This window comes from Delphinapterus leucas, chromosome 9, assembly GCF_059928025.1.
Source record: "Delphinapterus leucas isolate spDelLeu-1000000601 "Yukka" chromosome 9, BTC_Dleu_Yukka2, whole genome shotgun sequence".
In the NCBI taxonomy this organism is placed as follows: domain Eukaryota; kingdom Metazoa; phylum Chordata; class Mammalia; order Artiodactyla; family Monodontidae; genus Delphinapterus; species Delphinapterus leucas.
Window position 1 is genome coordinate 45690707 of NC_143137.1, and position 120237 is coordinate 45810943.

At 41.1% G+C, this 120237-nt stretch overlaps 2 protein-coding genes across 6 annotated transcripts; one reads left to right on the forward strand and one right to left on the reverse strand.

Moving 5' to 3' along the window:
- Nucleotides 1–4089: 4089 nt before the first annotated feature.
- On the reverse strand, nt 4090–44715 carry GARS1 (glycyl-tRNA synthetase 1). Of its 3 annotated transcripts, none has more exons than XM_089917559.1 (17): nt 44453–44713; nt 37823–37924; nt 36845–36947; nt 35693–35834; nt 34389–34477; nt 33382–33458; nt 29875–30020; nt 27629–27778; nt 24817–24979; nt 23540–23704; nt 17593–17705; nt 16657–16797; nt 11705–11790; nt 9976–10085; nt 7391–7484; nt 6197–6387; nt 4090–4621 (listed from the first exon to the last, which is right to left on the reverse strand). In XM_089917559.1, the coding sequence occupies exons 1-17, from the start codon at nt 44672–44674 to the stop codon at nt 4496–4498; spliced, it is 2220 nt and encodes a 739-aa protein (XP_089773685.1). In that variant the 5' UTR covers nt 44675–44713; the 3' UTR covers nt 4090–4495. The 3 variants fall into 3 exon arrangements, with proteins under 3 accessions (XP_089773685.1, XP_089773684.1, XP_089773686.1); XM_089917558.1 differs by having other exon boundaries at nt 4091–4621; nt 16657–16801; nt 17597–17705; XM_089917560.1 differs by lacking the exons at nt 4090–4621; nt 9976–10085 and having other exon boundaries at nt 6198–6387; nt 16657–16801; nt 17597–17705; nt 44453–44715.
- An 88-nt stretch (nt 44716–44803) lies between these two features.
- Nucleotides 44804–117903, forward strand: GGCT (gamma-glutamylcyclotransferase). Of its 3 annotated transcripts, XM_089917575.1 has the most exons (7): nt 44804–45895; nt 90315–90510; nt 108508–108609; nt 109579–111133; nt 115143–115288; nt 116228–116363; nt 117490–117903. In XM_089917575.1, exons 4-7 carry the CDS (start codon nt 110930–110932, stop codon nt 117631–117633), a joined length of 630 nt encoding a protein of 209 aa, XP_089773701.1. In that variant the 5' UTR covers nt 44804–45895; nt 90315–90510; nt 108508–108609; nt 109579–110929; the 3' UTR covers nt 117634–117903. The 3 variants fall into 3 exon arrangements, with proteins under 3 accessions (XP_089773701.1, XP_089773702.1, XP_089773703.1); XM_089917576.1 differs by lacking the exon at nt 108508–108609; XM_089917577.1 differs by lacking the exons at nt 44804–45895; nt 90315–90510 and having other exon boundaries at nt 108137–108609.
- Nucleotides 117904–120237: the final 2334 nt, after the last annotated feature.

Here is a 120237-nt window from a genome sequence, read left to right on the forward strand (position 1 = left end):
AACAGTGGACAAGAGATAAAAGTAGGAAATAAGCAAGGGCGAGAGAGAGATGAGAAGAGGAAAATTTTAGCTTGATAGGACATTAAGCAAAATTGGTGGTTGAGGACAGAAATGGGTTCGTGGAGACAGAGAATATCAGTGCTATAGTCTACCAGTGAGCCTGTGGACAGTCTTCTTGCCGCTTCCCTCATCTTCCTCTCTAGTGCGGGCAACAGAGAGAGGAAGATGAGGGAAGGCACAGCTTCTCGTGAAATGAGTCATGGCTGAGAAAACTAGACTTCCTAACGTGGCTGAGAATCTGCTTCTACAAACTCCAAAGTGTGGGACATAAGGAATGGTCTTGAGTTGCAGGGCGAGGTTGTATACAAGTAAGAATTTCCGGATGGCAACAAACTGTCTAAGCTTTGTAAAAAGTGACTGAGTAAGGCTTAGGTGCAGTTAGGATAGTGACAAGGACGGGAAGTAAGTTGTAGGCTCCTCCAGGAGCCCCATCCCTTACAGACCTACGAACCTGTCCAGTTAGCCACAAAGCCAACTCCACGACTCTATGGTACCGAGTGATAAAACTCAAGGTCAGCTATCTGGATTTGCAAAAGCTCAAGCTTTCCCAGCATTTGAGAAGGTAAGTTTCCACGGCTGTCAGAGAACACACGGATTTCCTCATTCTCTGAGGCTGAATACGCCGGAGCACTTCTCTTCTTAGAGGAAAGATTTCTTCAGACCCTTCAAGGCACCCTTCCTCTAGTCATCTTCACCCCCAGCCACAAAGGTAGAAACTAGCAGAGCACAGATGACAGCATAGTGCGATATGATCGTGTACTTTGAACTTGGTTCAAAACTGGTTCTGCCCCCTACTAGCTGAGTGAACCTGTAAAGCTTCTGCTTCCTTTTTCTTTTATGTACAAGGACAATAATGATACTTAAATTATTGTAAGGGTAGAAAGAGAGAGCACAAGGGACCTCTCTTAGAACAGCCTGGCACGTGGTAGGCACCCAGCAAACGTGCCCTTCTCCCTGCAAACACTGTGCTCCAACCACTGAAGTCCTGGGGAATGGGACAGGCCAGTCTATGGGGCCGAGGAGGGGAACTCACCCCCCAACACTGGGCAAGGGAAGCAGGATGTGAGCTGTAGAGGGTTCGTGAGCGCACATTCACATTTCATGTTCACAGCGGAGCAATGAAAACAATGCCTGCTAAATCCATCTTTTCTGGGAACTTTGGTGTTGACAACTTTTGACCCCTGTTGTCTTTAGAAACTTTGTTCAGAAGACCCTTCCCCACCCCGGAGTGAGGGGGGCCGGGTTCAGGCTCTTTATGGCTTGAGGTGAAGCCTCCGTTATAGCAGAGGTTTTCCTAAGGTGCTTTCAAAAGACTGATGCTCGGGCAACAGAACTCAATAAATTGGTTTGAGGGAAGCACAGATGTGAGCAATTTTTAAAGCTCCAGTGTCTCCAGTGTGCAGCCAGGGTTGAGAACTAACCCACTGCTGCAACAGGTTTAAAAAGATGTGTCCTGAAACATGCAAGGAAGGTACACCATCCCAGCTGCGAGAACAGAAGTCACCAGCACCAGAGGAGCTCCTGGCAGGAGGGCAGGGCCACAGGCTACTGCTCTCAGGCATTTCCTGGTGAAGCTCCCAAATTATATCCCAATCTCCGGAAGAGATATTAATCCCTTCCACATGGTCTTAACACAATTATTGGTTAGACACAGCCCAGTAACCAAGAATTATTGAAGAGACAAGAGGCGAATTTTGAGGCACAGCAAAATTATTCATCCATTCATTTGCTGAACCTTCAGCTAGATTTCTTTGTGCCGTAGGCCAAACGCCAAACAAACAAAACCTGCCTACCTACTATGCCTTACACACAGTCAGACTGTCAGCGAAGACGCTGGTGCAAGGCTCTTTCACATGAGTGACGCTATCAAAATCTCTCCATCCTAGGTGCCCCCCCGCAAGAGACACAGATTAATAGTTTTCTCTGGTGACAGGAGGTTAATTTAGGTGCAGCTGTAACCAGAGATAATTTGCATTTATTTCCAGGTGATCTGGTTCTCTTGTGAATAGACTCCGCTGGCTACGACAGTCACTACCATTACCCTAAGTTTATACTGGTTAAGGGACCAATAATAAATAAAGGTCTAGAGTGAATGTATTTCAAGTGATGTATTGAACAAAATAATTTTGCAAATTGTTGTCACAAAGACCTTGGGACGTCAGACATCTCTAGTACCATCTCACCCAATTAGTAAGATCATTTCTGTATTTACACGACTTGCCAATGATCTCCTTTTCTGGAACGCTCATCTATATTCAGTATTTTACTGCTATGAGCTATTAAGCACTACTAAGGTTCTGGACTCCTGCAGAACTCAGGTACAGAACGCCTCTCCAGACTCAACTCCTGAGTTCCAACTGAAGTTTTAAAGGAACGCCTGTGTTCCTATGTACATTCCATGGAAACCAGTTAGAATCTGACCCTTCCCCGTCCCTGTTTTTCAGGACAGTGAAGAACAGACGTGGCTTCCCTGAGAGGCAGTGCTACTTACCCAGCTCTTCAGCTACAGCCCAGTTTGCTACATACAAATACATAAATAATAAGGGCCTTACAGTATATCAAGCCAGAAAGACCCTGGCTTTATATACACATCGGGCTTGAACAGAGGAGAGGTGTGTGTGCACACAACTCTTGTGTGTAAAGAGCCTCTTTGTTTAGAAAACAACTCTTTCGCTGCTTGTGCTCAGAATCAAGCACACGCGACACAGAACCAGAGGGCTCTGCCACTGGCCCATCTTCCCCACTCAGGTAATCAGCCACGTCAGAGACACTGGGTGTTCTCTCAGGAGAAATCACGCACTGCACATAGAGGAAAGAACAGAGAAGGCAGGGCTGGTAGAATTAATATCCAGCATCTAACTCATGGCAAATGTATTTTCCAAAGAAAAGCGAAGAGCGCTTGGGTTCCAATCCCTTTATGATCCAAAGTAGGTAAATCCCACTATGTGTTTAATATATCTTTTCCCATCAAGGAGCTCATAACAATGTCTGAGGTGGTGGTGACTGTCTGACTATGGAGGTGCCCACTGTAGAAGGAAGTTAAATAAATGGGAAGAAGTAAAGACAACTGCCCCCCACCTACTCCAGACCCAATGTGACAATGCTGGAATATACGCCAAGTGAAGAGCTAGATTATTAGGAATCTGAGGTGAAAAGAATCCCTAGAAAATAAAAACTCAGTTTATTTAAAAGCTAGTTCCTTCTAATTTAATAATGAATACTTTGAAAAGCACTGGGTAGAAGAGAAATAAGTTTAGTGAAAGGCTTTCTTCCCCATATTTGTTCAAAACTTCAAGACTCATCCAAAGTCTATTTATTGACTACCTACTATGTGCCATACTGTGGTAGGCGTCATCAGAGATGAGATAAAGATAAGAGAATCCCTGGGGCACACTCTTCAACTGCTCTTCACACCCAAGACAAAGGAAAACATTCTGGAAAGGGCCCCTCCCCTCCCCCCCTCTACTGTCTGAGAGGAAGATGGGAAGCCAGACAGTCTTAGGTCTGTAAATAAAGAGCCGCTCAAATTGGCACATCCTTGAGTTTTTTCCTAACAAATAAACATCTGTGTTCTGCGTGTCCTGTACAAAAACATCATAGAAGTAGAGTCCCTCAAAAGCTGAGCCAAAAACTACTAGGCTAGAATCAAGACGCTGTGATGGTTGAGAAGGGCCAAGTCAGACAAGGCAGATGGGGTTCCTCTGGCATCAGGAGTTCAGTGATTTCCAGGGCTACCTGGGAAGCCAAGTACAAGCACGTCTTAAAATTCAAATAGAGGCTTTCTGTCAAGGCACCCCCTCCCGGAGACTCTGTCAGCAGGACAATGGGGTCAGCAGCCCTGACCCCACCCCAGCAAGCCTCCTCCGCACCTCAGCTCCTCCCAGAAGCCGCCCACCTACTCAGAGACTGCCGCCTCTTTGGCACAGTGCATCACCACCTTCTCGGAGAAAGAGAAAGGATAGAAAAGGCAAATCCACAGACAGAAGACAGATGAGTGGTTGCTTGCAGCTGGGCTGGGATGCGCATGAGAGCTCCTTTTGGAGCGACGGAGATGTTCTAAAATTGGAAGGCAGTTTCACAGCTCTGTAAATACACTAAACGCCATCAAACTGTAAGCTTCAAACAGGTGAACTTTACGGCTCTCTGAATAAAGTTAATTTTAAAATGTATTAACTGTGTTTAACATTAAGCCATGAGTGTCTACCCAAAGGCAGGAGAAATAGCTTTGCTGAGAACGCGGAAAGATGACCAAGCGGATTACAGGTTTGTTCAGAATTCCTTCAGCTTTAATTGTGGGAGTAAGATCAGGCAGCCACTGAGGATAAAATGCAGTCCCCGGGAGGAGATGCAATGCTGTTTTTTTTTTTTGTAAAGTGGACATGATGAGAGTTATTCTTTTATTAGCGCAAATGGTCAAAAGTTGCCAAAACTGTCCTCATTCTTCGATTGTCTCTTTTTTCCCAGTTTCCTGACCTTCAAAGAGAGGATATCTGGCCTCCACATCAGCCCACGTGATGCTGCCATTGGCCAGATCGCGAACTACGCTGGGCAGTTCAGAGACCTGGGGTAAAAGGAAAGAGAAGTCCCAGAATCAACCACCTTGATTAGATTGTCCAAAAGAGGATTTACCCTGAACTCAGGAAACTATATAGAGAGCCAAGTCAGTGTCTACACAATGACAGGATCCCTCTACACACTGGTCCCCACACCATGTTTCTTGTGACTCCCACTGAATCCTCTTTACCTAGTTACACTCACCTCCTTCCCAGGCCTGGGTTCAGGCTCTTCTTCCTGCCCAGAACGGCTGCCTGCTCCCTGGATAACTCAATTCTCCCGCACGGCCTTTCCTAATTATTCCAAATCTCTGTGCCACTTGAAGTTACTTCATGTGTGTAAAATTTAACTCTTAAAACTGGGGTCAATCAAGTAACATGAACGAAGGGAGCTGGGAAACTGGAGAGCCCCCATGAAGGGGGCCAGCTGTTCCTCAGCCAGAACGGAACATTGGCTGCCACACAGCAGGGGTTCTCAGACTTGAGTAACCATCAGAATCACCCGGAGGGCTTGTTAAACCAGTTCTGCCCGACCCCTCTCTCTCCCCCCCAACCCAGTTTCTGATTTAGTAGGTCTGGGGCGGAGACTCCTCTTTCCTAACAAGTTCCCAGGTGATGCACATGCTGCTGGTCCAGGGGCCACACTTTGAGAACCCCTGCCCAATGGGAACATCGGTTCAGAGTAGCTAGATCTGGTTCTGTAAAAAGATGAGCCAGAAATCTGTGACCTCTGTAGTAGACTAAAAATTCCCTCGGAAAAAAGCAGTCTTTGACTTGTGTTTTTCCCTATTGCTAACCCTCTGGAACAAGCAGAGCACATGATAGGCACTCTAAATAAAACCCTGCTCAAGACAGTCAGGCGGCTGTCAATTAAAGTGGCCACTCTTTCCTTTCCCTCCTGTACTTTTCCCATCTCCACTGTTCCCTTCCCATCAAGTAAAATTACTGAAACATTATTCACTGTTTTGAATTGATTAACATGAAAAAGTTTATACGTACTCATGTGTACATTTATATAGAAATATAAAGATAAAACTGTCTAAGCTCCCCAAAGCCTACCAATAAAACTATGGCAACAACCACCGGGGATCATATTTCCCTTGTCCAAATACATAACTATAAAAGCAAACTGTGAGAGAATGAGCCCAGAGTGATCTAAATGGCTATAAAATATTAGAGAGGGCTTCCCTGGTGGCGCAGTGGTTGAGAGTCCGCCTGCCGATGCAGGGGACGCGGGTTCATGCCCCGGTCCGGGGGGATCCCACATGCTGTGGAGCGGCTGGGCCCGTGAGCCATGGCCACTGGGCCTGTGCCTCCGGAGCCTGTGCTCCGCAACGGGAGAGGCCACAACAGTGAGAGGCCCACGTACCGCAAAAAAAAAAAAAAAAAAAAAAAAATTAGAGAAGTGTTAATGAATATTTTCATAATTAAGCCGAGGAGATTTGGAATCTGTGCTGATAGTAACTTATAATTAAAATTAAAAAGAAAAAAACGGGAAGCATAAACAAAACAAAATCCATCTCAAATCAGAAGGAACCAGTACACATTTCTAAGATTAAAAATGCCAAAGAGAAGGCAGCCACCTCTGCTCTTATCTGCCGCATGGAGTCTCGGTCCCGCAGGGTTGCCGTGTGAGGGGCCTTGTTCACTGTATCAAAGTCAATGGTGATGCCGAAAGCCACGCCGATCTCATCAGTCCTGGCGTAGCGTCTTCCGATGGACCCCGAGGAATCGTCTACTTTGTGAGAGATGCCGTGCCGGGTCAAGGCTTCCGCTATCCAAAATAAATTAAGTAAATTAAAAATTTTAAAATGAGAAAGTCCCAATGTCATCTCAATGTCGTACAAGCTCAGGACGCTTATAAAAGGGACTAACACTAAAGAGCAGTAAGTTGCAGTTGCAAGAGAAAGAAAAATTCCAAAAGTATAATCCCTTGCTGGCGCCCAACCCCTCACTCATACCTACGTCTCATTCAGCTGCAGGGGAGCGAGCATCAGACAAGGAGCCAAGGCCAGGAGGCTTGCACGGCCCTGAGCAGCTCAGTGAACGCTTCCTGTTTCCCAACTCTGAAATATGTGGGCCACACCAGATGGCCACTAGGATCCCTTTCAGTGCTGTGGGTCCAGTGGCTGTAGATCCACTGGGGACGTTACCCTCCACTAGGGTGAAGCAAGCAGCAGGGTCAACAGGAGAAGCAAGGATGTTTGAAATCTGACTCTTGGGTCCTAAGCTGACTCATTCAAATGCAGGAGAAAACATCCCGAGGAAGCATACTCTCTCTCTTGGAAATAAGAGCAGATGCTAAAATCCCTTAGATTTATTCTTCATTCAATATGTATTTTTATTGAAGAAAAGAGACATTTCTGGGGCTTCCCAGGTGGCGCAGTGGTTCAGAATCCGCCTGCCAATGCAGGGGACACGGGTTTGAGCCCCAGTCCAGGAAGATCCCACCTGCCGCGGAGCAACTAAGCCCATGTGCCACAACTACTTAGCCTGCGCTCTACAGCCCGTGAGCCACAACTACTGAGCCCGTGTGCCTAGAGCCTGTGCTCCACAACAAGAGAAGCCACCGCAGTGAGAAGCCTGCGCACCACAATGAAGAGTAGCCCCCGCTCGCCACAACTAGAGAAAGCCAGCGCAGCAATGAAGACCCAACACAGCCATAAATAAATAAATAAATAAATAAATTTATATATATAAAACAAAGAGAGACATTTCCTAAAATTCAGTCTACTTGACAGTATTCCCATGGAGATTACCCAACTGGATTTGCTTACATAATTCCTTGACAAACGGCATGAACTCCTGGTTTTGGCTCAGTGGAAGGACGGAACATTTGAATGGAGCTACTACAGCAGGGAAACTGAAGAACTAGATGGTTTGAAAAGAAAGAAATCCAAATATGTTAGTGTATAAAGATCTAAACATTAATGTCCAATCTTCACTGTTAAAATACTAGAAAACATGATATGAAAAAGCAGTGTGACAAAACAGAGAGAGCAGGATATCCAGAACTAGAATCAGAAAGATCTTGTTCTCAGTTCTGAATTTGGACCAACTCAGTGAACTCTCCCTCTCTGGAGCTTAGTTTCTCCATCTAAAAAGTAGATCTCTACCATCTGCTCTGCTTACTTGGCAGGTCTATTGTAAGAAAGTTAAATGATGTAAAGGCATTCTGAAAGCTACCATCTAAGATGGTAATTATTTGGTACCACTTAAAAGCCTTACTTCTTTCCGTGGAGATCCCTAAAGAACCTCCTCCCAAATCATCAGAGAAGTAGTGTCAAAAGACAAAATTCCATTCTGTCCTTTAAGAGATTCAGCATAAGTGAAGGCTCTCTGAGCCTCAGTGACTAAGTAAAACAGAAAAGCTTAATTAGCTCACAAATGTGTGTCCCAGAGACATAGTAGAAAACAAACAAGAAAGATGCTCTGTATACCCATAGAAAAGTACAGCCCTCCTAAACTGCTCCTGAAACAGGTTTCAGATTTATTCAGAAATAAAACAAAGATACTCTGTTGAAGGCAAACTAGTCCACCATTTGGGGTTGGAAATGAGAGCTGAAGACCGTTCTTAAATAATATCTGTAAAAAGGGTTCACTTGAAGGCAAGAATATGAGACTCAGAATGAATAGGTCCCATTAAAATAATGAATGACACAGGGTCCAGTTTAGCCCCCGCAAAGCCTGATTAATCTTAAGTGCCAAGCAATGGTGAATATTCCACTGTAAGTAAACCCTAGACTCTACCAACATAGTACCTGAATCACGGAACACTCAGAATTCCACTCCTCTCCTCCATCTTGTGATTTCATTTAATGTGAGAGAGAAGCGGGGACCTGCCTTTATAGAAAATTAATTTTTTTATCTCACTAGCAATGCTTTTATACCAAATTTACAGGAAGATGGATCGAGGGACTATGTGCTAATAATTTAGAAACATATTTGGCTTCTCACAGCCTAATCAAATTTCTCTCCATGATGAGAATCTCTATGCAATTCATAAAACACTATAACTAATTTATTCTTGCCTAGCCTTTATGAAATTTTTATTAAAACTCTAGTTATATCAATATCATTAGATTCAAAGGAACAGCTAAAAGATTTTTTAAAAAACTTTTCATTAGAAAAATAGCAGGAAAAGCTTGAAGCAAACTCGACCTCTAAAAAGAGCACATTCCGTTAAGTATGACATCATTCCTCAGGAAGAACCATGCCTTATGTTTGCATGTCTGGTGTCCAGCTCAGGTTCTTACTATCTGTTAATGAATGAAAAGCTGCTCCTTAAATGTCAGGAAATGAAGATATAACTTTACGGCAGAGAATAAAAGAGTAGCTTTATTAGCTACACATTACCCATGGTACGTCAGACTTTTAAAAATACTGGTGCCAAGAACTCATCAGTCCGTTTTCAAGATGAAACACCCTAGAAAGAACTACAGAGCTCATGTCCAACATTGGGTACACACTCAGCTTTAGCTGGTCATGCAGGTAACAATGCTTCTTTCAGTTAATTTGACCTATACAACCTCTCCTCCCTAGCATTCTTCTTCTGAGTGCCTTTCCTGGAAACCTGAAGCTATAAATTAAAGGAGTATAATTTCCACAGGCAGAGGTGAGGTGAGAAAGGTGAAATTAGCCAGAATGAAGAGATACGTGGTAGGCATGCAGCAGTGATTCAAAAGCATCCGAGCCAAAAGAAAACTTGAGGGAGTGGATGAAAACTTCTAAAAAACATTTATCTTTAGCTAGGCTTGAATGTTAGGAAAGGCTACACCTCACATACTACTGCCCAATTTATTATCTGTCAATCTCCCACACTGGAATCACCTGGGGTTCTTATTTAAAAAAGAACCAAAAAACCAGATCCCTGAGTCTCAGACCTAGTGAGAATCAGTATCTCTGGAATAGAACCTAGGAATTTACATCTTTTACCCCCAACATACCCCAGACTATTTTATGCAGTTTGAGAAGGTTCCTTTCAATGCTTTACCAATGTATAAATACAGTTTTTTGGTTTGACCAAATTCTATGAATTATCTCCTCCTTCCCAATTTTCTGAAAACACGAGTATATCCAGAAAGTACCATTCCTTCCACTGATGCAATACAGACAGTTCTCCCAAAGTAATATGTTCTGTCTCAGAACTCAAATGCAACTAAAACAATGGCATCTAGAATAACCTACACATCCAAGCTCAAATGAGATAAAAAAGTGCTTTGCTTTGTAAACAGTTAAGCAAAGGTGTTAACATTACAGTAAATAACAACTGATTGTTTCAGAGTTGTCTTAACATCACTCAGTAAATGTTGTTCTCTGACACTGTAAGAGAACAAACAGTACACTGTACATGACAACTCACCGTTCTCTGTTCATCTCCCTCGCGTATTTGGAATGTATGTTCAAATACTGTATACATGATCCTACCCAGGCCAAATGAGGGTTCAATTACACTCGGAACAACTTCTTCCACTGCAAGAGAGAGAGAAATTCAATAACACTCTCTCAAACCTCACATAATGCATTTCAGGTCCTCTCTAAACAATTCTTACTGGCCCTAAAAATATCCCTATTCTAGATAGATTGTGATCGATCTTGTACATCAGGACAAAGAAATCAGAACGATCCTAAAAACTATTTCCTGGTAGAAAACACAGTGCCTTTAAAGAGAAAACTGGAGTGAAAATTTTTTTACCAAATTTAATTTTGTTTATACAGCATAAAAATGAAACAAGATACCAGGGTATTCCTTCCCCAATTGGTAAGCTATGAACAATAGCAGCCACACTCTGTCATCTGCCTCGGCTATGCAGAAAGCATTAAAACTCTAGAGCATCTGTGAGACTTTGTTAGAATTAAAAAATCTACCACCACAGCTGGCAAAATTAACAAAAACAACTCCTACATACAACAAGTGTCATGTGATTTGTGTTTTACTCTTTATCTTGCTATCTGGATGAGAACTCCTTAAGAGAGCCAAGTTACTGCCATCGTATTTCCAAGGTTCTGGGGTCAGGAGCCCCTCAGAGAAGAGTTGGCTCAGGGACCAGCACTCAATCCAATACATGTACCTGGGACGCCACGGCTCTTCCCATGGGTGAGGCTATGCCTGTGGTATACACAGGAACTGTCTTCATTATTACTTATTATTCAGAAAGGAAGCATGGCTAAGCACTATCCAGGTCTAAGGTAACTGACCCTTACCTTGGAGAATCTATGTTTCAAGAGAAATGAGATAATTGGAACCAAAAACTTACACATGAGAATAACATTTCAGAAATATGATCAAGGCATTTCCTGCCCATCCTTTCCTGGCATCCAAGCAATGGTGAAGTACAGCTCTGAGCCAGCTGCCAGGATAGTGGCTAAAAAGCCCCAGAGCATGAAGAAGGATCCCCTGCTTCCTCCTATCACTTTTCAGACTCCTTTTACAGCTCATTGCAGCCTGGTGACAACGATGCAGGCCAAACACAAATGGAAAAGGAGGCCTGCTTGCTCCATGGGCAGTAGCATCTCAAATACCCACTACTCTTAGTTTCCAGAAGCTTCAATTCAGCCAGTTAACCACAAGCATCCTTCGTATATTCTCCAAAATAGTCATTTCCCAATTCATGGAATTTGTTCTACCAAAAATAATCATCTCCTTGGCTTTTAAAAAAGCATGAAAGATCACTAATCTAAACTACTTTTAACAAGTTAATTTGCTAAAATAGACAGAAGGGATGAGTTCTCTCTTTTGCTTAAGAAACAAAAGGACTTTTCCTTAAAGTGAGAAAAGAAAAAAAAAGATGTTTTTAATCAAAGGTATATTCTTCATATGTACCTCAGGTCACACAGGAAACATAAAGGTGGCATTATAAATTATTCTTCAGTATGAGTACAATTATGTTTTTTTTAAAAAAAAAAAACCTGAGATAATACCTTGAACATATTCATCAAATTTAGGGTTACAGCATTAAGGATTTATTTTTCTTCTTCAAATTTTCCATAAAATGGTTATGCTATGAAACTTAAAAAAACAAAAAAACAAAATGCCTTTAAGGAGTAATGATTTTTGTTTGTTTGTTCCTTAACTATTTTTACAAATTTACCATGTAGTGTTTTCTGGAACCTCTTCACAACGACCATGTCTTTTGTCAACTGAAATGTTTTCCCTTCAGTTTCAATAGTAAACTCCCTGCAAAGAAACAAGGCACATTACATATTGGTGAAAACACATATCCCATGCCTTAATTTAAAGAAGTTATACAGAGTGCTAAACTGTTTTTCATTTTAAGTGTAATACAACTTGGTCAACAATTCAGATATAACAGCTGAAGTCAAATTTAAATTAGTTCATAAGGAATACCAAATTAATTATTCTAACAACGGCACCAATCAGTATTTTGGGAGGCACCCAAAAATGTGGTTAGTCTTATAAAATTCCACAAGTGACTTATGACCAATTCTTTTGGTTTTGAGATCAAGGTAAAACTGAAGAAAAATTTTTTAAAATTCAGTTTTAGAATAATTACAATAAGTTCGTCAAAAACAGGCCTGCTGGCAAAAAGACCACTACGCTCACCACTGTCCCGACAAATGTAAAAATGACCAACCTGTCATCTTACAGAAGGAAATTTTAAAAGTCCCACACTATTTCCAAAATAAACTTTGACACTTACGTTGATGAAGATCAGCTTAAAAGAAGTTTAATGATTCTGCTTGACATGTCAATATAAAATACTATCCCCACAAAAATTACTGCCTGCATGCCATATGTTCACATCCTGAGATACGCCCATTCCATTTCAGGTTATAAGAATTCACCTTGGGACTTCCCTGGTGGTGCAGTGGTTAAGAACCCGCCTGCCAATGCAGGGGACACGGGTTCAAGCCCTGGTCCGGGAAGATCCCACATGCCGTGGAGCAACTAAGTCCGTGCGCCACAACTACTGAGCCTGCGCTCTACAGCCCGGGAGCCACAACTACTGAGCCCACGTGCTGCAACTACTGAAGCCCGCGCGCCTAAAGCCCGTGCACTGCAACAAAAGAAGCCACTGCAATAAGAAGCCCGCGCACCACAACTAGAGAAAGCCCGCACACAGCAACGAAGACCCAACGCAGCCAAAAATAAATAAATAAAAAAATTAAAAAAAGAAAGAATTCACCTTTATAAAGCACTTCGTGTAATACCTGTATTTCAGCTTATGAAGTATTTCCTCACATTATGAAGATCAATTTGGATGTGTCTTATCTCACAAGCAGCTCAGGGCAGGGAAAAGAGTGCCCTCATGTGGTTGTCCTTGAAGCTGTATGGCTGATACATGGTACGCTGCATTTTGCTAGTTTCTTGCAGTGATAATCTCATGCATCATATGAATGGTTTTCATTGATTGCCTCCACTTTTACTATTCTGTCTGAAGTCTGTGCACACATGCATTAAAGACTCCATATAAACAGTATCATATATATTGTCTCTGTGAGCACAATCTAAGTGTAGAGTACGTAATAATTATAAAAAAGCTGAAATGAGCAAGGAGATAGCCATTATTTGAGAATAATTTTTTAAAACCTGTCTTGTTTGTAGATAATGATATCTGCTAGTAACCTATGTTTACTTTATTGGCATTTGATGTTATTTTAGCATAAACAGACATTAATTCTGGGAGACCAGAAATGTTTTTAAATTTCTTGTAAATTTTATCTTCAACTTACAAGAGTTCATCTTATGATAGTTCTTTTGACACATACACATGCAACCACCATCGCCCCAAAGGTTTCCCTAAGTCCCTTCTCCTTCAATCCCCTTCACTGTTTCTATCGCTATAAACTAGATTTGTCTTTCCTAGAATTTGGCGTATAATCCTTTGGTTTGGCAAAATTTCTGTGTATGAAATAGTGTTTGCAGGCCATATGCAGACTCTCATACTCTGTTTTTTTAAACAATGCTTTGAAAATGCAAGTCACCATTAGCTAGATAGTGGTACAAAAAACAGTATGAAAGATGTTTCAAGTGTACTTAAAATGTATACTCTTTGGTTATCAGGTATTCTATAAATGGTGAGTAAGTTGATTAACAGTGTTTATATCTTCAAATTCCTATTGATTCTTTTTTGTCTACTTGCTCTACTGATCACTGAGACAGGGGTGTAGAAATCGCCAACTGTGATGGTAGATTTGTCTAACTTTCCTTTCAGTTCTGTTAAGTTTGCTTTATATATTTTGAGGTTGTTTTTAGTGGCATACAAGGTTAGAGGTGATGTGCCTTCTTGATGAATTGATCCCTTTACCATTATGAAATGCAACCTGGTAATTTCCCTTGTTGTGAAGTTTACTTTGCCTGATGTTAATAAGCCACTCCACCTTCTTGATTAATGTTTGTATGGGAAATATTTTAAAATTCTTTTCCTTTTAAGCCTATTTGTGTACAGGTATACCTTGTTTTATTGTGCTTCACTGATATCGCATTTTTTGCAAGTTGAGGGTTTATGGCCACCCAGCATCGATAAATCTCAGTGCTATTTCTCCAACAGCATGTGCTCACTTCATGTCTCTGAGTCATATTTTGGTAATTCTCACAAAATTTCAAACTTTTTCATCATTATTATATTTGTTATGGTGATCTATGATCAGTGGTCTTTGATGTCACTAAAGATTTCAACTTGCTGAAGGCTCAGATGGTCGTTAGCATTTTTCAGAAATGAAGTATTTTTTAATTAAGGTATGTACATTGGTTTTTATTTTTTATTCTTTTGGCCACGCCGCACGGCATGTGGGATCTTAGTTCCCTGACCAGGGATCAAGCCCATGCTCCCTGCAGTGGAAGCATGGAGCCCTAATCACGGGACCACCAGGGAATTCCCTATTTTATTTTATTTTTTCTTTCTGTACGCGGGCCTCTCACTGTTGTGGCCACTCCCGTTGTGGAGCACAGGCTCTGGACGCGCAGGCTCAGCGGCCATGGCTCATGGGCCCAGCCGCTCCGCGGCATGTGGGATCCTCCCGGACCGGGGCACAAACCCGTGTCCCCTGCATCGGCAGGCGGACTCTCAACCACTGCGCCAACAGGGAAGCCCCCTATTTTAAAAATATAACGGTTATCGCACACTTGATAGAGTAGGTTACAGTGTAAACATAAATTTTACATGCACTGGGAAACCAAAAAAAATTTGTGTGACTCACTTTATTGCAACATTCACTTTATTGCAGTGGTCTGGAACCGAACCCACAATATGTCCGAGGTATGCCCGTATATGACAGTTACAGTCAGTTTCCTGGAAACAGCATTTAACTGGGTCTCGAATCTTTTAGCCAGTTTGACAGTTAAAAGCTATTAATCTGAGTGTTTACATCATTATATTTAATATAACTATCAATATTGTTGAGTTGAAATCTACCATTTCCTGAGTTATTTTCTATTGATCTCATCTGTTCGTGGTTCATTTTTCCTCTTCTCCTGTCTTTTTCTGGAGCATTTTTTATTATTCTATTTTAGCCCTCTCATTGGGTTATTAGTTATATCCCTTTGGTTTCTGTGTGTTTTATCCAGGCAATTGCTCTGGAGTTTACGGTATGTCCTTTCCTAAACTTACCATGGTGTACCTCCACATGTCATGTACACACCTCAAAACAGTATACATATTCTTACGTATTCCCAAGTCTTTGCTCCCATCCTTTGGGCTACTGATGTCATACATTTTACTTCTACACATTATAAATTTCACAATACATTGTTATGGTTTTTGCTTTAAACAACCCATTATCTTTTAAAGAAATTAAGAGATGTCATTTTAAAGAAATGAAAGAAAACGTTACTCATATCCACCCACATATTTATCATTTCTAGAGCTCTTTATTTCTTTGGGTAGCTCTAAATTTCCACACTTCTGCCTGAAGGACTTTCTTTTACATTTCTTGCAGTGTAGGTCTGGCTGGCAATGTATCCTCTTGAGTTTTTTGTCTGAAAATATTTTCTCTTCATTTTTGAAAGATATTTTTGCTGGGTATACGGCTTTTGTCTGTAAGCACTTAAAAAGATTCCATTCTATTGTATTGTGGGTAGGTACACACAATTTCATTTGAGATACTGCCTCTGGATGTTCTATTTGGTTCTTTTTTACATATACATTCCCATTTCTCTCCTCATATGTTCATGTTTTCTCTTAACATCCTTGAGCACAGGAAGCATATTTATAGTAACTGTTGTTTCTTTAAAATTTATTTATTTTTGGCTGTGTTGGGTCTTCATTGCTATGGGTTGGCTTTCTCTAGTTGCGGCGAGTGGGGGCTACTCTTCGCTGTGGTGCGCGTTCTTCTCATTGTAGTGGCTTCTCTTGTTGTGGAGCACAGGTTCTAGGCGCACAGGCTTTAGTAGTTGTGGCACGAGGGCTCAATAGTTGTGGCTCACAGGCTTACTTGCTCCGCGGCATGTGGGATCTTCCCAGACCAGGGGTCGAACCCGTCTCCCCTGCACTGGCAGGCGGATTCTCAACAACTGTGCCACCAGGGAAGCCCCTATAATAACTGTTTTAACATCCTTCTGTATTACTTTCATCACGTTTGTCATTTCTGGGTGTTTCTTTTGACTGATTTTTCTCCTCTTTAGGAGTCATATTTTCATGCTTTCTCATATGTCTAGAAATTTTTTATTGTTTGCCAGACACAGTAAATTTTACATTGTTTAGTGATGGATTTTGTTGAATTCCTTTAAAGATTCTTCTCTATCATTTTTACATTTATACTTACAACAATTACACAGACGACTCCAAAGTTCAAAAAAAGAGCACTGACTTAAGAGATAGATGTAGTTTCTAATTACCTTGGATAAGTCTCCTCCTCTAAGAAAGTTATTGGGAAAAAAAAAAATCTTTATAGTCCATATCAAGTCTATTTCCAGGCCATAATGCCAAAATCTAGACAAACACAGTCCTTTAAATGTAGCCAAGAGATAGTACTTACCTGCAAAACATTTCTAAAGAAACTCATCTCACCCTAACTTTCAAAACCTGGCAGAGAAGACATAGCTGACTGGAGCCCATGTAAAAGTACACGTCTTAAATCTTACCCTTTTTCATTCAGTAGTTTCTCCATTTCTGTAATGTAACACTCATCACAAATGGCAAGGTACTCCATCACCAGCTTTGCATCCTTCTTATATGCCTTGCCAATTGCTCCCTTATTAGGTTCAAACTGAACAACATTGACTGTTTTGTATGAAGTAGTCAAGGAATACAAAACTACAGAACTGCCTTTGTATTTCGGGGAATGATCTTGAGGACAAGCCATCATCGACTTAAAACAACTATCGTTCCCTATTGGTGTCTGAGATCCTCTATAAGCTGATTTCCAGTGCAAGATGAAACAACCACCCACAAAATCATTCAGATAAACCTCAGTCAAAATAAGTAAACATAATCAAGAAAGACTTTTTCAAAGTTACAGTGAGATAAAGGGATATTATCTAATCAGCAGTATAACCCAATACATAGCATAATAACCTCTGAAAACAATTCATTCATTTCTCAAATGTCTCAACACGACAGGATCTATTTCCTGTCCCTGGCCTAGCCCTTAGATCAGCTCACAATCTCACTGGCTTGTAAAAGAAGAAAATTTCTCCTTTGATGATCTACAGATCAAGTGAACTAAATTATTTCATCTACCATAAAAGTCACTCAGCTTTTAATAGAGAAAGTATTCACCAGGCGCCCTTTAATTAAAGAGCATGTATGTAGACGAAGGTGTGGGAAATGGCTGAGAAAAATTGGTCAACATCCTGAAAGACATACAGAGCATTTTTCTTTCAAGGACCAGACACTGAGCGGGCACATGTCAGATTACAAGTAAAGAGAATAGGAAAGGAGCAATGAGATGGGTAAAATAATAGGTTTAAATAGTGCACAAACATCTCAGTTTATCCACAGAACAAGGTATAGACTTGGACTTATCCATTTCCAAGATGTTTACACTGTAGTCCTGAGCTGCTGAAGTGACCAGAAAGGATATGGGCTCTTTCAGAGGCTTCTCAGCTACGAGTGGGACTTTGGTGGCTCTCGCATGACAAGAAAGGTCATAACAGGAACGGTCAGCACAACCGACAATCTCAATCCAGCCCTAAGAAGACATGATAGAGAAAAACATTTGTAAGTCACACAAGGTTCATTCACAAATGCATGTGGATTATTAGGTAACTCTTTCACACACTCAAGAATAATTCAATTATACAATCTCCACTCAACTTTTATAAATGTTTGAAATGGGAATAGTTTTATACATCGGGTAGTAACACCCTTACAAAATATAATTCACACATGTACACAAAGTAGTCTTTTTATTTTCTGGACAGAAATATTTTGCCATATTGTGAATGTGGGGTAAACTAACATTTTCTAGGATTTGGTTATGGAAATAAAATGTGAACCAAGACAAAACTGGCAGATGTTTCAAATTTGTGACCAGGGTTCAAAATGAATCTGGCAGAAACCACTAGGGCAACACTGTGTTACATAAGGGGCTTTAGCATCCATGGATTTTGGCAAACTTGCAGGGGGGTTCCTGGATAATGATCCCCGACAGATACCGAGGGACCACTGTAATGGTTCTTCCCCCCTCACACTCATACATTTATGTTGTTAAAACTCTGGCTCAAATCAAAGAAGTAAAACCTGCAAAGTCATTCTTCTCTGTGCACTTTTAAGAACTGCCAAAGAGAAGGGCATGGCTATTTCGGAAGAGCCCTACACTAGGCAAGTAAATCACATCCCTGGCCAGAATTCGACCTCCTGAATTCCAGAGCGCACACAACAGCACATTCCCAGAGACTTCCTAGCGCCACACACACGAAGGGTTGAGGGGTCAACCAAGATCCCTTTTGTGAGTCCACACAGAACATATGCACCCACAAATCTAAACCTGGTGCTCACCTCAAAAAATAGTTTGTGGAGAAGGAAAACAGGAAGAAAAACTTTCATGATCTTTTAAAAGCATGGAAGATAGTTAAGAGGAGGAAGTACTTCACCAGTCTTTACCAAAGATAACAACAGTTCATGGGTTAGTGACCCCATCAGTCACCTGAAAATCCCTTTAGGGTTCAGAGACCAACACAGGTGACAAAAAATAAGGTCAACAGCAGCAGGTGGGAAGGCAAGGATTCACCAAGGGGATTAGCAACGTGAGAAGAGGAGATATTACAACGGAAATCATGACATTACAATAAAAGAGCAGCAGAAATAAGAACATGCTATTATGATGCTGTGGTGATGGTAAGTCTGAACATAGGTGACAAAGTTACGAAGGACAACACGTGTGCGGGGAAATCCGTCGGGAGTTAGTTATATCACAGCATGCCCTGCACCTACGTCACTCAGGTTCGTAACTCTTCGCCAGAAGACTCTTATGAGAAATTACAAAGAAAACAATATAGTGTGTATGCATTTTTCTGAACCATTAAAAAGGAAAGAGGGGCTTCCCTGGTGGCGCAGTGGTTGAGAATCTGCCTGCCAATGCAGGGGACATGGGTTCGAGCCCTGGTCTGGGAAGATTCCACATGCCACGGAGCAACTGGGCCCATGAGCCACAACTACTGAGCCTGCGCGTCTGGAGCCTGTGCTCCGCAACAAGAGAGGCCAAGAGAGTGAGAGGCCCGTGCACCGCGATGGAGTGGCCCCCGCTCGCCGCAACTAGAGAAGGCCCTCACACAGAAACGAAGACCCAACACAGCCAAAAATAAATAAATAAATTAATTAATTTAAAAAAAAAAAAAAAAGGAAAGAAAGGTGGTTCTCTGGTGGCCTAGTGGTTGGGATTCTGGGCTTTCACTGCTGGGGCCTGGGTTCAATCCCTGATTGGGGAACTGAGATCCCTCAAGCCATGCTGTGTGGCCAAAAAAAATTTTTTTTAATTAAAAAAAAAAAAAGGAAAGAAAAAGAAATATAATAGATTACGATGCATCACAAGAAGGAGGAAATGAATAGAGTGCTAACGCATCCCATCAGCCTTGAAGGGTAAACAGAATGGACAGAGGACAGATGCTCAAAGAGGAAAAAGGAACTTTTTCTATGTTGCTATTTCATTGTTTTATTGACTTTCTCCCTCTAAAATGTTTTGAAAAAACTGTTAAGTAGATTCTGAAGGGTGTATTTAAGTGTTAACACCCAATAACACAGCCAGCCCTCTGTATCTGTGGGTTCCGCATCTGCGAATTCAACCAACTGTGAATGAAACATACTCAGAAAAAAAATTCTGGAAAGTTCCAAAAAGCAAAACCTAAATTTGCTGCGAATCTGGCAACTATTGGTGTAGCATTTACATTGTGTTCGGTATTATAAGTAACCTAAAGATGATTTAAAGTATACGGGAGGATGTGTATAGGGTCTATGCAGATACTAAGCCATTTTATATAAGAAACTTGAGCATCCAGGATTTTGGTGTCCGTGGGGATTGTGGAACCAAGCCTCAGCAGACACCAAGGGATGATGGTATTCCCTCTGTATGAAGTGTCTACTGCTCTCAAAACTTGGCATCAGATAGCTGTACTAAACACACAGCTCCGCCGGCCACAAATGTGGGCATTTGTGCTCAATTCAGTTTCCTACCCAACAAAAGAAAACTCAGTGAAGAACAGGTACTGTTTCGGTCACAGACTAAAACTTAATAACAGCATTACTACCACAGGGGTGGCAGGTTCCATTTCTTGTTAACGCCTAAGTTACTTTTCAAAAGCAAAGTGTTTTCAAAAATTCTTAAGAACCTGTTATTTGAATAAGAACAAAAGAGGTAAAAAGCTTAGTTAAGTAGATATCTAGTTAGTCCTTCTCATGAATACTTACTTTTGCCTTTAATCAAAAGAGTTTGGGAAAATTCAACCACCACAACTACTAAGCTTTCCAAGCACAAGCTACCACATGGGGTATTTCAAATAAAGAGGCAAATATAAAACTCATATAAGCTCAGAAACCCCAACACTTAACAACAACAAAAAAATAGGAATTAAAGAAAAAAGCTTAAAAACATGTAACTTGATCATTTGACAGTCACTAAAGATGTCAACTAGTATATCTATGCCCTTAAACATATAAACATGCTCATTATCATTTACTAAAGATGTCAATGAACATATTTATGTACTGAAAGGTGACACTACAAAAACACGCCTAAGAATGGTAGACAACAACTTTGGGATCGTGGTTACCTCTGAGCAGAGAGAGGAAAAGGGTGGAACATTAGCTATATCAGTCACTTTTTTATTAAAAAAATAAAATATGAAGCACACAAAAAGAAAAAATTAAAGGCTTTAAAGGATTTCTCCCCTCTCCTTATTAGTCTGTTACTCTGGAGCTTCTGGTTTTGTTTTAGTCCAGTCTTCCAATGACCTTACACAAAACATTGTAGCCTAATCTCAAAGCTAGGCCCACATTTCTGTTTTTAAATTTTTTTCTTAATTCTTTTAGATTTAGGTATAATTAACATATAAGATTATATTAGTTTCAGGTGTACAGCATAATGATTCGATATTTGTATTACTGCAAAATGATCACCACAGTAAGTCTAGGTAACATCCGTCACCACACACAGTTACAATCTTTTTTTTCTTGTGATGAGAACTTTTAAGATCTACTCTCTAAGCAAATTTCAAATATATAATACAGTACTATTAACTATAGTTACCATGCTGTACATTACATCCTCAGGACTTATTAGGCTCACATTTTCTGATCTCTCATCCTTGAGGGTTTGGCCACAGCTCACAGTGACACTCAGGAAAGGATGAGCAGGAATGCAGTAGGTTTATGAAAGCAGTGTAGCACAATGGTTAAGAGCAGGGGCCTGGAGTCAGATAGCCCTGGCTCACATCCCAGCTCCACCACTCACTAGCTGTGAGACTCGGACAAATTACCTAACCTCTCAGCACTTCAGTTTCCTCAGAAATAGGACCAATGCACAGAATTACTGTGAGGATTACATAAGATAATAATACACTTAGAACGGTATACAGCCCTTAACAGTTCAAAATATTAAATGAACAAACAAATGAAATGTAGATTCAGAATCTAAATTGAGATAGCAAGAATTTGTGTCCAGGACATCCCTGGTGGCGCAGTGGTTAAGAATCTGCCTGCCAACACAGGGGACACGGGTTTGAGCCCTGGTCTGGGAAGATCCCACACACCGCGGAGCAACTAAGCCCGTGTGCCACGACTACTGTGTCTGAACTCTAGAGCCTGTGAGCCACAACTACTGAGCCCACGTGCCAAAACTACTGAAGCCTGTGCGCGTAGAGCCTCTGCTTCGCAACAAGAGAAGCCACCGCAATGAGAAGCCTGTGCACTGCAATGAAGAGTAGCCCCCGCTCGCCGCAACTAGAGAAAAGCCCGCGCGCAGCAACGAAGACCCAACGCAGCCAATAAATAAATAAATAAACAAATAAATAAATAAAATAAAAAATAAATCTATTAAAAAAAAGACTTTGTGTCCAGTTTAGCTTGAAATCTTCTCATACAAAACAGAAAATAGTTTATTGGCTTAATTTGAAAATGAAAAGAAATTCCAGAAAATGTAATACATTTTGAAGTTAATGATCACCTATAATCCAAAAATAATTACCACTATCGTTTTAGCATATGTCAAGTAAGCTTGTGAAGAAAGTAAAGTAACAAGAAGAACCTAACAGATTCTTTCCTAATTCCACAAAGGAAAGAGAATATGTTAAAAACAATATCAGTAACAGCCACTACAGGTATATGCATATCATTATGCATGTACACATGTGTATATGTTTGTAAAGCATATAAAATTATCTTGAATAGTGGTTGACAAACCAAGGCTCATAGGCTAAGAATGGTTTTTAGATTTTTAAAGGGTTGTTAAACGAAAACAAAAAACAAAACCCCCTAACCAAGAAGAGAGGCAACAGAGATCCACAAAGCCTAAAATATTTACTATATCTACTAAAGAAAACATTTGTTCATGCCTGATCTAGAAAAGAGACCTGAAACACTTCTGGGGAGCATACAATAGGAAGTTTCACTTTCTACATAACACACTTAAGAATTATTTTTTGCTTTCTGTTTTACAAAAAAGGGTCATCATTTTTTTAATGACTTTTATTTTTAATTTAAAAAAAATGTATCCATTAAAAGGAAGTCACTTTAAAAAGTAAAAAGTGCAACCAAGGACATGTGGGAACCATGGACTCCTGGGCTAAAGTCTCCATATGGGTGAGAAGCCTCCCTAGCACCAAACGAGGGAGACGCCAGAAGGCTCTTGGCCCCCTTGTTTTGGATGCCAGCCTGTTCCCACTGCCACCAATGCAGGAAGCATCTCCTATATCCAAATGCCTTTCAATCCCAAGCTTCAGCACTAATATTCATGTTTGAGGGTTGGGGGTGGGAAGCAACAGTGAAGAGGTAACCTGGCGGTCTTCTCTGAATTATTATTAAATATACAGAATTTGAGAAAAGGTAGTTCCTAAACAAGAGATCAGAATCTACTAGTCTATCCCCCAAATCTACCAAGTAACTCTCAAAACTAAGAGCACTATGACCTTCTTTACTCAGCCTCACCACCACTTCCAACGTTTGCTGGGGTCCTTGTCAGGAAGAAGGCCACCCCATCTCAGCTGCACGCAGGAATATTACCAATCACACTGCCCACACCAAGAAAGGACACACCAGCACTGCCCCATCAGTGGCCTTCTCTCGCTCTCTCTCACTCTTACTCTCTCTGTAAAAGCCATCCAAGTCTACAAAGGGCTTCTGGGACACAAGAGTAGCCCCCCACTTATGAGAGCGCAAGGGGGCAACTACTTTTTCCATTTAGCTCAGGAAGAAATCTTTTTTTTTCTTTTTGTTCCACTCTGGCATGAAGCACACAAAAGGCAACTCTGATATCCATGCTCCTAGGTTAACAATGTGAAAATCACATGGTAAAAACCATTGCATTCTACTTACGTAGGATGTTTTGGATTCGGCATCCCAACAGTCACAGGCATAATGGGCCATCTCATTCTCCATGTGCTGTCGGAAGCGGAGCTTATCTGGAGATACACCAACCTTCACGAGGTAGAGGTAGATGCGGCCAATGAAATAGCCTAATACTGAGTTGTTAATTACGCCCTAAAAATAAATGAATAAACAAATAAGTAGATAAATAGGCAAGCAGCACGCAAGCAAGCATAGAGGAACGAACAAAAACACAAACATCAATGCTTTTGAAGGTCAAGTACCATTTTCCATTGAGTTATTCATCATCTACTGAAACATTTTTGAAACATAAGGTAAGCTAATTTATCCAGCTTTCAGAACAATCTTAAATACCCAAAGTGTGATCTTGGCTATTTTCAAAAGGTTTAACTGTCAAGATAACAAGCAGATAATAATGGCGTCATTCAAAATCTTTCTACCATACTCACTGGGTCAGCAAAAATTCAGCCTAATACCTCATACCTTCTAAATCTACAGTGCTAAAAATGACATTCATAATAATGATCCTAAGGAATTGTAAATATATTCCTTCTGAATTAGCAAAAGTCATAAGACATGTTGAGGGGATTTTAATGTACTCTTACCCACTGAAATTTGTGAATCCCATATAGTATATGTAATCTTATATTTTTAGTACAGAAGGATCTTAGAAATCATCTAGCCCCATCTCCTAGTCCCTGCAGGGCTCTTTTCTGCAAAACAACTGACAAGTTATCTCTCAGCCTCTACTTGAATATTTTCAGACAGGAAGCTCATTGTTCCCAGGGCAATTCATTCCACTATTAGGCAGCAGCTACTCTTGGAATGTTTTCACTCACTTATTTCTCCAAGCAAATAATTAGAGAAATTCTATTACAGGCAAGGCCTTACCCCAATTGCTATGGGTAATGCAGAAGAGTTTAAAATCCAGAGGGCTTGCTTTCTGTGAGTCAAAATGTCTCCCCAAAAGTAGTATACACTGTTAAAAGTCAGATTGACGGGGCACAGTTCAAACCAAGAACTTTTTTCCAAGTGCTCTGCTAAACATATTTTTCATGTTAGCCCCAACGGTCCACACAGTGGCGTGTTCAGGTAATTTCCTCCCACTATAATAGTGTGTAATAAATACTGTATAAAAACACATACTGTATCAAAATAAAATGCCTGGCAAAATACAATATTTTGTCATCCAGTACACAGAATTTGCTAAGTGCCGAAAACCTGGAATAGGTATAATCTAAATTAAGTTACCTATGGAATCTTACCTGTTCAACAGCATCTCCTAGGCGCATTTTCCGAGCAGACTGTCCGCTGACCTGGGCTTTCGCTGAATACAAATACAGGTGGAGGTCTGCCACATTCTGGAACTTGGGATGGTCTTTCTCACTGGGATCTACAAAGTGCTCAATTTCTGCCATTGTGAATTCTCTGAAAGCCAAAATATAAGGGATAAAAGTTGTACACTTCACTATAAAAGACAATAAACAAAAGCCATTATTTTCAACTTCATTCTACAATGATATAGAACGATATGGAAAATAGTTTTTAGAGAACAGATTGATACAGTTTTTTAAAGTTAGGAAAACCTGAACGAACATCAGACACACACAAAAAATGAGATACTGAATAATGGCTTCCAAATAAAATGATTTTCCTTAAAGCATTTCCTTAAAGCAAGTCTTTACAGATGTACACGAAATGAAGCTCCTGATTTACTTTTCATAGAATGGGAAATTAAAAGTGAATTGAAATTATCCTTTAGCTTTTATAACAGTGTGATTTCTTCCTTTTTCTTGCTGTGAACAAGTAAATGACTGCTAATGGCACCATACAGCTGGTGTCTTGAGAGTAGCAGCTTCTCAAATAAACTGTTATTCAAGGCAGAGGACATAAGGCATGAATTGAAAAAGCTAACATCAAGCTAACTGCATAATGATGAAATAAGTAGGCACAGAGTAATGGTTTCTCAAAGAGATTTCCCTGAATGGCAATTTAGTAGCTATTGGGTGGAAAAGAGTTTTAAGTTAATTTTAGGAGTCAAAATCAAGTCTCTCTTCTTTAAAACACACACACAATTTACTAGTGCACTTTCATGATTATCTCAGATGTTTTAGAAGTAATGAAAAATTGCTTAAATGGTTCCTAAAAATACATGAAATGCATTGCGAAAGAGCTTTGATATTTTTTTCAATTTTATTTTTTAATGGTATCCCTTATTTGGTCCAGCAGCACCTATGTCTTGTCTTTCAACAGCTATCAAACGTCTTCTGTGCGCATAGGAATATGAGAGAGGGAAGTATGATGTCTGTCCTCACACAGCTTCCAAGTGGGATGACAGCGAAAGAACATCTAAAATGAAGGGCAGATCAAAATAAGGACCTTGTCCAGGATCCCCAAATCATCTTCTGCTACCGAAGTCTTTCCCTCTGTTCTGGAAGCAATCCCAGCTCAAAGACAGGAGATAGAAAGCAACACTAGTACTGACTGTACCAGCTGTCTGTTGCCTTTGAGTTCAGAGAGTCTACCTGGAACTCTGGAGATATAAAATAGACACAGGACTAGAAGACAGAGCCAGCCAATCAAAATAAAATTTAATTAAAAAAAAATTTCATATGAACAATCCAATGCTCCCAACCTAAATCAAAGGAATCACAGCTATACAAAGACGTATCACCTGATAACTCTATGTCAAGAAGAAACACTAAACCAACAAGTCCTAGCCCTACCATGAAACAAAAGCCATGGGGATACTGACTCGTGGAAGGATGAGTGGATTTCTAGCCAGGATCTTGCAGAGGCACATGACAAAACCAACCAAAATCCAGATGGAACACTTTGAACTGAAAGTGACCAAGGAATAAAACGTCAGGAAGCACCAAGGGACTTTCCCCAGTTAACTCCTGGGATTGCTCCTCTGTTCTGAGCTGCGTTTCCTATTTACCGCTTCTTATTCCACAGGCCCCAGGTTTTGTCTTACTTCACGGTCCTTTATAATCATCCAACAGCTACTCTACTTGATGTAAATCGTCTCCAAAACAGTGGCTTTAGACAAGCTCAGTCTCACACAGCTTCCTCAGTATTCTGAAAGCATGCGTGCAGACACTACTGGGACAGAGGGGAAGCCCAGAAGCAAGACGAGAAAAGATACGAAGAAACCCAGACATTGAGAAATAAAACAGATTTAAGTCTGACAAGTTTTTCATTGTTATAACACCTAGTTAAAGTTTAGGACTATCTCTTCTCTCTGCAGCCAGGTCCAGGAGGGTCCTCCCCACTCCATTTCTCTAGGCTGTGCAAGCTCCTTCCTCATGAAGGTCACTGGGGCTGTGGAAAATACTTTTGGAGTCTAAGAAAGTTAAGTTTACCGATATATCCCATTTTTCTATCGAATTTATTACCTTAAGAGATGATATCAGTAAGAAAATGTATAGAAATCTCAAAAAACTTAAGTCATAATAAGTTTCTAAAGAAAAACATAACTCAGAAGTGCCAAGATGCCTTCCCGCACATTCTGGATACACCTGACAAAGGGAGGTTATTAGAATAGAGACAAGAGAGCATCTGAACTAGCATAGATAGCGGTAAGCTTGCTAGCTGGACACTGTCATAAAGGTGCCCCAAATATCTGGAGGAACACCATCTGGCTGCTGAAACACCCTCACCCCAATACCAGCAATGCCATCTGCCCTGGACACCTAGAATGGCCCTCCTGCCCTAACCATCACTTCCTCCCCACCTCACCCTACACTCATCTATACCACCACCACCAGAAAATGCCTCAGTGTAGACAATCAAGATCTTGCCATCCTCAAAACATAAGATGAACAAGGAGAAAAGATCATTTTGGATCAGATGTGAAACTTCAGCTATTCTTCCCCCTCCTTCCTTTCCCTTCAAGTCCACTTCAGTTACTCAAAACTGTCCATCATGCCAGAGATTACATTTGGAGGTAACAAACAAACAACAAGTATATAATCATGTAAGAAGGAAGAAGGCTGTTAAAACAGCAAGCTTTTGTTTCCACTTCAATGCCAAAATCATTTACTAATTTCACCAGAAGAATAACATGGGCAGTACCTGACTCGGATCAGTCCAGATCGAGGGGAGATCTCATTTCTGAAAGAATTTCCAATCTGGGCCGCAGCAAAAGGCAACTTTCCTTGGTTGAATTCCAAAAGTCGTTTGAAATTCAGGAAAATCCCCTGTGCAGTTTCTGGTCTCAAGTATCTGGAAATTTAAACAAATCAGTCTGTTATAAAGGAGGAAATTATGTTTTCCAATAAATCTGAAATTCTAGATACAAATCCTAAAAGTCCTAAATATACTATCTTCACACAGAGCTGTATGGGCCCTAAAAAAAAAAAGAAGTTTTCGAAATAGAAATTTTCCTCAGTAGCAAACATTCTCAAACAGGTAATAGAGAAGGTATCAGGTGGCTGGCAGGGCAATACCACTGTTAGACATGTCATTTAATTTCATCACTCCAGTGAATCACACATGACCTCTCTTACAATATCTCCAAAACCTCTGATATTCTCCTGACTAATCATTTACTTTGGAGGCAGATGACAATTTTAGATCCTTTTGAAAATAAAGTAAGTATACCTCTGCTGTTAACCTACATATTAAAGCATAACCGTGGAGCTAAAAAGAAGCCGGTTTGGGCTGACATTTAACATTAAGAGCTCACTCATCACAATCATCACACCATGGCAGGCAATTTTCAGGGTTTTTCATATCATTTTCTTCTTTGTACCCAGAGACACAAAGAAATAGAGAAGTCCAGAACGATCGACTCTTTGTGGTACTTTATATCTTCAGCCAGAGGCCTCTTCTGTATTTCTCCACATTTCAAAAAGTTACAGTCACTCAAATACACCCTGAGAGCCATTGTTTTCTTCTCAATTTCACAGACAATATTCTGGGCAAAACATCACATAAGAAAGCGCTCCCAACAGCCTACTTCAAAAGAAACGTTTTATGAAAACAACTTTAAAGTAAAGAAAAATTAAAATTTTACTCTCGTCTCACTTTTCTCTTCAACAACTCTTTTCATTTTGTAGTTTTTATCCAAATATAAGTATAGTTACAGTTAATATGTATATTTATTAAGTAGAGTGTACTAAATTATACTTTATACTTTTGTATTTTCTAAAAAAATTGTAAAATTTTCTCATATTTAACAGTTGCAGAGTATTCTACTAAAATAACCTACTTTACTATAATTTATATAACCGTCCTGAAATTATGGGATAAATAGGTTATTTCTACTTTTCATTTATACACTCTTGATAAGTATAGCTTCCTTTCCTTTGAGTTATTTCGTTAGATAAATTCACAGGAGTGGGAAGGCAGGTCAGAGGGCATGGCCCATTTTATGACTCTCTGTATGTATTGCCAAAATGAAAGGTTCACCCTTGGCCTCTTTCCACAAAATATCCTAAATCAACCCACTGTCTTATTAAAATAATTCCAATAATACATTCTGTCACAATTAATTTTTATTATTCTTTAGTTTCTACTCCAGGAAATATGATCTATCTAGCCTCATCTAGCAAAACCCATCCTCTTACCCTAAAATGAGACCATGAGAAAAACATCTGAAGCTATGAAATGGAATACTTTGACTAAGTTTGTTAACAATGGACAAGGAATCTGGACATACAGATTCTTCTTCTGAATCATATTGTAAACCGTTCAGGTTTTCTTTACTCTGTCTGTGAAAACCACACTTTAGCTTGAATCAACAAACTAAACGTATCCTGTCCAACATGGTAGGTCACTAGTCACATGTCTATTTAAATTCTTAAAATTAAATAAATTTAGAAATTCAGTTCCTCAGAAGCACTAGCCCCATTTCAAGTACACAACAGCCCCATGTGGCTAGTGGCTACCATATTGGACGGCAGATTATAGAATAGCTCCACCACTGCAGAAAGCTCCATTGGGCAGTGCTGATCTACAACAAATGGTTTCCAAAGTCTCCTTCGACAGTAAGTTCAATGTCTTTCAAAATCGTTCTTCAACCCTCTCTCCTGCCCTATGCAGCTATAACTACAAGATGTGATGATCACAGACTTCTGTGTTTATTTTGTGACCAAAAAAAAATCATCATATATACTAAAAAATGAAAACTATATTCAGAAAGAATTAGAAGAAATAAAATTTAAGAATACATTTGTCATTATTTCTCCTTAATATATTTGTCTATACTTTCTGCAAATCACTTTTCAAACATCTTCCTTCATGGTTGATATTGATATTTACCTTTTATTACAAGTAATTTTAATAACTTCATTACATAAACAATAAGTGATACATACCCAGGCATGTTTCCTCCAGGCCCAATGAAGGTCTTGAACATTAAGTTAAAAGGCACTGGAGGGGAAAGATCATTTCCAGTAGTGGGGGATTTTACATTATAGTTCACAAAAAGATCCCCCAGTTCTTGCTGTCCATAGTTATCAAGCTAAAGAATACATCAAGAAAATGATTAGTGTAAAAGACAGAAAAAACAAGGCATACAATAAAGTATTATATATAAAACCCCATCCATCATTAAAATTCACCCAAAATAAAACCATCAGAATTAACCTAACCTTCAAGATACTTACATTAAACCCATAAACAGTTTATACTCTTTCCATTTACCAACAGAGAAATGGAGTATCTTTCTGGGACCGACCTAAAATTCACACACGTACCATTGAAAGATACAACGGTACAAGGAAAGATAAGGTAAAATACCTCTTGTTCAATTACAGTAGTTACTGGTTGGCAAGAATCTGAATCACATAAATAAGTTTTCACAGTTGAATTTTACTACTCGGTACACTTAGGAGCCAGGTGCACTTCCCTGTCTATTAATTAAATGTGCATGTAACTTTCCTTTCCCACCAGATATTAAGTTCCTTGAAGGTGGAAGCTGTGTCTTATTCACTTCTGCATTTTCCAGGGCACTGCACATCCTATACATTGATGATCAATGCCAAACCCTCTAAAATGATATATGAGCTCCAATTCAAAACCTTCAAATGACTATGACAAACCATCTAATAGTAAAGAATATTTAAAACTTAAAAAAAAAACTTCTAATAGAAATAAAATAATTAGATAAATCAACTAATGAGTGATGGCATGTGGGGTCAGAAAAACCAGGGTAAATCACCCAACTCTACCACTTATGGGTTGTGTGATTCAGGATCAAGTTCCAACCTAATCTCTCTGAGCCTCAGTTTGCTTATCTGTAAAATGGGGAGAACAGATTCTACCTCACTTCTTAACCACAGAGGGTGAATCAATGCCTTTTATTTATTTTTTTTTAATTTTTTATTTATCTATTTATTTTTGGTTGCATTGGGCCTTCATTGTTGCTCAAAGGCTTTCTCTAGTTGCGGCGAGCGGGGAGCTACTCTTTGTTGCGGTGCGCGGGCTTCTCATTGCCGTGGCTTCTCTTGTTGCAGAGCATAGGCTCTAGGCGCGTGGGCTTCAGTAGTTGTGACACACAGGCTTCAGTAGTTGTGGCTCGCGGGCTCTAGAGCGCAGGCTCAGTAGTTGTGGCACACGGGGCTTAGTTGCTCCGCAGCATGTGGGATCTTACCGGACCAGGGCTTGAACCCATGTCCCCTGCATTGGCAGGTGGATTCTTAACCACTGTGCCACTAGGGAAGTCTGTCAATGCCTTTTATGTTTTTTTAATTTTTTTTTAAAGTTTATTATTTATTTTTGACTGCACTGGGTCTTTGTTGCTGCACGCAGCTTTCTCTAGTTGTGGCGAGCAGGGGCTACTCTTCGTTGCAGTGGGCGGGCTTCTCATTGAGATGGCTTCTCTTGTTGAGGAGCACGGGCTCTAGGCGCATGGGCTTCAGTAGTTGTGGCTCGCGAGCTCTAGAGCGCAGGCTCAGTAGTTGCTCCACGGCATATGGGATCGTCCCAGAACAGGGCTCGAACCCATGTCCCCTGCATTGGCAGGCAGATTCTTAACCCTGCGCCACCAGGGAAGCCCCCTCAATGCCTTTTAGATAAACTATCATGTTTCATAAAGCTAACAAGGAGTCACAGGCACTAACAGGTCCAGAAAATGCCATTATGTGCTGAAGCAACAGATGCACCTCTGGCCAGGGAATCCACTGAGGCCATTTCTGAGTATCAGGCCGTTTCCATGGGTTCCTAACATTTCACTAAAGATTAAATTGACAGCTATATACAACTGACCCTTGAACAACACATAAAACTTATAGCTGACCCTCTGTAACTGCAGTTCCCCTGCATCTGCAGATTCAACCAACCACAAACCGTGTAGTACTGTAGTATTTGCTACTGAAAAATAGCAGAGTGTAAGTGGACCTAAACAGTTCAAAGCCACGTTGTTCAAGGGTCAACAAATGATACAATATGGCAAATCAAAACCCAAACTGTTCTCCTGGAACACGTATCTGAGATGAAACAGAAAGTGCTCAAACTATAAATTATGACTTAACAAAACAACTAATTACTTCCTGTCTCTGACAATTTATTTGGAAATGAACAAAACTGTTAAGATCAAAGACACTCAAAGACACGTGCACACAAAACTTTAATAAGTCTAAAATTCTGAACGGGAAACAGAATAATTTAAGGGTAATTTGAGGTGCTTTTCATTTCTTCTTTCTTATAAAGGTCATGCCTTTGGAAAAGGAAGGAAATGAGAAATGAGGGTGTGGCCATAACAGTATCAAAGAACAAGAATTGATTTTCTAAACCATGAGTAACAACACTAAAGCAATGAGCTTCAAGCAAGGGATAAAATATACTTCACAAGGTTCAAAATAAATTGGCAGATGAGTCAATAGCCAGATTAAGAGGTTTTTCAATTTAAATGAGGAAGGAGAAAATTTCTCAGCTAATGTTGGAAAGCTAGATACCACAGAGGAAAATCAGCATGTTTAAAAAAATTAGGGCAACAGTGGAGAAGTATCCAGTAATTTTCATGAGAGAAAAGAAGAGTTAGAGTCCGACATTCAGCCTCACTTATATACCAATGTAAAGAAAAAATATATAAACACAGCACTGGTTGTTGTTTTCTTTTATCCAAGGAAGTAAAAAAAGTTTAAGAGGTGAGCCCTGGTGGACCTCATGATCAAACATGGTGCTGGAGAAATGTACTTTGCTTAAAAGGATGGATGAGGTGAGAAATCAGCAACGTTCACATACAGGCATGTTCAACTTCCTGGGGCAAAGGTGTGCAGTTTTCATCATATTTTTAATGTAGTATGTGACCTAAAAAAAGGATAAGAACTACTTCTGATATAGAAGGTATTTTTGCACTTGGTAAAAGTCAGAATAGATGATCTCAATGCCTTTCCTAAAACTTGTCAACTTCAATACAAGTTATAAAACTAAAGGTCTCCAGGAAAAGCAGGGGCCTGCTCCATCAGGTTCTAAAAAGAATAGCATGTAGTCAGGGACAGTGCAACCAGAAGCAGATCAAGTGGCTGATGAGACAGTGCTCGTATAGATATCTGCCCTAAATCTCCACACTGAACGCTATCCATCATTAGACACTGTCCTGGTTTTTGCTATTAAATCCAGAAAACTGGTTTCCAAGGAGAGAGAACTAATTTCACGTCTATTTACATTGACTTGCTAGTTTGACAGAAATAAAGGTTAGCCACAAAAGGCTGACAGAGAAGAAAATAAAAATGCAAAAAGAGATGATATGAGGGACAGAAGGTAAACTCTCCTTTTTTTACTATTGTGACCAGGTCAGCACAATATGCAATTCAACAGTTATCAAATGCTGAAAGACAGACAGTACCTACCTGGGTTATTGCGATCTCTCAAGTACTCACCTGGGCCAAGACACTTTCCATCTCTGATTTCTTCTCAGCAGAACACTTCTTATCAGACATCAATTTCTGTAAATGAGCTATATAAGAACAAGTATTAGTACATGTCAATTTCAATCAATGGGAAAAAGGACAATGTACTTTTTAAAAAATTTTATGTATGTATGTATGTATGTATGTTTGGCTGTGTTGGGTCTTCGTTTCTGTGCGAGGGCTTTCTCCAATTGTGGTAAGCAGGGGCCACTCTTCATCACGGTGCGCGGGCCTCTCACTGTCGCGGCCTCTCTTGTTGTGGAGCACAAGCTCCAGACGCGCAGGCTCAGTAGTTGTGGCTCACGGGCCTAGTTGCTCCGCGGCATGTGGGCTCCTCCCAGACCAGGGCTCAAACCCGTGTCCTCTGCATTGGCAGGCAGATTCTCAACCACTGCGCCACCAGGGAAGCCCCAGGACAATGTACTTTCGAGTTTCAATGTTGGACAGGTAAAAAAACAAAACTAAGGATAATGTTCTTACTTTATATGAATCCCATGGTTGATTTTACAGGGACAGACATGATATTGTCTTGATTCTTTCCATGACTTAGAACTTCTAAATTATCTGTATATAACTTTTTTTTTCAATAAGGGACTTGTTCTGTATACTTAAGATCTGTGCACTTTACTCTTTTTTTTTTTGTTTTGTTTTTTGCTGTACACGGGCCTCTCACTGTTGTGGCCTCTCCCGTTGCAGAGCACAGGCTCCGGACGTGCAGGCTCAGCGGCCATGGCGCACGGGTCGAGCCGCTCCGCGGCATGTGGGATCTTCCCGGACCGGGGCACGAACCCGTGTCCCCTGCATCGGCAGGCAGGCTCTCAACCACTGCGCCACCAGGGAAGCTCAATGTGCACTTTACTCTTTATATGTTATGTCCCAAGAAAAAATTTAAAAACTTGAGAAAAAAGTTTAATCCAAACCCTTTGTTTTGATCAATCCTACTTGAAAGGTTATTTATCTGAGATGAAGAACCATACCTTTCAATAGATGGTCAGCACGAAAACACTCTCCATTTTTTACATCTTTCACCATGAAGTCAGCAAATTTGTCTACATGGCCAGAAGTCCTAAGTTAATAAATGCCAAGCCAATTAGTCATTTTCATACAAATTAACCCATAAACTTTCCCTTATAAGACAATCTCCCTTCTATATATTTATCCAAAGTTTACATCTGTATATCTGAAAGATGGAAGCTCCCAAATCTATTATGATATATCCCATGGTAGATAAAAATGTACACTAAAGAAAATTCTTCCTCAAATCTATTCCCACCCTCTCCCCAACTTCTTCCTCCCCTTAGGAAAAAAAATACTAACTAGATTACACTTTTCCACAAATTGTCATAAAGTCTGTGCCACTTTGCAGAATCAATAAATCCATGCCTATCCCATTATTATTACTGATCTAAGCAAAGGCCAAAACCATGGGGAATTTGACTAGCCAAGACTTTGTGATAACTCAGTATAGACACTGAACCTTAAGGAAAGAGTTTTCTGCCACTGAAACCTGGTTGGACACTGGCATTATCTCTGTACAGCTATTAGTGGGGCAAGTAGTTAAAGAATAGGCTGTCTTGATCCATCATCAAGAATTCAACTTGTTTTAATTGGCTGAAATTAGGAGAGAGCCTAAACTATACAAATAGCGAAAAATAGCTCTTTAACAGGCAACATTAAATGAATGAAGTGATGAGATACAAAATGTAAGAATTCCTCTTTCAGTTTCGTATTTGAGAAATCCTGACCTGCTTTCAACAATGTTGGTAGGAATAATCTAAATTTCTGCATTGAAACATCAATACAAATAGTAGCATTTGATTTACAATACATACACACCTTTGCCCAGAGCTTCCATGAATTTTTACTAAGGAAATAATCAGGATATACATAAAAATTCATCTATTGGGATGTTCAATGTCATCAAACATAAGAAACAACTTAAATGCCTACCCTCATGCACTAGTTAAGTAAATTATGGCACATCCATAAAAAGAATACTATTCTGTCATTAAAAATACTTTAGAAGAATACTGAATGACATAATGTTCACCTATATTATGTGAAAAAAAGCACTGTGCTACTAAATGCACATGAACTTAAAAAGACAGAAAGGATAAATACAACATTGTTAACATGGCTACCGGTGGGCAATGAGTATATCTTTTCTTTGTTTTTCTTTATTTTCCAGATTTTCACAATGAACATGGGTAGTTTTTTTGAATCAAAAAGTTACTTAAGTATGCATATTCAAGAATGTCAACCCTCAAAGTAAAGACCTTACTTTAAAACTGGCTCAGGGGTGAGCATGGTGCAATCAATCTCCAGAATCTGTTCCTCTTGGATGAAGTGCTGCCTCCATGTCTGAATAATATTGTTTTTCAAAGCACATCCAACTGGCCCAAAATCATAGAGACCGCTAACACCTGCAAAATATGACAGGAAAACGGGTACTCTACCTTGTCACTCTGAACGAATCAAAGCAAGCAGATGTGAGAAACTGATACTTGTAAGACTTCACATACTCCCTAAAAATGTTTTCAAGTCAACACTTCAAATCCCTTAATACTGAAGAGCCTTATTTCCAGGTAGCTGACAGAAGTAAAACTAAAATGGTCTTACTCCATTAACTGCAGTGTTTCCATATTTGAAATTTCAAGTAGGATTAGCAAAAAACTAAAAACAAAAGAAGTTCCTCCATATGTAAGAAACAAAATGAAAAAGCAGATTATAGAAATTAGAAAAGAATTTGCTGCATCAGCTGAATAACAATGATCTCAAATTTTAGCACCCAATTCTCTAATTTATTCTTGGGTATTTGAGCCACTATTTAAACCTCAAGAAGTAAGACATTTAGAGATCTGCTCAGACTAAAACTCAAATCAAGTTTCAGTGGCAAAGTACTGAAAGTCTAATATTGTTGCAGTAATCTCTGTTAACTATGAAAAATATGAGTGAATTATACTTGTCTACATAAATTCATACAGTGTTCAGAAAGATGTAGAGATTTATCTGCATAGCCATGAAGAACGTTTTCTCCTGGCAGTTGCCAGAATGAATAATCTAGAAAGTGTGGTTTACCACTGCCCTTGTGGGGAGTGGTACAGTACAGTCAGCCAGTGCTAGAATGGTCTTCACTGGCATTTTAAGAAGGGTCTGATATGTACATGGACATATCAAACACTTAATATCTGGGCCTCTCCAAATTCTCTAAGTCTTAATGGAAAAACGCTATCTCCAAAAATAAATAGGGTTGAGGGAAATAAGAACTGATATCATGCCAAATGAAGGACTCTAAACAAATGAAAGCAAGATATCTATCCCCTGCTTTGTGTGACCTGAAACTATCAGATGTCAAGCAAGCTGTGGTTTTGATTTAAGAACAATATTAAAGCCACTAACAACACAGTTTTTCTTTCTCTCATTAATCCCCTACCTCCATAAATAGCAAAAGCTTGATCGTAGAAAAACCTCCTCTTCAGGGTATCTTCCATTTTCCCTCTGTCTACAACATCATCTTTGGGCTGTAACGCTAGCTCCTGTAAGGGATTTTTAAAGAGAAAATATGTGATTGAATGAGTGAGTGGGAATTTCAATTTATACATGTGAATTTACTTTATTCCTCAGCAGAATTCACTATAAAATTTATCAGACAAGATTTTGATACCCTTAAAACAAAAGAAACCTTAGGGTTTTTTCCCCCTTTGAGTTACAGAAAAGATACTTTTACTTAATTATTTAGGAAAGTATACGATCATTTCCAAGATTACGAGACTAAGCTTACTTAGATGCAGATACTGATAAGCCATATCTGAATTTTTAGTGGATCCCTGTAGCAAAATAGCGACTTAAAACTCCAGACAGGAAATTCCCTGATGGTCCAGTGGTTAGGACTCGGTGCTTTCACTGCCAGGGCTGGGTTCAATCCCTGGTTGGGGAACCAAGATCCCACAAGCCACGCAGTGCAGCCAAAAAAAGAAAAAACTCCAAACGATTTCAGTTTGTTGATGGGACATTTATAATTTGAAAAGTTTGGAAGCAGGTATCAGGTGACTAGAACTTTTCCTTAAAAGAAAATAATTTAAAACAGCATAACCATTATTTGCAGGTATAGGAGAATTCATAAAGAACACAATGCCTTCCAGGGAAATTCATGAAACATAACCAGTCTAGGATTTGAGTCTGGGGGGAGAAGGGGTAGGTCAGGGTTGAGGAAGGCTTTGTAGAGAAATTTTGAATTACGTTGAAAGGATGAAGAAGAGGAGGAGGAGAGGAAGACATACTGGATAAATAGAGATAAATCAAATGTTACTTGTTCAGAAACTTTTCTAGGTCTCTCCTGCCCAAAGAGACTAAATAAAGATAAACAATCCTATACCTACTTACATTCCTTTTTGAGGATCCTGAGACTCACCTTTGCTTCCAGAACCCTCTTCCGGGCTTTGAGCTCAGCTACTGCTTTGTCTACATCGACCTGGGGTGCTTTATCTTCTTTCAGTTTTCGCACAAGATCTCCCTAGCCAACAAAGAGAATCTGTATTCACAACTGGTTTCAGAAGTCAAGAAAAGTTAGGAATGGGTTTTTAAGCATGCCTTTTAAAAAGTATCCGTGTAAGAATGAGGAAATTCAAATGTTTATTATGTGAAAGGTCATTATGAATAACTGTAGGTCGTTGCCCTCAGCATTTATAATCTAGCAGAATATCCAAATACAAGTACATAAATAACTATGCTTGCAGTGTGATTATTACTGGTTTGTTTGTTTGTTTTCTTTGTGGGGAGGAAACAGATGGTGGAGAGAAAAGCATTGATAAAAAGTAAAGAGCAAAAAAAAAAAAAAAAAGTAAAGAGCAATGTAACTACTGAGAACACAGAAGAACCAATAAACAGACTACCCTCTCCTTGAATCCCTCTCCTTTCTTGCGTACAAAAAAATGACTATCTTAGTTTTCCGCTTACTTCTCTGACCATTTCTTCTCAGTCACTACTGGCTAATCTTCCTCTGCCCTTTATTGTTGGAATTTTTTCCTTGCTACTTTCTTTAGACTACTTTATTCACTTCCAACAACCCTGTACACTGATTTTATTACAGCAATGTGGTGGAATAGGCAATCTGAGAAAACAAAACACTATCACACGGTCTGGGAAACTTCAAGATGAGAAGTTAAAGTTATCAAATTAATAGAGCCCTTGGGTGCCCAACAGAAGCAACTGCTCTCTAAAGGAGTAGACCTTCCATAGGCCTTTCAGGATTTTCACAGATCAGGGTTTCCAAAATAATAAGCACTAAACTCAAAAGTTAAAAATCCATGAGGAAAGAAGCCACCATGTGTGAGACTCAGCAGAAATGACAAATAACAAAATTAGATCCTTTAAAAGTATTAGAATGGCCAAATATACTTTTTAAATGCTCAAGATGTTTAAACTAAAATAAAAGGAAGAATCAACAACATGAGCAAAGAACGAGAGAATATCAGAAACAATCAGGGGACTTGAAAAAGAACCACACAGATGATCTGGAAATAAATCACTGAAGTTCAAAACTCACTGGACAGTTTAAATAGCAGATCAGACACAGCTGAAGAGAGAATTAGTGACCTAGAAGAACGACCTAAAGAAATTATCCGTGGATAACTTCCATCCCATGGAATGTATCAGAGAGACAAAGTTGAAAATACAAATGAGGTAATGAGACACAGAGAAGAGAATGGAAATGGGATAGGTGTCCTCCTTATTCCCCTCTGTACTTTCAAACTAATTCCTCTTTTCTCCTTCTAAAACTCCAGCTCCTTTGAGGAGCCTGTCATCATCCTCTCTCCCTGTTGTTGATATTTTCTAAGCTCCTGCCTATTTTCCCTCATTCAATGACAGTCCCCCTCTCCTGCAATTCATTCTACTTTAGAATGTCCCAGTTAGGAGGTGAAAAAGCTGTTTAAAATGATCTCAACCTAGAGCCGAGCTCTGCTTATATACCATGAGAAGAATTTTTCCAGTTTTAACATACACTGAATTCTCCAGGAATGCACCCAGGAAAATGTAATTTAAAGGAAGACTAAAATCAACCATACTTCAGTTTTTCTAAAAAAAAAGGAAAATTGTACCTTGCTTTGTTCAGAATTTTACAAAGTTGTTATTATTTGAAATAAAAAAAAACCCATGTGGCCACAGGCTATGCTGCTGTCCTATCTGAGTAAACAATACAGTATATATACCTTTATCAACGCGCACTTACGGCAACCGCATTCACAGTGAATCTACGTAGGGGTATAAGCATCTGCTTAAGTCAGTATAACTTCCAGTGGGGTCATACCCCCAAATCTACATATTAAAATAATATTATTTTATTATAAATTGCTTTTTATTTATTTGTATTACATTTAGAGCATTATGCGTACACACATCTTTCTTTAATTTATGTAGATATTTCATGTGAATTTCATTACAGGGTAGTAATGGAGAATTCCAAAACATCTGGTGTAAAAGGGTACACTGGGTCTGATATAGTTGAGAACCACTGAATTGGTTCTTCCTCTCCATCTCTTACTGTGTACAAATAAATCTGGTCTGTTATTATACTAGCAGTTTTTATTCTATTATCTTGACCTCTCTAGCTAAAGCAACATCCTTAGTCACCTTCTAACTTTAACTTCTTTATTACACATACAATACCTGAAATCACCCTATCAATTGATTGGCTTCTTTATTTACACGCATTTTATCTGTCCCTGTCATTATAAAGCAGGCTCTTTTAAGACAGGAACTCTGGCATGTCAATTCTGGCACTCAAATATTTGTTGCCTGCTATCACAACCTAAACCTAGCGCACCGCTAAGCACTTAGTACTTGGTAAATATCTACTGGCTTATTCTTTACTCATTCAGTGGTTCTTTTCCCTTCCTCTACCCGTCAGAACACTTATCTCATAAATGTTCACTAATAGTGCTTTTTGATGGGGATAAGAACCTTGTGAGGGTCTGTGTTCTGAAAAGAGAGTGGCAAGCAGTTCTTTTTGAATGTCTTAAAGAAGTAAGCATGCAGTTCTTTTGAATACCTACCCTTATGTGTCAAGTATTGGCACTCCCATATTTTCTTTGGGAGCTTTTCAAAGGACACTGGGTAGGCAAGGCCACAAGTAGGTAAAGGTAAAGGTAGGAAGAATTTTAAATTTTTAAAATTAAAATTAGTTTTCCTGAATCATTTTTCTGTCTCTTAAAGTTCAGGCATAGAATGAGGCACACATACATTCAAGGATAGGTTAGCTGTCAACAGAAGCAGCGGGAGAGTGAGGATTCCCACACTGAGTTAATCACCTCTAAAAATCTCAGTGATTTAAGGAAATAATTGTGTTTATTCTGAATAATGGAATTAAAACCATGATTTATAATGATTTAATTGTGTAAACAAAAGAGTTGGAGGTGATTGAAACATGGAAAGCAAGTACTTAAGGATTCCTAATTTCTAATTATTTTCTTCCCTCTTTCTTCACCACCAACTATAGTGTGTGTGTGTTGAATGAAACCGATGTGAAACATCATCAATATTTCTAAATTACCTTTAAGAAACATCATCTAGAAGCTTAATTCCTGCATAAATTCTTACCATAAAGACATATATTAGAACTAAGAGTCTGTCATTATAAAGCAGAATACTTATTAGGTGAGAAATCACTTCAAGGGATCTTTTTCATGCATCCTTCATATATATCATGATGCATATTCAGTTGGCCAAGGAAAAACAAGAAAACATTTCCTCACCTTTTTAAGATGTTTGGCTTTACACAAATGGGCCTAGAAGGTTCTTGTTAAGATTAAAAAGTTAATTTCAGATTTCCAAGTTTTATAACCATTGACAAAAACTTCATAAACTTATCATTTGTCCTTTGTGGATTAAGTAACAGTTTTAATGGGCACTCTCAGTTCAGAACATCAAAGCAGAGAAAAGTCCCGGGCTCTAAAATTTCCCAAAATTGAATTTTATTATGGGCCACAAATATTATCAGTTGCTTTTTGAAGTGACAGTCTCACTTCACTCATTTTCCGGAAAATGAATGAATGCACAATACCCAAGACTGAATAACAATTTTTTGTCAGACATTTTAGAGTGTTTCATTCTTGCAACTCGAACAATCATAAGTGCTCTTCCTCAGACAATCATCATATGTGGGTATGCTTTATGCATACTTCCCATTTAGTCACACAGAATATTAAAAAGATGGGTGCACAAAGGTCCGAATTTAATAAAATTAATAATTCTTATTGGGACTTCCCTGGTGGTGCAGTGGTTAAGAATCCACCTGCCAATGCAGGGGACACGGGTTCGATCCCTGGTCCGGGAAGATCACACATGCCGCGGAGCAACTAAGCCCGTGTGCCACAACTACTGAAGCCCACTCACCTAGAGCCTGTGCTCTGCAACAAGAGAAGCCACCACAATAAGAAGCCTGCACACCGCAACAAAGAGTAGCCCCAGCTCACCGCAACTAGAGAAAGCCCGCGTGCAGCGATGAAGACCCAATGCAGCCAAAAGTAAATAAATAAATATTTAAAATAATAATAATAATAATTCTTACTGCTTTTTCAAGGATACTCTAAAGCAAAACTGAGGTTTTGTTTTGTTTTGTTTTAAACGTGTGAGAGTGTGGCAGAGAATATAATGACTTGGCTTAGTATCCCTGACTTGATTAGTGCTCAGGGCCAGCAGTTCTACTCACCATGCTTTGCACCATCAGTGCAAATGTCAACACAGTGAAAAATGCAAATAACATTCTTAGTTTTATTATGAAAATGGTTTTGACCTTGGAGACCTCCACGAATTTGCAGACCACACTTTAAGAACCACTGCCCTAGAGCAATAGTTCCCAAACAAGATACTCCAGGACAAAGTTTTCACCAATATGCAGTAAAAGGGGGAAAAAAAGAAAAAAAAAAGACAATGTATTAGACCTTTTTTCAAAGCTAAACCTGCTAAATATAAAAGACTGTTCTTTATTCTGAGTTATGGTCTGTCCTTTCTTTGGTATTAAAATACACTTTCTTTTATGAAATGAAAGGGGAAATAAGACGGTAGTTTGTTGATACATTTCAGTCAATCAACAAACCAAACCATTAAAAAACAGCATCCACGTAGCATAGCAGATTGGGAAATTTATATGAAATACATATTTATCTGAAACACATGCCACTAACAAGACCAGTTATTAAGCACCTTAAAAAATCCCACTCCAAGGATGCCTTCAACTGCACAAACTTCACAGTGGAAGTATGTAGAATGAGAAGTGACCGTGTGTCTCATTTCCTCATATAAGCAAACAAACAAAAAAACCAAGAAAAAAAAAAACGGTTTAACTAGATGATCTTTAAATTCCCTTCCAAATGACCCTGGAACCAGTGCAATTCAAAGTTCCAGGTAGTTAACTAATATATGTGTGGTCCTGAAAAATTACGGAAAAAAACAAAAACTAACTTACATAAACTAACTTACATATTCAAAAAATACCTTTAAGTACCAAAAAACTAACAATCAAGCCAACATAAACAATACACAAAATAGTAATAACATCGGAAGGCTATTCCATCATCAAAGTTTACTTCAGTTAACTAGTTCCACAGTCTTACTACAGATGGATAATTTGCACTGCAGTTCCAGGCTAACGTGGCAGAGGGAGGGGTTTGGGTGTATGTTTTTCCAAATTAGATGTATTCTCCCTTCTAAAGTGAAGTGAAAAAAAAAAAAAGTTAAGAGTTAGAGAAAAGACAAAGGAACCACACCTAATTTCATTTGGGAAGGGTGGGTGGAGGGACATGGAGAATAAGCATTCACAGCGCTTTGGTATCAATAAAGTAAGCCCATAGTGAAATTTCAAAATAAAACACTACTGAATCAGTCAGGCTCAAACTGGAAAGAAGCAGATAAAGTGGCAGAATTTGCCGAATTTTCGGCAGCTCTGCCCCAATGAATTATTTCCGAGGGAGGGATCCACCCTCCATAGCTAAGGCTTATTGCATCAGGCGCCCGTGCAGGAGAAACCCATTCGGTGTTCACTACTAGGTCATCAATCCTCGGGGTCCTATTCCGAGCTTTTGGCTCTACCTGACTGGATGTGAGAATCCCTTTGAAATAATCTGTTCCTTGTCCTCTCTAAATTCTGATACTCATGCAGTGCCCTAGGAAAAGGAGGCCTGTATTAAATCACGAAGCTCCCCAGCCCATGAAACCTCCCTCCCTTCCGCAAAATCAAATTTCAAAATGTTCCATACGAAGGATGGCTGACTTCACCGAGTCACTCAGGGACATTTACAGCTTCCCACGTTTACGATCTGAAAGCTCACTCATTCTGGGGAACCCAGAAAAGGTGACAGAAGTGAAGGACGATGAACTCACATTATTAGAAACGAAAAAAAAAAAAGTTCAACACCTCCCCACATCCACGTTTCAACTATTTTTATTTCCTCAACGGACCATTCTGCTAACTAAGCACCGAATGAAGGAAGATGTCAAGGAGGAAACACTATTCAAAGCATCCTGAAGATTAAAAAACAAGAGTCAGGCAGTGAGAGGAGGAGAACCCGCAGCTTCGGCACGTAATTGATCAGGGAAGAATTAGGAATCTCGCCACCCAGGAAGCACAAAGAACACAGCAGGGGCTGGAAATCTTCAGTTGAGACTATTGGGCTAGGACAGGAGGAGAAGCAAAGGGTCACAGATCCCAGCCCCATCGGAGAAGCAAGTGGTACGGGCAGTAACAAGGATTGGGAAGGGAGAACCGATCGCATGAAGAGGGAGGCAGAACGTCAAGGGATCCGAGGAAATCACCCCAGGAGAGGGGAGGACAGGGGTCCACCGGAGGGAAGGTGACCGGCGCACGCGGGGACTTGGTCCAACGTGGGGAAGGCGAGGAAGATGCCTAGAAACCAAGGGCTTCCAGAGAATGAAGGAGAGGGATAATTGGTGAGGTGGACCGGTGCCCGAGGAAGAGAGAGAGAGAAGGAGGAGGGGACCAGGGAGAGGAGAGCCAGGGCTGGGGGAAGGTGAAGAATGCCAGTACCTGCTGGCGCACCGCTAGCCTGAGAGGTGCCAGCACCTCCTCAGCCCCCGCACCATCCATGCTGCTCCGGGAGGCGGCAGCGGGGAACGAGGTCGGGGCGCGGGCTGGCTTGCTGATGGGCCGGCAGGGCAGAAGAGGAGGCCGGGCCGGGAGCCGGTGCGGCGGCGACAGCAGCAGAGCGGCGCGGGTGGCTCTAAGCAGCGCCGGGCGCAGACAGGGCATGAGACCGCTGCCCTGGGAAGTCCGGAGGGGGCGGCGGCGGAAGCGGCGCGCGCGTCCCGGCCGGGTGCATGATGAAATCGCCGCGTAAACGCCGCGGTGCGCGCGCAGCCGCACATTCCCCACCCCCGACGCGGCGTCGGGTCGCCACCAGCCGATTCGACACAAATTCCCGGAAGGACCCGGAGTCCCTCAGAGCCCCGAGAGGGCTTACCCCACCGTGGGCGCACGGGAGGGCTGCGAGGTCCCAGGTAGACTCCCCCAGCGAACAGATTTGCACGATTATGCGTCAGTGGGCCTTCAAGGAGGCAGCTCCATCCGACACATGCTGACCGAAACTCACGAGGACCTTCAGAGCACAGGCTTGTACAGGGGCCCTGACGCCCTGGCTGACCGACGGGAGTACACACTTCTGTTTGTGTTCTTTCGCCCCCTGGTTCTTAAAGGCTCATTAGACATCACATCAGATAAGGACTTAGACTCAGTGTTGCTCAGCTCAGATGATCCTCCGATAAGGAAATGGATCGAGAGGTTAATGATTTGCCCACCTTCACCCATCCATGCCTTCCAATGTCAAGACAAAAGTTGGGGAAAGGAAGGGCTTTATGGAGAAGATCAGTGCTGACCAGCCTTTGAAGGGCGAACAAGATTTGAATCAGCAGAGATGAGGAAAGTCTAGGAAAAGTTAATGTGCCAGAGAGTGGAGATGAGCGTCCAGGTGCCTGGGATTCCCTCTGCCTGGCCTTGCTTCAGCTGACCTCCCTCTTGTAGTTAGGCCCCCGCTGATGGACCCTCCGGAAATGGCTTCTTCCCTCCCTCCTGCCCCAAGGGCGGGTTGGCTGCAAAAGCTGGATTCCCTTTCTACAGAGGGAATAGAAAAATAAAGAATGTATTAGTTATAGAAATAGCATTGCACACACCCACCAGAATGCCTAAAATGGAAATGATGGAAAGTGCAAAGTGATGCTCTGGGACTCTCGCACACAGCTGAGAGGAATGTGGATTTGTACAGCCACTATGGAGAACTCTTTGACCGTGGCTACTGAAGCCAACCATACACACCTTATGGGTGACCAGCAGTTCCACCCTAGGAGTATACAAGAGTAGACAAGCTCAACAGAGTGAAGTCACCTTTCCCAGAACTGTGAAATTTCATATTACTTCTCTTCCTGTTCCGGTCTGTGGTTCTGGAGAAGTACACACAATTTCCCATAAGCAGAGCAGGTACAGAACGACCTTCTGCAATATTAAACAATTTGTATTTTTAAAACTTTTATTTCAAGATTTGATATTTACTAATCAGAATTTTTATTTGGCTTTATTTTAATAGGTAATTTAAAAAATTTTAATTGAAGTATAGTTGATATACAATATTATATGTTACAGGTGTACAAGACAGTGATTCACAATTTTTAAAGGTTATACTCCATTTATAGTTATTATAAAATATTGGCTATGTTCTCCGTGTTGTACAATATATCCTTGCAGCTTATTTTATACCTAATAGTTTGTACCTGTTAATCCCTTGCCACTATATTGCCCCTCCCCCTTCTCTCTCCCCACTGGTAACCAATAGTTTGTTCTCTATATCTGTGAGTCTGTTTCTTTTCTGTTATAGTCACTAGTTTGTTTAATTTTTTAGATTCCACATATAAGTGATATTTTAGTTTTTTGAGAAACCTCCATACTATTTTCCACAGTGGCTGCACCAATTTACATTCCCACCAACAGGATATGAGGGTTCCCTTTTCTTCAGGTCCTCACCAACATTTGTTATCTGTATTCTTTTTTTTTTTTTTTTGCGGTATGCGGGCCTCTCTCTGTTGTGGCCTCTCACGTTGCGGAGCACAGGCTCCGGACGCGCAGGCTCAACGGCCATGGTTCATGGGCCCAGCCGCTCCACGGCATGTGGGATCTTCCCGGACCGGGGCACGAACCCGTGTCCCCTGCATCGACAGGCGGACTCTCAACCACTGCGCCACCAGGGAAGCCCTGTTATCTGTGTTCTTTTTGATGATAACCATTCTGGCAGGTGAGAGGTGATATCTCATTGTGGTTTTGGTTTGCATTTCCTTGGATTAGCGATGTTGAGCATCTTTTCAAGTGCCTGTTAGCCACCTGCTTTTCCTCTTCGGAGAAATGTCTATTCAGTTCTTCTGCCCATTTTTTTAATAGGGTTGTTTGGGTTTTTGCCTTTTTTTTTTTTTTTTTTATCTTGAGTTGTATGAGCTGTTTATATATGTTGGATATTAACCCTTTAACAGTCATAGCATTGCAAATATTTCTCCTATTCAGTAGGTTTCTTTTTGTTTTGTCGATGGTTTCCTTTGTTGTGCAAAAGCTTTTAAGTTTAATTAGGTCCCATTTGTTTATTTTTGCTTTTATTTCCTTTGCTTTAGGAGACAGATCCCCAAAAAATATTGCTACAATTTATGTCAAAGAGTGTTCTGCCTCTGTTTTCCTTTAGGAGTTTTGTGGTTTCTGGTCTTACATTTAGGTCTTTAATACATTTTGATTTTATTTTTGTATATGGTGTGAGGGAATGTTCTAATTTCATTCTTTTATATATAGCTGTCTGATTTTCCCAGAACCATTTATCGAAGAGACTATCTTTTCTCCAGTGTATATTCTTGCCTCCTTTGTCATAGATTAATTGACCGTAAGTGTGTGTGTTTATTTCTGGGCTCTCTGTCCTGTTCCACTGATCTGTCTGTTTTTGTGCCAGTACTATGTTTTGATTATTGTAGCTTTATATAGTAAAGTCTGAAGTCAGGGGGCATGATTCCTCCAGCTCTGTTTTTCTTTCTCAAGATCGTTTTGTTTATTCAGGGTCTTTTGTATTTCCATACAAATTTTACAATTATTTGCATTTTTAAAACTTTTATTTCAAAATTTGATATTTATTAACCGCAATTTTTATTTGGCCGTATTTTTTAATTAATTAATTAATTAATTTTGGCTGTGTTGGGTCTTCATTTCTGTGCGAGGGCTTTCTCTAGTTGTGGCGAGCGGGGGCCACTCTTCATCGCGGTGCGCGGGCCTCTCACTGTCGCGGCCTCTCTTGTTGCGGAGCACAGGCTCCAGACGCGCAGGCTCAGTAGTTGTGGCTCACGGGCCCAGTTGCTCCGCGGCATGTGGGATCTTCCCAGACCAGGGCTTGAACCCGTATCCCCTGCATTGGTAGGAGGATTCCCAACCACTGTGCCGCAAGGGAAGCCCCTTGGCTGTATTTTAAAGGTAATTTTGAATTTATATTAATAGTTTTCAATATGAAAAGCAAGTAAAATTTTTACACATACTCTTAGTTACATTTTTGTGTATGTTCAAATTCTGTACACTTTGAATACAGTTGCATATTTTTAAAAATTCTTTAGGTCAGTAATGTCTCATCTGTGTTCATGTGAGGATAGTCTCATCACTAGTCTCCAAATCTATCCTTTCCCTGCTCCAGTTCATCCTCCCCACTGCTGCCTCAGTGAGTATTTCTAAAAGGCAAAGCTGTGCTTGTTGCACCTCTGCTCAGGACACCCCATTAGGTCCACATGGCCCTTAGTAGAATTTCCTAAGTGGTTTTCCTTAGGAAACTACTTCTGCAAGACAGTAATAATGGCTTATATTCTTTGAACGTTTACTAGGTACCAGTTAGTGTTCTGAGTTATCTCGTGTAATTTACTCACCAATCCAGTGAGACAGGCTACATAATAATTCCCATTTTACAAATTCAGGATTCAAGACACTAAGATATTAAACAGCTATGGTCACACAGCTACTGAGAGTGGAGACCAGAAAGAATATGAGGCTGGGGCAGGGAGTGGAGGGGAGTGGCAGTTTTGCCATGCAACTCATGAAGCTGGTGAAGCTTTTAGTGAGCATGGGAACCTGCTCATTTGGATGCACTCTCTCAAGGCTCTGGAAGAGGCCCTAGCACTGTCTACGCATGGTCATATTTTTTTCTTTCGTTATTAAAGTTCTTTATTTGAAGGAGTGAAATTTGCATACATTGTAACGTACAAATCTTAAGCATAGTTCAATGGATTTTAACAAAGGAATTCCCACTTATAACCCACAACCCAAACAAGATAATGAGCGTTTCCCTCACCTCACAAAGTTCCCTCCTGGGCTCTGTTAATACCCTCTATTGTTTTGTCCATTTTCTATTACATTGATTTCTACTTTTATCTTTATAATTTTTCCTTTTACTTAATTTGGGTTTAAATTGCCCTTCTTTTTCTGGCTTCTCAAGGTAGAAACCTAGATAATTTATCGTAAACCTTTCTTCTTTCCTAAATCAAACATTTAAAACTATAGATTTGCCTCTAAGTACTGTTCTAGTTGAATCCCCAAAATTTGATTGTTGTTTTTATTTCCATTTAGTCCAAAATTCTAATTTTCCTTATGATTTCTTCCTTGTCCTATTAGTTCTTGAGAGGAGCATTATTTAATTTTCAAATAATTGGGGCTTTTAAACATATCTTATTATTTTTAGAATTACTTTCTAGTTTAATTCTTCTGTGGTCTGGGAAAAACTTTTGAAATTTGCTGACTCCGATCAGTTTTATGACCCAACATATGGCATACCTTGGTGACCGTTCCATGCCTTAAAAAGAACGTGCATTATGCAGTTGTTATGTTTAGTGTTTTATAAATGTCAGCTAGACAAGGTGGTTCATGATGCTGTTCAGATCTTCTTCATTATTAATTTTTTTGTCTACTGGTTCTATCCATAACTGAGAGGATGTTAAAATCTCTATGATTGTGAATTTGTCTATTTCTCCCTTTAGTTCTGTCACGTTTGCTTCACATATTTTGAATTTATTCAGCACATACACATTTGTAATTGTTACATCTTCTTGCCAAATGACATTTTTGTTATTCTGAAATGTTCATCTCTAAATATACCTCTTATCTTTAAACCTATTTAGTCTCGTGAGTATAGGCAGTCCAGCTTTTTTATGATTAGTGCCAATGGCCAATGCAGAGCTGAATCCTCTTACCGTAAGCCAAGTGACTGAGCCACCTAGGAAACAAGTTCCTAGCCCCAGTCTGGCTTTCATATGACTGCAGCACCAGCCAACATCTTTTTTTTTTTTTTTTAACATCTTTATTGGAGTATAATTGCTTTACAATGGTGTGTTAGTTTCTGCTTTATAACAAAGTGAATCAGTTATACATACACATATGTTCCCATATCTCTTCCCTCTTACGTCTCCCTCCCTCCCACCCTCCCTATACCACCCCTCCAGGCGGTCACAAAGCACCGAGCTGATCTCCCTGTGGTATGAGGCTGCTTCCCACTAGCTATCTACCTTACGTTGGGTAGTGTATGTATGTCCATGCCTCTCTCTCACTTTGTCACAGCTTAGCCTTCCCCCTCCCCATATCCTCAAGTCCATTCTATAGTAGGTCTGTGTCTTTATTCCTGTCTTACCCCTAGGTTCTTCATGACATTTTTTTTTTAATTCCATATATATGTGTTAGCATACGGTATTTGTCTCTCTCTTTCTGACTTACTTCACTCTGTATGACAGACTCTAGGTCTATCCACCTCATTACAAATAGCTCAATTTCGTTTCTTTTTATGGCTGAGTAATATTCCATTGTATATACGTGCCACATCTTCTTTATCCATTCATCCGATGATGGACACTTAGGTTGTTTCCATCTCCGGGCTATTGTAAATAGAGCTGCAATGAACATTTTGGTACATGACTCTTTTTGAATTATGGTTTTCTCAGGGTATATGCCCAGTAGTGGGATTGCTGGGTCATATGGTAGTTCTATTTGTAGTTTTATAAGGAACCTCCATACTGTTCTCCACAGTGGCTGTATCAATTTACATTCCCACCAACATTGCAAGAGGGTTCCCTTTTCTCCACACCCTCTCCAGCATTTATTGTTTCTAGATTTTTTGATGATGGCCATTCTGACTGGTGTGAGATGATATCTCATTGTAGTTTTGATTTGCATTTCTCTAATGATTAATGAAGTTGAGCATTCTTTCATATGTTTGTTGGCAATCTGTATACCTTCTTTGGAGAAATGTCTATTTAGGTCTTCTGCCCATTTTTGGATTGGGTTGTTTGTTTTTTTGTTATTAAGCTGCATGAGCTGCTTATAAATTTTGTAGATTAATCCTTTGTCAGTTGCTTCATTTGCAAATATTTTCTCCCATTCTGAGGGCTGTCTTTTGGTCTTGTTTATGGTTTCCTTTGCTGTGCAAAAGCTTTGAAGTTTCATTAGGTCCCATTTGTTTATTTTCGTTTTTATTTCCATTTCTCTGGGAGGGGGGTCAGAAAGGATCTTGCTGTGATTTATGTCATAGAGTGTTCTGCCTATGTTTTCCTCTAAGAGTTTGATAGTTTCTGGCCTTACATTTAGGTCTTTAATCCATTTTGAGCTTATTTTTGTGTATCGTGTTAGGGAGTCGTCTAATCTCATACTTTTACATGTACCTGTCCAGTTTTCCCAGCACCACTTATTGAAGAGGCTATCCTTTCTCCACTGTACATTCCTGCCTCCTTTATCAAAGATAAGGTGACCATATGTACGTGGGTTTACCTCTGGGCTTTCTATCCTGTTCCATTGATCTATCTTTCTGTTTTTGTGCCAGTACCATACTGTCTTGATTACTGTAGCTTTGTAGTATAGTCTGAAGTCAGGGAGCCTGATTCCTCCAGCTCCGTTTTTCGTTCTCAAGATTGCTTTGGCTATTCGGGGTCTTTTGTGTTTCCATACAAATTGTGAAATATTTTGTTCTAGTTCTGTGAAAAATACCAGTGGTAGTTTGATAGGGATTGCATTGAGTCTGTAGATTGCTTCGGGTAGTAGAGTCATTTTCACAATGTTGATTCTTCCAATCCAAGAACGTGGTATATCTCTCCATCTATTTGTGTCATCTTTAATTTCTTTCATCAGTGTCTTATAATTTTCTGCATACAGGTCTTTTGTCTCCTTAGATAGGTTTATTCCTAGATATTTTATTCTTTTTGTTGCAATGGTAAATGGGAGTGTTTTCTTGATTTCACTTTCAGATTTTTCATCATTAGTGTATAGGAATGCCAGAGATTTCTGTGCATTAATTTTGTATCCTGCTACTTTACCAAATTCATTGATTAGCTCTAGTAGTTTTCTGGTAGCATCTTTAGGATTCTCTATGTATAGTATCATGTCATCTGCAAACAGTGACAGCTTTACTTCTTCTTTTCCGATTTGGATTCCTTTTATTTCCTTTTCTTCTCTGATTGCTGTGGCTATAACTTCCAAAACTATGTTGAATAAGAGTGGTGAGAGTGGGCAACCTTGTCTTGTTCCAGCCAACATCTTGACTGCAACCTTCTGGAAGGTCCTAATCCAGAACCACCCAGCTAAACTGCTCCCAAATTTCTGACCTACAAAAACTGTGAGGTAATAAATATTTGTTGGTTTTCTTTTTTGTTGGTTTTCTGGGGGTTTGGGGGGGTTTTTTTTGGCCCTGCCCTGTGGCTTGTGGGATCTCAGTTCCCCGACCAGGGATGGAACCCAGGCCCCGGCAGTGCAAGTGTGGAGTCCTAACCCCTGGACTGCCAGGGGAGTCCCGATATTTGTCGTTTTTTAAGCTGATAGATTTTGGGGTCATTTGTTACACAAAAAATAGATAACTAATACAGAGTTCTCCCCTGAATTGACCATACAATCCCTTTTCTTGAGAAGTGAGTGGCCAAACTGTTGGCCTTCAAGAGACCTTGTGGGGCTTTGACAGTGACAGTGTCACAGCAGTAAGAATAGTGTCCTCCTTGAATCTCGTTACTATGTACAGAAGAGCCAGGAACCTGTCATACAGTTGTTCGGTAAACATTTACCTTTTACTTGAGACGCAGAGGTCTCCAAGGCTTGATTTCCTGGGTCTTCTTCCCTTAGGTGGGGGCTAAAGCAGGGAGATGGCCTGAAAAAGATTTTAAATGCAGGGTGAGTGAACACACCCTGTGCTCCAGCTGATCTAGCTTCCTTGCTTCTCTCTCACTGACTTTCTTTTCTGGCTCCTGAGTCGTTAACAAAGTTTTGCCTCAACCTCCAGCCTGCCTTAGCAAAGATTTATTTCAGCTTCTGTCCTCTAAAAATAAGGAGGCAAGATCCCTTGAAACCTGAGTGAAATCGTCTATGGCTGAGGCAGATTAGTTTATCATCAGATTAATTTCTATTTTGATTTTACTGATGTAGAAGCATCAGGAGGAAAGAAAACTGCTTCCCTTTCCTTCCCTCCTTGATTCCCAGGGCATAGTTAAAGGAAGACTTTTACCTTCTAACACTGTGAAATTAGGGGGCATGGGGAAAGATGCCCAACGAGGGGCTTGGAAAGTGAGGAGCAGAAGTGGCTAGAGTGGCAGGATTTTCTCTGAGACAGGGAACCAAGGTCTGCAGATCTCAAGAAACGGAGACCAGCAAGTGTTCTGGCCAGAGTGCCAGGGTCTCGGTGAGAAACGCTTATGCAGCACCCCTAGGGAGGCTGGATCCAAGTGCCAGGACTCCTAGCCTTTGAAAGGATTCCTGTGTTCCAGCTTGGCATGCAAGTGACCAAACGATTGGCCTTCAAGGGACTTCTTAGGACTTGTTCAGTGAATGTCCCAGCAGAGAGACAGTGGCCTACCTGAATCTTTCATGCTGCTTAAAAACCCTGGCACCTGTCACATAGTCATTCAGTGACATTTACAGAGTGCCTACTAGGTGCCAGACATTGTTCTAGACACTGGAGGGACAGCAATGAACAAGGCAGACAGACTTCCTGTTCACAAGGAGCTTACGTTCTTTGGGACCAGACTGGCAAGATAAAAATGAACTGATTTGTAAATAGTTTCAGACAGTGATAAAGACTCTAAAAATAACAAAGTGGAGAAATTGTATAGAGCATGATCTGAGGTAAAGGTGGCCTGTAGATAGATGGTCAGGCCTCTTTCAGGAGGTGACATTTGAAGGCTATAAAGCTGACAAGGAATCAGCCATGAGAAGATCTGAGGTAATAGCATTACCTACTTGGCCTGTGTAAAGAACAGTAAGAAAACCCACGTGCTTGGAAAGTTGCGAGTGAAGAGGAGAGAAGCATGAAATGATATCAGAGAAGTAAACAGAGACCAGATCATATAGACCTTGTTGGCCATGGTTAAAAAAAAAATTATTTATTTTCAGTGCAAAGCGAAGTCATTGAAACATTTGAAGCAGGGGAGTGAATGGTCTGCTGTGTCGTTTCAGATGATCACTCTGGCTGTGTGTGGAGATTGGGCTGAAATAAGTTAACGGTGGAGGTGGTGAGACCAGTTAAGAGGTAGTTACCCAGAGCTGCCCATTAGATTGCCTAGATCAGAGTAGTAATAGTGGTGATATTGAAAGGGGTTGGATTTAGGAAATATTCTGAAGGTAAAGCAGATCATACATGCTGTAGATTAGTTGTGCTGGAGGATGAAGGAGAGTCAGGAAAAGCAAATAATAAAGATGGGCTTGGGCTTCCCTGGTGGCGCAGTGGTTGAGAGTCCGCCTGCCGTTGCAGGGGACACGGGTTCGTGCCCCGGTCCGGGAAGATCCCACATGCCGCGGAGCGGCTGGGCCCGTGAGCCGTGGCCGCTGAGCCTGCACGTCCGGAGCCTGTGCTCCGCAACGGGAGAGGCCACGACAGTGAGAGGCCCGCGTACCGCAAAAAGAAAGATGGGCTTGTAGATATTTTAGCATGAGCCAGTGGGGTAGATTGTGGTGTGGTGTCATTTCCTGATGTGGAGATAATCGGGAGACATGCAGGGCTCCTGCATCAGAGGAAAGGGATCCAAAAAAGAGAACATAGATTAGACTTGAGGAAGAACATGGCGAGGAGGACAGGAAAAGCCTTCAGATGGAGAAAGTGAGAGGCAGACACGGCGTGAGGTTAAGGGACCCCCCTTCTGTCGGTGTCTGTTTTTCTCTGAAGGGGTAGGTAAAGTCATTTGTTGAATATGAAAGGGAAAGTGGCAGGGCTGAAATGTTGAAGAGGGTGGAGAAGGTTTGGAAAAGCCCTAGTGAAGAACAGTAGAGTAACCCTGTTGGGGAAATGTGGACAGGAGTCAGGCCAGTACTGGAGGCCCAACCGAAGGTGAAGACTGTTATGAGTTGAATTGCACCTCCCCCCAAAAAAGTATGTTGAAATCCTAACCCCTGGTACCTCTATATGAAATTAGCAGGTTCTGGGATTACCCAGAGCATCTTTTGTTCAAACAAGTCTGGTCCATCTTCACCACCTGGGTTAAATGACCCCAACGAGAGTTGGGGTAGTCAGAATACCAGGGAGCAGTCTCCTGTGCTAGACTGAGTCCTCCAAGATGCAGACACCAAGATGGGATTGAGTGTGCAAGGATTTTATTAAGAGAAACACCTCTGTGAAAGGAAAGCAGGAGGAAGCCAGGGAGACTGGGAGAACCACCAGACCATGATGCAAGTCTGACCCCGAGGGAAGGAAAGAGGGAATGACAGTTGGGTGAAGCATCCTAACCTGCCACATAGTCTAAGGAAGGTTCAGCAAAGCCACTGGGAGTTCTGGAACGAAAGTTGACAGTACAGGAGTCCGCTGTACTTCAAGGAACCAGCTGCCTTAGTGCATCAGCTGCCCTCAGTCACTGGCAGGGAGCAGCCTGTAGGAGGCGTGCTTTGGCACAAGCTCTGTCATGGATTCCAAAGAGCAGCAGCTGTGGGAGGAGGTCTGTGAGGTGTATTCTTGCCACACCTCCCATCAGACCACCATGTAACCCAGGTTGTTCTTGTCCTTTCTGGATCCTGTGTGTTCTAGCTTATGGAACATGGCTAAAATGTACTTACAGCACTTCCCGGCCTGGTTTAGGAGAACTCCTGTGTGTCATCCTCTACGCTCTTCCCTTTCCTGCTGATTGTCTCTCGATGTCCATATGTTAAAGACGGCAGAGCCTGGTCCCTGAGAGACTATGGGGGACAGAGCCCCTCGCCCCAACCCTTTCTGATAAACTCCGTGAACTGTTGACACAAGCAAAAAGTAAGTTTCCATTGCGTTTGAGCTATGATACCTTCTGGCCTACCTGTTAGAGCAGTAAACTTGCCCTAACTACTGTGCTACCACTGGGCCACGTATGAGAAAGATGGTCAGGGTATCTGGGACACAGGAGAAGGAGGGAGAGGGTACAAAGAGCATCTGATTTACAAAAGTTCTGTATGTACATGACTTCTTAGGAGTATGGAGTTAGGCTATGCTGGGATCACTCACACAGGCTGATGGGGAATCGTCCAGAGTGAGTGGACTGACTGGCGGCCCTGGTTCTCTTCGCCGGGTCCGTATCTGTCCAGCCTTCTGATGCCTGTACTTGAAGTAAGGTGCCCACCTTCTTTGCCTTCTCCTTCTCTGGCCATTTTTCCTCCAAGCTCAGCTGTATGCAGACTTCCCAGGAGCCCCACCCTGGCTTTCTTCCAGCCCGCGCCTCCAGGATCCTAAGAGATGCTTCCCAGACCTTGGTGTGGGAGGGAGGCAGCACATGTCTGGTCTCTGTGTGGCCTTACACAAGGCCTTTCCCCTCTCCAGCCTCAATCTCCCCCACTGAAAACTGGGGGAACTGGCCCTGCTGACCCCTGGCCCCTGACTGTGTTTACTGTGGGTTTGTGAACTTGCAACTTAGGGAGACAAACCCCTAAGAAATGGAAGGACAGCAGATTTCCCTCTGCCCAGCAGAGGGGAGCATCTCCGCACAAACCAGCAGCTAAGCAGCGTGAGCGCTGTGACAGCCCTATGCAGGCCCAGCTTCTGGGGCCTTCGTGCGGGAAGTAGCCTCTGAGCCAGATTTCTGAGCCCCAGAGACCCAGGCCCCAGAGAGTGACCACAGGGAAGCCCTGGAGCCCCTTCTCAGCCCTTCCTTAAGGCATCCTGACCCTCTATACCTGTCCAGCAGAGACAGGGTGGGTCAGTCCCTAAATATCAGTGGGGCTCTGGCTTTGCCAGTTAGGTGGGGAGGAGAAAGCTTACGCAAGCTGGGAAGACAAGACAGCAAAAGCACACAAATTCACCAAAGCTAGCGGCTACCTCTAGGTTGACATGTCTCCAGCTGGACGGGACTTCAGACTCCCAGTTATGGTTTGAATTGTGTCCCTCAAAAAGACAAGGTCACCTCAGAATATGACCTCATTTGGAAATAGGGTCAGGGCAGATATAACTAATTAAGTTAAGATGAGTTCCTACTGGAGTAGGGTGGACCTCTACTCCAATGTGACTGGTGTCTGTAAGAAGAGGGAAACACAGGGGGAAGATGGCCACGTGGAGACGGAGGCAGAGATTGGAGTCATGCTGCCAGAAGCCAAGAAACACCCGGGGCTGCTAGAAGCTGGAAGGATCCTTCCTCAGAAGCTTCAGAGGGAGCACGACCCCACCATCACTTTGATTTTGGACTTCTAGCCTCCGGAACTGAGAGATGATAAATTCCTCTGAAGCCACCCAGTTTGGGGGACTTGGTTATGGCAGCCCCAGGAAATAGTACACGCCTCCCCACATTCCTGGGCAGAGGCTGTGCGTCCACTCAGTCCTACCTCTGCAGCAGACTTTGTTCCACGTGCACAGTGCTTGCTGTTGCTGCCATTGGGTTTAATTTTGAATTTTTGTACCTTTAGCTGGACCGCTCCTCTGAGTGCCTGTGGGCATTTGAGCTGTGGTCCCTGTTCCCACATGTCCCTGGCATCTGGGAGGGGGAACCCCTCGGCTGCCCTCCAGACCCCTCTCAGCATGGGCTGTTCATTCCGTCCCCAGGCTTCCTGTCCACACAGGGCAACTCTGACCCAGAGAAGGTTTTTCCGTTGCAAAAATCTGCATCCCTACAGCTTCGGCCCAGCAGTCCTTGCTGTGTCCTAGGGCCACTCAGAACCCTCTGCTCCCTCCGCCTTTAGACATTTACGCACAGGAGGCTCATCCCCTTAAAGGTTGTCTGGTCCCCGGTCCCTCAGAACGCCCTCATTGCTGTGATTTCCTGACGGTCGCCTTACCTGGACAAGCTCCAGTTGTTAAACTTCTTTTTGTGGTTAGGGACCAAGACTACACACAGTACACCTGGTATATGTTCTAACCAGAGTCAAGAGGGCAGGAGCATCACCTGCCTTGTTCTGAACTCCGTACCTTTGATGATGCAGCCTGAGACCATTTGAAAGGCTGTGACCATTGTGACTCCAGGGGAGAGATGAGAGATGGTGTGTTCTTTGGTCCGAGAACACCTCCACAGGTACAGGGGTGTGGTGTGAGGATGCTAAACTGCCTGCTGGAGGGAAATAATGGTATCCATCTGGGTGCTCAAGACAGAATTCTTTATTTTATTGGAGTATAGTTGATTTACAGTATTATGTTAGTTTCAGGTATACAGCAAAGTGATTCAATTGTGTATATATATATATATTTTTTTCCAGATTCTTTTCCGTTGTAAGTTTATAAGATACTGAGTAGAGTTCCCTGTGCTGTACAGTAAATCCTTGTTATTTGTCTATTTTATATACAGTAGTGTGTATACGTTAATCCCAAACTCCTACTTTATCCCTCCCCTCACCTCTCCCCTTTGGTAACCATAAGTTTGTTTTCTGTGAGTCTGTGTCTGCTTTGTCAATAAATCCGTTCGTATTACTTTTCAGAGTCCATGTGTAAGTGATGTCATGCAATCTTGTCCTTCTCTGTCTTACTTAACTTCGTATGATACTCTATAAGTCCACTTGTGTTATTGCAAATGGCAGTATTTCATTCTCTTTTATGGCTGAGTAATACTGCATTGTGTGTATATACCACATCTTTATCCATTCATCAAGACAGAATTCTTGATTCTGAACTTGACATCTTTCTTTTTCTCCTTTACCCTTCAAATACAGTCCTTGACTCTTTTATCTCCAAACCTCTCTAAAATTTATTTCTTCTTTCCCCATCACTGCCTCCATTATTCCTTACCTGCATCCCTGCAACAGGTTGCTGTCTTCAGACTAGCCCCTTGTAATCCTTTCTCCTTGCTACAATTACAGTGAGCTTCCCAGTTTGGAAATATGGTCATGTGACCTATACATACACACATAGAACCTGCCCACGACTCCCCTTACCCTTGGGGTTAAAATCCATTCTCACCATAGCCTACCTCTCAGCCTCACTCTAGCCAGTCCACCCTTGCACTCTATGATCCAGCCTTACTATCCTGCAGGAGGCATGGTCTTTCACCTTTGGCCTCTGCACATACTCATATCTCTACCTGGAACATTTTCTTTCATCTCCACTGCCCCCTCACCCCCATCATGCCCCTAATCCCCTTAGTCCTTCCCACCTGGCTTATGCTTTATACCGGGGAGAGTTCTTGGATACAAACAAGATCCCATTCAGGCTAGCCCAAATGACAGGACACCTACTGGAGGGACATCCGGGAGTCTCAATGGGAGCCTGGGGGCCAGGCTCAAGAATGCTCAGACCTGAGAGAGGTCTGAATGGCCAAGAAGCAGAGAGTATTAGTCAGGAATCGCTTCTGGCCGCAAGTAACAGAGACATGAAAACAGGCATAATAACACAGTGCTCTATTTTTCTCTCATCTAAGAAGAAGCCCAAAGGTGACAAGTCCAGGGCAGATGCGAGGCTTGAGGATATTGAGTTCTTGAGTTCTTTGAGCTTCTCTTGACTTTTCCAGGGCGAGTTCAAGATGGCTAGTGAAGTGCCAATCACCAGGCTCACCTCTTGGGCAGGAAGGGTGAGGAAGAAATAACAGAACGTGGGCAAGCATAGCTGCCTCCCTCTTCAGGAGCCCTCCCTGCTCAACAACTTCTGCTGACATCCCGTTGACCAGCACTGGGTCATACAGTGTGATGTTTAATTTTATGTCACCTTGGCTAGGCCACAGTGTCCAGGTATTTGGTCAAACACATCTGGAAGTGGCTATGAAGGAATTCTTTAGATGAGATTAACATTTAAATCAGTCGACTTCGAGTAAAGTAAATCTCCACCATGTGGGTGGGCCTCATCCAATCAGGTGAAGACAGCCTTTAGGAAAAGACTGAGGTCCTCTGAGGATTTGGCCCACAGGCTATAGTTTGGAAGCCCCTGTCTTAGGGTAACAGTGGGCAAGGAGGTAGAAAGAACAGTGCAAGGGGAGAGAAAAAACTGCCATGACAGCTAAGGGAATATTGGCAAAAGAGGAGCCCTTTAAATCTGCCAAGGACAGAAAGAAGGCAATTCTTTGTTGGTACTTGACAGCTTACCTGCCTGGGCGAAAAGGGCAGAAAGGTCTGCATAGCTGGAAAAGTGTCTCAGCCATCTCTGGGTTAGCACCGCATCCATCTTGCTGGATTCTGCAGATCCTGCTGGCCAGATGCCCAAATGCAGTCAGCTCACTGTGACTTGTTCCTTTTGGAAACAGCAGGTGGAGAAATCTCTCTCTCAGCACCATGGCAACCAGATCGCATTCTCCTCTCACGGAAGAATCACAAGCGCGCCCCTGCAGACATTGAGCCATTTGTGTGCACTGAGCTCCTTTCAAGACCAGGCCCTGTGCTGAGTGCTTGGAACACAGAGATATATAAACCAAAGTCCCTGATTTAAAGGAGTCCACAGGCTGGAGCACGAGACAAGCCTGTGAAGGCAACAGCGTGATAAGTGATTGACCGAGGAAAGAACACACCGAGTGCCGCGGGAATCGCTCCTCCTCTTTGGATCAAGAAGCTGGCCTGCTGGGCCTCTCTGAAGAACTGAGCTCGAGCTGAATTTGGGAGAATCAGTCAGACTTGGTCAAAAGGATGAGCTGGGGAAGCTTGAGAGCACCTTTAAGGAGCAGCAAGCATGGCCTGAGACTAGGGCCCTCGAGGGTCCCAGAGACAGAGAGGGAGAGGCCCACGGTGCTAAACCAGAGTGCTCCGCCCACACTGCTCTCACTGGGGTCCACCATCAGCTAGCGCCCAGTCCAGGGGCCATTCTCCAGCCCATTTTTTAACCCCCTTCCTTCTCTCTCTTTTTTGTTTTTTTGGCTGCGCCGCGTGGCTTGCGGGATTTCAGTTCCCCAACCAGGGATTGAACCCCAGGCCCATGGCAGTGAAAGCCCAACTCCTAGCCACTGGACCACCAGGGAACTCCCACCCCTTCCTTTCTCTTAAAAGATCCTGTCTTGGAATAAAGACACAGACGTAGAGAATGGACTTGAGGATACGGGGAGGGGGAAGGGTAAGCTGGGACAAAGTGAGAGAGTGGCATGGACGTATATACACTACCAAATGTAAAATAGATAGCTCGTGGGAAGCAGCTGCATAGCACAGGGAGATCAGCTCGGTGCTTTGTGACCACCTAGAGGGATGGGATAGGGAGGGTGGGAGGGAGATGCAAGAGGGAGGGTATATGAGGATATATGTATACATATAGCTGATTCACTTTGTTATACAGCAGAAACTAACACAACACTGTAAAGCAATTATACTCCAATAAAGATGTTAAAAAAAAAAAAAGAAGAAAAAGGAAAGATCCTGTCTTGATCACAATAGCAGGATACCACCAGCTCCTGATGCTTCCTCTGCTGTCTGGCTGCCCTTTCGCACTGTTCTTATTGACTCCCCCACTTCCTTAAATGCTGACCTTCTTCTCCAGCTATACTGCCTCTAGGTATATCAGAAACCTCTTCATTTCTCATTTCCATCTCTAGTTCTCTTTGAATATCGGTCTCAGTTTATCCTACCACAAGATAAACCTCCTGTACGTGTCTGGGAATGTGGCTGCAAGAACTCCAGAGAAGCAATCCCATGGGGATTCCCATATTCACCCATCCATCCTGGGGAAAGATTCTGATGGGCACTGGTTGGGTCATGTTCCTGCCCTGAAACTCATCACCATTACTAGATTGATGCGGCAGTATGATGCATGATGAGGGAAACAAGGTTCCATGGTTGGCCCCATCAAAGTCACACTGAGTGAGAAGAGAAAGGCAGTTCCCAAAGGCAGGTGTGTCGGTCAGGGTCCCAGTCAGGAGACAGGAACTACACTATGTGAACAAGGAAAGTTTAATATGAATAATTATTAACTGATAACAGAGGGTTAACCACTAAAGGGTAAAAACTCTGAAGAGCACAGAAAGAGATAAACGGATAAACAAAATGTGGTATATATGTACAACAGAATATTATTCTGCCAAAGAAAGGGAGGAAATACTGACACATGCACCAACATGGATGAAACCCTGAAAATGTTTTCTAAGTGAAATAAGCCAAGCACAGAAGGACAAATATATGGTTCCACTTATATGAGGGTGAATTCATGGAAACAGAAAGAAGAGTAGAGGTTACCAGGGGCTGATGGATGGGGAATGGGGAGTTATTGCTTAATGAGTACAGAGTTTCAGTTTGGGGTGATGGAAAAGTCTGGAAATAGGTAATGGTGATGGTTAATCCAATGTCGTGAATGTCATCATAATGACACAAAGTTTACCATTTTAACCATTTTAAGTGTACAATTTATGTTCATTTTACCACAACAGAAAACAAAAAAAAAGTACAGGAAGAGTGGGTCTAGGACTGAAGGAGTACCCAAGGAAGAAATCACCTTGGAGAAGGCCTTTTCCAGGGCTGAGACTCAGACCCCATTGGAGGGACATTCTGTGACCCTTTCTCCCTCACATACAAAGAGACAATCCAAGGGGGCATAGGTCATTCCAGTTTGGGATTAGTTGTTCAGTTTGATTTGGGTCACCACTGTGGTGGTTTGGATAGGAACATAAACAGGTCACCAAGTTGATGCAGCCTTGATTACCACATATGGCATAACGAGTTGGGCGTCAGAAGAAGCATGCGAATTTTGTGTCCATCAGATAGAGACGAGGTTGTACCAGTCCGGGTGTTTGAGCAGTATGAGGGGGCTCTGGGAGGCGTGACTGGGGCTGCGCCTGGCAGCATCAGGGACAGAAGGGCACTTCAGAAGCGGCCGTGCCCACATGAATTTTCCTATTTTCATTGTATTCAGACCGGGGTGACAAAACCCACAGAAGGGCAGGTTGTAGTAATAGCTGCTGCCTGGTCTAGGCAGACAATGTGACTGTGCCAGGTCTTGTGGACAAGGAGCCATTAATTGCACCCCTGACCCTGCAACTCAACAGCTCCAGGGTCCAAGGCATGCCCTCCATGGATGCCAGGGTTATTGTTCTTCCTCTACCACTGCAAAATTGGCACACCCTGTTCCAGTGCCTATACCTTCATCTTTCCTTCAGTCATCGCCACAACCTGCCCAGACCTTCTGTCCAGAAGGGTCACATACGAGAGGGACAAGGGCATTTTTACCAAATTCACAGAGACCCACAAGAGTGCTTACATGGGCTGCTCCAGGAGGAGCCCCAAGCAGGGCTCTCAACCAAGTAGCTATTATCTTTATGCTCTAGGACCATCTCAAGCCAAGAAGAAAATCTGCATGGCTGAACCAGAATTCAGTTTGGATCCCCTCAGTCCCTTTTTGGTTGATCTGCCACCAGGAGGGTACACACCAGCCTGGCCTGGTGTTGCAGCTAGGGAAAAAAAGGAAACATCATGCCTAGGAATGGTCAGGGTAGAATCTCAAAATTTCAAAATAAGCTTATATGGCTCATCACCACTTTTGTTCTGATCATTACCCAGGAAGCAAAAAGAGGAGATGATCCCTCTCTGGGCATATGTATTAGATAGATTGTAATCTGTCTAATTCAATGATTGTATTACATAGATTGCTTGAGCTGTAGTAATAAAATACCACAGGCTGGGTGGCTTAAACCACAGACATTTACTTTCTCACAGTTCTGCAGGCTAGGGGTCCACGATCAAGGTGCCACAAATTCGGTTTCAGCTAAGAGCCTCTTCCCGGCCTGTAGCTGGCTTCCTTCTCAATGTGTCCTCACCTGGCCTCTTCTGTGTGTGCACCCATTCCTGTGTCTCTTCCTCTTCTTATAAGGACACCAGTCGTATTGGATCAGGGCCCCACTCTAATGACCTCATTTAACCTTAATTAGCTCCCTAAAGGCCGTATCTCCAAAGACAGTCACACTGGGGAGATTAGGGCTTCATCCTATAAACTGCAGCAGGGGGGACACAATTCAGCCCATAATAGTGACCAAGGTATGGAGGAGATGACAAGGTAAAGTTAGAAATCTTGGGAAAATTCATTTTTGAGGAGGCTATTCAAATGCTGGGTCATACCAGATGCCTGTCAATGGGAGGGAGCAGGAGAGGTCCATGGAATACCTTGACTATGGATCCTCTGTTGGGTGGTTGTATGGCTGTTAGCATAACTGACCCCATCTTGAGACCTTACAGTTTCCTTTCCTTCTGCTGACCCTACCCAGGACTGTACTGTCCAGTAAATCACTTCTGTGTCATCAAGGGCTTTGTAGTTAATAGATACTGTTTAATAATCATTAAGACCAGGTGGCCTCTATGCTCAGTTAGTCCCCAAACAATGATGAAAACCTTTTCTGACCTATTCCCAGCACCATGAGACTAATTACCCATTCATAAATCTTGCCTTAGGAATGCATGTCCTGTTTCCAAGCACCTATCCCCATATCTTAGGTTAACTACAAAATTGTCCCCGTGGCCCCTCGGTGGTGTGAGTGCAGCTGTAAATGCTCTGGATTGTTGTCCACCTGATCCAGATCCCACCCTGTGAGTAAGTTACCCTATAATCAACTGATCCATTGATTATATGGAGCTGCCTGCCTTATTTTTTTGTCTCAAGATACCTTCTCAGTTCAGTGGGCACTTTCCATTCCCCTGATCCTTCGACAGCGGTCTTTGCATTTTCGACCGTAGATGGTGTAGAAAGCTGAAAACAAGACCCAATTTTGTTTCAAGGGCCGTAAGGGCCTGGCCGGTGTCAGTTATGGAGCTGCTGTATTCCCAGAGTCGGGGAGGGAGAAATGTTCCTCTACCCTTTTAGGTTCTTCTGGCTGGTGTAGGAGTTAAATTGACATGAGACTGATTAACAGGTGAAAATCAAACAAAAGTTTAATAACATGTATACATGGGTGAGCCCCAGGAAAGCTAAGTAACTCTCCAAAATGAGTGAAAGCCTCGCCTTAAGTACTCTCTTCAGCTAAAGACAAAAGACGACGTTGGGGGAAGTGGTTTGGGGCTACAAAGGGGAGGAAGGCAATTCATATGGAGATGAAAAAGCAACTGTTTGATAACCAGATGGCGGGCCTCTAACATGTATACATGGGTGAGCCCCAGGAAAGCTAAGTAACTCTCCAAAATGAGTGAAAGCCTCGCCTTAAGTACTCTCTTCAGCTAAAGACAAAAGACGACGTTGGGGGAAGTGGTTTGGGGCTACAAAGGGGAGGAAGGCAATTCATATGGAGATGAAAAAGCAACTGTTTGATAACCAGATGGCGGGCCTCTCACTGTTGTGGCCTCTCCCGTTGCGGAGCACAGGCTCCAGACGCGCAGGCTCAGCAGCCATGGCTCACGGGCCCAGCCGCTCCGCGGCATGTGGGATCCTCCCGGACCGGGGCACGAACCCGTGTCCCCTGCATCGGTAGGCGGACTCTCAACCACTGCACCACCAGGAAAGCCCCCTGGCCCATATTCTTTGCAGATATCCCTGGTGATAGCTCTATTCCAGGAACAGGGCCTCTATCTAAATTCTTTCAGGCAGTTAAGGAGAAGATCAAAGTCTCTTCCTGAGTCTTTTGGGCCTTGATTGTTTTCAGCTCAAAATAATCTGCATGGCAAAGAGATATTTTGGGGCGGGCAAGTTTTGTTCCGCTACACTAGTGCCTAGAATAATGCCTGGTGCATCGTAGTGCTTAATCAGTTAATAAACATCAGGTGACTTTGTCTAATTCTTTTAAACCCTTTAATTTCCATTTCGTTTTGCTGCCTTTTTGTTATGACTGCCCTCTATGTCCTTACATTTTCCGCAGTGTTTTTCCTTCCTTGGGCTAATTTCTGTTTTCTTTTCTTTTTCCACTTTTTTTTTTCCTGAGCTCATGTTTCTCCTCCAGATGTCTCACCATCTTTTCCCTGTACTCTGTCTTCTTAGAGGCAACCATTTCATTAAGTTTTTTAAAATGCCTGGCAGTTGTTGGGTTACAGCTCTTGTCTGCTCTAAGGCAGTGTTTCTGGTGAGGATTCTGCATTTGCCACTTGCTTTTCCTATCCCTTTCCTCTGCTTGGAGAGATCCTTTGCAGCTTCCTTTTTGCTGATTCATCTTTGAACGAGTAGAGTTTTTCCCAGACCAGCTCTTTGCTGAAGCATCATAAGGGAGGGGTCAGGGCAACGGTCCCTGTTAGCTGGAATTTTCCTTATGATCCAGGGTTTTAGATGTGAGTTTGATCGGCCTTTACTTCTCAGCTCAGGCGTGTCAGGGCAAGTTTGGCAACCCAGAGATACTTGGCCTCTGTCAAGGAGACTTGCATGATTTGACTTTCACTTATTTATTCCTTTGTTGCCTAAATGCTGAGAGAGGACATTTATGTCCTAGTGCCTGGGGGCAGAGACAGAGGGTGGAAAGACAGTGTCTGCACTTCAGCCTCACAAGGACCAGGTTTGAGCCGTCTGCAGAGAGGACCCTCCAGGCAGCAGAAGACAGAGCTGTTTTGTCAGGGGGCCACATGCCCAGGTGAGATGCAAGAGCATGGCAGAGGGGGCAAGAGCTTCTTCACATTCCTGCCAAGATCGGGGGCTCAGGTGCAGGGGCCAAAGGGAACACAGCCCTGCTTTGGCATCATGTCAACTGAAATCTTAGGTCACTGGGGACAGAAACCAGCCTGACCAACGTGTGCAAGCACCCAACTTTCCTTTCTCCCTCCACCTTCCACGTGGTCTTGATGCAGCCGTCAGTGACAGGGCCACCATCGCCACATCTTGTCACATCTCAACACCCCTCACCACCTCCACCTGGGCCCTGGACCCAAGCCTGGCTTAGAATATTGTAAGACCCAGTTAGGAGTCTAAGTGTTTGGACATCTTAATCGAAGAAGTATCTAATGTAGATCGTGGGGTCAAAAGAGGGATTGAATATCGAGACTCTGAAGAGATGGGGCGCTGCTGTAGAGTTTCCATGTCTCTCAGAGGCCCTGCTGCAGGTGGCTCAGTGATAATCATCTTTGGACTCCCCATCAGATTCAAATTCCCTGGAAAGAGAGAAGCTAAGGTTTATCAACAATGTGTGGAAAGAACTAAAATGTATCAGCTGCCAAAGCCTGATGTCATCTATTTTACTCTTGCTTCACTAGAAGAAACGCTGGTGCAGCATTGTGCCGGAACCTGTCCTCTCTAGAGAGATCCTGACGGTTCCACTCATGCAAAGTGAAGATCAAAGGAGCCAAAGGAGAGCAACAGCCAAGCTTTATCATCAATAATCCTTCACGCTTTACCCTATAGGTAAAAGACAACCACCCTCTTCACCATGGATTTCAAGTTAAAATATGATACGTTTCTCGAAAAGTCTATTTCCTTTTAAAATCTTTTTGCATAATCTAGGTTACCCTGGCCCTGATGTCTTTTTTTAAAATTTCATTTTATTTACTTATTTTTAATACAGCAAGTTCTTATTAGTTATCTATTTTATACATATTAGTGTATACATGTCAATCCCAATCTCCCAATTCATCCCACTACCACCACCCACCCCATCACTTTCCCCCCTTGGTGTCCATACGTTTGTTCTCTACGTCTCTGTCTCTATTTCTGCTTTGCAAACTGGTTCATCTGTACCATTTTTCTAGATTCCATATCTATGCATTAATACACGATATTTGTTTTTCTCTTTCTGACTCACTTCACTCTGTATGACAGTCTCTAGATCCATCCACGTCTCTACAAATGACCCAATTTCATTCCATTCTATGGCTGAGTAATAGTCCATTGTATATTTGTACCACATCTGCTTTATCCATTCATCTGTCGATGGACACTTAGGTTGCTTCCATGACCTGGCTATTGTAAATAGTGCTGCAATGAACATTAGGGTGCATGCATCTTTTCGAATTATGGTTTTCTCTGGGTATATGCCCAGTAGTGGAATTGCTGGGTCATATGGTAATTCTATCTTTAGTTTTTTAAGGAACCTCCATACTGTTCTCCATAGTGGCTGTATCAATTTACATTCCCACCAACAGGGCAAGAGGGCTCCCTTTTCTCCACACCCTCTCCAGCATTTGTTGTTTGTATATTTTCCGATGATGCCCATTCTAACTGGTGTGACGTGATACCTCATTGCACTTTTGATTTGCATTTCTCTAATAATTAGTGATGTTGAGCAGCTTTTCATGTGCTTCTTGGCCATCTGTATGTCTTCTTTGGAGAGATGTCTCTTTAGGTCTTCTGCCCATTTTTTGATTGGATTGTTTGTTTTTTTAAATATTGAGCTGCATGAGCTGTTTATATATTTTGGAGATTAATCCTTTGTCCGTTGATTCGTTTGCAAATATTTTCTCCCATTCAGAGGGCTGTCTTTTCGTCTTGTTTATAGTTTCCTTTGCTGTGCAAAAGCTTTTAAGTTTCATTACATCCCATTTGTTTATTGTTGTTTTTATTTCCATTACTCGAGGAGGTAGCTCAAAAAAGATCTTGCTGTGATTTATGTCAAAGAGTGTTCTTCCTATGTTTTCCTCTAAGAGTTTTATAGTGTCCAGTCTTACATTTAGGTCTCTAATCCACTTTGAGTTTCTTTTTGTGTATGGTGTTAGGAAGTGTTCTAATTTCATTCTTTAACAAGTAGCTGTCCAGTTTTCCCAGCACCACTTATTGAAGACACTGTCTTTTCTCCATTGTATGTCCTTGCCTCCTTTGTCATAGGTTAGTTGACCATATGTGCATGGGTTTATCTCTGGGCTTTCTATCCTGTTCCATTGATCTATATTTCTGTTTTTGTGCTGGTACCATATTGTCCTGATTACTGTAGCTTTGTAGTATAGTCTGAAGTCAGGAAGTCTGATTCCTCCAGCTCCATTTTTTTCCCTCAAGACTGATTTGGCTATTCGGGGTCTTTTGTGTCTCCATACAAATTTTAAGATTTTTTTGTTCTAGTTCTGTAAAAAAATGCCATGGGTAATTTGATAGGGATTGCATTGAATCTGTAGGTTGCTTTGGGTAGTATAGTCATTTTCACATTATTGATTCTTCCAATCCAAGAACACGGTGTATCTCTCCATCTGTTTGTGTCAGCTTTGATTTCTTTCATCAGAGTCTTGTAGTTTTCTGCATACAGGTCTTTTACCTCCTCAAGTAGGTTTATTCCTAGATATTTTATTCTTTTTGTTGCAATGGTAAATGGAAGTGTTTCCTTAATTTCTCTTTCTGATTTTCGTTGTTGGTGTATAGGAATGCCAGAGATTTTTGTGCATTAATTTTGTATCCTGAAACCTTACCAAATTCATTGATTAGTTCTAGTAGTTTTCTGGTGGCATCTTTAGGATTTTCTATGTATAGTATCATGGCATCGACAAACAGTTACAGTTTTACTTCTTCTTTTCCAATTTGTATTCCTTTTACTTCTGTTTCTTCTCTGATTGCCATGGCTAGGACTTCCAAAACTACGTTGCCTAAGAGTGGCGAGAGTGGACATCCTTGTCTTGGTCCTGATCTTAGTGGAAATGCTTTCAGTTTTTCACCATTGAGCATGATGCTTACTGTGGGTTTGTCATATATGGCCTTTATTATGTTGAGGTAGGTTCCCTCTATGCCCATTTTCTAGAGGGTTTTTATCATAAATGGGTGTTGAATTTTGTCAAAAGCTTTTTCTGCATCTATTGAGATGATCATCTGGTTTCTATTCCTTAATTTGTTAATATGGTGTATCACATTGATTGATTTGTGTATATTGAAGAATCTTTGCATCCCTGGGATAAATCCCACTTGATCATGGTGTATGATCCTTTCAATGTGCTGTTGGATTCTGTTTGTTAGTATTTTGTTGAGGATTTTTTACATCTATATTCATCAGTGATATTGGTTTGTAATTTTCTTTATTTGTAGTATCTCTGTGTGGTTTTGGTATCAGGGTGATGGTGGCCTAGTAGAATGAGTTTGGGAGTGTTTCTTCCTCTGCAATTTTTTGGTAGAGTTTGAGAAGGATGGGTGTTAGCTCTTCTCTAAATGTTCGATAGAATTCACCTATGAAGCCATGTGGTCCTGGGCTTTTGTTTGTTGGAAAATTTTTAATCACAGTTTCAATTTAATTACTTGTGATTGGTCTGTTCATATTTTCTATTTCTTCCTGGTTCATTCTTGGAAGGTTATACCTTTCTAAGAATTTGTGCATTCCTTCCGGGTTGTCCATTTTATTGGCATAGAGTTGCTTGTAGTAGTCTCTTATGATGCTTTGTATTTCTGTGGTGTCCATTGTAACTTCTCCTTTTTCATTTCTAATTTTATTGATTTCCAACCTCTCCCTCTTTTTCTTAATGAGTCTGGCTAAAGGTTTATCAATTTTGTTTATCTTCTCAAAGAACCAGCTTTTAGTTTTATTGATCTTTGCTATTGTTTTCTTTTATTCTATTTCATTTATTTCTGCTCTGATCTTGATGATTTCTTTCCTTCTACTAACTTTGGGTTTTGTTTGTTCTTCTCTCTCTAGTTCCTTTAGATGTAAGGTTAGATTGTTTACTTGAAATTTTTCTTGTTTCTTGAGGTAGGATTATATTACTATAAACTTCCCTCCTAGAACTGCTTTTGCTGCATCCCATAGGTTTTGGATCGTCGTGTTTTCGTTGTCATTTGTCTGTAGGTATTTTTTGATTTCCTCTTTGACTTCTTCAGTGATCTCCTGGTTATTTAGTAATGTATTGTTTAGCCTCCATGTGTTTGTGTTTTTTACGTTTTTTTCCCTGTAATTGATTTCTAATCTCACAGCCTTGTGGTAAGAAAAGTTGCTTGACATGATTTCAATTTTCTTAAATTTACTGAGGCTTGATTTGTGACCCAAGATGAGATCTATCCTGGAGAATGTTCCGTGTGCACTTGAGAAGAAAGTGTAATCTGCTGTTTTCGGATGGAATGTCCTATAAATATCAATGAAATCTATCTGGTCTATTGTGTCATTTAAAGCTTGTGTTTCCTTATTAATTTTCTGTCTGGATGATCTTTCCATTGGTGTAAGTGGGGTGTTAAAGTGCCCCCTCTATTATTGTGTTACTGTCCATTTCCTCTTTTATAGCTGTTAGCGTTTGCCTTATGTATTGAGGTGCTCCTATGTTGGGTGCATATATATTTATAATTGTTATATCTTTGTCTTGGGTTGATCCCTTGATCATTATGTAGTGTCCTTCTTGTCTCTTGTAGCATTCTTTATTTTAAAGTCTATTTTATCTGATATGAGTATTGCTGCCACAGTTTTCTTTTGATTTCCATTTGCATGGAATATCTTTTTCCATCCCCTCACTTTCAGTCTGTATGTGTCCCTAGGTCTGAAGTGGGTCTCTTGTAGACAGCATATATATGGGTCTTTTTTATGTATCCATTCAGTGAGCCTGTGTCTTTTGGTTAGAGCATTTAATCCAGTCACATTTAAGGTAATTATCGATATGTATGTTCCTATTACCATTTTCTTAATTGTTTTGGATTTGTTTTTGTAGGTCCTTTTCTCCTCTTGTGTTTCCCACTTAAAGAATTTGTTGTAGAGCTGGTTTGGTGGTGCTGAATTCTCTTAGCTTTTGCTTGTCTGTAAAGCTTTTGATTTCTCCATGGAATCTGAATGAGACACTTGCCGGGTAGAGTAATCTTGGTTGTAGGTTCTTCCCTTTTATCACTTTAAATATATCATGCCACTCCCTTCTGGCTTGTACAGTTTCTGCTGAGAAATCAGCTGTTAACCTTATGGGAGTTCCCTTGTATGTTATTTGTCATTTTTCCCTTGCTGCTTTCAATAATTTTTCTTTGTCTTTAACTTTTGCCTATTTGATTACTATGTGTCTCGGCGTGTTTCTCCTTGGGTTTATCCTGTATGGGACTCTCTGCGCTTCCTGGACTTGGGTGGCTATTTCCTTTCCCATGTTAGGGAAGTTTTTGACTAAAATCTCTTCAAATATTTTCTCGGGTCCTTTCTCTCTCTCTTCTCCTTCTGGGACCCCTGTAATGTGAACATTGGTGCGTTTAATGTTGTCCCAGAGGTCTCTTAGGCTGTCTTCATTTCTTTTCATTCTTTTTTCTTTATTCTGTTCTGTGACAGTGAATTCCACCATTCTGTCTTCCAGGTCACTTATCCGTTCTTCTGCCTCAGTTATTCTGCTATTGATTCCTTCTAGTGTATTTTTCATTTCAGTTATTGTATCGTTCATCACTGTTTGTTTGTTCTTTAATTCTTCTATGTATTTGTTCTTTAATTCTTCTAGGTTTTTGTTAAACATTTCTTGCATCTTCTCGATCTTTGCCTCCATTCTTTTTCCTAGGATCATCTTCACTATCATTATTCTGAATTCTTTTTCTGGAAGGTTGCCTATCTCCACTTCATTTAGTTGTTTTTCTGGGGTTTTGTCTTGTTCCTTCATGTGGTACCTAGTCCTCTGCCTTTTCATTTTGTCTGTCTTTCTGTGAATGTGGATTTCCTTCCACAGGCTGCAGAATTGTAGTTCTTCTTGCTTCTGCTGTCTGCCCTCTGGTGGATGAGGCTATCTAAGAGGCTTGTGCAAGCTTCCTGATGGGAAGGACTGGTGGTGGGTAGAAGTGGGTGTTGCTCTTGTGGGCAGAGCTCAGTTACACTTTAATCCGCTTGTCTGCTGATGGTTGGGGCTGGGTTCCCTCCCTGTTGGTTGTTTAGCCTGAGATGACCCAGCACTTGAGCCTCCCTGGCTCTTTGGTGGGGCTAATGGCAGACTCTGGGTGGGCTCACGCCAAGGAGTGAGTTCTTCCCAGAAGTTCTGCTGCCAGTGTCCTTGTCCCCATGGTGAGCCACAGCCACCCCCTGCCTGTGCAGGAGACCCTCCAACACTAGCAGGTATGTCTGGTTCAGTCTCCTATGGGGTCACCACTCCTTCCCCTGGGTCCCGATATGCACACTACTTTGTGTGTGCCCTCCAAGAGTGAAATGTCTGTTTCCCCCAGTCCTGTCAAAGTCCTGCAATGAAATCCCACTAGGCTTCAAAATCTGATTCTCTAGGAATTCCTCCTCCCATTGCTGGACCCCCTGGTTGGGAAGCCTGACATGGGGCTCAGAACCTTCACTACAGTTGGTGGACTTCTGTGGTATAAGTGTTTTCTAGTTTGTGAGTCACCCACACAGTGGTTATGGGATTTGATTTTATTGTGATTGCGCCCCTCCTACCATCTCACTGTGGCTTCTCCTTTGTCTTTGGATGTGGGGTATCTTTTTTGGTGAGTTCCAGTATCTTCCTGTCGATGATTGTTCAGCAGTTAGTTGTGATTCTTGTGCTCTCGCAAGAAGGAAACAGCCCTTGTGTCTTTGTTTAGCTACTAAAAAGATTGATCCCAACTCAGTGACCCCATCCATATCCCTTCCTGGTAAGAGTTGTGTGGAGCTCAGGTGAAAGGCTTTCTGAAAACTCACCTGAAACCAACTCAACAGTCTAAGAGGAATTTTGATGGGGAGAATTTGGAGAGGACTCAATTAAATTCGTAAAAGGATTCGAAATTGGACCTAAATAAAAAAAAGAATTCACGAAGAAGGAAAAGATGTCCAGTTACACTGAGAAATTAAAATCTGAAGCAATTACCATGGAGATTTTGTTCAGGAAATGAGTATTGACTACCTACTGGGCATCAAATGATATATTTAATGTTAAAGATACCGAAGTAGATAAGACATAGGCCCAGCCCTCCAGAGCTCATTGAGCAGTGGAGAAAGTATTTCAATGTTTCAGTGGAATCATCAGGAACTGGAGTTAACAATCTATCGTATTTTAATTGCCTTTTTTTCCTGATTATAAAAACAATACATGCCTAGTGAAAAGAATTTGGAAAACAAAGAAGAAATTAAAAATCCGCTCTGATCCCACCACCAGAAATAACCCCTGTTAATAATTTATATCTTTTTTGTAGGTATATATGTTTATAATAAGTGCTAACACTGATCAATGCATTCCATGGGCCAGGGACTATGATAGAGTCTCACTTAATCTGCACGTCAGCATGTTGAAGTGGGTACCATCATTGTCCCCATTTTACAGATGAGAACACAGAGGTTTTGAGATTAATTTGCTCAAAATCTCATAGTTAGGGATGGGAAGAGGTAGGACTCATTTGAGATCTGTCTTATTCCCAAGCTCTCAACCAGCCCAGGGACTGGAAGGACCCAGCAGCAAAGACTTCACTATTAGAGGGGCAAGGCTATTCTGAATACAGCCCTATGGCTGTGACTTAGATTTGGCTTTCAGGGGACTAATGTCTGATTTGTATGGAGAGACAGGGGCTGAGAAAGCTATATCCTCTAAAAACAAAAAGAAAACAAAAAAACTTGGTCTCTTTTTATTCTTTAACATCTTTATTGGAGTGTAATTGCTTTACAATGGTGTAAGACTTGGTCTCCTTGGGAACTCTTTAAAAGTAATGCAAAGGGGAGAAAGGAATTCTTTGTCATAATCTGGGAGGAGGAGCAGGGTGAATTGAAGGCTGTCCCTGCTAGTGTAGTGCTGCCACCTGGTGGAGAAAGTGGTGTAGGACACTGTGTCCCGCAAAACCAGCCCTGAGAGACAAACATTTCCAGGGATGGAGAAGAAGTATTTGGAGAGAAATTTGCAAGAAGTGGGAAGCTTTGCACTAACAGGTAGGGACAAGAGTTGTAACTGCTACCGTGACCCCGTAACTCTCACCACATCCTGACCAGGCTTGGAAAAACAGATTATGCATATTTCCCTGTACTAATTAAATTAAAATGTTTTTTCCCTATACTTTATTGTAATGAAATTATCTTTGACGTTCACACACCTTAAATGCTTAGTAGATGACAACAAATGTTATACGAGGTCATTATCAGGAGCCATTTGATTGGCAGCTAACATCAAGAACAGGGCACAAAGTAAGTGATCAAAAAGTGCTATCCACGGGGCTTCCCTGGTGGCGCAGTGGTTGGGAATCCTCCTACCAATGCAGGGGACAACGGGTTCGAGCCCTGGCCCGGGAAGATCCCACATGCCTCGGAGCAACAAAGCCCATGCGCCACAACACTGAGCCCGCGTGCCACAACTACTGAAGCCCACGCGCCTAGAGCCCGTGCCCCTAGAGCCCGTGCTGCACAATAAGAGAAGACACCGCAATGAGAAGCCCGTGCACCGCAACGAGGAGTGGCCCCCGCTCACCGCAACTAGAGAAAGCCCGCATGCAGCAACGAAGACCCAACGCAGCCAAAAATAAAATAAATAACTTTTTTTTTTTAAAGTGCTATCCGTTGGGTTTGTTCGTCTCACTCTTTGCCTAGGATAGGAGATCTTAGTCATCCTGGTACTAATGACAGCAAAAGCCCCCCTGCCATTGGACCCATGTATACTGACTACTTGACTCAATTCTCCTTATTATTCCCTTTTCTAACACAAAAACTTAGAGAATCGTGATCATTGTTTTATATCTCTATTAATTAGATAAAAATAAGTTTAAAATAAAGAGATGTATGTCCAAAATTATAAAGTTTTTGGTATCTGGATCTCTGTCAAAGATAGATGAAAAGTCCAGTCCAGGATGTCTGTGGAAGGAGATACATGCTATAGAACACAATCTCAAGTTCAGGGCTGGGCTTCAAGGAGTCTATATGCCCCGTGAAATATTAGGCAAGATGGGATTTGTCAGAAAATGCGTGCTTTTTTTCCCTGGGGAGAAGTTTGAGGGTTTTCATCTGCTTCTGAAAATGATACCTACCCAAAGGTTCGCAATCGTTGCCTGGAACCCTTCAGAGGGTCCTTCTAATTATGGGATGCTCCAATGATCCACACCACATGCACTATTAGTATGAATTATTGTTAAAATAATTAGCATTAAAATTGATTTGAAATAACTTACTTTTAAATAAACATTTTGATTTACACGGCTTTGCCTGAGGAATCCAACAAGTGATGAAGGGTCAGCCCGGAGACGGGTCAGACAGACTTTTATCCTTTCAGCCTTGATACCTCCAGACAGAACTAAAGATCATCAGAAGTTGTGTGAGAATCATATCATCAGAGGCTGTGTCAGAGGCCCTGGGCGACAATAAGGGGGTCCTACGTTCTGAGCCTGGCTCTGCTCATAAAATCTTGGTGACTTTGGGTGCTTAATTCCCCTGGTCCTCATTTTTTTTTTTTGCGGTACGCGGGCCTCTCACTGTTGTGGCCTCTCCCGTTGCGGAGCACAGGCTCCGGACGCGCAGGCTCAGCGGCCATGGCTCACGGGCCCAGCCGCTCCGCGGCATGTGGGATCTTCCCGGACCGGGGCACGAACCCGTGTCCCCTGCATCGGCAGGCGGACTCTCAACCACTGCGCCACCAGGGGAGCCCCTCATTTTTAAAAAATAAATCTTTATAGGAGTATAATTGCTTCACAATACTGTGTTAGTTCCTGTAGCACAAAAAAGCGAATCAGCCATATGCATATTCATGTCCCCATATCCCCTCCCTCTTGAGCCTCCCTTCCATCCTCCGTATCCCACCCCCCTAGGTCATCGCAAAGCACTGAGCCGATCTCCCTGTGCTATGCGGCTGCTTCCCACTAGCTATCTATTTTACATTTGGTAGTGTATATATCTCCATGCCACTCTCTCACTTCGTCCCAGCTTACCCTTCCCCTTCCCCGTGTCCTCAGGTCCATTCTCTGCGTCTGCGTCTTTATTCCTGTCCTGCTCCTAGGATCTTCAGAACCACTTTTTTTTTTTTTTTAAGATTCCATATATATGTGTTAGTATACGGTATTTGTTTTTCTCTTTCTGACTTACTTTACTCTGTATGACAGACTCTAGGTCCATCCACCTCACTACAAATAACTCAATTTCATTTCTTTTTATGGCTGAGTAATATTCCATTGTATATATGTGCCACATCTGCTTTATCCATTAATCTGTTGATGGACACTTAGGTTGCTTCCATGTCCTGGCTATTATAAATACAGCTGCAATGAACATTGTGGTACATGTCTCTTTTTGAATTATGCTTTTCTCAGGGTATATGACCAGTAGTGAGATTGCTGGGTCATATGGTAGTTCTATTTGTAGTTTTTTAATGAACCTCCATACTGTTGTCCATAGTGGTTGTATCAATTTACATTCTCACCAACAGTGCAGGAGGGTTCCCTTTTCACCACACCCTTTCCAGCATTTATTGTTTCTAGATTTTTTGATAATGGCCATTCTGACTGGTGTGAAGTGATACCTCATTGTAGTTTTGATTTGCATTTCTCTAATAATTAGTGACGTTGAGCAGCTTTTCATGTGCCTCTTGGCCATCTGTATGTCTTCCTTGGTGAAATGTCTATTTAGGTCTTCCACCCATTTTTTAACTGGATTGTTTTTTTGATATTGAGCTCCATGAGCTGTTTGTATATTTTGGAGACTAATCCTTTGTCTGTTGTTTCATTTGCAAATATTTTCTCCCATTCTGAAGGTTATCTTTTGGTCTTGTTTATGGTTTCCTTTGCTGTGCAAAAGCTTTTAAGTCCCATTTGTTTATTTTTGTTTTTATTTCCATTACTCTAGGAGGTGGGTCAAAAAAAGATCTTGCTGTGGTTTATGTCAAAGAGTGTTTTTCTTATGTTTTCCTCTAAGAGTTTTATAGTGTCTGGTATTACATTTAAGTCTTTAATCCATTTGGAGTTTATTGTTGTGCATGATGTTAGGGAGCGTTCTAATTTCATTCTTTTACATGTAGCTATCCAGTTTTCCCAGCACCATTTATCGAAAAGACTGTCTTTTCTCCATTATATGTTCTTGCCTCCTTTGTCATAAATTAGGTGCGCCTTTGTGTGGGTTTATCTCTGGTCATTCTATCCTGTACCATTGATCTATATTTTTGTTTTTGTGCCAGTACCCTACTGTCTTGATTACTGTAGCTTTGTGGTATAGTTTGAAGTCAGGGAGCCTGATTCCTCCAAATCCGTTTTTCTTTCTCAAGATTGCTTTGGCTATTTGGGGTCTTTTGTGTTTCCAAACAAATTGTAAAATTTTTTGTTCTAATTCTGTGAAGAATGCCATTGACAGTTTGATAGAGATTGCATTGAATCTGTAGATTGTTTTGGGTAGTATAATCACTTTCACAATATTGATTCTTCCAATCCAAGAACATGGTATATGTCTCCATCTGTTTATGTCATCTTTGATTGTTTTCTGAGTACAAGTCTTTCACCTCCTTAGGCAGGTTTATTCTTAGGTATTTTATTCTTTTTATTGCAATGGTAAATGGAAGTGTTTCCTTAATTTCTCTTTCTGATTTTCGTTGTTGGTGTATAGGAATGCCAGAGATTTTTGTGCATTAATTTTGTATCCTGAAACCTTACCAAATTCATTGATTAGTTCTAGTAGTTTTCTGGTGGCATCTTTAGGATTTTCTATGTATAGTATCATGTCATTGACAAACAGTGACAGTTTTACGTCTTCTTTTCCAGTTTGTATTCCTTTTATTTATTTTTCTTCTCTGATTGCCATGGCTAGGACTTCCAAAACTACGTTGCCTAAGAGTGGCGAGAGTGGACATCCTTGTCTTGGTCCTGATCTTAGTGGAAATGCTTTCAGTTTTTCACCATTGAGCATGATGCTTACTGTGGGTTTGTCATATATGGCCTTTATTATGTTGAGGTAGGTTCCCTCTATGCCCATTTTCTAGAGGGTTTTTATCATAAATGGGTGTTGAATTTTGTCAAAAGCTTTTTCTGCATCTATTGAGATGATCATCTGGTTTCTATTCCTTAATTTGTTAATATGGTGTATCACATTGATTGATTTGTGTATATTGAAGAATCTTTGCATCCCTGGGATAAATCCCACTTAATCATGGTGTATGATCCTTTTAATGTGCTGTTGGATTCTGTTTGCCAGTATTTTGTTCAGGATTTTTGCATCTATGCTCATCAGTGATATTGGTCTATAATTTTCTTTTTTTGTAACATCTTTTCCTGGTTTTTGTATCAGGGTGATGATGGCTTCATAGAATGAATTTGGGAGTGTTTCTCCCTCTGCAATTTTTTGGAAGAGTTTAAGAAGGATCAGTGTTAGCTCTTCTCTAAATGTTTGATAGAATTTGCCTGTGAAGCCATCTGGTCCTGGACTTTTGTTTGTTGGAAGATTTTTTTTTTTTTTTTGTGGTACACGGGCCTCTCACTGTTGTGGCCTCTCCTGCTGTGGAGCACAGGCTCCGGACGGGCAGGCTCAGTGGCCATGGCTCACGGGCCCAGCCGCTCCGCGGCATGCAGGATCCTCCCGGACCGGGGCACAAACCCACGTCCCCTGCATTGGCAGGGGGACTCCCAACCAGTGAGCCACCTGGGAAGCCCTGTTGGAAGATTTTTAATTAAAATTTCAATTTCATTACTTGTGATAGGTCTGTTTATATTTTCTAATTCTTCCTGGTTCAGTCTTGGAAAATTGTACCTTTCCAAGAATTTGTCCATTTCTTCGTGGTTGTTAATTTTATTGGCATATAGTTGTTTGTAGTAGTCTCTTATAATCCTTCGTATTTCTGCGGTGTCAGTTGTGATTTCTCCTTTCTCATTTCTATTTTATTGATTTCCGTCCTCTCCCTTTTTTTCTTGATGAGTCTGGCTAAGGGTTTATCAATTTTGTTTATCTTCTCAAAGAACCAGCTTTTAGTTTTATTGATCTTTGCTATTGTTTTCTTCATTTCTATTTCATTTATTTCTGCTCTGATCTTGATGATTTCTTTCCTTCTACTGACTTTGGGTTTTCTTTGTTCTTCTTTCTCTAGTTGTTTTAAGTGTAGGGTTAGATTGTTTATTTGAGATTTTTCTTGTTTCTTGAGGTAGGATTGTACTGCTATAAACTTCCCTCTTAGAACTGCTTTTGTTGCATCCCATAGGTTTTGGATCATCGTGTTTTCATTGTCATTTGTTTCTATGTGTTTTTTTAATATCTTCTTTGATTTGTTCATTGATCTCTTGGTTATTTAGTAGCGCACTGTTTAGCCTCCATGTATTTGTGTTTTTTATAGTTTTTTTCCTGTAATTGATTTCCAGTCTTATAGCGTTGTAGTCAGAAAAGATGCTTGATATGATTTCAATTTTCTTAAATTTTCTGAGGCTTGAATTGTGACCCAAGATGTGATCTATCCTGGAGAATGTTCCATGTGCATTTGAGAAGAAAATGTATTCTGCCACTTTTGGGTGGAATATTCTATGAATATCTATTAGATCTATGTGGTCTCTTGTGTCATTTAAAGCTTGTGTTTCCTTATTTATTTTCTGTTTGGACGATCTGTCCATTGGTGTAAGTGGGGTGTTAAAGTCCTACTATTATTGTGTTACTGTCAGTTTCTCCTTTCATGGTTGTTAGCATTTGCTTATGTATTGAGGTGCTCCTATGTTGGGTACATAAACATTATAATTGTTATATCTTCTTGGATTGATCTCTTGATCATTATGTAGTGTCCCTCCTTATCTCTTGTAACAGTCTTTATGTTAAAGTCTATTTTTTCTGATACGAGTATTGTTACTCCAGCTTTCTTCTGATTTCCATCTGCATGGAATATCTTTTTCCATCCCCTCACTTTCAGTCTGTATGTGTCCCTAGGTCTGAAGTGGGTCTCTTGTAGACAGCATATATATGGGTCTTGTTTTTGTATCCATTTAGCCAGTCTGTGTCTTTTGGTTGGGACATTTAATCCATTTACATTCAAGGTTATTATCAATACGTATGTTCCCATTACCATTTTCTTAATTGTTTTGGGTTTGTTTTTGTGGGTTTTTTTCTTCTCTTGTGTTTCCTGCTTAGAGAAGTTCCTTTAGCATTTGTTGTATAGCTGGTTTGGTGGTGCTGAATTCTCTTAGCTTTTGCTTGTCTGAAAAGCTTTTGACTTCACCATTGAATCTGAATGAGATCCTTGCTGAGCAGAGTAATCTTGGTTGTAGGTCTTTCTCTTTAATCACTTTAAGTATATCCTGCCACTCCCTTCTGACCTGCAGAGTTTCTGCTGAAAAATAAGCTGATAAGCTTATGGGGATTCCTTTGTATATTATTTTTTGTTTTTCCCTTGATGCTTTTAGTATTTTTTCTTTGAATTTAATTTTTGTTAGTTTGATTAATATGTGTCTTGTTGTGTTGTTCCTAGTGTTTATCCTGTATGGGACTCTCTGTGCTTCCTGGACTTGGGCGACTATTTCCTTTCCCATATTAGGGAAGTTTTCAACTGTAATCTCTTCAAATATTTTCTCAGACCCTTTCTTTTTCTCGGACCCCTATAATTCAAATGTTGGTGCATTTAGTGTTGTCCCAGAGGTCTCTGAGATTGTCTTCAATTCTTCTCATTCTTTTCTCTTTATTCTGCTCCTTGGCAGTTATTTCCACCATTTTGTCTTCCAGCTCACTTATTTGTTCTTCTGCCTCTGTTATTCTGTTATTGATTCCTTCTAGTGTATTTTTCATTTCAGTTATTGTGTTGTTCATCTCTGTTTGTTTATTCTTTAGTTCTTCTAGATCTTTTTAAACATTTCTTGTATTTTCTCAGTCCGTGCCTCCATTCTATTTCCAAGATTCTGGATCATCTTTACTATCATTACTCTGAATTCTTTTTCAGGTAGACTGCCTATTTCCTCTTCATTTATTTGTTCTTGTAGGTTTTTACTGTGCTCCTTCATCTGTGACATATTTTTTTGTCATCCCCCTTTTTTTTTTTATGAGTGGGATTGTGTTCCTGTCTTACTGGTTGTTTGGCCTGAGGCTTCCAACACTGGAGTTTGTAGGCTATTGGGTAGAGCTTGGTCTTGGAGCTGAGAGGAGGAACTCCGTGAAACCTCACTCCGGTGAATACTCCCTGGGGTCTGAGATTCTCTGTTAGTCCAGTGGTTCGGACTCGGAGCTCCCACCGCAGGAGCTTTGGCCCAACCCTGGGCTCATGAACCAAGATCCTGCAAGCCGCCTGGGGTGGCAAAAAAAAAAAAAACAATATCAAAGTAAGGAATAAAATTAGACTAGGGAACCAGCAGATATGTTAAGAAGAATATAAAAATAAAAATATAGATGAATCAACAACCGGAAGGTACATCAGTACCACAATAGTAAAAAAGAGGAGGAGGAAAAAGGAAGAAAAAGAAGGGGTGGGGGGTGGGGAGGCCTTGGCTATGGAGGGCGGGAGCTAAGAAAGGGTGAGGTTTGGGTGGTGAATGGGGCCAATGCTCAGGACCCACAGGGCTGGAAAAGGCCCTGGAGGCTGCAGACGGTGGGGCTTAGGCTCAAGGAACAGAACGGGCCCAGGCGTGCCCCCGACCCCTGGTCTCAGAGGGCAGGGGACCTCACCTGGGAGCCCAGCAGGCTTCCCGGGCTCGAGTGGGCAGGGCAAATGCCCTTCTCTCTTTTCCTTCTCCTCCGGTCTGGGAGGCCCCTCCCGCCTGCCTCTCCTGATCTCCCCAGCCTCCCTCCTATGCCCCCAAGGACCCACATGGTCTGGAGGGAGTTTTGGAGGGCAGGGAAGCAGCCTGGGAGATCAGCAGGCGCCCCATGCCCAAGCGGGCAGGGCAGTCGCCCTCCACGCCTCTCCCGCTCCTCCAGGATGGCTCCTCCCACCTGCCTCTCCTGATCTCCCCGGCCTCCCTCCTATGCCCCCAGGACCCATGCGGCCTGGATGGGGCTTTGGAGGGCGGGGTACTGGCCTGGGAGCTCAGCAGGCTCCCTGGCCGCAGTGGGCCAGGCAATCGCCCTCCGCTTCTCTCCCGCTCTTCCTGGAGAGTCCCTCCTGCCTGCCTCTCCTGATCTCCCCGGCCTCAGGGGCGACAATCCTGTCTGGCCTCCACTTCTCCTCCCCCCCCTCAGTCCCGCTACGTCCTACCAGTTCACTCTGAGGTTCCTTGGGCATCAGAGACCCCGCCCAGTGGCCGGCAGGAGCCCTAGTTGTGGGGAGACGCTAACTCGGTGTCTTCCCCCACCACCATCTTGACTCTGCCTCCGTCATTTTTTTTTACTTGAATTGTAAAAGCATAAAGATCAGAGTCCACTCTGTGTCCCATTGTCCCTGCGTGGCCCAGCCCACGTTTATTTACCAAACATTTTCTTTTGCATCTTCATATGGAGTGCGTTCCTCCTTTCTGAAGTTCTAAACCACTCCCCGCCAACATCTCCTTTTGTCTTTAACCACAGGTGGTATTTAAGGCGAGGGTTTTGGCCATCTTGGAGAGTTAGTTTTCCTGAGTCTCTCCCATGTGTATGTTGGGGAGGGGGAAATTTCTCCCTCTACCCCTCTTTGAGTTCTTGTGGCTGGACTAATAACAAAATTGATGCAAGACAGATTAACAGGAGAAAAAACAACAAATTTTAATTCGTGCACACAGAGGTCTCGTGGAAATGGGACCTAAGAAGTGGCCGAAGCAGGCAGCTTTTATACTTTTTAGACAAAGAGACAATAAATTTGTGAGGAATTGACAGGACAAAGAAACTTGGGTTTTGGGTGCCCGATTAGTGAAGAATCAAAACAGAATGTGGGCTTGGGGTAGTAAATTAAAGAAGTAAGAAGGTTTGTTTCCAGAGGCTTCTAGGCCTGTAATTCCCCCACCTCTGGGGATAAGGGTGTCCTTCTACCTCCAGATGCAGGGGTGCACCTTTCACATGGGAGATTTATTCCCTGCTTTCAGGGAGACAGAAAGGAGGGTCAGAGTGTCCCTCTTGTAATGGCTGTTTCTTAAGTAACTTTAATTCAAAATAATCAGTATGTCATTGCTGCATATTTTGGGGTGAGCTTCCCTGGGCCCCAACATATAGATGTTATTAAACTTCTGTTTGATTTTCTCCTGTTAATCTGTCACATGTCAATTTAATTCTTAGACCATCCAGAAGAACCTAAAAGGATTGACGACAATTTCTTCCTCCCTGACAGTGGCAACAACATAAAAAACTCCTTGATATCTCTGTTTTATAAATTCACTAGTCTCTTTCATAGTATGCTAAATACGTGAATTAAAACCGCAATGACGTATGACCATACCCTTCCCAGAATGGCTAAAATTAGGACAGCTGATAATATCAAGTATTAATGAGAGTGTGGCGCAAACAGAACTTTCAGATATTGCTGGTGGGAGTGTAAGTTGGTACAGTCATTTTGGAACATTGGCAGCATCTTCTATGTCTACCCTACGACCCAGCAGTTCCACTCCTGGGCATATCCCCAAGAGAAATGAGTGCTTATGTTCACCAAACGATGCACTGGAAAATGTTCATAGCAGCTTTATGCATGATAGTCCCCAATCTGTTAACAACCCAAACGTCTATTAAGAGTAGGATGGATAAATAAATTGTGACATATTTGTAAATGAAATTCCACACAGCAATGAAAAACACACACTCCTGCTTCATGCACTAACATGGCTGAATCTCACAGACGTAATATTGAGCAAGAGAAGCCAGACCCGGAAGAGTACATAGGGTGTGATTTCATTGACGTGGAGTTCAAGAATAAGCAAAATTAATCTCTAGTGAAAGAAGGCAAAATAGCGTTTGCCCTTGTGGGGGCAGGCTCACTGGGAGGGGTGTAAGAGAGCCTCCTGGGGCGCTGGAAATTTTGTTACCTTCTGAGTGGTGGTTACGCAGGTGTACACATATGTAAAAATGTGTTCACCTGCATCCAGTTTTATGCACTTTGTGTAATTTATTAATCCGCAAAAAAGTGAAAAGAAAATAATGTCTGAAATCCATCAGGCTAACGGGTAGTGATGGCTCTGTGTCCCGGAAATGTCAATCACAGTTTGGTCTTGTGCTTCCTCCTAGATGGCACTGCCCTGCCTGTAGTCCCCTGCCCAGGGGACCTCGAGGCGCTGCTCTGGGTGGGGTTGGAGGGGGGGGGCAGCCACTGCACCAGGTCGGCCAGGACCTGAGATGGAGGCTGACCAGGTGCCCTCTGCCGGCATTGGGGCTGCAGATTTGGGGGCAGCAAGGAGAGAGCAGAGTCAGAAGCAGCAGAGATGAGAGTGTGAGAGAGGCTCAGGGGAGGGGGTGGCTGGAGTAGCTGTCTCTCAACATGCGTGGCTCTTAACAGCTTTCCTGATCCAGGTCTTTTCCAGATGTAGTCTTAGAGCATCTGCGCATGGCAAACTGACCTTCAGTGATTTTTGCAACCTTGTCAAGGTGGGGGCAACTATATCAGTTCGAATCTAGCAGGAAAAGGTGACTCACTCAAACAAGGTAATTGAGGAGAGTTTAATGAAAGGACACTTATACAGATGTGAATAGGTTCAGGGGATGGCCTCCCTCTACCTGAATCCCACACAGGTGTCCCCTTTTCTATAAGCTCATGCCCCAGCCCTCTCCCTACTCCATTCCAGTCCAAGTGGCCCATCTTTAGTCCCTCTAGGGGTGAAGGTGTGGGCTATGCCAGTGGTTCTTAGTCCCAGCTAGCCATAAACTCACCTGGGGAAGCTTTAAAGTACATCAGTGCCTGGGCCCCACCCCCAGAAGTTCTAATTTAATGGGTCTCAAGTAGAGCCTGGGCATTGTGCCATGTAAAAGCTCTCAGGTGACTCTAACAAGCCCAGATCAATTCTTTCAGACTCTCTGGGGCCTAGGATCTGGGCATAGCTGCTCTTTCAAATTTCCTCAGTGCAGCCAGAGCTGAGAAGCTCTGTTCTGTTTTCTTTCAAAATCTATTGTTTGGCATAAACTTGCGGATCTGTTCTCCTCAGGCTTTCCTTTAAAGTGTATTTCAGAAGTAAAACAATACAATAAGTTTAAAAACTGAACATTGATTATTTTCACCCTAATAACACTGCTTGAGGTACTATCAGTATCTCTGGCCAGAGTCAAGAACAAAGGAATAAAGAAAATAACATCCATATTCATAACAGCATTATTCACGATAGCCAAAAGGCTGAAACGACCCTAGTGTCCATTGACAGATGAATGGATAAACCAAATGTGGTAAATACATACAATGGACTATTTTTCATCCTTAAAAAGGAAGGAAATTCTGACACGTGCTACAACATGGATGAACCTCTAGGACATGATGCTGAGTGAAATAAGCCAGTCTCAAAAAGACAAATACTGTTTGACACTCCACTTATATGTGGTACTTAGGGTAGTCAAAATCACAGGGACAGAAAGTAGAAGGGTGGTTGCCAGGGGCAGGGGTGGGGGGAATGGGGAGTCATTTAACCCTGGGTACCGGGTTTCAGTTTTTCAGGATGAAAAGAGCTCTACTCCTAGAAAAGAACATAGGCAAAACATTCTCTGACATAAATCGTACAGTTACGATTACGACATAAATGTTTTCTTAGGTCAGTCTCCCAAGGCAATAGCAATAAAAACAAAAATAAATGGGACCTAATCAAACTTACAACCTTTTGCATGGCAAAGGAAACCATAAAATAATGAAAAAACAACCTACAGAATGGGAGAAAATATTTGCAAATGATGTGACAGACGAGGGCTTCATCTCCAAAATATACAAACAGCTCATGCAACTCAACAACAAACAAACAAATCGAAAAATGGGCAGAAGACCTAAACAGACATTTCTCCAAAGAAGATATACAGATGGCCAGTAGGCACATGAAAAGATGCTCAACATCACTAATTATTAGAGAAATGCACATCAAAACTATAATGAGGTACCACCTCACACCAGTCAGAATGGCCATCATTAAAAAGTCTACAAATAACAAAAACTAGAGAGGGTGTGGAGAAAAGGGAACCCTCCTACACTGTTGGTGGGAATGTAAATTGGTGCAGCCACTATGGAAAACAGTGTGGAGGTTCCTCAGAAAACTAAAAATAGAGTTACCATATGATCCAGCAATCCCACTGGATTGTTCCCCTATGTTCGTAGCAGTGCTATTCACAATAGCCAAAATACGGGAACAACCCAAATGTCCATTGACAGATGAGTAGATAAAGAGGTGGTACATATATGCAGTGGAAAACTACTCAGCCATAGAAAAGAATGAAATAGTGCCATTTGCAGCAACATGGATGGACCTAGAGATTATCATACTAAGTAAGTCAGAAAGAGAAAGACAAATACCATATGATATCACTTATAGGTGGAATCTAAAATATGGCACAAATGAACCTATCTATGAAACAGAAACAGACTCAGAGACATAGAGAACAGACTTATGGTTGTCAAGGGGGAGGAGTTTGGGGGAGGGAAGGACCGGGAATTTGGGATTAGCAGATATAAACTATTATATATAAGATGGATAAACAACAATAGTACAGGGAACTCTATTCAATATCCTGTGATAAACCATAATGGAAAAGAATATTAAAAAAGAATGTCTAAAAAAAAGATGAAAAGAGTTCTAGACATTGTTTGCACAACGATGTGAATGTATTTAACACCACTGAACTGTACGCTTAAAATGGTTAAGATGGAAATTTTATGTGTATTTTACCACATTTAAAAAAAAAATTTAAAGCAGGAATATTTAGTTCATTTAAATTGTATGTTCAGGGCTTCCCTGTTGGCGCAGTGGTTGGGAGTCCGCCTGCCGATGCAGGGGACACGGGTTCGTGCCCCGGTCTGGGAGGATCCCACGTGCCGCGGAGCGGCTGGGCCCGTAAGCCATGGCCGCTGACCCTGCGCATCCGGAGCCTGTGCTTCGCGACGGGAGGGGCCGCAGCAGTGAGAGGCCCGAGCACCGAAAAAAAAAAAAAGTATGTTCATACACAAGGTTGACAAGAAAAACTCCCCTTCGTCTTCCTCACACCCCAGTCCCTGGGGTTTGCTCTGGATACAGGGAGAGCAAATCTTATCAACTGCCTTTCTTAATCCAGCCTGGTAGGAAGACACAGCTGAGCCTCAGAATATAAACTAGAAATGAAAAACAACTGAGAAATCTCCTTCTAATTCTCCGCGTCTTTTAGTGAGGACGCCCAGAGTGAGGGGCCTCGGCTTTTGGGAGGGGGAAACAGCAGGACACCGTTGTGGGCAAGAGGACCCAGGGCAGGTTGGGCCGTGGAGGAGGGGCGGTGCAAGTAAAACTTCCCTGCGAGGTCATATAGAAGGAAGAGGACATTCTTTTCCAATCATGCTGCTGTAGGAAAATATTCTTCTTCCTTGATGTGGCTCCCCAGTGTACTGTCTCTGAGCATTGTTTATCATGCGAGCTGTGGGCTTCCGTCCAAAAGTCACCCTCAGGGGCCGGAAGATTATAGGCAACAGGAGGAGCTGTGACCTCACCTTGCCCTGGGTAGGGGGCCAATGCCTACCCCATGCTCCTCTGTTGGAGCTCCTTGGTGATATGATTCTAAACTAGACTCATACTTGGGGAAAGGGATTCCTGTGGATTATCACGCTCCACTGTGCTGTTCAGGGTGGTGGAACAGATACCAGGGCAAGATCAGCCTGTGTATTCTTCCCTACACAGCCTAGGGAATTGACGAGGTGGTTCAATCTGAGAAAAAAGTGAGGCGAAAGCTGGTTATCCCATGAGAGAACACTTATAAATCATTTACCACTTTCCCCACTTTGATTCTGGGAATAATATTTAGCATCTGGTTTTAAAAACCCTTTTCTACTGTGGAAAGAAATACCAACCAATTGAGATCAAGCAAAAGCTGTTTATTCAGGGCTTGCTATAGCAAGAGTCAGCCAACATCACTTAGGTTTTGGCAGACACCCAAAGGCAGGCAGAGGAGTGGGAAAGCTTTGTACTGGACAAAGAGGAAGCCTGCAGGTGTGCCCTGATTGGAGGCTGTTGACATGGGAAGCTGCAGGCAGGCTAACCAGAAGCATGGCATCCTATGTGATTGGTCAGGGGAGCATATTTGCTTTCTCCAGTTGATCCCAAGTTGGAAGCTGCAACAAAAATTAGGGAGGCTATCAGATATTAATAAAGTCCTGGCCATTTGGGACTGATTGTTACAGGAGTTATTGTCTCACTTCCTGGACTAGTTGTTAGAGATAGAAGTCTGACTTGCAAATAGTAGGTTGGCTTCCTGGGCTGGTTGCTCCAGACTGTGGGTCAGAGTTCTGTTCTATATATGGTCTGGCCATTGTCCATTTGTATATTCAGTCTCTCACTACCAGACTGTAAAGAAAAATATGTTGCCTGCTATTCCAGTTCTACAAGGATAAAGCCATTAGCCACTGGAGTTGCCCACTGACAGTGCACCTGAGGGGAATTCACTGTGAACTTCCCTCCAACTGCTTTTGCTGCATCCCACAGATTTTGTATGGTTGTGTTTTCATTGTCATTTGTCTCAAGGTATTTTTTAATTATCTTTTTGATTTCCTCATTGACCCATTTTTTTTTTTAGTAGCATGTTGTTTAGTCTCCATGTAATAGTTTTTTTCTCATTTCTTTTTCTGTGGTTGATTTCTCGTTTCATGTTGTTGTGGTCAGAGAAGATGCTTGAAATAATTTCCATACTCTTAAATTTGTTGAGGTTTGTTTTGTGGTCAATCCTAGAGAATGTTTCATGTGCACTTGAAAAGAATGTATATTCTGGTGTTTTTTTGGATGTAATGTTCTGAAAATATCAATTAAGTCTAACTGTTCTATTGTATCATTTAGGATCTGTTGCCTTGTTGATTTTCTGTATAGAGGATGTGTCCATTGATGTGAGTGGGGTGTTAAAGTCTCCTTCTATTATTGTATTCCTGAGAGGAATTCAGGATGGAGAAAAACAGGAAGCATTCTGCATTCTGTGCTGGCCCCTAGATAGTTAAGATGCATCTCTAAGGACAAATTTCAAATGACCCTAGATTATTGCATATTCCCATATATAGAAAAGCACTAACATCATTAACTTGAGATGTCTGTTCTTTGTGATTTGCAGTAATCTTTTGATGTTCAACTACATGTTTTTTCCAGCCCAAAGAAATTCATATACGTCCTGGTTCCTCCCTTACTTCTTCAGAGCAGTTCCTCAGAGCTACCTGCGAGGCTGTCTCTGAGGCTATAGTCCTCCGTAAGGTCCCCAAATAAAACTTGACTCACAACTTTTATGCTGTGCGTCCTTATTTCAGTCAACAAAAGCTTGAGGTGTTTCGGCCCGAAAGTCTAGTGGTGGTGGAGCTGTAGGAGTGAAGCTTTCTTTGCTCCTTCCTCCACTCAGGCCAGTGTAGTCATAGAAATATCAGATCAAGGTGGGGACAGTGGTCCAGAAGTTCCAGGCTTTGCCACTAACCAAAGCTGAAAGTTTTGGGGACAATAAGGAAGCCCCTGCTGCAGTGTGGACAGACTCAGGAGTCTACGTGAGAGCAACCCTTCCCCAACAAGTGGAAGGTCGCCTTGACAGCCAAAGGAAGCACTCCTGTTATATTGTCTGTATAAGTGGAGGGAGTTCCCAGAGAGGGAAACCCTTTTATAAAATCCCTAATACCCCTGACTTTTAATGTCAGCAATAGAGTATGACACTGAAAGTTATTGAAATTGTCAACATTGGCTTGTGTCCAATTTGTAAACAGCTCCTCGGCTGCCCCTTCCCTACCATCACCTGGCCCCCATCGCTAACTGTAGAAATCTTTAGAATTTTCTCTAGGATTCATTTTCCCTTACCTGACCCCTGTAATATTTGCTTCATAATTCTCTTATGGCTTTTAGCTTGCTGTATAGTTTATGCTATTCATATTTACTTCTTTTAACCTCCGCCAGACTATAAACTCTTTTTTTTTTTTTCACCTGCAGTGTTAGTATAGACACTGAAAAACGCTCACTGATCAATGTCCCTGTGATGGATGACACATTCATTGACCAAATATGAATTGAGAAGATTCTCGGAGCCAAATCAGAAGATAGGCACTAGAGGGTACAGAGACAACACAGTCACTGCCCCTGGCCTCAGGGTGAGAGAAAAGCAGCCAAATAATTGCCATACGATGTGGTAAGTGCTAAGTAATGGAATGGAAGTAAGTACGAAGTGCTTTGGGAATACAAGTAAGGAAGTGACTTGCTTTGATGAGCAAATCAGGGGAGGCTTCACGGAAGAGGTAACATTTGAAGGCTGAGCGGAGGTTTTCCTTGCAGAGAAGGAGAGAGCATCCAGGTAGAGGGAACTGTGATAGAAAGAGGAGCTCAGGTGACGGCATCCAGGGAAGAGCAGGTGGGGCTGGAGTTCTGGTGGAGATGTAGCTGCCTGAGTTCATAGGGGCTAGATTGTGAAGAGCCTTGAATGCCATTTTTATAAGTCATTTGGATTTAATTCTACTGGCAATATAGAGTCCATCCAGGCTGCTAAACAGAGGGATGGCAAACATCTGTGTTTTGTTATGATAATTTTGGCACCCATGTGGCAGATGGATGGGGCACCCAGTTAAGAGGCTGCCGATGATAGGGACCTGAACTAGAGCAAGAAATAACTGAAATTCCCTTCTGCTCCTCTGGGGCAAACTGTTCTCCTTGGTAGTTTTCAGACAATCAACTTGCCCAAAGGCAAAATCCAAGGCTCAGTGTTTCACCTACTGTGTGATTTTTGCTTTCTCCCACTCTGTGTGTTTTCTTTTCACTTTCTTGATGATGCCCTTTGAAGCACAAAAGTTCTTAATTTTTTTTTTTTTTTTTTGCGGTACGTGGACCTCTCACTGTTGTGGCCTCTCCCGTTGCGGGGCACAGGCTCTGGACGCGCAGGCTCAGCGGCCATGGCTCACGGGCCCAGCTGCTCCGCGTCATGTGGGATCTTCCCAGACCAGGGCACGAACCCGTGTCCCCTGCATCGGCAGGCGGACTCTCAACCACTGCGCCACCAGGGAAGCCCAAAAGCTCTTAATTTTGATAAAGTTCAGTTTATCTACTTTTTTTCCTTTTCACTTGTGCTTTCAATGTCACATTTTAATAGGCTTTGTCTAACCCAAGGTAATGAAGACTCACCCCTATGTTTCTAAGAATTTTATAGTGTTAACCCTCATGTTTCGGTCTATGACCATTTTGAGGTAATTTTTGTATATGATATGAGAAGAATCCAACTACACTCTTTTGCATGTTGATACGTAGTTGTCCCAGCACCATTTGTTGAAAAGCCTGTTCTTTCCCCCCCGTGAATTACCTTTGTTGAAAATCAATTGACTATAAACACAAGGGTTTGCTTCTAGACTCTCAATTCATTGATCTGTATGTTTTTCTTTATGCCAGGACCACATTGTCTTGCTGCTTTGTAATAAGTTCTGAAATCAGAAAGTGTGAATCTCCCAATTGTGTTCTTTTCAAATTTATTTGGCTACTCACACCAGCATATCAGACGCCCCATCAGACAGCTTCTTTTGGTTGTTGTTAATTACCGGAGATTAACTAGCCACAGGAATTTGTTATTTGTGAACACCATAGGTTATATCTAACTCAGACACATCTGCTATCAGATGGGAGGGAAACGTTGGCAAAGAGAAAAGAAAAAAATTGAAACTTTTTTTATGACTTGAAAAATAAAGAACTCTAATTGTATAGCAATTGTATAAATGTATCTAAACATGTGTCTTGGGAATGCAGATGGAATAAGAATGATTGCTTCTGGCTTGTCCTTAGCTTCATGACATCCTAAGAAATTGAAATGGTTCTAAGTACAAGACTATTCCTCCATTCTCTAGTAAAAGAAATGGGGAAGTTCTACAGAAGAACATACAAATACAAATGAGCAATGTCAAGATATGAGGGAAGGCTTTGTGACCCAACAGCAAGGTGTCAATAAATCTGAAAGCTGAACCCCTAGCTCAACTTACAGATGGACTGAACAAGTATGGAAAAATAGCATATCATAAAGTAGAAGTTCAGCTCTATATCCCTCTATAATTACCTAGCTTTCCTGAGAGTTTGATAAGATTTTCTCATTGTATGGGTATGTAATGGTTAATTTTCTGTTGTCTTGGAGGGTGCTTTGGAATGAGATTAATATTTAAATCTGGACTGCCCGTCATAATGTGGGTAGGCCTCATCCGATCGGTTGAAGACCTGAATAGACCAAAAGACTGGCCTCCCTGAGCAAGAGGGAGTTTGCCAGCAGACTGTCTGCCGACTTCGTCTGTACCATCAGCTCTCCTGGGTTTCCAGCCCGCTGCCCCACACTGCAGATTGGTACTTGCAGCATCCATAATTGTGTGAGCCAGTTCCATATAATAAATCTCCGTATAGGTCCACATCCTATTGGCTCTGTTTCTCTGGAGAACTCTGACAAATCTAGGGCATAAATAATTTCTAAACAAATAGATTGGTGTGTCTTTGCCTACCTCCAAGAGAATTTATAAATTATAAAGCCCTTTAAAAGTAAAGGAGCTTCTATTTTGATTGACTTAGGAAGCTAATCCTCTTTCATATGAATAGAATTCAAGAAAAGAAAGATTTAATTCCATACACTTTGAATCTACCGGTTTGACAATTTTGATTTGAAAACAATAATAAGTTTTCTCTGTTTTTAACAGGGTAAAAAATCATGTTAGCTAATATTCTAACTTTTGCAAGACCTGGATTTGTTTATTCATAGAAATCCGTATTAATCTGGACTCCCTAAATCTTTTACTAGTCTTGTTTAAGCTTACATTAGTAATTATTTAATAACATAAAAGCGTAAGAAATTTGTATGTCCAACTACACTGAGTTATAATTATCTTTTAAAAGTATTTGCTCTTAAGAATTTCAAAAAATGTTAAAAACTAGTTACTCTGTCTATATAAATTTCATAATATCATCTGTCTGACAATCTTTTTGAAATCAGCAGTGACTGTATTATTTTATAGCATCAACTTAAATCATAATACCAAGATCCTAAATTGGCTTTGAGAGAGACCTTGGACTAATTGAGTTAATAAATAACCTTTGGATGTCCAGTTTCTTGGCAGATCAAAACTAAAAAGTAAGAGAATATAAAACAAGCAAGCATAATTTTAATATATCTGCCCTTGTCTCCTGTTTTTATTCTTTAGAGAGTGACCATCAGTTAGTGAATTAATAAGGATATACCAATGCCTTTGGGTCATATTAGCATACAGGGTACTATTTGCTATGTTACAGACATGCAGAATGAATGAATGTGGCATGTGAGCTGGTGGTACACAAGCAGACATCCTTGTAGAGCTGTGGTCTGCTGCTAGGTACCTGAGTATGGCAGACAGTGCTCCTTTGCTTCCTTTCCAGTTTTCTCTGTGCCTGAGAGGGAACAGAAGTTAGTTTCTTTGGTTAAAAGTTGTAATTAAATGAGTACTCAAATAGTAGTTGCAAAGACATACAAATATGTAAGGTAATTGTTTTGTTGGGTTTTCAAGGAAATTGCTGTAGTTTTATTAAGATGGTAAGTTTAATGTGATATATATGTCTTATAAAACTATAAATTTATCATTTAATTATATGTGCATGTGTGTATGTATGTGTGTGTATATATATATATATATATATATATAATATGGCATGTGAATTAGTAAAAGAGTTTGTTAATGACAGTTCAGAAAAAGAATGATCTTTGGATACCTTTTTTTTGGTTTTTGTCATACTTTTGAATCATTTTTAAACAAAAATTCTTTTTTTTTTTTTTTAACAAAAATTCTTTACTTCTAACTTAGGATTCATAGTAATTATTGTTACTTTAAAAATTTTATTTTAAATTGTCCATCTTACAAAGATTGTAACGATTTTCTTATCTTTAGACACCCTTTACTTATGCTCTGATCTTTATGTATGTTCATATCTCACCTGTGATAACTCTCTCATTTTGCATTTCCCATATTCAAGCCCTAAATTTAAAATAGCAAATTTGTTAAGAACTTCTTGCAATCTAGACCCTCCTCAGAAGGGCACTGGGCAGCACTGTTTGTCTCCTAGAGATCATTAGCATGTTGGGTTTTTCCAGATTGCTTTTAGCTCAGTCACTACAAAAGCAAACTAAAACAGATGTTCCCTTGGGAGCCAAATGTTAAATAGGCCTTTTTCTTTCCTACTCAGACATTAGAGCAATACCTGACTTTGGGCAGCCTGACTATACTGAATCCTTCATAATTGTTCGTACAGAAAAGGCAAGTTGTGCTTTAAAAGTGCTTACGCAAAAGCTAAAATCTCATCGCAAGCCTATGGTAGGTTTAGCTGCCTTGTTTATTGCTGTGGTGCTGTGGCAGAAACAATTAAGCTAGTTGGTGCCTCAGCGGGAATTATTCTAGCTCCCCTTCTCACTCACTGCCCTCATAAGATTTGCTGTTCAAACCTAATTGCTTCAAAACAATAGTCACATTTCACCTATGGCATTTTTTCGTTGTCTAATTCCCACATAATTGTCAAGAACCACTCTAACCTAAGTAATCCTAGGGTTTTTTTCCCTAGTAATCCTAGGAAATAGTAATCCTATTTCCTTAGTTTCCAACCTAAGGAAACCAATCTAGCTCCCCCTCCTAATAGAAATGAACCCCACGACTGCTGAATAGCTCTTCAAACTCAGCATTCTCTGTCCCCTGGCCAATGCTGATACATTGTTTTTTCATAGTTCTTATCTTTGAAATAAAGTACATTCTGTGCTGCATAAGCTGTAACTTCTGAACCCTCTGCCTCTTAACAAGAGCATGCCACCTTGTTAAAGATGTAAGGATTCAAAGCCACTGGCTGAAGATGCCCAACATCGCTAATTATTAGAGAAATGCAAATCAAAACTATAAGCTACCACCTCACACCGGTATATAGCAGAATGACGATCATCAAAAAGTCCACAAGTAATAAATGCTGGAGAGGGTGTGGAGAAAAGGGAACCCTCCTACACTGTCAGTAGGAATGTAAATTGGTACAGCCACTATGGAGAACAGTATGGAGGTCCCTCAAAAAACTAAAAATAGAACTACCATATGATCCAGCAATCCCACCCCTGTGCATATATCCAGACAAAACTGTAATTTGAAAAGATACACGAACCCCAATGTTCATAGCAGTACTAGTTACAATAGCCAAGAGATGGAAACAACCTAAATGTCCATCGACAGATGAATGCATAAAGAAGATGTGAGATATATATATATATATTATATATATATATAATGGAATACTACTCAGCCATTAAAAAAGATAATGCCATTTGCAGCAACATGGTTGCAACTAGAGATCATCATACTAAGTGAAGTAAGTCAGAAAGAGAAATGTACTGAGGATGCCAAGACGTCAGCCTTGGAAAGGTCATATCTAGTATATTTAACCACAAATAATGCTCTTAAACTCTAGGGTATATACTCATGGGTTTATGATTCCCAGTGTGAAGTCACTAAGGATTCTACAACCTGGACATCCAGTCCCACTGGAGATGTATAAACCTAAGGCTCAGTAAAAAGCTTTAGAAGCACAGAGCTCTGAAAGTGGGTTGCTACTCAAGTTCCTATATAAGACTTTTAGATTAAGATCTGTGATTAGGATATAACAGTTTAACATTTGGCTCCTTTTATTACTTCTTTCCTTTGTATGGGTCAAGGTATTAGATTGTAAAATAACTGCCATAGTTGTTTTTGCCTTTCTCTCAGCTGTCTTCTTTCCCATAAACTCTTTGAACTCCCTTATTTACCTGTCTCAAACAATTGTAATGGCTGCCAATTTTTCCAACAAGTGGTTTTACCGCCTGCCTTTAGACTCCTTTAATAAGACCTGCTAACATATATCTATATGTCTTCACTGAACCTAGGCCCCCAACCGTTAGCTGCTGTTCCTAAAATGTACAAAGGCCTCAAAGGAATCCAAGGAATATGAGGGATAAAGAGACATGAGACTAATTCTCCTGATTAAGTTTAGGCCGACTAGGAAACTGGATACAAATGGTTCCAAATTTTAAAATTATATTTGTAATTATTCTATTTCTTGAGCACTTCCAATATGTGTTCAAATATTACTATAAACTGTTATCTCAAACCAACATCTAGTGGATGATACCACATCAAGAAGACACAAAATTCTTCGTGGTCAACCACAGACGTTGATCTGAATTTGACCACAAAAAGGGAGTAAGTATTTATAATAAGTCCTAGCTCGACTATGGTGTAGATACCAAAGGAAGGACATCAGCAGGAAATATGCAAGGTGAACATACCACCTTCCTACTCCACAGCTGAGTCACAAGATTTCTTGGAAAAATGATGAATAACTAAAATTACCTTCCCTGATAATAATGCAGTCTGCTTGGGTGCAAATTGCCCTCTTGATAGTTTTAGCCAATCAGCACACCCAAGGACAAAACAAAACAAAACATTTTGTCATTTCTCCCCTGACTGAGAGTGTTCCCTCCATAAACCCTGTTTTGTCTATTGGATGGCAATCTGTATACAACTAATCTCCCTTATAGATGAGTAAATGTCAGCTGTGCTTTAAATTAATGTCTCTGAGATGTTCTTTAACAAGGGTGATGTCAACATCCAAGATAGGGAATAAAAGCAGGGAAGTTAGTCTGGAAAGGGGTTAACGTTTGGAACATGCCGAGTTTGTGGTACTTGTAAAGGACATACAGGTGATAAGCAATTAATTAAAGGAAAGATGGAGGCTGAAGCAGAAATTAGAGGTGATTAACACAGATGTGGTACGGAAGATTTTGTAATAGATTACCCAGTAGTGCATAATGTTAAAATGGTGAGTCACCACTGTCTGAGAGGAAGAAATTTTCTTCTATCCTTCTAGGTTCTTCTGGTTGGTCTAAAAATTAAATTGACATGAGACAGATTAACAGGAGAAAATCAAACAAAGGTTTAATAACCTGTATACGTGGGAGAGCCCAGGAAAACTGAACAACTCTCATAAATGACTGAAACCCTCACCTTAAATACCTCTTTTAGCTAAAGACAAAAGAGGATGTTGGGGGTTGTTGTTTCGGACCTCAAAGGAGAAGAAGGCAATTTACGTGAAGACGGAGAAGCAAGCGTTTGGTAAACAAATGTTTGCTGGGCCACAGAGAGACAATGGGACCCAGAGAGAGAAATTCTAACAAACAGACTTTGCTAGCTTCCTCCCTGTCTATACACCTAGTTCACACTATAGTTATCTATGGTGATAGTTCCTTTCCTGGAACAGGTCCTCTGTCTACATTCTTTAGGCAGTTAGGGGGCCGGCCAGAGGTTCTTCATGAGTCTTTTGGGCCTTGATTGTTTTCATCTCGAAATAATCCACATGCCAAAGAGATACTTTGGGGTGGCAAATTTTGCTCTGCTACACCAACAAATTAACTACGCCACCATCTGAGGGATGTCTGAAGAAGAGGAGCAGGCAAAGAAGACGGACTGAGCCATGCAATGAAATTCAAGAGGAGCAAAGAAATTTATTTGATCACTTACGAAGTGCCATTGCTTTTAAGACATCTCTATTTCAGAAATGTTGAAAATTGAGCATCTTAGCATTGATGAAATACAGCAGAATGTGGGCTGAAGAGGAGGCATTGGATTTGGAAATTAGGGAGTCATTGGTTAATCCATTTCACTAAGTTGGTAAGTGCAGACCTGGATGGCTGTGAGTTGGAGCAAATGGGAGTATGGAAGTAGGAACTATTTGCTGACCACTACTTAACAAATGGGAAGATGTGACGAAGCTTGAATGATGCAGGACACAAATGAAGGTAATTTTTGTATGGAGAAGAACTGAGCCTCTTTGAAAGTTAAGAAGCAGCTAATGGAGAGGTAGAGATCAAAGGTCCATGTGGGGCAGGTTAGAGTAGATTAGTGGAGAGGGGCACAGCTGTGGAGTCAGTCGGGGCTGGGTTCAAGTAGTCACTTTTCTACTTACTAGTTATGTGACACTGGACGTTTCAATTAGACCTTCTGAGCCTTGGTCTACTCATTTGTATCAGCAGGGTTATCACTCCCCTACTTCATGGAGTTGTTGTATGTATTAAGTGAGATTATCCACTTAATGAAGTGTTTGGCACAGTGGCCAGGACGTATTAAATGCTCAATAAACGAGATCTACTATTAAGAGATTAAGAAAGAACATAACGGATTAGCCAGATGCAGGTGGGAAAGGATGGAATCAAGTTCATAGGTGGAGGAATTAGCCCTGAAAAGGAGGAGGGATCCCTATGTGGTGGTACTAAAAGATGTCCATAAATTCTTTGATCCCCTTTCCTTCAAAAAATGGACCCTAATTACCCTCCCCTTGAGAGTAGGTAGTACTTGGTGAATCACCTCTAACTAATAGAATGTGGTGGGAGTGACAGAATGCAACTTTGAGAGTAAGTTATAAAAGGTGTTGTGGCCTCCATACTTGTTCTTTGGGTTACTCAGTCTGGGAGAAGCCAGCTGATATTTCATGAGAACATGCAAGCATTTCAGTGGAGAGGCCCATGTGGTAAGGGATTCAGGCCTTCTGCCAACAGCCAGGTGAGTGATCCATCTTGGAAGCTGGTCTTCTAGCCCCAGTTAAGCTTTCACATGAGTGTAGCCCGAGCTGACATCTTAACTGCAACCTCATGAAGGACCCTGAGCCAGGCTCTCCCAATTAAGCCACTTCAAAATTCCTGACTCATGGGACCTCTGAGATAATAAGCATACTTTTAAGCTACTAAATCTAGGGATGATTTGTTACACAGCAATAGAAAACGAACACTCCCTCTTTCTCTGAGACAGAAAGTGGAGAATGATAGGTGAGGACAGGCATGATATGGAAAGGAGAAAAGGTAGGTGCCTGATGGTCTCTATTTTCTCTTAAGATTAAAATACAAGACATGTTATTTGCTGACCATGAGGTAGCTTGATGAGACTGGCAGAAGAGACAGGCAGAAAATAGGCAAGGGAATCTACTAGGAACACAGGTAAGATTAATGATTCCCTTTCGTGCCTCTCTTCCTTTATGCCAAACGCAACCACAGAAATCACACTTGATGTTGGAACTAGATCAGCCCCCATGCACTGAGCCTTCATCTCAAGTGTGAAATTCAGAGGCATTGCAGCCTGTCTGAGCCAGCCCCAGAGACTGCCTGTGTGGTCAAACTGCTAATGAGTGAGTTCAGGGCTGAGGATGGCTCAGGTTCATCTTGGGAAAGAACTCCCAGCTGTCAAGAATGATTAGCCACAGCTGTATAGAGCCTAACATATTTATGAAGAGGGATAGAATATCAGAGGGAAATATTATAAGAGAAAAATCGACAAGCCTTACGGATTCTGCCACAAGCATATTGCAGTAAAGGGAAAGCCCTACAGTCTTTTAAATATCTCATTTGTATTATTCTTTCATCCTTGGTCCATTTTCCCTCTGCCCCTCCTCTCTGGTTATTAGCAAGGGAGCCTTGGGAATTCTCCTGATTTAGCCAGCTATCAATCTTTATCACAGAACAAGGTGGAGCTCCAGCACATAGAAGAGGCCAGGTTAAGGCTGCCCTCTCCCAGTTATACCACCTTATAGCCTTGGTCTCTTTAAACCCTAAAGGCCCACCAGGAATTGAATCACTGTGTCTCCTTACAGAATGACAGTTCCTGCTCTCCTTGGGAGTTTAACTTCGCTTTGTACTGATTCTGTTTGCAAACTGGGAAACTTAAACTGTATTGCAAAACTGGTACCTTTTCTACATTACACAATACATTCAATTCATTCATTCATCCTTTCACTCAGTTATTCAATTATTTAGCAACTCATTATTGAGTGCCTACTCAATAATGGGACCGGGGGCTTCCCTGGTGGCGCAGTGGTTGAGAGTCCGCCTGCCGATGCAGGGGACACGGGTTCGTGCCCCGGTTCGGGAAGGTCCCACGTGCCGCGGAGCGGCTGGGCCCCTGAGCCATGGCCGCTGAGCCTGCGCGTCCGGAGCCTGTGCTCTGCAACGCGAGAGGCCACAGCAGTGAGAGGCCCGCGTACCGCCAAAAAAAAATAATAATAATGGGACCGGCATGTACTAAGTGTTGGGAATAAAAAGATGAATGCTATGTTCTTGAGGAGTGGCAAAATGGCCTGCTGGCACATATATTTATCGAGTATCACTCAATAAATTTGTGTTGAATGAATGATAATTCCTGCACTCTATGGGCATCCTAGTCTAGTAGGGGGAGGGAAGCATGTTAACAAGTAATTACAATGGTTTTAGTGCAATAGTAAAGGAATAATTCCAGTACTATAAATATAGAGGACTGTATCTACCTGGAAGTTAGGGATGGTTTGATAAAGGAAGTAACATTTGTTTGATCTTGAAGAACAAATAAGAGTTTTTCCAGGAAAGGAATGTAGGAAAAGTCTTTGCATGCAGCCCCAAATTCACAGGCCTTATTTTTAGCATGATTCTTTTCACTCCAATCTAATCCTAATTTGCTAATATAAATATTAATGAATATTTTGCTGGGTTTCAATCTTTTGAGTTTATTTTTGCTTTTGTTCCCTAGGCAATGATCGTTTGGCAAAGTTAGATGCAAAACAATTATACAGAAGAGATTATTTTTGACAGAGTGGTTGAAATGAATTCAAAGAAAAAAAGATGTATTTTAAGTTTCTTCCTCAGAAATATTTTAATTTATTGTAATTTCTAAGACAGATGGAAGATAGTCTTCCTAAAACTGGTCTCCCTATTACCGCTAAACCTTCCTCTCTGACACCTGGCTGAGAACCCAGAAAACACGCCTTGTTCTTTGCCAGACCAGTGTTTACTGTTATTTGCTCACTTTGGAGTAGCTTAGCAGCCCATCAGATATTGTACACCAGATTGGCAGAAGGACTTGGAACCGCCAAATATAATAACCAAATTGGTCATCATCAATTCATTAGTGATTATATAGAGAGAAAATTTTTAATTACTTGACAGCATGGAAAATCACATTACACCAGGGAGTAGAACTTGCTAAGCCCACAGATTCCTCCAAATTGGAATTTAGAAGGAACTCTTATTTGCAGCAGAAAACATGAATCAATACTGACACTTCGTAAAATGTTTTAATGACTAAGCTCAAGCGTTTTGTCTCAAGAAGCTACTGGCCTAACAACACCTGCCGCTGTTACCAATGCTGATAAGATAATTTCCATGAAGTTGTCTCACCTGTTCTATTAAGCCTGTAAACTGCTTTGACAATCTTAAAGGAATGAACAAGGAACAAAGGAAGAAGGATGGGAAATCGAAAGAGCCAAGGAGTCAAATCTTTTTCCAGTTTAATTGAGAATTTTGGATTCTATCACGTTTGCACTCAGCCTTGCCATCAGATTCTTAGTTTCAACAGCTTGCAGCCATTACTGCATTTAATAGAGGTTGATGGTTGATGAGTATTTTTATACATAACTGCAGTTTCAGACTGATTCTCAGGTGTTTAACCAGCAAAGCCATGCAACATTTCGCTGAGTCAGTCCCAGGAGAAAGGGTTATCACCTGCTGAGCCAGGCAGTGGTAAACCAGAGCAGTACAAAGATTTAGAATCTTCCCTTTCTAGCTGACATACCACTGCTTGTCTTCAATTTTCTGGATAATTTAGGATTTTATTTACTATGATTTTTCAAGAACTGAACAATCATCCTAAACAAATCAAGGCCAGACTATTATTGACACAGAGCAGCATTTCCCACACTCTCAGTACTATGCTGTCCACTTCAAAGGGGTTCTGTGACAGAGAAGGTTTGGGAAAGTCAGGAGTAAACAGAGCTCACAAGGTTTCTTTACTACAGGCATCCCTCAGATTTCTTTGTGTGGTAGCAGACATCATGGATCTCCAGGAGGAAGTATAGAGTATAGTGGTTTCCAGCTCATTTGACCACAGAAGCTGGTTTTTTTTTTTTAATCTGTATTGGAGTATAAGTGCTTCATAATACTGTGTTAGTTTCTGTTGCACAACAGTGAATCAGCCATATGCACACACGTGTCCCCATATCCCCTCCCTCTTGAGCCTCCCTCCCATCCTCCCTATCCCACCCTCTAGGTCATCACAAAGCACTGAGCCAATCTCCCCGTGCTGTGATGCTGCTTCCCACCAGCCAACTGTTTTACATTCGGTAGTGTATATATGTCGATGCTACTCTCACCAGAAGATGTTTTTGAATGCAAGGCCATCTGATGGGGTTGATGTCCCCCAGAGCATACTTTGGGAAATATTGCTGTTCAAGTATACTTGTTATTCTCGAACACTCCACATTGTTAATAGAGCAGTGGACACGCTAAGAAGGATACTCCAGGGAAGGGGCAGCATATTAGTAGTGACCGACTTTCCCTTCCCACAGCATCCACTGACTACCTACTAGGGGCAAGGGTTCTGGCACCATCCCTTTCAAAATAATAAGGGCCTTGCATTCCTTGAGTGCAGTGCATATGGGAATGGGAGTGACCTGTTAGGGAGACATGACAAATCCTTTAACCTCTTCAACCCCACTTCAAATCAAAGGAATTTGATGTCCAAGTTACCTACCAATATTCTGCTGTTACCTCTCACAACCACTAACTAGAAACCCTTGGAAATAAAGTTTTTATTTTTCTATGTTTTCTATTGAGGTAAAATTCACATAACATAAAATTAACCATTCAAAATGAACATTTCAGTGGCATGTAATATCCAGTGCAACCACCTCTTCCTAGTTACAAGACAGCTCCAAAATAAAACCTCATACCCATTAAGTTACTCCCCATTGCCTCTCCCCGCAGCCCTGGTAACCACCAATCACCTTTCTGTTTCTATGGACTTACCTATTTCATATAAATGGAATCATACAATATGTGACCTTTTGTATCTGGCTCCTTTCAATTACCATAATGTTTTTTAAGATTTACCAACATTGTAGCATGTGGATGTAGCATCTACATCATTCCTTTTTTTTCCACATCTTTATTGGAGTATAATTGCCTCACAATACTGTGTTAGTACCTGTTGCACAAAATAGCGAATCAGCCATATGCATACATATATCCCCATGTCCCTTCCCTCTTGAACCTCCCTCCCACGCCCCCTACCCCACCCCTCCAGGTGGTCACAAAGCACCGAGATGATCTCCCTGTGCTATGCGGCTGCTTCCCACTAGCTATCTATTTTACATCTGGTAGTGCCTGAATGATTTCCCACCGTATGGATATATCACCATGTGTTTATCCATCTGTCCCTTGATGGACTTTGGGTTGTTTCCACCTTTTGACTATTGTGAATAGTACTGCTATGAAGGTTCATGTATTTGAATACCTGTTTTCAATTCATTTGGGTATGTACCCTGGAGTGGAATTGTTGGGTCATGGAAATAAAATTTTGCTACTGCAATTTTGTGGCACCATAAGGCAAATCAAACAGTTCATATGATTTAGCTAGCTTGAGACATAGTTTTTATGCATTGGGAAAACATGCATATAAAACGCACTACCCACAGGAAGCTTAGAGAATGACTTACTGAAGCAAGTTTCTTCTCTATACACAAAACATACCTATTTCTCCCGTGAATACCGTTCGTTTCCAGTGAGCCATTTGAGTTTGTGTTACTCAGCTGTATAGAGTGTCTGTTGTCTTCTCAGCCAATAAGCGTTTAACAAAGACAATAAGTAGAGATGCCTTTTGGTAGCTCTATTATTGGAATGTGTGGGTCCCATGTGAAAGCAGAAATAATAAAGAAGAAAAAAGGTTGACACCAGCACTAGATCAGCTCTTCTGGAAAGATTTTGAAATATCCAGAGTTGTATTATAGTCAGGTAAACCAGCTTCACTTGCATATATGTCTCTGAGAAGAGTTAATTATCAATTAAATATTGTTGAATAGACTGAAAACGTGAAATCCAAGAACATTAATGGAGCAGAGAACCCAAGCATAGTTCTCACTTTCCAAAAATGTTTCCAAATGCTTAACCTAGGCCTCAGTCCAAAGTCAGTCTTCTTATGGGGACATTAAGAAAAGCTGGGCTCTCATCTAATTACTGTGCATGGTATTAAGAGTTTTCTGAGTTTAAATTTCTTTCTAGGAAGAAAAGAATGAGGTCTATCACCAAGGGAAACATTGGGATTTTCATTTAAGTAAATCTACATTCTAAAATGTTATTACTTAGATTACTCCTATTATTAACAGTAAAAACATGCAGCAAAAATTTTTTTTTACATTTTAATTTCAGCTGAATTTAAAGTGTTAGAAATAACATGGACATATAAGCTGAGAAAATGAATATATTATGATCAGTTTGTCAGACTTTAACATTAACAGTAGTAAATCTTGAGAATGGGTCCTCTGGCTCTAATATACCTGTGGTAAATGACATGGAGATAGCTGAATTGCTGTATATTTCCAGGACCTTCTGTAACCGATTTAAGGTTGGCAGTAGGATCTAACAGATCATTATCCTAGAACATATGTGAGACCTTCTTCCATGCCAGATTAGGGAAATGTTCTTGTATCCGCTGACATCTCAAAGAGCAAAGAGGGAACATCCAGATAGGCATCGTAAGATTCTACAGCTTTGGGGCCTGCAGAATGAGATCATATCCTTCCATAGAGCAAGGTTGAGTTGATCTGACCTAATTATCTGATTGATGTGTTGAGAGGTAGGCCAACTTGGAAATGTATTTGCTGCATCAATTTTCTGTTTAGGCAATTTATTTAGTCATTACCCTCTTTTTATCCTTGTGACATGAGATCTCTAGATATTGACCTAAAATTACATAAGATGTGAATTTAATAATATTAATAATATATGTATTTTTAAATAATAAAAGAAATACAAGAATACATGCTGAAACATGCAAAAAAATAAAAATACAGAATGAAAAGATGAAAGCTTTTTGTTCAACTTGCTCCCCTCCCAGTGTCATTTCCCTTCCCACAGGTAAGCACCGTTAACAGTTTGGTGGATGCCTTTCCAAAGTGTATTGTTATAGATATAAATAGACATAGAGATAGATATCAAAAGAGACCATTTACCCAAGCACTAAATAATAAACTTTATTGGAACTACTTTTCAGGGTTAATCTCAAAACAAGAATACAGATTAACTATCAAATTTATCAAATTACTGAGAAATTACTGCCTCCTGGAGTTTTACTATTCTTTTTTTCCCAAAAAAAAAACATTTTGGGGACTTCCCTGGCGGTCCAGCAGTTAGGACTCTGAGCTTCCACTGCAGAGGGTGAGAGTTCGATCCCTGGTCAGGGAACTAAGATCCCACATGCTGCGAGGTGCAGCCAAAAAGTAAAAAACAAAACAAAAAAACAACCAAAAAAACATTTTGGGTCTAACATATTCTGACATGTTTCCCTGTCATATGCCAGACCATAAGCTGGGAGGAGACATAAATACTACTATGGCTAATAAAATTTACACAGGATCCCATATGTTAGAGCATTAGTATAAATTTTAAAATAACTCAGAGCTGAAGTGCCTCTCAGTAAATCAAGGAAAGCTGGAAAAAATCAAAGAGAAAAAAAGATTTGGGAGCCTGTGCAAAGGGTAGGGGAGATTCTGACTCTGGTTCAATTAATCAGCAAGTATTTACTATTCATCTCTGCTGTAGTAAGCATTGTAGGTATACAGAAATATAAAGTGTGGTCCCCACCTCCAGTGGGTTTACTATCACCTGAGAAATCAGACCAGCCAGACAGAATGGAATCAGATAATAAAGACTTGCACAAGGGCTTGAACTTGATAAAATGATAAATAGCAGGCAGCCTCTGAAGGTTTCTACTCAAAGGAGTGATACAATAAAAATTTTTTTAAAAAAATTAAAAGACTATGTCTTTACCCCCTTGCATCCCTTCATTTCCCCTCCATAATTACTGCCCCTGTTCAGGCTTTCATGAGCTTGCCTACTGCAGTGAACTTACATCCAGCACTCAGCCATCTCCCCATCCTACCCACTCCCAGGCCATCCTACACACAGCCACAAGAAGGGAGTTTCCAAAGGTGCAGGAGAGGGCTCAAAAGTAAAAAAAAGTCTCCCCTTTGACCACCAAATAGTATGAACTTCTGAGTGAAAATTCAAGGCCCTCCCATCAACTATGCTAATCTCCTTCCAGACTTGTCTCCCATTTCCTGATATAAATCCATTGCTCTATTGAAATTGAACTACTCACCACTCCCCAAACCCACGTCTGTGCTGTCTTCATGTGATTCGCACCCTTAACCCATCTCCACAGAAAAGCAGAGTCCAGATTAAATTTCTATTTTGTGGATATTATATCATATATATAGTTATATATATATTATTATATAGAGAGAATATGTGCTCAAAAATTTTAATGATACAACCAAAAACTTTAAGTCCACTGGATTAAAAGATGGCATTTAGAAGAAATCTGACCTCATTACCTTTATTATCAAGTAATTGAATGCTAGTACTATTATTTCATAGTGTCCTTATAGATATGATAGAGATTGTACTTGAAAGCGAGCTATTAATAACCAGTTATATCTAGACCATGAGGGCTTTACAATATGAGAAATTTGGGAAGCAACACCCAATGATGACTTTAGAATCAGATTGCTTAATCTCTGCTTCAGTCATCGCTAACTACAGCCTGGGGAAGGTTAGTTGACCTACTGCACATATGTTTCCTTAACTGTAAAATGAGGATATATTAGTAATTTCTGCATAGGACCACTTTCAGGATTAAATGAACTAATATATGTAAGAGTTTAGACTGGCATTTAATAAGCACTCAATGAATGTCAACTAATATTAACCAGGCTTTGGTTAAATTTGTTCTTTTTTTCCTAAGTGTGCTTTGCTTTCTTAAAAAAGTTTAAAAACTTTTCTTAATTTTAAAATTAAAAAAAATATTTATTGAAGTATAGTTGATTTACAATGTTGTGTTAGTTTCAGGTGTTCAGCAAAGTGATTCAGTTATACATACATATATATCTATTCTTTTTCAGATTCTTTTCCCTTATAGGTTATTACAAAATATTGAGTATAGTTCTCTGTGCTATACAGTGGCTCCTTGTTGGTTATCTATTTTGGTTAAATTTGAAAAGACAAAACCCCTTGTTACCTACTGACTCTTTTTGGCCAACAGGGGTCAGTACATGGCAACCAACATGGGGAAGCTAAATAAAATGCTTCACTGGGGTAAGAAAAGATTTTCCGTGTCTGAGGAAACATCATTGTTTAACTTCAGAAAATTTTCACAGAATAGTGTTGAGAAAAATCAGTCACCATAAAATTAAGCAATTAGTGAGAAGTGTAGGAAGAGAAAAGAATTAAAATACCTTAAAAATAATTAATTAAATAATAAATACATTTTAAATGTTGAAAGCAGTTTAAAACACAGACACATGTTTTAAATGGTAGTGCTCCGAAGCAGAGACCTTGGGAATTCATGGTGCAATAGAGGGCTATCTTGTCAAGGAAGGCAACTTGCTTACTGAAATGACCAAATATGTATGTCAAGTTCTGCCTTAATGTTTGGGGGGCAGGAGAAGGTATGAACCTTCCTATTTGCAGATTATATAAAAACAAATTTATTATTGAATGCTCACTATGTCAAGTGCTTTACCTATATCACCATTTTTCTTTTTTGAATTTTTAACATGAAAATATTCAAATATATAGAAAAGAATAATAAAACAAGCATCCATATATGTACTCAGTTTCACATTTAACACTTTCCATATTTTAATTTTTCTGAATTATTTAAAAGTATAGATAGCAAACATTTTACCCCTAAATACACCAATATGTGTATCTAAAAAGAGATATTTTTCTACATATGCACAATGCCATTATCATACCTAATAAAAAAAACTGTCTAATATCATCTAATGTTTTAGTCTGTATTCAGATTCTCCAATTGCTCACAAAATATCTTTTATATCTGGTTTATTAAATCAGAACCGAGGACAAGCCATTGTATTTGGTTATGACGTTTCTTAGGTCTCTTTTAATCTAAAACAGCCCTCCCTTAGTACTGCTTTATTTCATTTCTTCTTTCTTTCTTTCTTTTTTTTTTTTTATGGCACTGTGTTAATTTAAGAAATTGAGCCATTTGTTCTGCAGGATGTCTCACCATTTGTTCTGGATTTTTCTGATTGTCTACTTCTATCCTTGTAGTTTCTGCTTGATTATACTGAGGTTAAAGATTTTTGGAAAAAATACTTCTCAAATGATGCTGGTGCTTCATACTGTATCACATCAGGAGACACATAATGTCAGGTTGGTCCATTTTACTGATAAGATTGATCTAGGTTAAGGTGGGAAGTGGCCAGATTTCTCCATTGTCATTATGGATTTCCCTGATGATTGGCACATAATCCCTGGCTCTATGTGAATATCCTGTTCCCTATCTCACTCTCACCAATTGGTCACATTGATGATCCTGGCATGAATCAATTATTCCACTAGGGACTGCAAAATGGTGAATTTCTAATTCTATCCTTCATTTTACATTATTTAGCTGGCATGTTTTTGTAAAGAGAACTGTTTCCTCATCAACTGGGGCCATTTGGTTACCCTGAAATACAGCTGCAGCTAGAAAAGCAGGATAAATGGTAATTTTCTTAAATTACCACTTTTCAGAGTAAAGAGTTGGTGTAATAGTCACTGCCAGTAGTATGGCAAAGGAAGTTTTTTAAAACTGTTGTTTTTTTAGATTTGCTTTACACTTTAGTGGAAATGAATTTTATGTTTGACATTTTAAATAAATTGCGGTTATTAATTTTGATGCTCAAATTGTTCTAACTTTGGCCAGTGGGCATTCCTTCAAGCTAGCTTCTGTGTTCTTTTCAAAGGACCTTGTTTTTTAATACCTCCTGACTTTCTCTCACATGATGTTCTAAGTGCTCCTATTATTTCTCAGCTCTTGACCCGACTGACATCAGCCATTTCTCCAAGGAGCCCTGGTACCTTTTAGTGGAAAAGTGGTATTTAGAGATCAAAATCTGGGTGCCAAGGATAGTCATTGCTCCTAGGTCCTGAGTTCATATTAATATTTTCATTTCAAAGTTAACAATATAGAGTTTTTATGTCATTGTTATTATACAATACTTCTATATCTTTACACTGGAGCTTTTGCACCTAATAACATTAACAAAGTTACTTTTAATATTTACACCAACCCTAGGAGATAGGTGATCATAACTTATGTAATTGTGATCATAACATCTTATAATCTCTATTTTAAAGGAGGAACCAGATCATTGCAGCTCTATTTACAATAGCCAGGACATGGAAGCAACCTAAGTGTCCATCGACAGATGAATGGATAAAGAAGATGTGGCACATACATACAATGGACTGTTACTCAGATATAACAAGAAACGAAATTGAGTTATTTGTAATGAGGTGGATGGACCTAGAGACTGTCATACAGAGTAAAGTAAGTCAGAAAGAGAAAAACAAATACTGTATGCTAACACATATATGGAATCTAAAAATGGTCTGAAGAACCTAGGGGCAGGACCGGAATAAAGACACAGACGTAGAGAACAGACTTGAGGACACGGGGAGGGGGAAAGGTAAGCTGGGACGAAGTGAGGGAGTGGCATGGACATATATACACTACTAAATGTAAAACAGCTAGCTAGTGGGAAGCAGCCGTATGGCACAGGGAGATCAGCTGGGTGTTTTGTGACCACTTAGAGGGGTGGGATAGGGAGGGTGGTAGGGAGGGATATGTAAGAGGGAGGAGATATGGGGATATATGTACACGTATAGCTGATTCACTTTGTTATACAGCAGCAACTAACACAACGTTGTAAAGCAAGTATACTCCAATAAAGATGTTTAAAAAGAAAACCCAAAAAAAAAAAGGAGGAACCAGAGACAGAAGTGCCGGAGGTTAGGCTTCCAAGTAAACAGCAAGCGTCGTGATTAGAACGCTGCACTCTACTTCCACCAGGGACGGGAGCCCCTGACACTCAGAGGAGCTTTTCCAGGAAGCCAAGCGTCCTTAGAAAAGGTATCAGGGAGGTGATCAGGGCTAGGGGTGCGGGTACCAGCGTGTGGGGGTAAATATATGTCCCGACTCCAAAAGCAGAGAGCGGGACAGGGACGACCTGCTGGGTTATGGACCGTGGGGAGCATGGCCAGAGCTGTTGTTTCATCTTAAATGGACCAAAAATTCCCTAAAGAGCACACACAGCCACTGAACCACGCAGGAAGCACCCAAAGGTAAGAAAACCTGGCCAGGTCCGGCGAGCTACGACCCACAAATGGGGGACCTGACCCGCCCCCGCGAAGAGGGAGCCAATCAGAGGGAGCCTTGAACACGGGGGCGGGACAACAGAGGAGCGGGTCCAATGTGGAATCAGCCCTGGGTCGCCTCAGGGCAGAGTATTGCAAAGTCCAAGCAGCGAGCGGAGAGGAGGCGGTGGGCTAGCCAATCAGAGGGAGCAACTCACAGCGTTGGGTACTGGCAGCCATTCAGAAGAGTGGTCGCAGATGACTCGCCCGGCCCCGGCTTCCCGCCTTTCCCCTAAGCTCTAAGGCAGCGCGGCGCAGCGCTTCCTGGACTGGGGTCGTCGGCCACCGCGCTATGCTCGTCCTCGCCTCACTCTCCTGCTACAGATCCCAGGTCCGTGCAGGGGTCCGGTGGGACATGGCGAACTCGGGCGGCGAGGACCTCCGGAGCCAGGAAGGGGAGAATTTTCTCTACTTCGCCTATGGCAGCAACCTGCTGACGGAGCGGATCCACCTCCGAAACCCCTCGGCCGTGTTCTGCAGCGTGGCCCGCCTGCAGGTCAGTGCTCTCCTCCCGGCCCCTGCGATGGCCTCTGCCCCCCTCTGCAGACGAGGGAACCAGGATTTCGAGAACTCGCTTTCTCTTCGCCGCTTGTTGGCAGCACTGGGCCGGGAATGCAGCTCTTTCTGCTCAAAGTACATCAGGGTTCCTTGCACGACCTCGGGCCGGTCGCTCTCGCCCTCAGCCCTGTGCTTGACCCCCGCTGAGCTGTGCTACTCTGGCACCTGTGCCTCCCAGGCTACCCTGAGGTCTCTCTCCTGACGTTCTCACCAGCTGCGCGTTCTGCCCAGATCCCAGCGCCTCTCCCTTGGTCACTGATTTAGGGGCATCATCACAGAATCCATTCGGTTGGTCCCTCTGAGAAGCCTTCTCTCACCCAAGTTAGGGAATCAGTTGCTTTCTGTTCTGTATCCCACTTTGCTCCAGGACTTGTCACCTGGTTTTGTAAAAATCCATTTACCTGCCTTTTGCTCCCGATCTGAGAGGTCCTGAAAGCTGGAGCCGTTTCTTATTCACAGTAAGGGCTGTGCTCAGTTAAATCAAGTGGCTGGATGAACCTTCGCTTGCCTTGGTAAGAATCATTGCTCTTAGTACAGTCCATTTATTCATTTAGTGCGTATTCTTCCAGCACTTACCTGGAGATACAAAGATGATTGAGTAAAGCTGGCTGCTTTCAGGACCTCCCAGTCTATAGGAGAGACACTCGAACAAGTTATGTACAAAGCCTTTTGACATTGTTGAACCAAACAAACATGGTCTCTGCTATCGTTGTCAGGGTTCTTAGTAGCAAGCAACAGAAGTGGCTGATTCAAGCAGAAAAAGAATGTGTTGAAAGGCCGTTTGAAGAGCTCACAGAATGACCAGGAAGGTAGGACCACAAAGCTGACAAAACAAGCAGGCATAAAAGGGAAGCTCTAAAACAGCCAGTATCACACCAACAGAACCAGCCCAGGAGGCCACTGCTGCATCGCCGCTAAGCTTGGTAAACATGGACGTTGCATTGTGCATCACCTGCGCTGGACCCTGCCTGCTACTGTCACTACATCTCCAAGTTCCTGAAACCCAAATCTGGTTGCCACCACCAAGGTGGACCTTTCTGCTGCCCTGGGTCACTAGTTTCTAATTCAAAGCCCTAAGTGGGTGTCCTGATTGGCTACGTCTTGGCCACGTGCCCATGCCCTGACTTCAAGAAAAGCTGGGAGAACCAACTTCTGGCATTTGAAACTTCAAAAATGGGAGTCAGGCTCTGAACACTGTCTACCCCCAAACTCATAAGGCAGGGAATTCCCCAAACGTGGGAAAGAAGTTCAGATGGTTTATAATTGGAATGCAGCAAAGAGCTATCAAGCAAATGATTATTCCGTCACAGGTGTGGTCAGCCTTAAAAGGAGATATATTATGCCTTACTCTCTGCTTTGTTCTGAACTTAAAACTGCTCTTAAAAAAAGTGAAATCTTTTTTTTTTTTTTAAAGGAGACATTCAAGGTGCTATGGAAGTGTATGACTTGGGGACCTGACCTAACCGGGATGCTCAGTAAAGCCATTCCTGAAAATGTGACTTTTAAACTGAGACCTGAATGACTGGGGAGGGGGGAAGCAAACAGATAGAATGAACAGCAGGGACAAAAGACCTCAGGAAAGAAAAAAGCTGGACCTTCCAGCTAGTGTGGCTGGAATCTAGTGTGTGAGGAGGGTGTAGCATGAAGACTAGAGAGGTCGGGAAGGGCCACACTTTACAGGACCACAGAGGCCAGAGAAGCCTTGGGTCTTTATCTTGAGACCAATGAGAGGACCTCTGCCAAATTGAAGCAAATGAAACATCAGATTTACATCTTTGAAAGCTGGTTCTGGTTGCTCTGGAAAAATGGATTGGAAGCAGTGGATGTAGGGAGCCCGGTTAGGAAGCTTTTGCAGCAGTCCATGCTAAAGATAATGGTACCCTGCAGTGGTAGCAGTGGAGGGTAGCTGGGTTTGGGAGATATTTAGGAGTGAGTACTGTTAGGCCTTGGTGATTGATTGTGAAAGGAAGAGGAGATAATCGGGATGACTAAGGTTTTTGACGCAACAGAGTAGATGATGGTGATGTTTGTGAAAAGAAGAGGAGAATTAGTTTGGGAGGGAAAATCAAGCTCAGTTTGGACATGTATTTGGCCCTTAAACAATGCCGGGATTAGTGGTGCCGACCCTTCACCCAGCCGAAAATCAGAACTGCCATCTCTACCTCAAAAACAAAGGAATTGATACATGACTCACCCAAGGGCAGGAAGCTGAAAAAGTTTGGATAGAATCAGGACTCAGACCCTAGTTCTTTTGATGCCACATATTCTCTATTTTAATCTCTACTCGAACTTTTCCCCATACTTAGTTAATTTGATGATATGTAAAAGGAAAATATAGATGCTATATTTATTGAAAAAAATTCACATATGCTATATTTATTGAAAAAATTTCACATATGTGAAAAAAATTCACATAAAAAATTCACCTGTGTAGTTCAAACCTGTGTTATTCAAGGGTTAGCTGTACTGAGTTTGAGATGCTTGTTGTATATCCAAGTGAGCAGAAAAATATTAGTGAACATTCATTAAAAACTCACTATATTCTAAGCACTTTTGAAGCTCAGAGGAGAGATCTGAGCTGGATTAGAAGACGACTGGAATATTGGATGGTATTTGAAGCCATTGGAGGGGATGAGATTGTCCTGAGCAAATTGCTGAACAGAGAAAAGGGCCTAAACTGAGCCCTCAGAAACTCCAACATTTAAAGACCAGGCAGTGGAGAAGGAGTTGGCAAAGGGGATTGAGGAGATCAAGGAACAGCCTAAAAGAAAGGAGACAGATCAAGACCTGGTGGTTAATGATGTCAGAAGCAGCTGAGAAGTAGAGCAAGACAAGGAATGAAAATTGTCTATTGGATTTAACAATAGACAACCAGTTCCTAGTGTGGTTGTAACTTTTATCAGATCCCCTGATGTCCTGCCAGGCATACCTGGTCCTAGAACATCCAGTATACCAATTGAAGGTACGGGTCACTCAAACCGACCTTTTTTGTGAAATTCTGACAGGTTTTTAAGAAAATAAAGGTGACAGAGATAAAATATAAACCTTAGATTTATTATCTAGTCTAACCTTTTTTTTTTTTTTATCAGTAAGGAAGCTAAGCTCTGGAAAGATGGAAAGAAATCTTCTTAGACCAAACAGCCAAGTAAGGATTTTTAATCTTCCTGGCTGTGTCCTTTGATTACTCATCTCTGTGAGGGAGGAAACTAAACTCGAAACCTTGACTCCATTACTTATTAGTTGTGAGACCTTAGGCAAGTTGCTTAATCTTTTTAAGCCACAGTTTTTCTTTCTGTTAAATGGGTATAAAAAGTTGTTGACAGGATTTAAAAAAAAGTCCATATAAAACTCATAGCACAGTGTATAGAACCCAGTAATTTTCCAGTAAGTGTTAGCTGCTCTTATGATTATTATAGGTATGTTAATACAATTCAGGAATATTAAATTTATAAGTGTACAGATCACCCTCAAATGCCAGCTCCCTTAGGACAAAAAAAATAATGCTACTAGGATACACTTACATACATAAAAGTGGGAAGAATGTTATAACCCTTAGGTAGCCATCACCCAGCTTCAACAATTATGTACACTATGATTGTCTCTAAGTTAAAATCTATGTGTATGTAAGTGGGCTGGGAAGTAGTTTTCAAAAATAAAGATAGCTGTGTTAAGGCCTCAGGATTGTGGGATTTATTTTCCCTTTTAAGCCTCTTGTTTATGGTAAGATATGTGTACATATTCAGTATACAGTTCATTTTTAAAGAAAAATATGAAAAATTATAGTCCTTGAGATCTGGGTCCTTGGTTGTTTATCTTTGTATTTTTAACAGAAGGAACTCAAAGTTTGTTTTAGTTGCATGGAGTTCAAGGTAAATCTTTTTTTATTTTGAAGAAGGAAATTTTGGTTCACGTGGATACTGATCATATCACTTTGGTTTCCTTTGTAGGATTTTAAGCTTGACTTTGGCAATCCCCAAGGCAAAACTAGTGAAACTTGGCATGGAGGTATAGCCACCATTTTTGAAAGTCCTGGCGATGAAGTATGGGGAGTAGTATGGAAAATGAACAAAAGCAATTTAAGTTCTCTAGATAAGTAGGTGACTTCTAATTAAAAGTTAAATAATTACTAATTTAGAAAGTGGATCATATGCAAGGATGTGTATATATGTGTTGGTTTTTCAAAACTATATACTATGGACATATTCTTTATACTTTAGAGTTAACCTAAAAGGTGTAATGTTCATTCCTAAAAAGAAAAGCCTAGAAGGGTCACACTCTCTGATTGAGATTTGGGGAGACATTTGTAATCTCTTCTATAATTGATGGATGTCCTTATTTTCATTCTATTTGTTTTTTAATAAAATATCTTTGTAGTTTCATATTGTGAGAAGGCATGAAGATTTTTGTAATTGTTGTATACTTTTATTGATTTCAAAAGCTCAGTTTTTATTAGTTTTTAAAAAGTAATTCTTTAAGGTGGCAGTTGAATCAGTAAAAACAGTAATAATCACCTGTAAAAACTTCAAAACATATTAGAAATGCTTTGATGCTCTTTATAAATAGAACTCAAGAGTTGTGTGGCAGAGCATTTAATGCAAAGAAAGTGGCAGTGAAGAGTAGGATTTGAGAAGAGCAGACAAGCATCTGACATGCTTCATACTTTACTTCACTTGCAAACAGGAATGAGCCATCCTCTCTGCTTTTCTCTGGGTGGATATTCTCTTGCTGTCAGCACACATAGTCGTTTTTGTAGCCTAGAGAGCAATGTTTCAGTGTTACAAAGCTTGAAATAACTACACTGAAGCATGTTTTTAGATAGGCTAAATATAGAGGTCTATTAGAAGCATACCCAGTAATAGTAAGTCTCCAGCTTTCTAACTGAAAGGCTAAACTTCCTTTTGATGTGGTGATATTTCTGCTCTATCCCAAAATATACAGGGAGCAAGTACATCCATAAATAGTTAAAATTTTTAATCTGGTAAACTAACTTGGCTAAGTCAAGTATGATTAAAATTGACTGTTCTGGTTTCAGGCAAGAAGGGGTTAAAAGTGGAATGTATGTCCCAATAGAAGTTAATGTTTCTACTCAAGAAGGAAAAGAAATAACCTGTCGAAGTTATCAGATGACAAATTATGAGCGTGTTCCCCCATCACCCCAGTATAAAAAGGTATCCTTTTAACTAACTACTTACAAAGACTTTTGGTGATTCCTTGTTAATTTTCACTGAGCTAAACTAAAGAATATCTTGTTTTTAAAAGATTTTGTGTGTTTTAAATTCTACATGTACAATTCATTTTAATCAAAATGTTTTTTTAATACAAAAATGATATTTATTTACCAAATAACTAAATGTTCAGATTTATTTATAATGATAGAAATATGTCCCTAAAACTTCATTTATTAAAAAAAAAGCTTGTAGAAATGTATTTGAGTCATAATTCTAGACATGTTTTTTACTTTTTTAAAGTAGAAAATAACATGTATGAGTGTATTTTTTGTAGAGTTATTCTATACCCATGCTTTTATAATCATTTTTTTCTTCCTCCATAAGACAGTATTTCATGAACACCAAGATTCATTTTTGTAGGTAAAAAATATATTTCCTACTGCTGAAATGTTTTCCATTTCCAGATGGAGGGAAAAATAAGTCACACTGCTTTTCAGAATCAGGGATACCACTCCCTCAAGCACCAGAAAAGAATTCAGGATAGAGAGTCCAACATCCCTTTTCAGAAACCCAAACTTAGGTACCTGTTGGCAGGCCCAGTCAGGACATGATACCTGGAGAGGGTGACCCAGTTCCTGGGCCTAATCTGGAATTTTCTAGAAGGAACCTAGAGGAATTAAGCCTGGTATGGATCTGGGAAGTACCACTGGACACACTTGCTATTTATTCCCTCACGTCTAATTCAGAGGTAGAGTAGACTCCAGGATTCAACTACAACTGCTACCTGTAAACTGGAAATTTTTTTGGAGAATGGTGTTTGTTTCTTAAAAAATCATGCAAATTCTGTACAATAAGTTTTTCTCTTAATATAAAAACATTTAAAATCATATTACTGAGTACAATTGCTCTTCCATAAGGGTGGATCTTGTGGCTTTGAAAACTCCCTGCACGTTCATGCCCATTGTGAGTGGAATGACTTTCCCTCCATTTTGTTCTAGAATTGTTTATTCCAGAGTTATCTGAAAGCTAATATTTCATACTTTGATACTACAAATAAAGCTGTGGTATACTAAATTAAATTATGTTCCTAACTAAAGGGTTTTTTGTTTATTTTAACCATTTCTAGGTCATTTGCCTGGGTGCAAAAGAGAATGGTTTGCCACCGGACTATCAAAAGAAGTTAAACGCAATAGAACCAAATGACTACAAAGGAAAGGTCTCAGAAGAAATTGAAGACATTATCAAAAAGGGGGAAGCAAAAACTCATTAGAACCTAATAGAATACGTCTACAGATATTTTCTCTATATGCTAATACATTTTTAACATTTAGAACAGGGATCTGGGATATCTCTCTGTTTAATATATTTTCAACAGTGTCCTGAAGGGGTATCTCACTTGGGTGATTCCTTGTTTTCAGGCTATAAAAAGGCCAGGATAGGAGTTAGACGATTGAAAAGGGGGCCTTGCGGCATTGGAATGCATGACAAGTAGATGTGAGTATTCCTTCTGTGAACCCTTAAAGTTATTTTATTGAGTTGATCTGAAGTGTATTTTTGCTCTGTGATAAAGGGTAGATTTGCAACTCAAGGATGGTGCTGGTAAATCACTCTGCTCTGGGATTTTTTCTTAGTCAGCTTACTAAGAGCAAGCAAACTGCAGAAGCAATCGATTATAACAACTTCAAAATTTCAAAGATGGCATACTGTTCTTAGAGGAATAAATGTATTTGTGGTTTCACCTATAGTCCCTACTAAAATACCACATTTCATTTTGTTAGAGAGACTCACATCATCACACATACTGGATCTGGTCTTGGTCTATAGCCAATCTATACTAAAGGATAATTGCACAGACTCTGGAACCAGAGAGCCGAGGATTGACTGTCAGTTCCAGCACTTTCTAGCTGGGAAACTTTGCATTATATGACTGTGCCTCAGCTTCCTTGCCTGCAGACTGAGGACAGCCCGAATATCTATGTCTTAGGATTGTTTTGAGGAGTATATATATATATATATATATATATATATAAGCTTAGAACAGAGCCTGGCATATAATAAGTACTAGCAATCATTATTGTTCTTACTGAAGAATTAAGTTTGTACAGAGCTATCCTTGGAACAAGATTTTAAAGTAGAAGGGTCACGATTATGAGGGAAATGTGTCTCCCGGAAGCTGAAATTTGATTCTTGGCTTACCAAGAAATGGTCACCTTCTTAAATTTACTTACTGAATAAGTGGAAGAAAGAAGAGTCATGAATAAAACAACACTGGTTATCAAAAATTCTCTTATGTCTCTGTGGAATGCAGTGAGCTGGACCTTCCAAACAGGTTATTAGAATGAGAGGGAACAAGCCACAGGAGCATAAAACAAAGATTTGGTTTTTACTCTTGGGAAGAAGGACCAAAGCACTTTTCAGCTACAGCTGCAATTCTGTAGTGAGGCTGAGCCATAGACTACAGGTTTGACCATGTTTCATAGCTGTTACACCTCACTGTTTTCAAGTATACCCTCCAGTATTCCAGTTTTCGATAGTTGTTAACTCCTCCCCAAAAGACCAAGTTTGTCTGTGACCCAGAACACAGTTATGGTAATATAGTAAGCCAGGCTCAGTTGTGCTGTAGGTACTAAAAATTGCATATTATTCTAAAAATCTGTCTCTCCTACCTAAAATGACAGCTTTCATTAAGGAATTTAAAACATTAACAATAAAATCTTCATGTCTGGCCTTTTAACAAAAATCTGTTAATCATGACTATTTTTCCGGTTGTTTTCCAGGTAGTACTAGCGAATGTCATATGTAAGGAATTTCCATTTCTACCAGTGATTTTGGCCCTCTAACCACAATACAACCAGCTCCTGGATATACTATAGCAAACATAGTTTTTGAAAAGCATTTCTGGGCTTGAAAGAAAATAAGGAAAATCTTGAAGTTGTACCAGCCCCTCTCCCACAAAAAGAAAGAAGATAAAGTGAGCTAAAGGCTAGACAGTAATGGTAAACAAATGGCCCAGATATCCTTGCCAATAATGGCCCCAGAATTAGATGACTAACCCTTGCAGGACAGGAAAACTGAACCTGAGAATTCTGTATGAAACCAGGACCCTTGAAGAGAACTAAAACAGTCCCCAGTTAGTAAGCCTGGTGGCTCCCAGCAGAGATAGATGCAAATCCTCTCTGAAGAAAGCGATCCTAATTCAGGTTCTCAGGTTTTCCACTTAAAAATTTAAAAGACAATAATAAGGAAAATGATACACTATGAATGAGAACAGAAAAAACAAATTTACATCCCTAAGGTTTCAGGATATTGAAATGATCAAAAACAGAATATAAGTATATTTGGAGACTGACTTCTGGGAAGATGGAATAGACATACTCTTCCCTATTCCTTTAGTTAAGTACAACTAAAATCTCTGAACATAATATATAAAACAAGCAGAACAGCTAGAGACCTTAGGACCCAAGGCATGACATGGTGCTGAATTCCCTGGATTTTCTTTTGCCTCATGCATCTAGCTGAAGAAGCCAGCAACCTGAAAGCACCAATGAGCATGAGCAGAGATGAAAAACAAACAAACAAACAAAACAAGAAAAGCTGCTCTCTAGCCAAAGGACTGGGAAATGGACAATCTAGCCAGATAAAACTTAGAGAATAAGTGCTTTACCCCAGCCAAACACCATGGAGAAAAACTATGGAACCCTCACCTCCACCCAAGCCAGCAAAAGTTCAAGAGGGAAGCCTGGACTTCCACCCTTGCCAGGTTGTAACAAGGCACCCTAACCCTGTCCCCCACCAGCATTGCCAGAGTAGTGTCAGAAAAGGCTGAGTAGGGAGCCACCCAGCAGTAACAATCACTCCCCTTCCCCCCCACCAG

Excerpts from the sequence above, each read along its gene's own strand:
- GGCT (XM_089917575.1), top strand. The coding sequence starts at position 110,930 with ATGCTCGTCCTCGCCTCACTCTCCTGCTACAGATCCCAGGTCCGTGCA. Across the intron at positions 115,289-116,227 it reads AATTTAAGTTCTCTAGATAA|GCAAGAAGGGGTTAAAAGTG; the intron begins GTAGGTGACTTC and ends TTCTGGTTTCAG. Across the intron at positions 116,364-117,489 it reads CATCACCCCAGTATAAAAAG|GTCATTTGCCTGGGTGCAAA; the intron begins GTATCCTTTTAA and ends AACCATTTCTAG.
- GARS1 (XM_089917559.1), bottom strand. The coding sequence starts at position 44,674 with ATGCCCTGTCTGCGCCCGGCGCTGCTTAGAGCCACCCGCGCCGCTCTG. Across the intron at positions 33,459-34,388 it reads TGCTGACCATCTATTGAAAG|CTCATTTACAGAAATTGATG; the intron begins GTATGGTTCTTC and ends GTTCTTATATAG. Across the intron at positions 4,622-6,196 it reads TGCGGCAGATAAGAGCAGAG|GTCTCTGAACTGCCCAGCGT; the intron begins GTGGCTGCCTTC and ends CTTTTACCCCAG.